This window comes from Melopsittacus undulatus, chromosome 6, assembly GCF_012275295.1.
Source record: "Melopsittacus undulatus isolate bMelUnd1 chromosome 6, bMelUnd1.mat.Z, whole genome shotgun sequence".
Classification (NCBI taxonomy): domain Eukaryota; kingdom Metazoa; phylum Chordata; class Aves; order Psittaciformes; family Psittaculidae; genus Melopsittacus; species Melopsittacus undulatus.
This window is the reverse complement of record NC_047532.1, coordinates 32,535,799-32,679,977: the sequence shown is the minus strand read 5'-3', so window position 1 is coordinate 32,679,977 and position 144,179 is coordinate 32,535,799. Positions and strand designations below refer to the sequence as shown.

The following is a 144,179-nucleotide window of genomic DNA, read 5'->3' as shown; positions in this document are numbered from 1 at the left end:
TTTTATGCTGCTTAAGGATTCCTCAGATAGTTTGGCAAAGACAGCAAAGCAACCTGGGTTTGCTCTCCAAAGCTGTATAATAAAGTGCTAATAAGAATTCCTCAAGTGTGATATCAAGACGCCAGTGTTTCTCTGAGAAAGCTTTTATCTTTGTAGGCCACAGTCTTTCTTCCTGTATAGACAAGTAGAATGGGATTTTCAAAAGAAATCACTTTAGTCTGACACAGAGAAGAATTTCTAGTGATTTCAGAGGGAAGAACTGCTTCTGAAAATCCTTCCTGTGGCATACATAGTATATGAAAATGTCATGGATGGAAGAATGCATTAAGTATAGCAAAATGTCCTCAGGCAGGAGACTTCCTGAGCTACCTAGCATTATCAACTGTAAAGGGCAGTAGCAAATAAACCTGTGGGTAAAGTGAAAAGCTGTCAAGTATCACAGTTATACTCATTAATATAATATTATATACTTATATTCATACTCTAATGTTAAGGTGATATCTTAAGAGATAACTTATAGAAGTTTAAGAAAATATGACTTTGTTTTACATTTTAGAATATTTCACATATAAAACCCAAGACTATATAATCAATGTGCCTTCATATTCAGAACAAAGCATCTGTATCCGGGAGATAGATGGTATTCAGTTTCAATCTAGTCAAGTCAGAATGCATTGCAGTTTTGACATATTTATTAAGTCTAAATAAAAGTGTTCATTAATAAAGACGAAGCAAAGTTTTCTGAGGCAAAACCAAATCACATTACATTATGGAAATGGAAAATTTATGCTAAGCACTAAAGACAGAGTGAAAAAGATGAAGACTGCTTCATTTATCTTTTCTAAAACTACTAATCCACTGTTAATGATCTTTCAGAGTCAGAATTACTTCAGGTATCAGGCAGAAATCTGCATTGATTACTGATTCAAAATGTTGCTTATAGATAACATTCTACCTCCTAGCATTATATGGTAGACTAACGTGAATGTGGTACAACTGGGAATTTGAGTGAAAAATAAAGTGAACAGTTTTCTGTGAATTTCTAATCACATATTAATCATTAAAGAAAGTCCTAATGAGTTTCAGCTATAAGTTGCTTCATGAACACACGTAAAGATGTCAGTGATGCTCACAAAATGGCAAGGTGCTAAAGAAGATGAAAAGAATGGTCAAGTCTGGGATTATGTTTCTATGGTAGGATATATGGGTGAATATTTCAAACTTTCTTTAGTGAAATCAGAAAAAAGAAAACTATAACTTTCCTACTTCTAAATTATTTCTGGGAGAATAGTTCATAACAAATCATTCATTCAATTAATTGCACTTTGCCTGTTCACAAATTACTTGCAAAACACTCTGAATTTTCTCAAAGGTACTACTTCCATTAATTCACTGTATAATTTCAGTGAATAACTTTTCGGCTGCAGATTGTGACAAGTGTTCAGCCTTCATAACTTGAAAAGTGTTGATAAGCTCTGACTGATCTGGGGATGACTGATTGTTCACCAGCGATGTCCGAACAAGAGTCAGTCTCACCCATAGTCCACTACAGTTATTCCTGCAGCACTAACCTAGCACTTGAAAATTACCCAAAGGCTGAGCTATGTCTGCTGTTTACTTGCCAGTAGTTAAAACCCAGTTTTACAATGAGTGCAAAGCTCCTGTTTAAACTAGATTACAGTAACCCAGCTTTGGTATTGCATGTAGGTAAGTACACACGGCTAGTTTGTACCTGAAATGCCCATTTATCCTGGGTGGAAGTAAATTTGAAAAGAGTAAAAGGTAAATGTAGCAATGTTTGTTGAAATCAGACTAGCGGCTTTAAGTAACTGACACCTCTCACTGGGAATAGCCAACAGCCCATGTATTCTTGAAGAGAACAAGGTTTTTGTTTTGCTTCAACTGACAGCTACCAGAAACCAGAAACAATAAAGCCAGTCAGCAGTTTGTATAGAAACTTCGTGATCATGCCTCACCAGAAAAAATAAACACAAAGCAAATATATCAAAAGCCTACAACTATTTAGTAGTAAGAGCTGAGCTACATAACTGCTATTTAACTGCTAGCGCATATAAGCCTGGGTAACTAATACAAACCATAAGTTTAAGAAATTAATCATACATTATACTGTACCAACATCTGATGTTTTTGCCATTTTCTAAGCAGCAATCTCATCCTGAGTTATCTTTGTGAGTTCAAAACTAGGGGATTCTAGCAGAGGCTTCAGGGAGAAAAGCAAACCCAGGCAACCTCCTGCCTGAAGAGCCTGCACCACCTGCTCTACGGAGCCAATTACACACAGCTGTGTTGTCACTGAGCTCCTCAGCCTTGTTCTCAATTTACCATCTACACTGCTGAGTTACCTGCTCTGGGAATATGTATTAATGGTCTGTTAAGTGTCTTTTCTTTGCCGTATTACATGCCAGCCACAGCTTTTTACCACTGACTTTCTGTTTCTCAGTCATCTTTGCTCTTTCAGGACAACCTTTTAGTTTCACTATCCTCACTTTATGCTGTTCTATATCACCTTTCCTGAAAACCCGTTTTCCTGCATATCTCTCATCAGACAGCCTCGGTGCTAACCATCTTTAACTCTTACCAGTCTTCCCCTTACTTCTGCAGCAGGCTCTGCTGTGATTCTTACCGCCCCATTCTCGTTGCACACACAATAGGCCTTAAACCATTGACTGTCATACACACCATAATCCTCCTCTGGGAAACTTGCTCAGCCTCAGCCAAGTTAATTGTATTACATGATCATTATATATACTTTCTTCTATTTATCTCTCCTGCATGACATCCTTGTCTCTAAATTGCAGAGACATGGATCTGACAGATGGACCACTCCATGGATAAAGAATTGGCCAGATGGCCACATGCAGAGTTGCAGTCAATGGCTCAATGCTCACACAGAGACCAGTCACAAATGGTGTTCCTCAGGGTGGGGTCGGTGTTGGGACCGATCCTGCTCAACATCTTTGTTGGCAACATGGACAATGAGATAAGTGCACCCTCAGTAAGTTTGCCAATGACATTACCTTATGTGGTTCGGTTGATATGCTGTAGGGAAGGGATACCACCCAAAGGGACCTTGACAAGATTGAGAGGTGGGTCAATGCATGAAGTCACGAAGTTCAACCAAGCCGAGTGCAAGGTCCTACACCTGGGTCAGTGCAATACCAGGCACAGCTACAGGTTGGGCAAACAAGAGATTCAGAGCAGCCCTGGGGAGAAGGACTTCAGGATTGTAGGTCAAGGAGAAACTGAATATGAGCTGGCAGTGTGCACTCACAGCCCAGAAAGCAAGTGTGTGCTGGCCTGCATCAAAAGGAGCATGACCAGCAGGTTAAAGGAGGTGATCCTGCCCCTCTAACTCTGCTCCTGTGGGACCCTATTTGGAGAGTACTGTATACAGTTCTGGTGTCTCCAATATAAGAAAGACTTGCAACTGTTGAAACAAGTCCAGAGGAGGGCCTCAAAGATGATCAGGGGGTTAGAGCACCTCCCATATGAACTGTGAGGGTGGTGAGGCACTGAAACAGGCTGCCCAAGGAAGTCATGAATGCTGCATCCCTGAGAGTGTTCAAGGCCAGCTTGGACAACATGGATGACATGGTCTACTGGGACGTGAACTTGCCCATGGCAGGGTGGTCGGAAGTAGATGATCTTAAGGTCATTCCCAAACCAAAGTATTCTATGATTCTATGATTATTTCACATCTCCACATGAGAGATTTCATAGATCTTCAGGTCAGAGGGCATCATAAGATCATTTATCTTTATTTTACTTTCCTTATGGTTTCACTTGTAGATTTCTCCTTCTATGGAATGATTTTCCCATATATTTTCCCATAGATCCTTTCTAGACAAACTACAACAGAAAGGATCAAAGATCAGCAGCCACTGAGGTGAGTATTTGAGTTTAAATGGCAAAAAGTCTTGCCTTGCCCTGAGCCTGGTGAGCAGTTTGACCCTGACAGTGTGAACACGACACATCCACCATTCCTGAAGAACTAAGTGAGTCACTTGGCATATTGTATGGTTCATTAAACATCTGGGTGGCCACTCACAGTTCAGAAGAAACTTTAAACCAGCAAGATCAGAAGGCAGCTGTTGTGCCTGTGTGGCTGTGAGGGAAATTCCTCAGTTAGAGACTGAGGCTAAGCTTGGCTTACACTCTCTATGTTTGGAGCCTACTGAAGGTAACAGCAATACTCTTGCAGAACGTGGCTCCCTGATTAACCATCTCTGCTGTCCTTCTTCCATTTTCTACATGCAGAGAAAATGTCTTTAGAGATATTCTCCTTTGGGTTGATATGCAATAAAATGTCACAGTGACGCAAGAAATACCACTTTTGTATATGACACTACAAAAACATATCATGTTTATGTGAGACAATGCCGGCAAATACAACTATCAGAAACAAGAGGCATCTTCATGTTGTTTTCAAGACACTGACAGACTTCAAGAATTATCAACCAAAATAAGATGCTTGAGCAAAACATCTCACTCCCACAGGACTTTGACTCCTCTAGGTTCAATGTGGCTCACTTGTAGTAGCATCTTACTCCACCGAAATTAATGAGATTGCTTGCCAAGTGAAGCTATCATCAGGGTTGGCAATGGCATATCATCACATAATATTCTGGCCTAGACAATCTGCAATGCAAGTCCTTCAGGACATGGATTATCTTTGGAGTTGCATGGGAGCAAGCACAATCATGGCAAATATTCAAATGAATTTGGAAACCTAATTTTGAGACCTTAAAAAAAAAAGAACAACAAAACAACACCAAAATCAATTTTCAAAGTTTCTGATTGTTTTCTCTAAATATTAGATGCCCTACACTTAATTACATTCAGTTTAGCCTGAGAGAGGGGAAAAAACCTCAAACCCCAAACCCAGACTGCATACATATGTACATTTCTTTTTCTTTTTTTTCTTCCATTTTGCCCCCCAACCCCTCCCTAGTCCTTTCAAAAATGATGGGGAAGAATTTTATGTAAAAACCTGTGAAGTTTGAGAAATCTAATCAACACAACTTTTAAAATCTTAGACTAAGAAGTGAAAGCTGAAATTGGCAATATGGTTTAGCTCTTTTCTACCTCTTGGTGTGGTTTGGTTCATAGAAAATATATATATCTTTGAGATGATTTTTAAGAATCTTTTAGACTGTAGTGTACCCTGAGAACTGGTGATTTTCTTTAAATATATATGTCAATTTGGAGATTTAATAGGTATGAACAAAATGAAGTGTTACAAAAAGGTCTCAAGCAGGGTTTAGGACATGTCACATCAGATATCTAGTAGCATCGCTGTTAAACTGACCCTCCTATTGGGAGGAAGTTTCTATATTATTACCCAGCCTACATTAAAGAAAGTATTTAATCACATCTCTGGACTATTCACAAAGAAAACCCTGACAAAAAGGCAGTTAGATAAGAACATCTTCATTTCTTTCCTGGAGTAAAAATGAAGAATGTGGTTAAGAATTTTAAACTATGGCACAAGAGATTATTGTGCCATTGTCTTTTGTAACAAAGACAATATATTATACATTGGCTTTGCCATAGAATATTTCATTAAACGCTGTTTCCTAATTAGTTTTACAGCAAACTAAAAAAACCTTAAAAGTAATTGCTTTAATGTGATTAATCCATCTTATATTTCAGCAATGCAAAGTCCTGTCAAGCCATAATGGGATCAAAATAGTTTTTTCTCTTCATTCCCTTTGCACTAGTGATTTTAAATCCATAATTTAGTATTCTACTTCTAATGAAATTTCCTCCTTCTTTTCTACCTACCTCTGTAAGAGTTTGGGGTTCCCATTTCTTACTGTACCAAAGCCTGTGGTTACTATTCAGAGTCTGAAAAAATACACAGAAATCTGTAATGCTCACATTATACACAGTTATTCAAATGAACTAGGTGGCATTAGGACTTAGAAGAAATGCCTATTTAATAAAATAATCTCTAGGTTGCAACATCACTGTTACCATATACAAGCATTTCTGCTACATGCAGTTCTTGCTTGATTAGTGTGGTTTGCAGAAGAAATATATAACCATGATTTCTCTTCCATTCAATGAAATCTGAGCTTACAATAGCATTCTTTCCTAGCTCTACATTTTACCCCATTATTTCACCCTTGCATAAGTTACTTGAAATAAAAAACATTATCTTGTCTTGAGTTACCTTCAGTAGTAAAAAAACTAAATATCAGAAGCTAGACAGACATTTGGGGAAAAAAATAGCAGCATGAAATAAATCACATAAAGAATCAAGAAGCATCAGATATGCCCAATCATTATAAAGTGATGGAAAGCCTTGTGCGTCTAACCAAGCTGATCCAAAACAAAACCCCTGAAAAATGGTTAACCTAGAGGAGTGACACACTAAAGCCAGGCAACATTGGCTGAATATTTAGATACATAAAGAACACTCTGTGAGAATCAACTGTTATAAAACAGTCTACAGTGCAGACACTAAATTCTGCTGATTTAGACACTCTCCAGCATTTTCATATTGTAAACCGTGTTCTAGCAGAAACTGTGACAGGGTTTCCCTGAGATAAAGGCTTTTCTTTTCTTTTCTTTTCTTTTCTTTTCTTTTCTTTTCTTTTCTTTTCTTTTCTTTTCTTTTCTTTTCTTTTCTTTTCTTTTCTTTTCTTTTCTTTTCTTTTCTTTTCTTTTCTTTTCTTTTCTTTTCTTTTCTTTTCTTTTCTTTTCTTTTCTTTTCTTTTCTTTTCTTTTCTTTTCTTTTCTTTTCTTTTCTTTTCCTTTCCTTTCCTTTCCTTTCCTTTCCTTTCCTTTCCTTTCCTTTCCTTTCCTTTCCTTTCCTTTCCTTTCCTTTCCTTTCCTTTCCTTTCCTTTCCTTTCCTTTCCTTTCCTTTCCTTTCCTTTCCTTTCCTTTCCTTTCCTTTCCTTTCCTTTCCTTTCCTTTATTTTCTTTTCCTTTCCCTCTTTTCTCTTCTCTTCTTTCTCTTCTCCTCTCTTCTCTTCTCTTCTCTTCTCTTCTCTTCTCTTCTCTTCTCTTCTCTTCTCTTCTCTTCTCTTCTCTTCTCTTCTCTTCTCTTCTCTTCTCTTCTCTTCTCTTCTCTTCTCTTTTCCTTTCCTTTCCTTTCCTTTCATTTCATTTCATTTCTTTTCTTTTTCCCCATCTCCAGTGTAAACTGCCTCATTTTCCCGAAGTATTTAATGTGGAGTAGAACAATCACATTTGTGGGAGGTACTACTGTGGACTGTACTACATTTCTGGCTCCTGCTATTTCTGACAGGGCTTGGCTGACTGCTTTTTCCAATGATCCTGCCTATTCTAGAAGCAAGGACCAAACAGCAAAGAAGGCAGCAGTAGCAACCTGCTCCAAATGTAAATGCTACTGCAAAATTTGTCTTTCTGAAATACCCAAGCAGCCAGATACAATTAGAAAAAAATTCTCAGAACAGAAACCATCGGCTGCCTGGTTAATTTAGACCACAACTGCATTCTGTTTATGGTCAGCTTGGCAGGTAACAATGCAAGGTACATATCGGTAAAACATGCAACCTTGTGAAGACAACTGCTAATAATACATAATTTTGGACATAAACCATAAAAAATTATAGAATTCCTTAAAATCGAATACTGCTGGATGCTTTGTTCAAGTATCAGTCAGTCTGAAAGCTACTGATTAAAAGATAGATTAACTCACCCTGATTATTAGGGGACATCTGCTTAGCATTTTTAATTCCTTCTTATGGAAACTTTGGAGGCTTGTTTTAAGAAATAAATCAGACAAAACAATATGAATAGCTAAGAAACATTTCCAATAGCACTTCCACATGCGAAGGTGACAACATTGTCACCTATTTTTCTAACTACTGCCTTTAAGAAACTATGCTTCCTAACAAGTTGGAAATTCAAGGTGCAAGTCACCTTAGAAAGTGCTTGTGCTGTCTTCTTTCCACTCTCTCTCTGAGTTATTGAATGTGATCATGTCAAAACATTGAATTATGAATCTCTAATATCCATGTATTTCACACTTCATGTGTACTTCCATTTCTAATCTAAGAGAGAAATTTATTCCATGAAATAGAAATAACTTACTGATATTGAAAAAAAGCAACCAGAAGAGCACCTTGTGGATTGCAAAATTATTTTGCTGAATGCCTCTTCAGGACAGTAATCCTGTAAGGTTTATTTAGAAAAGACTAAGACAGCTCTCAAAATTTAACAGACATTAAACTGAAAAAAAAAAAAGTCCTGTTGTTGCAGCTGTATTATGATTTATTTTTGATTTATAGTTCCTCTTGATGTTTCACTTTGAAAACTACAGTACCTCTCAGGCCTGGAATATTACTCCTCCACCCCCTGAAAAAAAACAACACCCAAACATAACATTATTATAGCTTTAGAGGGCAGTTGTTTCCTAACAGGCCCACTTTTTAGGATTAAGGCTTTGGCAATATCTCTAAGTAAATATGTATATATTTATTTTCTTGGACCTGAAACATCAGTTTCTCTGCAACTAGAAACTAAAATTTGATCAAAATAGATGTTGCTTTATTCCTTTTCAGCTAGAAAAACAGCTTTCTTCCTTTATATTTGTTGTTGAGAAATGGATTTAAAACAGAAAAATGGGTTTTATACTTGACAGCAGCAGCTAAAGTCCATCTCTGTTTGAGAAGACACAGTAATTAGAGTTATCCAGATTATTCCTTTCTTTAATGAGGACTTTATTGGCCATATCCTGCCATCAGTCACGCCCATGCAACCCATCTTTAACTTCACTGATTTCTAAAGTATTTTCAATGACATAACTGGAAACACAATTTATCCATTGTGGCACCTAGCTTCATAATCTGTGTCATTTTTCTCAATATAGGTCTCTGGATGTCAGTTAGCCAAATATAATAATTAAGATGTATAATTGTTCGTATCATTTTGTGTAAACCAGCTTTAGAATGGTGGATTACACATGGATTTTCCTCTCTCTCCAGCAGAGGCATAAAAATTGGATTATCCTGAAAGTAATGAAATAGTACTCTTCTATAAACACTTTCTGCCCTGACTATGTAAAACTGTAGATAAACAACTATCACAGAACAATTTTTCTGTTTTCCTGTGGGCATCATAGTCACTTAAGATAACCCTCTAAAATGGTAAGAACAAATTAGGAAAGTGTTTGGGTTTTTTAAATAAGAAAAATTTATTATTTGCTCAGACTCAGAAAATGGAAGAATGTCATCTGCAGAGCTACATCATATGACAGGGGACCGAATGCATCCATGTGTTCATATGTGTCCTTTTTGTCCTGCAGTGTAGGCGCAGTAAGGTCAGTGCATTGTGTCTGAATCTGATTTAACAAATGCAAGGACTTAAGTGCTTAGTATGGGAGTAAAAGTCAGGTGTGCTGCCCAAAAAAATCTGCAAGACCATTTTTCTATGATTCCAGATAGACTTATTGCTTCTATCAGATTGTCAGATGCCTATAAATATTAAATAAATAAGTTGCAGACAACAATCAATAAACTACTAGGATTTCCCTGTTTAAACAGCCTCTGTGGTGTCATTTATCTTCAGGAAGAGGTAGGAAGAAAAATCTTAATAAAGTGTTTCTTTTGAGTTTAAGATGAACATATCAGCTGGAGAAATTAATGTCTCTGTACCTCTGGGATACAAGACCCAGCTGAAGAAGACAGGTTCCAGGTGATGCTTCTGTCATCATACTTAATTACACCACTCAATCACTGTTTTCTTTAACAATGAGTAATTCTGTATAAAAATATATAATTTGGAGCTACTGCTACTGGAGAAAGTTACAAATAATTCCAATTAACTGCATGGTCACAAGTCTGAAGGTCTGAAACAATTAGTGAATATCGTACATGTTCCATAAAGATCCTTCATTGCCTTTCTTGGCTTTTGGGTTTTCTTTTTTGTTGTTTGTTTGTTTTTGTGGTTTTGGTGATTTTTTTTTCCTAGTATGTGTTTCAGGACAGTCTTTCATTTAATAAAATGTTACCAATGATAAAAACAAAGTCTGTGAGTCTTGTATGAATTGTACACAGCTAATATATATCTTCTCATCTGAATACAGATATTTTAGAAAGACAAATTAATATTGGCAAGAGTTGAGTGTTTTCTGCGGTACATTTTAATCACTGTTCACAGAGTTACAGGAATGGACAGAATTTGGACCCATATTCATTGACTGATGTTCCTTGAAAGTCTTTGGGTAAGTCCCCTGAATTTGAAAAAATGCCTTTCTCTTTTTAATGAATTTAGGGTAATGACCTAAACTGCCTCTAAGTAATGAACAGAGATCTGGATTAATCCAAGTCCTTACAGCATAATGACATTTGCAATCTATTTTACCATATTTCTTTTTCAAGAGAAAAATCTGTGTTTACCACTTTATCTTCCAAAGGAAAAAACACTGGGGACTGCCTCCAAAATGAGAGAAGGAATCTGGCCTCCTCAAGTCTAGGGTCTTATTCTATAATCCTTGCTAATGTGAAAGTCTGATTATTTTCCAACATTTAAATATGGGGTAAGTTCAGCTTTCATGAAGCTAGACTCTTCTAGGCTAGCAGTGAATTTGCACCAGTGGGAGTTTTGTCTTTATAAGGATTTCACAGTGAGTTGCTTAATTAATTTCTAATGAGTTGCACTGTGGTTTTGCTGAGTACAAGTGTGTTAATTTTTCCCTGTAATTGTGAATTTTCTTGGTTCATAGCACAACTGTCATGTCCTTTTGATGTATAATGGATATATAAAGTCATAAAGGCAAGGCTGGAGCTCTCTGTATTTTAACTGTATTTAGGAATGCAACCAAATTGGTTCTCCTAATACTCATTATAACACTTGCACCAGATATGTAATCTGAAGCCTATAAAGTAAACCATAAAATTCTCTTACAGACTTTTCAAACTACATTCCAAACTTCATCAAAGCATTGCCCCAAGGAACTAATCATTTTCAGAGTTAGAACTGAATGAGTTCTAATAACTATGTGCACAACGGAAGACATACCATAATTAAAACCCATTCTGTTCTCAAGAAGATGCAAAAAGCAACCAAAAAAAAACCCTAGGTCTTTGTCTTATTGCAAAGCACATCTCAGAAATAATCCTCTGGCAATTTCTCACTACTTAACATCACTATTCTTATCTTATACTCTGCTCTAAAAGGACAGTGACTGTCATGATTTTTTTGTACTATGAATTCCTTTATTTTCTAAATCTTTTAATGTCTTGTCAACCGTAATTTGACACTATACTCTATAGGGGACAGCACTGTCTTGTCTTTTCCCTTCCTTCTAAATATTTGCCTTCTTTAGTACAAAATAAAAGAAACATAACTTGATTCTAATCAAATATCTTTACTCACTAGAAATCAGGTTCCAACCCCTGCTGGAATAGCGAATAGAAAATACATCAAGCATTAACATAGTAGCCATTTAGACCATCAAGAATTTTACTAAGTCTGCTTCAATAGCAGAAGTTGGCCAATTGTGATTATTTGCAAGGTTAACAGTCAAAAAATTTTGAATCTGCCTGGGGGTGCTGCATTAAAATAAACACGAAACATCAACCCTGCCATTGAGACTAGTATCTTAGACTTCAGCAGTGCATTTGTGAGCTGTAGCAGTTCTGTAGTTTTGGCACTTGCTACTACTACAAAGCTGTGAGAAGAAGAAGGTAGTTCCAGTCTTTGGTTGGTAAATCACACTAACACAGAAGACTAAAAATAATCCCTACCATTCCTGTTGGTTGTAAGACATTTTATCCATGATATACTGGAAAAACATAATTATTTTCACATTTCACTCATACAACAGATGAGATGTGAAATGAGTGTCATGGATGATTAACATAACAATGGCTGCTAAATCTTATCCTATGTAAACAAAAACTTCTCTGCTCACTGCTGCACAAAATTAACAATAAAAATTACTGTGGAATCTAGGTATAAAACCAAGCACAACTTTAAAGAGAGAAGGATCATTAAAGAGGAAATGAGTTGGTGACAGCAGCTCTTCTGCCCAGATGCAGTTGAAGGAAGTTACCTTTTGACTTTGATGGGAAATTCAACCTGTGCATAAAACATTGCTTAAAATACTCTTATTCCTACCCATTTGTAGAGACTATGAGACTACTAGCAGCACTATACAAATGAAACAATGTTTGGCTTTGGTTTTAGTTGAACAAAAAGAGGAAACAAGAAGACACAGAGCTCAGTTTTGTCTATCACATATTCATGTAGGCCACTTCACAATGATCTCAGTGTGTCACAAATGGTCTCTGATGAAAACAGGCCTTTCATCCAGAGCTGAGGGGAGGGCTCTCACTAAAATGCCACTTACTGCCCTATACTTTAATCTTTCTGAAAAATCTCTCAGAAATACATTAGTCACGGTGTACTCCTGCATGATTATCTTATTGATTGACAAGGATGCTTGGAGGAAAGAAAAAAAACAACAGAAGAATTTCAGCAACAGGATCGTGCTTTGTTGACTGTGACTTCCCCTCCCAAATCTCTCTAAGACTGAGCATCTATTATGAACAAGAACTAACCTGGTACTAAACAAATTCTAGTATTGATGTATGCATGATAAATACATTCCCTCATTCATGATATTATCCTCTTAAATGGAGCAGAAATAATAACTCAAAATGCTCAGGTATGTTCTACAACAGGTGGATACTGTTTCTGCTTTCACTAAAAGCATTGCAGGCAGCACTGCATTATAGATTCATCTGGGCTTGACTCTTCCTTAACTAGTGTTACTTAGGTAAATTACGTAGGGCATTCCTCATATTCTTATCAGAATCAGCTGATGCTACGTGCTCCAGGCATTATGTCCTGGGTTCTGCAGATGAGTTACATTCAGTTTTGAGTTTGCAGAAGACAAAGCTAGTTTACTGTAACTTCCGTAGTTTTTTGATAACTGTGCCGTCACATACTAGCATACTGCAGCGGGAGGAAAGGTAAAGCAGCCTGCCTTGACTGTCTTCTAAGAAGTGCTCTGTGATGGCCATTCTGAGATTAAAAACCAAATTATTTCCTTTTTCAGTGAAAAAAAATGCCCTGGGGTCAGCATGTGTTAACATGTACTTCCCATAACTTCATGCTACTAAATATTCTCCTTATATGAAAGGACTGACTGCAGATTCTTTTTATCTTATTAGACATAGATTTCCATATTCCAAAATCAAACCAGTTAGAGTATGGAAGCAACTTATTCTTAAACAAACATACCTCACAGCCTTTGCTTTTTTACAGCAAATTGGACACCACAGCAATGCATGAAGGTAGAAATAGATATGCGCAATGATTTAAGAAGCATAGAACCCCAATAGGACAGAGACACTTCCGATAAAAGACAGAAAGAATGAAAAACAGGTATCAGAAAGAAGGTAAAATAAAAAGTAAAATATTCTGGTTAAGAAATGAGTATTTACCAGCTCTTCAAACTTCCAGCAATTCTAAATTCTGCCTGCAATATGCGAGACTGCACCTTTTATGGAAACAGCTCTCCAGGGCAAAAATCTCATTGTATTTTTATCCCTACCTATGCCGAATTCTCATCATTGATATATGGGAAGTCAATGAACAGCAAGCGCAGCATAGAGGACAAATATTTTATGTACATTTATATTATATATAAGCACAAAAAGTACATATATATAAATACACACATACAGAAATTTTGAAGAACACCAAAGTGTTGAAGCAGGTGCTTTAAAAAAAGTTTTCATTGAAGTATGTTAAAACCAGAGAAAAGTTTCCATTATACAGGGCAGAAGGAGATACTGGGTAAAGTAATGAATGGATCCATTGCTGGTTTGTGAGGCGGAGATCAAGAGGTTGGTGCCAGATTTTTAGTCTGCTCGGTAAAATAGTTTTCTGTGTTATATAAATGCAAAGGGAGAAGCACCTTTTTATACTTGTTGGATTAGCTTTGGGTTTTCTATGAAAAAATTTGTTTTCTTAGATGTGCTGCCTGGATTTGCTGGCTTGTGCCATCTTTGAACTTAGTTTTAAGGTACAAATTTTTTTCTGAAAAATGCACTTTTTAGGCAACTTAACAAGTGGATCATTTTCCTCTGCCACATTTACAGAATAACCATGAAATCTTCCAGTTTCCAAGGAAAATACTGGGAGATATCTTCCTTTTCAATATGCTCTTCTTTCTCTCTAACTCTTTAAATAAACACAATTTACTTGCAAGCAGAAATCTACCTCTAGTATGTTGAACCTGCTGAACCTGAATTTTACAACTATACATCATTATGATAGGTGAATAGATTATGCAAAAAGAGACAGATATATTTTAGTACAGCCATTTTTCAGTACTCTAATGATAAAGAGCTTTTGAAGTCATGAAAATCTGGTGTCTGATGGGATTTCTCTGCTGTAGCAGCAGTGTTCAGTTAAGGTTGTTAACATTGTTTAGGGTAAATATTTTGTTTCCTTTTTTTCGTTTTTTGTGGTTAGTCCATACCCATGGAAGGACTGTCTAATTAAATTCTACTGAAAGAAGGTAGATTTAGATAAATATTAGGAAGAAATTCTTTACTATGAGGATGATGGGACACTGGAAATCATGGCTACCCCATCCCTTGAAGCAATAAAGGCCAGGCAAGATGCTGAAAGTAGACAATCTTTAAAGTCCAAACCATTCTACATATCTATGACTCACTACCCATGAAAGAACTCAAATTATGAGGAAAGAAGACTTCTCTCCTTCTAGTAAGTGAAGTGCAGACATTGGACATGTTGTATTTTACGCCTTAACACAGACCCCAAGCAACCTTACATGAGCAGAAAGGCAAACCAGGTTTTACAGACTTCTAAAATTTAAACTTACCTCTGAGGCTGTCAGTAATGGCAAAAATAAGAAGTCACAGTCTGTGCCTTCCTTATCATATCCACTTCTGTAGTCAGAAGATAACGAGCTGTAAGAAATAGCTGTGGGATTTCCAAAAGGATCTGAGCACTCTATAAACACACATCCAAGTACTTCATTGCAACTTGAAATCTCTTGGGAGTTTTTGACACTTCCTTTTTGGGATTTCAGTACTTTTGCATCTAGTGGTATCACTAATATACACAACAAATGACATAGGTGGCACAAGAAACACATTGAAATGGCTGTTTTCTCCTTCTCTCAAGAAGCAGAACCAATTACTTGTGCCAGCAATGTGAAGCAGTTTGGAAAAAAAATCCACAATAGCTCAAACAAGAAAGAATCGTTTTTGTACTAAGTGAATTCTTGTGAATTTTAGAGTTGACTAAAATATCTATTGTTGTCTTTAGTTACATGGGAGCTCTGTAAGGCTGAGTTAAAAACTGAGTTTTCTTCAGTACTCTCTAAGTAATTTGTAAGAAGCTGAAACATTCACACTGATGTCAGCAGGACTGGAGTCTATAGCCCCTTAAAAAAAAATCAGGACACTGTGCTCTTGTGTCTGTATAAGTGTTTATCACAACATTTGGGCCCTATTAAGCCCACACAGACTACTTAGAGATAAGAAGCTCTGTATCCTATTAAGCAGTTCTTTGAGCCATGCAATTTTACATTACTTCACTGTCATTTGTTCGGGCCCCTGAAATCAAGCTGAATAGCAGAATCCAAATATATACTGTAAATATATACTGTAACCATTATTGGCCAATATAATGCAACAGTCTTTGTTTAACTGTGTATTGGTTCTAGGATTGAATTATTTCTTTTACTACAATATATTAAACCAGTGTAAATCCACATATGTTTCCATGAAGGAGGGCATTCCTCAAAAGGCATGGCCAGTTCTGAAAGCCTGGTCCCACCTTTATTTAACAGACTTGAATCTTTCCAGACACTCCTGCTTTCCCATATTTCCCCAGGGAGGGATGGGATGGCTGATGGGTTACCAGACAGCTGATAAGGTGTACCTGATTTGAGAATTTGAATAGCTTGTTTCAAGAAACTATTCAGTTTTGCAGTGGCATTCTGTGACCTGATTGCTGCTGGCAGGTAGCATGTGAAACAGCTGGAATTTTCAAATCCCCTGTTTACCTAAAATAAACAAGCAAACATACCCAAAATGTATTTCATATGTACCCTGAATACGAAGTACCTTGAATATATTTAGATAAAATGCCTTGATCCAAATTATATTTGGTATGGGAAAAATATTTTTGGTAGTAGCAAGCACTGCATTCCTTCTTTTGCTGGCAGCTATGGCTTACCCTACAGCATGAGTGAAAAGAACAATAAAACAACTGTTTACCAACCATATTGTCTTCATACTATCAGAAGAAAGTTTGCCATAATTTTTGAGTGTATTAACTGGTTCAGTTAATATTAAATTGAAAGCAGAGTAGTATGCTTGCTGTCATTTGAGACTGAGAGAAGTACTGATATGTCTATAATCAAATGGATAACATTACCAAGTCAATTCTAAGTGTTCAGGGAAAGGACACACTGTAGAAAAATCAAATAAATAAAAACCCAGAAAAATTGCACACCAAAACTATTGATCAGATACCATGCCATCTGTCGTGGTTTAAAACCCCACCTCAGTCTCCCGCACTACCACACACCCCTTTCGCCCCCCACCTCCCCACTACCAGAGGGATGGGGAGGAGAACCGGAGGAATATAACTCCCATGGGTTGAGATAAAAACCAATCCAGCAATTAAGGCATAACACAAATCACTCCTGCTACTACTACTACAAATACTAATGATAAAGCCAATACCAAGTGAAGAGAATACAACACCTCACCAGCCACCGACCCATAACTCACCCCACCCTGCCCGACCGAGCACCGACCGATACCTCCTCCATCCCCCCAGAGCTCCAGCCCTTCCGGGTTTCTCCTGGTTACCTCCTGGGCATGACGTGCTATGGTATGGAATACCTCTTTGGCTAGCCTGTGTCAGGTGTCCTGTCTCTCCTTCCTCCCGGCCTCCCCTCCTCCCTGGCAGAGCATGAGCTCAGAAAAGGCCTTGGACAAAAAAAACGTTTGAGCAGTAATTCAAGACATGCTTGCTATCAGCAACCGTTCTCAGCCCAAAGGTCAGAACACAGCACTGCACCAGCTACCAAGAAGGAGAAAAATGACTGCTACTGCTCAAACCAGGACACCATCTATAATGCCATAGCATGTATCCATTCTCAGATACACATGGCTCCTGGAAGACAGCACTTATTAAACTTGTGTGGGCCAAAAGCCTCTGCAGCATCTGTAATTCAAATCTACTAGGGATCTGGTCACATAAACTGCTGCTTAGTTTTCTCTTTCTGAAAATTTCCCAAGTCTATGACTTACAAAAGTCAAACTTCTACTTATTTTTTTTCATCATTTTAAAAAGCAACTAATGCTAGCAGCTTCAATTTATCTCAGCAAGTGTTAAATGCAAAATCAAGTGGCAGTGCTTAAATACCTTCACTTTAACTGTTTCATTATTAATCATTTTGGCAGCCACACGAAACCAGTGATTATCAACACCTTACACTGTTATTTTATGTGAGCAGAGATACTAAGATGAGATCTAATTCTTCTCAGTTTTACTGTATCAAGATATGATCAGGTATAGCCTTTGAAATGAATTTTATATCTCTACCTCTCCAACAGAGGAAAGAGGGGGAATATATACTCCCCCAGGTATGGCATTTGCCTTTGCCACCTGCATGTCAAACATGGAAACTGACTGCTCCAATCTTTGTACACCAAAAGCCTCCCCTAATGATTTGTCAAAGCCTGCACTTTCTTTCCTTTCCTTTTCTATCACAAACAATGGTTTGCATTTCATATTTTCCATTTAAAAATCTGCAGGACCCAAACAGTCAAGGCACTTCATCAATTCTGCAAGCAAATATACCATGTCACCCAACCTGAGAAATAGGTAACAAAGCCATCTTAACTATAATGGGCACTGACAGATATGGGAAGACAATTTACGGGAGTAACATAGCATAATTCTGGGACAAATACAGATATCAACTTTTATGTGAAATATGGATCCTGTCCTTCCTTCCTTTTGAGAATGGTGTCAAAGAAGGAAGGGTAATATCTCAGTCGTGCATCCTCTGTGCTCATGCATCAAGAAACACCTCCCAGTCCATGCAAGAGTGAAGAAAAGCTTGAGTTTTAGCACACAGGAAAAGGAACAACTGTTAAATGAAGCAGCCTGCAGTGACCTAATTCAAGAAAGCTTCGTCAGGTGATAATCTTTCTCACCCTTTATATGTCATTCCCTGAAGCACAGAAGTGTTTAAAATAGTTTAAAAACATTCAGAAATGTGAGAGAAGTAGCTGTCCTCCTGTGTGGCTCTGACAAAGATTAGAATTCCCAATACAGTTGCTGTTAGCAAAGTGCTCTTAAGCTGCTGTTTCCCTGGGTTTATGTCTGAGTGTCACTAATCAAATTAACTGTGATGGCTGCAGTAAGCTGTTTATAGAGATGAAAGGCCTACCAAAAGAAGTTAGTGTTACAGATCATGAAGCTGAATACTGTTAAGCATATAAACACCCACTGCACCTGACCAATCTGGTGGCCTGCTATGATGGGGCTACAAAAGTGATGGACAGGGGTGGAGCCGTTGACGTCATCTACCTGGACTTGTGCAAAGCGTTTGACACTGTCCCACATGACATCCTTGTCTCTAAATTGGAGTGTCATCAATTTGATAGGTGGACCACTCGGTGGATAAAGAACTGGCTGGATGGTTGCACCCAAAGAGTTGTGGTCAATAGTTCAATGTCTAACTGGAGATCAGTAATGAGTGGTGTACCTCAGGGATCGGTGTTGGGACCAGTCTTGTTTAATATCTTTGTCACTGACATGGACAATGGAATTGAGTGTGCCCTCAGCAAGTTTGCCGATGACACCAAGCTGTGTGGTTCTGTTGATACGCCAGAGGGAAGGAATGCCATTCAGAGGGACCTTGACACACTTGTGAGGTGGGCTGATGCCAACCTCATGAAGTTTAACCATGCCAAGTGCAAGGTCCTACACCTGGGTGGGAGCAATCCCAGGCACAGCTACAGGTTGGGCAAAAAGGAAATTCATGGTAGTCCTGTGGAGAAGGACTTGGGGGTGTTAGTCAATGAGAAAATGAGCATGAGCCAGCAGTGTGCACTCACAGCCCAGAAAGCCAACCGTATCCTGGGCTGCATCAAAAGGAGTGTGACCAGCAGGTCGAAGGAGGTGATCCTGACCCTCTACTCTGCTCTCGTGAGATCTCACTTGGAGTATTGTGTTCAGTTCTGCTGCCCTCAACATAAAAAAGTCATGGAATTGCTGGAACAAGTCCAGAGGAGGGCCACAAGGATGATCAGGGGACTGGAACACCTCCTGTATGAAGACAGGCTGAGAAAGTTGGGGCTGCTCAGCCTGGAGAAGAGAAGGCTGCGTGGAGACCTCATAGCAGCTTTCCAGTATCTGAAGGGGCCCTACAGGGATGCTGGGGAGGTACTATTCATTAGGGACTGTAGTGATAGGACAAGGGATAACGGGCTGAAACTTAAACAGCAGGGGTTTAGACTGGATATAAGGAAGAAATTCTTTACTGTTAGGGTGGTGAGGTACTGGAATGGGTTGCCCAGGGAGGTAGTGAATGCTCCATCCCTGTCAGTGTTCAAGACCAGGCTGGATGAAGCCTTGGGTGATATGGTTTAGTGTGGGGTGTCCTTGCCCTTGGCAGGGGGATTGGAACTAGATGATCTTAAGTCCTTTCCAACCTTAACTATTCTATGATTCTATGATTTTATTCCTTCTGCTGTTCCTCACTAGGGGGTCAAGTGTACTTAAGTGTTCTTGTAAAGTCCTGCCTAGCCCCAGATCCCTCCCTTTTCCCATCCTATAACTGTTTTTCCTCCCTTTGGGTGGGGGGGGTGTGAGGAAGCATTTAATTTTTGTGTTCTCTTAAAAAAAAAAAAAATTAAAGATAATGCAAGCAGTAAATAATGATTGAATGGAATATATTATTATAGTATGATAGCTGTGACAAGCTTCCCCATGGTACAGTTAAAAACAGAAAAAGCAGCCAGGAAACTGTTCCAAAATAGGAAACTGCAAAACAGGCACTTTAAGCCTATCAGATCCTTGTGACTTTGAAAATGAATATCAAGCTGTGGGTGTTTGTGGAAAGGATCACTGTGCCACAGAAAAAAAAAGGGTAGCAGAGCAGCTACTGAGATTACATAGGAGATCCCTATGTAATCAGGAAATGTAGTAATAAAAGACAAGGGAAGGTAGCAGACAGCATCGTGGTGCACTGATATGGATGGTCTCAGTACTTTACCAGGCTCTGGAGCAGACGTCTGAAGCCTAAAGATTTGCAAGCTCTCTGTAACCTTATAGATCTTTGCAAGAAGCACTCACAGAGGATCTATAACAGGATCTATAATTCTCATAGTTCATGTTATCCCATTTATTTTACTCCCTCATAAAAATAACAGCCTTCATTGTTAGCTGAGGAAAGTAATGAAGAGAAAAAAAGTGCTTGAAAGATCACTATTCTACTGAAGCATACAAATTCCTAGGAAGTCTTATTAAAAGTTATGAAATCTGTCTTCTCCCTCCATTTTCTCATTAACATATCAGAAATTCATACAAAGTGCTGTATATTTTAAATATTTTATACCAAAATATCTGCTCCTAATTTGTAAGGTCAGGCTAGGTAGAAAGGAGGAAAGCAAAGCCTCAGACTGCTGTTGGATCCTACAGTCCTTGCTAAATGAGTACAAGATAACACTCCCACTAATGAGTACCCATCTTGACTCAGCCACGCAGTGGGCACCGTGCTAGAATATCCTGGAGGACCTTCTAAATTAGGTTTAAGAACCTTCCTGACAGGAAGATTTAATTAGTAGTATAAATAACGTCAGAGGTCTTTGCCTTTGGAAGTTTTCCAGCTCTCTTAAATAAATACTTAAGTCTTCTCAGGATTTCCAAGCAGAGGAAACTGTATTTTCACACCTTTTTTTGCATTAATAGCCATATAGGTATCCATTGGATGAGAGGAAACTGGGGAGTTCTCCTGAAACAGAAATGGCTTGGGTTTTATTTGTTTTGGTTTTGGGTTTCTTGGGGTTTTGGTTTGGTTTGTTGTTTTTTTTTAAACAAAGCTTTGAGCACTTATACTCCCATCAGTCAAATGAGTACCAAGTTTCACTTTTATAATCCAACACTGAAGAATACATTTCATCTGCTCCCCACTCTGGCATCTGATATCCTGATATATTCTCTTTCCTTTTTTCCTCTTCTCTTTCAGCTTTTAAGGCTGGCAGTGCTAATTAATTCACATTTAAAAGTGGTTCTCTGTAGACTTCACAAAAATGCAGGTTTTTTTCAGGTCAGCACAATTTTCTATCAAATGATACTTTACCAGAAGCTTGACATTCCTCATTTGTTGCATAATATAATTCTGTTCCTAATATTCATTTCAGGGCCATACCTTTTCAGTACTTAAAGAGAGCATACATGTCTTAAGTGTTTGCTTCTTTGAGCTTCTTCAAAGAATTATTCTGTGATTAAAAACTTTACAAAGAGTTCCATTAGAAGATTGGGGCAATTTCTAAACAGAAAGTTCCAAACTGTACTTAGCAAATACAGAAATACTAGCAAGATACCATTTAACCAGCTCAACTGCTATTTTAGAATTCAAATTAGGATAAAAATAGATAATTTAATTGAAAATGAAAAAAAAAATCACTTTATACATTATACACCAGACTAGCCGTCAGTGGTCAAGTTATAAACATTGCAAAAGCATGAATACAAAAATATGGGACAAAATGGTATTAAAGCTTGGCATGGGGAAACATGAAATATACCAAAACTTCCTAATACAGCTTCCTAGAAACTGACAGCATTATTTTGGCCAGATAACTTTCAGAGGCACAATTATTTTCTTCAGTGTAAGCAATCTCTGATATTAGAGAGACAAACCTTTCTCTCAAATAAAAGCAAGCTTTTAATAAAGCTCATCTTAAACTTTGCCTAGCAACATACTATAATTTGCTTTGAAACATGGTGTGCTGATGGCATTGGATGTATCACCCTGATGATAGATCAAGATGGAATACTGAAATGGTGAGCACATTAGCTAAAATTACCTTTAAAGACCAGTGTTTGCATTCATGTGCACGACATATGTAAAACAGATGTCTCAACACTTCAGCTACTGTGTTAAGTACTGCAGAAAACTTTTTGTGCTTGTAAAATGAGATGTGTTGCAACAGTCATATCCATACAGAAAGCCACAGACCTCACTGTTGCAATATTCTTCCTGCTGCTGCTCTGCTGGTGGGATATCTCTACACCTGGTCTGAGAAAACCATTGGGGTGCTAGGGTGAAGGGCTAACTGCACACCGTCCCCAGGCAGAGGAGAGGATGAGAGGACAGCACACAGGGTTCGTCTGTCACTCAGCTGACTGATTCTTTCTGTCTTGTGGCAGGTACTGACATGACTGATCATGAGAAAACACTTATCTTTGCCACCAAATAATGAAGTCTTACTACAATTTTTAGGAAGAAAGTGGCTAGACCTCCATATATATTAGTAATATCTGATTTTCTTGCCAAGAAAAGATGTGAAGTCTTACCAGGCAAGCCTGCAAGTAAAGAATGCCCTGGACAAGACTTTGTTCCCAAACATCTCCTAAGGCCTGTAAAAGGCCCAGGGAGACTCAAAGTTCAGGGACTACCCTTGCCCCTACCTTGACAGCAAGATGGAATGGTATGGAAGCAGGTGGAAGTGGCTCTGCTGCTCTCAGTGCCAACTTTGCCACTGACCAGGGCAAGCAGCACCCATTGGTGCCTGGCAGACTGTGAATGTGCTGCCTGCCAAGGCACGCAAAGGGGATGCTCACAACTCCACAGATATGGTACACAGAAAGCAGTTGCTTCCTCTTGCTCTCTTCATGCCATCACACAAGGCTTAGCAAGAGACTGCATAGCTGCAGAAGGTATTTCATCCATTTGAGCCATGGTGCCTCTCATGATGCTTTTTGATGCATCTGTGCCTTATCTTTGACATGGGGTTTGTCGATTTATCACAAACAATCCTGCAGCCTTTGCCAGGAAGTGAGCAGTTGTCTGAAACCTGATCTGAAGTCTGAATTTATCATATGATTTGATCATATGAGAAGGACTGTCCCATGGGGACAATGTAGGTGGCATAGGCAATTTTTTGTATGCCTGAATATTATATGTGTGATGGTTCCTTTTCCCCATGAGAGCCTGCACACCTTAAAGATAACAGGACCAACCAAGGCCCTGCTGAAGTCATGCAGCCTCTTTCCATTTCCATAAGGCTTTGGATCTGCTCCTTAATGTACTGCTGATGAACTGTATTAAAAGATATATGCTTGGCTTTCTCTAGCTTATTCAGTTAAGTGATGTTTCCTTTTATCTACAAATGTAAATTGTTTTGCTGTAAATTGTTTTGTAAAATCCTTGCAGCACATTGAAAAGCTGCATTACCACAAAACATGAGTATTTTTCTTGCTAGATGGATAGTTATCGATTGCCAGAGACATCAGCTTCATTTTTCGATTAGGGAAATATGTACATATTGTTACAGTTAACAGGCCAGTTTTACTACACAAGTCACACAGGAGACAATATATTAACTGTCCTATTGAGCAATGCAAACAACGCTGAGTGCTTGGATTTTCAGCATCCTTGAGAAGTGACTTTGCTATTAAGTTAATGATGCCCTGGTGAGTATTCATTTTCAGGTAGTAACAATCCTTGAAAATAACTCTTTCAGTCTAATTATACTGCTGAATTACAGAAAGCCTTTCAGTGAAATTTATGGGCCAGATTCTTAGTCCTTGTAAATAGTTGTAACTCTACAGGTTTTAGAAGGAGTAATCCAATTTATACACTGGATCTAGCTCTTCATTCTGTAAACCCTGTATTAAAGGTTATGTAGAAATTAAGGATGAAGGAATAAAAAAGCCAAAGACTCTACCTTTATTCAGGCAATGATTTTGCATTTACTGAAATGAGGATGAAAAGAATCAAACTCTAAGAGATTAGTTATAACTAAGAGATCAGTTTGGTGTAATAAAGCACACTTAGAACAAGGAGAACTCTTCAGTGTGTTTTGAAGTGATGCATTTTAAATCTGCCAGTTGCCTTTGAAGGTCCCAATCCTGCAAAGTTCACTCATTATTTCATTTTATGTACTATAAATAATCCCACTGAAATCAGACTATTTACAGTGCAGACAGGCAAGCAGAGTTTAACTGCTGGACAAATTAAGAATCTAGCCAGAGGAAAGTTCCCTGGCTTCCACATCTCCTTCAAACTTGACATATAAATAAACTGGGAAATGTCTGGCATTTTGTTGAGTAGAAATAGCCATTTTTCAGTAGTTTTGTTTCTACTACAAAGAAAATCTATTCTTTCTCAAATGAATGTGATTTTTCAAAAGAAACCGTATAAAGGTCTCATTCTCTATAGATATGCTTTTAATGCTTCCCCCAAATGGGAACAAACTATTCAATCACAATTGCCAAAATAAGGAAGAATATATAATGCATTTTCATTGATCTTGCTACAACTCTTGCTGCAAACTCATTTGAAGCCTGTATTCTAGATCAGCAGCACAATGTTAAAGCTGATGTGAGGCACAGAGTTGTTACGTGTCATATATTGAACGAAAAAATCCATGATGCAATAAAGTTGCTGCCTTACTCCAGCAAGACAAATATTTTTTCTGAATGTGAATGCAACAAACTAAGACTGGTGCTTTTAGCTGAAGTGTGTTTTAGAAGAAGCACACTAACCTGAACCAGGGCACAAAGCCAACAACTACTCGATCCAGAACCTGAAATTTACATTTAATCATCCTCAAGTAGGGATAAGAAATCAATTTAACACACTGTTTGCAGAACATTTACTGTGGAATCATCTTGTATGATGCTGCACTTCTAAAAATGACTCTGACAAGAACCAGCTGTTATTAAGAAAAGTGCAATGGCCAAAGAAAATATGCCACAGAAGCTAGTGAAATAGAACAAGGAATTTCTTTATTTTGTTTCCCAAAACTTCAAACATAACCTTTGATAAATTGAATGTTTGATCTTTTAGCTACTAGCACAATTTCCTAGTTACTTTTATAAACTGGGGCTTTCAAACTCCTACCTACTTCCAGTGATCTCTGCATACTGACTTATTTAATATTCCCTCAGCTTATCTCCAGTCTCAGTGCAGCAAGGCTTTTTAGTTGCTATGGCCCTAAGCATGGAACATGAAAGAAAAGGATATCTGAGAGTCTCACTCTACATATTTCATTTAAAAACAAGGCCTGGGAGCCTGAGGCATGTCCCCAGTCATTTTCAGTTGTTTTGGAGCTCCCATTTACACTTGGAGCATTCCGTCTTCACAGAATATTTCTTCAGATCATTTAGTGCAAAATGCAGAAATATGAAGACTGTATTGGATCTGTAACTCTGTTTCAGCAAGGAGTGGGATGCCTGTGTGCATGGATAGCAAAAGGGTCTCAGCTGCTAAATTTGTCAAAGGGGTTTTGCCCAAAATCTCATGACCTAGTTTCCTATTAGTCATTCTGGTACAGTCTGCCTAATCCCAGTACTCATACAAATAGCATTGACTTTCCACCACTCAAACAATTCACAGCTCCTTCAATACAGCACCATTACACCAACTAATCTAGTTGTCACAAGGCAAACAAGAGTTGATAAGCACAACATGCTACATTAAGTATGACCAGACAGCTAAGTATTACATTCACACTGCTTATGTTATTTTTAACATAAAAGGCATGATATCTTTATGAGCATCTTTTAAATTAATATGTTTGCATTATTTTAGTTCACAGAAAAGTAATTTTAAGAGGTAAGGAATTTCCAACTAGTAGAAGAAATCCAGAGTATCTCTGAACTTGTCAAGTTTTAGCAGTGACAGACAAGCAGTCATCTCAGGAGCTGCACTGACACCTGCTCAGAAATGTTTTTACATTGGAGACTAAGTCAATGAAGAAAATTAAAGTATTCACACTATAAGGCACCACCAGGTGGATCAGCAATGCAAACCCACAGACTCTAGATTTGGGTGCTAGCACTTCTCCAGGGACAGGGAAGCTCCTCTGGCAAAAAGATAGCAGAAACAAAGAAGGCACATTCATTCAATATCCCTTCCACACACAGAGGGATGCACGATTGCAGTGCACTTGATTCTGCCAGCTCATACACCTCATCAAAAGTGGGGTGAAGCTGGGGAGGGCTGATCTCATTGATGTCTGGTCCTGAACAAGAACACAACAGTGAGAAGAAATTACCTTTTCCCTCTTGCAATTAGTCATATCCTAAAAGCATGCTGTGCTTGGACTCAGCAATACTTCAGTGTTTCAGTCAAAATAATCACAGCATGATAACCGCTACGTTAATGAGAAAAACAGTTCCACTGACTTTGGAGGAGCTACTTTGAAACCTAAGACTATAACGTAGCTTACCTCAAACCTAATGCTGCTTTACTTGAGCACTCTGCTATTTTCCTATCTGGCTCAGCTATCTCTATGTTACAATGCAATATACAGGATACTTGAAATCATTTTTCTTCGATGTGAAGAACAGCATGACACAGCCCAAGTAAATTCTTAATAGCAAGGTCAAAGGGCTGGTATCTATAAATGTGAGGATTTGCTGCTCCCTTTAGAGGTACTCTGACATCAGCAAGAATTAGACCCTGCATCTTTCCTTAAATCTCTTCTTCAGCAAAGAATGCAGTATATATGAATTAATCAAAAAGAGATAGTATTTCACATCCACCTTCTCGAATACCTCAGTTTTCTCTTGGAGTTTTAAAAGAGCATTGTTATAAAGATGAAAATATGGTCCCATAAGTCTACCAGAAATTATGCATATGATGAAGGAAAATAATATCCACTGAATTTAAAATATGCAGTAGACTTACAGCCCTTTGCTGTAGAGACAAATGGCAGATAGGTGCAGCAGAGAAATCGGGAACTGTTTACTGCTGGAGGGGTAGGCAGAGGTGGTGAACAAGAAAAAAAGCCAAATATTCATAGCTGTTTTCAACCCCCCAGACAAAATGCCATATATTCGAAAAATGGGAAGGCTGGCATGCAAAGGTAAAAGCTGGCTAAGGTTAAAATCATAGAATGGTTTGGGTTGGAAAGGACCTTAAGATCACCTAGTTCCAACCCCCTGCCATAGGCAGGGATGCCTCACACTAGACCATGTTGCCCAAGGCTCTGTGTTAACCTGGCCTTGAACATTGCCAGGGATGGAGCATTTACCACTTCTTTGGGCAACCTGTTCCAGAGCCTCACCACCCTTACAGTAAAGAACTTCTTCCTTATATCTAACCTGAACTTCCCCTGTTTAAGTTTGAACCCATTACCCCTTGGTTCTATTGCTACAGTCCCTGATGAAGACCCTTGTAAGCCCCCTTCAGATACTGGAAGGCTGCTATGAGGTCTCCACGCAGCCTTCTCTTCTCCAGGCTGAACAGCCCCAACTTTCTCAGCCTGTCTTCATACAGGAGGTGCTATACCCCCCTTATCATCCTCCAGGCCCTCTTCTGTACTTGCTCTAACAGCTCCATGTCCTTCTTATGTTGAGGACACCAAGAAGCAGAATACTTGCAGCTAACAAAGATACTGAAGTTGAAGAATTTATGCACAAAGAAAGAAAATGTGTCCTAAATAGATGATTTCCACTTCCAATATCTAATTATTTGAAAAATCTTTAATTTCCATGCTTTGAAGCTGATTGTTGCAAACTGTGCATGATCTCTGTTGTTTTAAACCTATTGTGTTTTAAATTATTGTTTTCACAAGCTAGTTTGTTGACTTTGACATGTTATTTAAAATTTTTTTTGTAAACCCAACTTTTCTTCAGTCGGATTAAGAAGGAAAAAGCCTGTCCTTGGAAGTCAGCAACATTTCATATGCACACAGAAATGAAATTATAATACTACGTTTCTTTAGTTATGACTCACATGTACTTGCTGTGTTTATTAAAGTTTAATAAAAAATAATTACTCTTAAGTAGAAGATGAAACTCTGCTATAGTGTGAACTTTTTTTTAGCTTTTCAGATTAATTTCTCAAAGAAACATATCTAAATATTACTTATTTGAAGTCAGCAATAACTGTGACATATACACGAAGCACATGACAGATATTGCAGAATGCTGTCAAATATAATTCAAAAATTATGGAGAACATAACTCAGTAGATATTGCCAGCATGTTAAGTACACTGCAGGCATTCAAAACTTCAGCTGCTTCTCTGCTGAGAGTTCCTAGTAGCCAGGTGCCTGAGCAATTAAATGAAATAGGTATTTTATTAATGCTGCCAGAAAAAAAGTTCACCATGAGAAGATATATTTAGGGTATTATATGAAATTTAAATTTATAACAGCCCTCCAAAAGTCCCCTTGATATAGGGGAGTGCTACTCCCAGGCCTGGAATGCCTTAGGGATGTTTAGAAGTGCTTTATGGACTTCTTTTCTCATCACAGTTTCCCTTCCACAAATGCAGTGTATATTTGAACCCAACATGTACAATTTACAATCTATGCTTGCTAATGAACAAAGCAAAACTATTACAAAATTCCTTGGATTTGTTATCTGGTGTTTATCCACAGATTGCACCATGGCATATTAAGGGCTAATGGGGCTAAGTATTGCGTGGTTTGAAATAATATGAAAGCACAAGACCCAGCATGCTTAGGGGATGTGGATGTCAAGAAGTCACTCTGACTGACATTAATCTGCATTCCTCAGACAAGGATCAGGCAGTAAACAGGTAGCCCACCATCTTATATAACTCCATACTGCTTCCACCAGCCATTAAGTATAGCGAGAGGAATACGTATGTAGTCCAAACTGCAGTACCTTTTGTCTTCTACCCATACTATCACTCACAGAATCACAGAATCACAGAATCCCGAGGGTTGGAAGTGACCTCAAAAGATCATCTAGTCCAACCCCCCTGCAAGAGCAGGGTAACCTAGAGTACACCACACAGGAACTTGTCCAGGCGGGCCTTGAATATCTCCAACGTAGGAGACTCCACAACCTCCCTGGGCAACCTGTTCCAGTGCTCTATCACTCTTACAGTAAAGAAGTTCTTCCTGATGTTAACGTGGAACCTCCTATGCTCCAGTTTACACCCATTGCTCCTTGTCCTATCACTGGATATCACTGAAAAACGCCTAGCTCCATCATCCTGACACCCACCCTTTACATATTTGTAAACACTGATGAGGTCACCCCTCAATCTCCTCCAAGCTAAAGAGACCCAGCTCCCTCAGCCTCTCCTCATAAGGGAGCTGTTCTCTACTTAGACTTTCATTTTTTTAATGGAATATGAAAGTACCATTTCACATCAAAAACTTTAATGATCTACCTTCCCAAAATCAGACATCTAGATAGAAATTTAGATTGTTATATGTATATAAGTATAGAATTGGATTTGCTACAATAGTAAGTGCTCAGCTCCTGTCATAACAAGTTTATCCTCAACACTTCGTGTAATATTCCTGTTTTATCCAAAGAAACCTAAAGGCTCAAAGAGTTGCTCTGATTGACCTGTGGCCACAAAACACATATAGCATCTATAATAGAGTCATCTTTCTTCCTCACACCATTCTAGACTAAGTCCTGCAGACACGACCTCTACATCAACTGGAAATACTGATGATTATTGGTACTGTAATATTCCTCCATAAAAATTACTGCAATAATATTAGAATTTACAGACCATATATACAGGAAAAAAAAAATCAAAGAGGTCCAAACCTACATCTCCTAATCCATTTTTCTTGTTTCAAATAGAAAATCTGTTGTGCTTGTGGGTTTGATTATGTCAGTATACCAAACATATTCAGAAAACCACGACTGTAATAAATCTATACAGCGTACTGGCTGTAAGTCAGAACTCCACACTGGAATTCTGTTTCACTTCTGTGGCATCCTTTTCTGCTATCTGAAAGTCCTTTGGGGATTGTCAAAACAAGAATTAACATTACAGATTTGTTGTGTTTTTAACAAGAGGAAAGAGCACTTCAATAAACCCTTTCTTTTTGGATTTCAACCCAGAAAGTTCCACCTACACCTTGTGTTCATGCTGGTGCTTTCACTACATCTTAGTTCTGTTCCTACCTCACAGAAGTCTTCCCTGCTGCAATATCAATGTTTTTCTCCTTCCTGATCCTGTCTATATTTTTTTTTTGTCTTTGGTGGATTTTATAATGCATTTCTCTGGATTCCAACAAAATTGTTGTTCAAATCATTTAATAACCATAACATGCCTTCATTACCTTCTGAATAATGAATCTTTGTTTTATCAGCCCATTTTACTCACAAAGATTTTAGCATTTAGAATGTTAAAAAAAAAAAGTCAAATAACATTAATGGAAGAAATTCCTGAGGGTCTCTGTAAATAAAAACCTTACTTGTTAATAAATCTCCAATGACAAACACACTTTAAAAATGGTAATGCCATGCACCCTCATTAAGGCTGCATAATGCAGTTGGCTCACATAGTTCACATAATTAGATCATGTGATATTAAATGACGTTAAAACAAAATTTATTATTCAACATAGCTGCTTTTATCAATCAAACATATATTCCTATGAAACTGCTAACAGATTTGTTTATGAAACATACTTTTCATGAAGTAATGATGGACACATACATTTTTAACCTTAATTTCTTTTTTTTTACAGTCTCTATTTAACCATTACATTTATCATGCCTGTGCTGTTTCCAATCAGCTTGAAGCTTCCTGCTCTTCAAAAACAGTTTCCCCATTTTTCTCAGATCTCTGAAGGAAATAACACTATTGTTCATCTAATGTCTAGTTTCTGCATAAATTTTCTGAACCCATGGTTTAAGAAAATCCTACTTTCAGTAAGTACTCTTTTTTTTCACCATCATTTTTCCTTCAAGCAGGTTTTTTATCTTAATTATATTCTAAAATGCTCTTAAAAATTGTTTTACCCTTTGTTCACTGACATATTTCCACTGGTGTCCTTTATGAGATACAGCTTCTTTCCAATAATATGTACTTTAGCAAGAAAGGCTTTTGACCACTGTAATCCATTATTTAGTCAAGTCTGCTTTATCTGACTGGTTTTTATTTTTTTAACATTTTTCACTTAAAACGTATGTTTCAAGTGGAAAGTATCAGTGGTTTTGAGTGGGAGAACTATCACACTTGAGCTAATTTTTACTATACAAAGTGTAGTGAATTGTAATTAGGGAATGTACAAATTCTTGGTTTTCTGAAGGAAATTCAATGGAGTTATTCCATGGTGGGTTCAGAACAAAACTTTACTGTGAAGTTAGGTTTAAAGTAAAAAAACAACCTGAAGTAGCTGTTTAGTAGCCCTGACAGCATTCATCAAATTTAGCTGCTATAATAAAGGTTTCCTTCATGTATATTTGTGGACTGTTGCATACAGCTCACATTGTTCCCTAGTGAGGTTTGCTTGGGAAAATCTTAGTAACACAGATAAAGTAAGCTTGCATATATACAAGTCTTACACATGAATTTAAGATTAGTATTGATAGGAGCATTCCATTTCTAAAATGGGCTAGCTGTATGTCCGCCAGTAGGTGACCTAACTTTAAGTCAGAGTGACTATGGATGCAAAATTAAAAATGGAACTAAATGTCAGGGACAAGCCCAAATACACTTTGAAGCATTAAGATTCCGAGGTTTACAAGAAATACATTTACATCAGGAAATTTGTTATCAGATAATAAAAGCAGTGGAAACACAAAAGAGTATCATCTTTATTCCCTTAAAATCAAACCCGTAAGTCTTTTTTTCCTCTTTTTTTTTCTTTTTTCTCTTTTCCTCAGTGAGTCAAATAGAAATTTAAGAAAAAAAAATAATGGAAGACTGTTGTAATGGAACAGATTGTCCTAACACATTAAGCTGAGGTATTTTGAAGGTTGCAAAAACATTCAACTTGTAGTGCTAACTGTATATCTAACAATTGTCACATTCCTATTCCATTTTTTTTTTCTTTAGAACTTAGCACTCACCTGATCCAACAACTACGCAAGAGTTATATGCAGGATCCAAAAATCATTTGATATTTTTTCATCTGTAAAATTATCCAATACTGCTTTATTTTAAAATGTTTTCACCGCAAGAGGGTAATCATATCTTTGAATGAAGAGAAACCACCCGAACCTGAATCACCCAATATAACGTGCACCAACTAAAAGATAAGAAAGTAAATGAAGAGGAAAATAGCTTATATTCACTATGCATTGTATGCAAAACTACATTTATTTGCTTTATGAGGGATTTATGGAAGGTTTAAAGAAAATGTAGAAATAGGTTAGTTTTGTACACCAAACTAAGCTAAAATCTTGCATTAGGCAAATGAAGCATGCAGCTAGCTGTAATGTTTTAGTTACAGTTAAGGAGTAAATGTGTCTTTTTTATTGAGAGTTTGTCACAGATTAAAAAACAGGAAAAAATCAGTCAGCACTTCAGCGCTTCCTTTCTGCTTCTGGCTTGATCTGATTTTGCCAAGGTGAGTATTAAAAGGCTACTTCTAGATTTGGTATTCTATTTCTTTCCTTCTTTCCTTTAGCGGTTCTAAGTTTGTCTTTATTCCTTCTATCATTCTCAATTGCTTCATATTCTCTGAAGACCATAAATGATCTTTCAATCAGTTTTAGGATTAAAATTATTATTTTTGCAAAAAGTGGAAGGGGAAAAAGAAGATAAATGCTGACATTATATACCTGGTATTACATGGAAGAAAGACTTTTTAAAGTTTATGGTCATAGGCAGCAAATTCGCTTATTTGACTACATTTACTCTTCCAGTCATAAATCAACTTTCAATTTGCAAATTATCTGTAGACACTTGTTCAAGCTGACAGCAACAGAAAAGACTCCATCCCAAAAGCAGGCTAATTGCTAATTATGCCCATGGCCAAAGATTTCAAAGTTGTAAAGGAAAACAAGAAGAAAAAAAAACAAAACCAAACAAACAAACAAAAAAACAAACCAAAATCAAACCAAAACAACAACAACTAAAACCAAGCAGAAAAATGAGAGACTGTCTATCATTTCTATTCTCAGTGTATATTTCATTAGATATTTTAAACACTTTGAACTGAAAGGATCTTGATCTCCACAATGGCTAATGCAGTTAGTTTTTATGGAGGGAGATGTTACATACACAATTCTTATTCACAAGACTAAAATCAAGTTTTCTAAAAAAGGGACTATCCCATTTATACTTACAAGTATACCCATTGCTAAGTCTCAGGTAATTGACAAAATAGTTTATAACATTTCTACAACAAAAAAGCATTATTATATAGTGCAATATGTAGCCAGACACAGACTGACTAAAAGGCCCTGTACTTATCATCCACAGAAAAAAAGAAAGTAAAGGTTCCTGTTAAAACCCTAAAAAAGTTTAAGTTAATAATGTGAAGTCCCTTAAGTAATTCCTAATTAGATTACAAGCATAGCTCATATATGATTTGTGCAATGCCCTCAAGTGTCATTATTGATGCTTGATTGTAGTAATTAATAGAGTGCCAACATCAGTTAGATAATCATCAGTTCCTGCATTGTGAATGATTCCTTAAATTGTAAGTCAGTGTACAATATTCTGAAAATAAGTTATTGTTACGTTTACTCCATGTCCTGGTTTGAGCAGTAGCAGTCATTTTTCTCCTTCTTGGTAGCTGGTGCAGTGCTGTGTTTTGACTTTCAGGCTGGGAACGGTTGCTGATAGCAAGTATGTTTTGAGTTACTGCTCAAATGTTTGGTTTATCCAAGGCTTTTTCTGAGCTCATGCTCTGCCAGGGAGGAGGGGAGGCCAGATGGAAGGAGAGACAGGACACCTGACACAGGCTAGCCAAAGAGGTATTCCATACCATAGCACGTCATGCCCAGGATGTAACCAGGAGAGACCCGGAAGGGCTGGAGCTCTGGGGGAATGGAGGAGGTATCAGTCGGTGCTCGGTCGGGCAGGGTGGGGTGAGTTATGGGTCGGTGGCTGTTGAGATGTTTTATTCTCTTCACTTGTTATTGGCTTTATCGTTATTATTTGTAGTAGTAGTAGCAGGAGTGATTTGTGTTATGCCTTAGTTATTAAACCATTCTTATCTCAACCCGTGGGGGCTACATTCTTTGGATTCTCCTTCCTAACTCTCAGGGAGTTGGAGGAGCAAGGGGGGGAGTGAATGAACGAACTGTGTGGATGGGTTTAAACCATGACACTCCAGTAAGCTTATAGTTCACTGAAATTATATAGTAATATAAAATAATTTGCATTTCTAATGACTTAGGTTGGGCTTTTTTTCCCTTGGGACTCTGCTGCTACATTTTCAACTGCTATAATCAGTCAGAGAGGATTCTCCCAGTGGTATCAATGCAGAAAGGAAAATTCAAACCGACCTCCATAAACAGCGACATTTCTTCCATTAGATTTGGTAGCATACAGCTGCACTTTGTTCTTTCAGCCATGCTGATAAATACTTTCATTGTGTATGTTAATCAGACTGGGAAAAGAGATGAACATGGAAGTGTCAGAGATTTAAATTACATTGCTGAATAATTACATCAGAAGATGTGCCATTTAATGAAGGTTTATTGTTTCCTAAGTGAACAACATTAAAGACAAAGCACAGTAATTATTTTTCTTGAGGATGCAAACCTTTGTACTGACATGAAAAAGAAATGGAATAGATTATAATAGATATTAATAGGTATCCCAATGACAGTGGTACACAGTAGCTCACAATACTTCAGAAAAGAAGTAAAATGAAAGCAGTTCAGTACATAGCAACGAAGGTTTTCAAGAGCTTCTTCCTATATTACAGGGTTGAGCAGAAAGGTTTAGAGACCTTCCAAGACAAGGAAGGTACCAGCACACACAGTTTCCCTTGGACGCAGAGATTATAGACCACAATCTTATTGATTTTGATGAGACTATTATGTACTGAAAATGAATGCTGCTTGATTTAATGAGACTTTTTATAGATACAAATTACTTTCCTTAATTGAAATGGGTAGCACGTAGGTGAGAGAACAGTATTGGATTCTCAATCTTTCTGTGTATTGGAAAGAACAATTTCCTGATCTGCAGGACTGAAATGTCCCACCTCACCAGGGAGATGGGAGATGCTGTTTCATCTCTAACACTTTTTTTTTGCCTAATATTATTGTTGAACAAAGCATCACATTGCTTTGTTATCCACATTTTAAGAATAATCTACATGCAACTTTCTTATTGTAATATCTTTTACTTATCACTGCAAAAGTGTTTAATTATCCTCACCCACCTGGCCTGAGCCTTGTAATGTTGAAAAAACTTGGTAGGCTTTCAACTAAGCCTACTGGTATATGATAAAACTTCATTTCTATTCCTGAATCTCAAATTGATATAGGGCAACAGTATAATTATAGCAAGTTCTATTTAAGAAAAAAGAATTTAGTGAGATTAAATTGCATTACATATCATACGAATTTTAAAGGACTGACTACTCAAAATCTCAGCAGAAGTTGGTAATTTGCTTAAAGCAGGTATATAAACCAAAATTAACAAGTATTCTAAGTATAAATTAAAAAATATACCAGTATTTGTTTGCCTGGGTATGAAATGGGATAGAAAACACAAGTGTTAAGCAACGACTAGGGTAGAACACACAAGATTTTGGGGGTTTCCTGTCCATATGCTGAACAGGAGAAGCAACATGGGAGTAAACTGGTAACTCTGTGAGGCCGTTTCGAAGAGTATTGCAACACTAACATATCTGAGCCTTCCATCTACATAGCTTATATAATCAGCAATAAGTACTAGTGCATATTAGTAATTTAGTCAACCTTTTGTTAACTTGAATGTTTGACAGATCATTCTCTATGTGAGGCACATCCTGACACATTATGCTAACTTATACAGAAAAAAACCTACATCAACATTATTTTGGCAGAATTCCATCAATGTAAGAGATCTCCATGCACTCCTTGCAATTTAAGTTCATTCACCAATTGCTACAATGACCTTGAAACTCCTTGTAAAAGTGAGATTAGACTTTCTGCATTGGCTATTAAAAAAACCCAAACAAATAAACAAACAAACTAAACCAAATAACTCCCCCCAAAACACAACAAAACACCCACAATTCACTTCTTAACACAGCCAATTCTTAAAGTAAATACACAAAAAAATCATATTAGTTAATTGATTTAGTGTGATATCAGAATTATGGGATCCATTCTGATTTTGCATCTTAAATTTACCACACTTAATAAAATACACAAAGCAAATCCCTAATTTTTACAATTGCGACAGGGCTTCTGCAAAGGAAATGCATTCTGACAAACAAATTACAATCCCAGATTCTATCATCTCCTTTTGGGTACAGCAACTGAGAATACTAAATGCTTAAATAATTAGAGGAGTCAAACCACTTAGTTACTAAGTAACAACTCCAAAGTTTGAAATTGCATGGAATATAAGTTAAAACATCCCTCTTCTCCCTCTAGAATGGTCTAATCCAAGAAAACATCTCTCAGTAAGTAAAGAATATAAAATTAGTGAGTAATAGATCATTTAAATTCAGGAAGACAGAATTTCCCATTTAAGCCAGCGCTCTAAATAAAATTATTTGAATGGCAAGAGAAGAGGGAATCATTTCCATCTTTTTCACTAACTAGGTGAGCTCTAGCAGTTAAGAATAATTAGGCCTTTGGTGCATAACTAAGTGAATCTTTCTGGCAGCAATTACAGCAGCTGCCTAAGACTTGGAATTAAGCTACTGGAAAATGGACAAACACCCATGGCATAAAGAAAACTAACCATAAAAGCAGAACCTGAAAAATCAAAAGGAAACCAGACAAGAGCAGTGTATACAAGAGTATGTGTAATTGTAAATGCTTGGGAGCTTGCTGGCCAGAAAAAAAAGCTTACAAAATCTATAACATACACCTTGACTTCTTTATAAGAGGAAAGACTTTTGCTGTGCCTACAGAGCCTGAGCAACCGTGATGCCTTCCAGGCACACGGTGACTTTCCTGCTGTAGCCAGGAGTAACACACTTCATTCCTTAATGTATACTTGCATATCCAGCCTCCTAGATCAACGAAGTTTCAGGAGATGAAAAGTAGCGATAGGCTGGTGGCAAAACCCACTAACAACTACTGTCCTACCTCACAGGCAAGAGAAAAAACCCTTCATCAACAACAACGTCCAAGGGGAAATTTCGCACTTTGTTCCACTTACAGTGTATTTATGCATACTTTCCTAAGCCTCATTTGCAGTTTTGCACAACACAGTGCAACATCTGTGTTTTAATGTTTTCTTCTCATCTGGGGGGACCTATAATTGTACATGTTTCTATTCATGTGCAGAATTTAATGAGATTCCAATAAAATTTGCTATCAAAAGCAAATATGCAAGCTGTAAGGACAAGAAGAAAGTGCGTGTGCCTCAGTCAAATTTCAAATGACCTGAGGACCTACCTGAACTTACATTATGTCCTGTCTTTTGTCTGTCTGGTGTAGCATAATACATAAAAATGAACCAATTAAAATCTAAGCTTTTTACTTCCAAAAATCTCTAAGTTCATCCAACAGAAGAGCTTTTACACTGCCATGCCAACATCCTCCATGTGATGACAGCAAAACAGGAATGAAATTGTCCATAAAGCATGTGATGATAATAAGCTTAATATTGCAGGAGCAATATTTGATGTGGAATAAAAATCCTGCCATGTTTTGGTTTATGCTAAATAAAAACAAACATTATAAATAAAACTTTTTTTCTTTTTTTAAAATAAAACACTGAGAAAGTAAGTTCCCACATGTTTTTATGGTATTCATTCATCTTTTTCGACTGTTTGTTACTATTTCTTATTCATTGCTAGACAATGAGTTTTCACAGTTTAAAAATTGTGACAAAAGAATGGTTTCTTATGGGCCCAGCCACTTACACAAAATTATGAATAAAAGAAGCAACTGGAGAATGTTCTTACTAAGAAGGTAAGCAATAGGAAGCTGTGCTGTAGGAAGTCATTTGTATACTGTGTTAGTGGCTCTGTGATTAGAATGAAGGTTACTTTCTCTTTTGGAGAGCAAGGCGGAACAAACTACGTAGAGACATTCTATAGCTCCTGCTTTAGAAGGTTTTAACTGTAGTACAGTGAAGCAGTTATAGTAAATTATCTGTTTACATAACCAGCTGTTAAACCACTTAACACTAAAATTCCCTGTAAAAGCTGAAGTAGGAATAATATTGCAGAATTGCAGATATTCATGCAACAATTAACCTCTCAACTTGCTTTCGTTTCCAGTGCTCTCAGAATTTTGGAGCTTTTGAGATGTGGAGAAACAGTAGTCTTTGCTTACCAATTGAAAAACATGCCATTAGGACCTGTGTATTTTGACAGATTGTATCTTCTGGTTTGATTTTTCTGGAGTGGAATTGATATTAATTAATTGATATTAGTATACCTGCTTTCCTGTCTTTCATTCCAACTCACAATATTTCAGGTAGTTTATCCTCCAAGATCACCCATAAATATACATGATGAATCTGTGGCATAACAGAAACAGGAAAGTATTTTACTAATGCTACATGGGAGGAAAAATATTGGCAAACACATAGTACAGCTCAGTGCAACTTGATTGTCACACTGTGACCAGTCATCTGTGCTTTACACGGCACTGTACATTCATTTCCACATGGACATTATTCATATCCTACATATACAGTCCAGCAACATGGAAAGTCTCTTTTCTGCTTCGAGACCTACCTTTTAAAAAGGCAGTCTGTGATGAAAACATCATAATCAATGATAAAGTAATTCCTTGACTGGTAGGGGAAAAAGCATGCAAGCTCAGCATGATATCTGGTTGACATCATAACGGTTTTTCATTTATAATCAAACTATAATTTGACATCTAAGATTGATGATTTATACTTTCTCTGTGGGTTGCTACTAGACTGCCTCTCTCTTAATTTCCCATACTGCATAGCACAGAAGAGAAATACATAACAAGTACTCCAGGATTCCAGATTCACTGGCACTGAAATCCGCATGTGATTTGACAAACATGAATGTGATAATATTCCACCAGTCACCAGATCAGAAGGAAAGTTCTGCCACTAATAATCTTCCATCATTTTTGTCACAAGCGAAGAAATTACTCTTCCAATATATGATGAGCTCACACTTGCCAGTGTGCATGGGCGTCTCTTATTTGGATCTCTGCAATAAATTGTATAATAGTGAGCTTTTTGGTAGCTATAATGCTCTTTACAGGTGGTATAAGAGAAAAATCGATTTTCATACACATAACCCTATATATAAAAGAATACTCGAAGTGCAGAATAAGTAATTCATTAGGGCCTCAAAGCTGTCAGATTAGGTACACATATATTAATTTATTTTTTTAAATAGACCTTTAGATCCAGAAACTTAAATTTCCTCTATGACAAGTCACAAAAGTATAGAAAAAACAACTGACTGCTTGCAAGACTTGTCTATAATCAGTCTGATGAAGAACCTTAGTTACCTGATTTTTTAAAATGGAAAGCTTTATTACCACATTCCATTATTCTTTACAAAGGTATTCCTTCTTATGAGCTTTTATTTATGACATGACAGGGCCATGACCTAAGAAAGGCAAATGTCAGAACATGCTAACTTGTACAGGCTAACATTTGGGGGTTATTCAGCAACTCACTGATTCTCCATATTTTTGTCACATACAACAGCAGATTACAGCAGATGAAGTCCTCACACTAGGTATTCTAGGTAGTTTTACAGAGATGCACTTCCACAAGAATATTTTATTGTAATCATAAATAAGTATGTGTAGAGTACCAGAGATAATTGATGTTGGCTGTGAGTAACTTAATAACAGCTCCCTCCAATGTTCTAAATAAAATTTATTTATGGCCACATAGGAACCAAATAAACACAGTACACACGCCACCACAGACATCAAAAACTGATTAAATAAATGGTGTTTCATTTGCATGTGAAGGTAATAAACATTCTTGCATTTGCTAAATTTATTTTTGCCTTGCATCACTCTCTGCCTCCCCAGTAGCATACGTCTCTGCATTCACAGGAGAATTCCAGCCTTTCTTGACTCTTCAGCACTCTACATATCCTCAGGATTCTCGTTCTCCCATAATATCCCTACATTATTTACTAGTACTCCTGCATCTATTCTCACTGCTGTCTCCTTGGAGTAATACAATGCCTTCCTTTCAAGTCTTTCTAAAGCAGTATCTACAACACATAAATATTGACTCTCTTTACATTAGAATCAATGAAGCCAGCAGCATAGTCTTGGCTTCCATCAGATACATTCACATATAGTTTACAAATAAAGCTGAGATAAGCATTACACATTTATTTTAAGATGTCAGTACGTTGTGCAACATGTCAGTAGCAAGTATTTTCAGATACAGGCGTACAAAGTACTTTCTGCCTGCACTTATTAAGCCCAAGCAGTTAACTGCCAAATTAAAACTTTTACTTAAAAAAATACAGTAACATGTTAAACAATGTGGCAAAAATTTCATGAACAATTTTTAAATATATACACTATTATTAATATATATTAGTAATATATACTGATTGTATGAAATATTAATCTACTTTCAATGTTTGATAATAATGAATATTCAGTTTAAGTCAAATCTCCATTCTCTGAGATTTAACACTCAAAAGACAAAAAATACATACTTACATGTCTTCTCTTACTTCATACAGCATCTCTGCACAGAAGCCATGCAACCTTTTTCATTTGTGAGATGGGCTGATGCCAGCCTTATGAAGTTTAACCATGCCAAGTGCAATATCCTACACCTAGGTCAGAGCAATCCCAGGCACAGCTACAGGTTGGGCAGAGAACAGATTTGGAGCAGCCCTGTGGAGAAGGATTTGGGAGTGTTGGTCGATGAGAAAATGAACGTGAGCTGGAAGAGTGCACTTGCAGCCCAGAAAGGCAACTGTATCCTGGGCTGCATCAAAAGAAGCCTGACCAGAAGGTCGAAGGAGGTGATCCTGCCCCTCTACTCTCCTCTCGTGAGACCTCACTTGGAGTACTGTCTGCAGTTTGGTGTCCTCAACATAAAAAAGACATGGAACTGTTGGAACAAGTCCAGAGGAGGGCCACGAGGATGATCAGGGGACTGGAGCACCTCCCATATGAAGACAGGCCGAGAAAGTTGGGGCTGTTCAGCCTGGAAAAGAAAAGGCTGCATGAAGACCTCATAGCAGCCTTCTAGTATCTGGAGGGGGGCTACAGGGATGCTGGGGAGGGACTATTCATTAGGGACAGTAGTGATAGGACAAGGGGTAATGGGTTAAAACTTACACAGGGGAGGTTTAGACTGGATATAAGGAGAAAGGTCTTTACTGTTAGGGTGGTGAGGCACTGGAATGGGTTGTCCAGGGAAGTTGTGAATGCTCCATCCCTGGCAGTGTTCAAGACCAGGTTGGATGAAGTCTTGGGTGACATGGTTTAGTGTGAGGTGTCCCTGCCCATGGCAGGGGGTTTGGAATTAGATGATCTTAAGGTCCTTTCCAATCCTAACTATTCTGTGATTCTATATATTTTTGTATTACTAAAACCCATTCTTCAGCCATTACCCCACAATTTTGCTGTTATGCTGAAAAGCACCTCTTATTTCACTTTTCCTTTTTACTAACTGTCACATTTTCCTTCTTCAGATATACCTTCTTCTTAGTTTATCCAATATACAACTTGGTCTAGATATACTTCATACTCTCATAGATACATATTCAGCAAAAATCTATTTCCAGAATACCTTCCTGCCTTAACTTGAGCTAGAGCTAAAGATCAGGTGAATTAGGTTTAAATACAAATAATCTTACAGCATATCAAAGGACTTTGGGTACCTTGCAAAAAAGGAACGCTTCTCACTTGTAAATGATATTCTAAGAACATGTTTACACAAGGACTTTAAAGGTGCAAATGTAAAAGGAGATTTCTACACTGAATAGACTTCTTTACAAAGACTCATACAGGGAAATGAAATTGCTTCATACAGAGATGAAAAAGTAGATACTATGGAATTCTTTCCCTTGCAAGTAAATTCTAAGTGACCATCCCCAGAAGGCAGTACAGGTCTTAGGTTTTTTGGCAAGTTGGTTGTACTGACTGGCTAGCTCACTTTATTCTGAATATTACATTTGAAATAAATCCAGTACTTTGGAGGATCAGGCTGCACTAAATATCACCCCGGGGCTAACACCACTCACTGACAGCACAGTTTCTTGTTACATTTTCTTCAGCAGCACAGCCAGCACAAGAGGTGCTGAGTCTCCCCCTCTTCCTGCTCACTCATTCATCACCCACTCAATTCCAGTGCTGCTGTTCGTAAGACTGTGTCAAAATCTGAATCAGAAGATTTTTTTTTTTGTTTAACGAGGCCTACAAAAGGAAGGACAGGAACAAGTAAGCATAGGAAGCAGAGGGCAGAAACCTCTCAAGCTTCTTGTGAGCTGCCAGCCAGACAATAGTGTTCTGCCACACCTCTGGGGCCCCTTGATGTCTGCTCCAAAACTCTCCAAAATAAGTTAATTTCTTATCTGACCCCTTAAGAGCACAGCTATTTTTAGTAAGGTTTATTAGAGTCCACATCTGGCTATAATAATCTCCTTTCTGAGGTTCTTCCCTTCAGACTCAACAAATAAGTCTTTAATGAGAACACCATAGGTATCAGCTTAACAGTAAATATATGCTTTAGTGCTACAGATGTCCTTCCCAAATCAAAGGGAAATCTTCACAAATAAAACCAGCAAGAAGGCAAAACTGCTGAATTAGTCATAAAAGGGCTGAAAAGCGTGGGCTCCTTTGGTCTGTCCATGGGATCCTCTTGCCATAAACCAAAAAGGATGACAGGACAGTGTGCCTTAGGTAAGTCACTCAGTACTGCTAGAGCTAAAACAGGCTTTAAAAAAACACTTTTCTTTATAAATAAAGTTAGTTCAATCAGAGGCAAATGCAGTGAAGTTGGCTGCAGCCTGGCTGTCTCAGAACATGTTCTACCACACAGCAAAGAGAGCATGTGCAGAAGTGAGCAGGAACAGGGACAGATACCTCAGCTCCACCAGTTCCCAAAGGGCCCCAGCCAGCCAGCAGTCCTTCACACATGGCTCACACGTGCATTCTGAGCACAAGTTACCTTCCACTGACATGCTCATGGCTTTGCAAAAGGGTGAAAAAATGTGTATAAAAGGAAAACATTTTGATTTTTTTCCTCTGGTCATTGTTTTAAGACTAGAATGATATTTCAGACCCTCTTAGATTGTGCATTACTTGCTTAGATAAATGAATTCATCTAAAGTGCTTGAATGGAATCTTTTTTGCCCACAGCTTCAAATGTGAAACCAGTTTGGGGTTGTTTTTTTGTTTTTGTTTTTTTTTTTTATTTTTTTTCTTTGTTCAAAAATGTGCCTTATGGTTTTTATAATCCAAATTTCTCAATACTTTTTTCTTTTTTTTTTCATCTGGTCCTTCCCTGCATTCGATATACTTTGTTCAATACAAAGATCACTAACAGGTTAAGGCATAAATTTGATGTGCATTTCCTAGATACAATTAAACTAACAGCCTCCAAGAAATCACATAAAATAACACAGGGCCTTAGGACTTAGCATGTTAAAAAAAACCCCAATAAACAGCTTTTCAGTATTTGCAAGTGTATTTTCCTATTATTTTTGAACAAATGTTTATTTATTGTTTATAAGCTATAATTTGTGTTACTGACAAAGCCACAGAAAGATGGTAAAACTTGTAATGTTACTGAAGAACCCATCATGGTCAAAATTATGGCTAGGACCTGAGAATGATCCAAGGAGAACTGACTAGCCTTTTGGATAAACAGACCTACTGACCAAATGGGATGACTCATCCTCATTGTTTCCATTTCTCAAATACCACTGAAAAAAGGCTAAAGCAGCACTGAATCTTTTCCCAAGACTGTGTTCCTATAGAAACACTATAAAGCTGCTATTGAGACTTGCAACTGGGACTAGGAAGGCGGACTGTCTCTGGATGCAGTGTGACAAACGCATCCTCACATTTTGAAATATTTTCAGAATCACTTCATATACAAATGCCAAGCTGGCATCCAGCAAAAGCAAACCTACGTTTATCAACATAATCAAAAGACCACATAGCAATCTCCTCATAAAACACATACCAAGGGAAAAATCGCTTCTTCTAGTGCAAAAAATCTCAAGAGTTCTAAACTGCAGTATTTAATATTTTTTCACTCCAAATTTAAGGATATGTTTTTTACACTACACTGGGGGAAAAAAAATATATGCACACCCCTTTCTCTACCTGTCTTGATGACTGCTCTGGTTTGGCAAAATTGTTTACTGGAAACACAGAATTGAAATTACATAATTCAACAGCAAAGTTGTATCGCCTTAAACTTTACATCTACATAGACACTTGTCTCTTCACATTAATTTGTGACAAATCTGACTTAACTGTAACTGCAGATTGCAAATTTGATTGGATCCACAAGTGACTTGTCTCATCTTATCCACCCAAGGAAGAGCAGAGTCCATAAAATTGTACTTCATTACTGATACCAGATTGACTTTGATAGAAACAGCTTTTAATTTTTTCTCATTAATCACAGCACAGAATAAAATTCCTGCTAGTAAGACACCATGTACCCTGTGTATTTCTGATTCATGGTTTTGGTAGAATTAAATTTTCACAGCACCAAACCATCTAACCCTTCATTCACTACTTCCAAGGAACTGGGAAACAGAGAACTAAAGAAAGCATTTTCTTTTTGAAAACAAAGGTTTGGTAATGTATCGTATGATCTCAGAGCAATGCAATTTAGCAAACACTTTCCAAGAAAGCTGATCCCTTAGTTCAGTTCATATACTGGAAACATTTTTCAAATATATTATTGGTATCAGCTGAACTACTCTTTCACAAAACAGCAGGTATTTCCTACAGCAATATAGGAGAAGCACACCATAGCTTCTAGAGCCTACCAAAGGAAAGAGGCATCGACACAGTGGCTTGTTTTATCAGTTCTCATCTGCTTGCAGTCATAAGTATCTTTTAAGGGCCTTTAAACACCAGGTTAGGCAGCCTGGAAGCCCTTGGAGGACCCATGGGGACAGTGTTACAGGGCTGGGCTGGGCTCTATATAACGAGCAAAATGACCAGCACGCTCAGAACCTGATCATTTCACATTTTTTAACAACAATAAACTCTTTTAGGGATGAAAAAAGTTATGTCCAAGATCCACGACTTGTCTTAGATTTGGTATCAGCCACAAGAGCATCTTTTTAAAAGGCAGATAATTATTTTGAGTGCAGGCAGAAACAGTGATGGCAAAGCAGCAAAAAAGATCAGCACATTGCACTACTGAACAATTCATCAGAATCTGGAAAACTACAAATTTTACTTTCATAACTGTTAAAACCTTAATAGGAAACTTACATATTCTTAAGCTCTATGTATCCATCACCATGTTTCCTAAAACTTGTTAAAAAGCTACAAAACATTCCTTCCTAAAAAGACTTGTGTGCAATATGGAGCCGTATGTGAAGAGCCCAACCCTGCTGAGTGTTTCATTTGAAGAGCTGAGTGATTTCAAATGGAAGCTTTTACAATTAAAAAAATGCTCTTTTCATTGAAACAGAAATAGTGATCTTTCAATCTGACATTGTAGAGTTGAAAAAAAAAACCTAAAAAAGATTGTAATTTACTGTCTTTCAACTTTACCTCACGGATTCTTTGTCATTCCACTTTGATTTTTATTATGTTTTGTATTTATGTTTTGTTCCTCCCCTGAAGTCACACTGATATTACTTACCATATAACTAATACAAATATGAAGAGCCTTGCAAAACACGTTACTGAAAAAAAAAAAAAAGGAACTCTAAAACAAAAATTCAGAAGTAGATCTTTTGAGGTCTTCCTGTCATGTAGAACTATGAAAATATTTATTTTATTTATTTTCACCTTATTTTATTTTCATATTAATTTCTAGCAAACTCTAGAATCATTCCTTATCTCTTCCTCCAGACACAGAGTTATATTTTATTACAACATTTCCAGATCAGCCCTATTTAAGATGTCTATTCCAGATATACTCAGATTAATTTCTCACAGTTTTTAAACAATGAGCTGATTTGTTCTCCAGCAGTTAGGTCATTTCATGTGGTGCCTGGTCACCATTTATTTAAATAATTATTAACGCTTGATTAAATCACTAGCCAGGGCAGAAAAACACTATTTCAAAAATTAGTACTGAGTGTATTTATTTTGACTGTATCTTGATACTCCCCCAAAAAGAAAGTGGATATATATAAAACTGTGTGTGCAGTTTGAATTCAACCAAAAACAATTGTCAGAGGCTTTAGACTGATTCAAAACAGAGAGGGTAGAAGAGTGTTGGTGAGCCAGCACTTTGTTTATTTGCTACAGAAGATCTAAATAGCTTTCAGATGCTGCATTTCAAGCAGTAAGAAATTCTGAGAAAGACGTTTCCAGCTGTGGTTTTCACATTTTTCCTGTATCATCCAGGATTTTTTGTGCATTTGTGGCAAGTGGAGGAAGGGGATGGAAGATTATTTGTCTTTCTGGATAAAATTATGTCATTTGGAAGCAGTTACCATTAAATATCTTAGCTCTTGGTCTCAACTGAATTATCAGGGAATACTTCAAAAAGCAACAGAGCTAAACCTGATGTAGTAGAAAACCACCAGATATTCAGAATTTTCAAAGAAATGTGGCTGAGGTTAAAGCTCTTTCTTCTCCCTCAAATCTACCCATTTTAGATGTACTTTAAAGCTAACTACTCTCTGAGTGAACACTATTAATGAAACTTACTGTATCAGATTGTTTATTACTCTATCTTCCCATAAGCACAATCCTGTATCTACTTGTTTCTTCTGTATTCACTTTCAAATAAACTTCAAAATTATTTAGAGAAACAGCTATGATGCAAGTCTTCCACATTCCCCTCCCTTTCCAAACACTTCTGAAGATTTTCTTTCCAAAAAAAACGATAAGTATAGAAAACAATTTCTGCTTCACGAATGCCACTCATGTGGAACTAAACTAAGTCATACAACAATTAACAATATGTTAATGAACTAAACCAGAAGTTTAATGGAGACCAAAAAAAAAAAAAGTAATTTCTAGCAGTTATAGAGAGTAGATTATTTTAAACAAAAGATTCCTGCAGCTAAATACATCTCATAAGCAATAAATTTCGGTTTGTGATTGCAGAAAAGGATTTTTATTTTAAACAATCTGCATATTTAGCAACAGGCAGAGCCTAGAAACATACAGCATTTCCTGCTATGGGTAATGTGGAAATTTTATCTTGTGAAAAATTGAGCAAGGCTACCGTAAAACATTTTTTTTCAGCAAGTGATCACCACACCTGGTGTTATTTAATAAGACACAAAAAGACAAAAATCCTAGCAGAATATTTAGTTGTCTCAGACTGAAGATAATAAAATATTGGTTTCAGTAGGGCCACAGTTAATGTTAAACTGATCTTAATACAACAAGAAATTAGTTCTAAATTGATGAGATAAAAATACACCTGATATAACAAAAACCAGGTGTTTTATACCTCTTAAAAACAGATTGTTAACACGAATCTCCTTTTTCATATACACATTTTACCTCTTCCTCAGTTGTCTACAATTATTTACATGGACAAATATTCATGAAAGCTACATCAGAAACATCCAGAAATATTTTGTAAATATGTTTTGATCCCTTCCCAAACTCTTTCAGTAGGATTTAATATTAAAAAACTAAAAAAAAAAAAAACCCAAACAAAACAAAAGAATTCAGTAAGAAATCTTATAGCCTCAGAAAATTACTGTGTTCATTTTTCTCTTGAAATATGCATTACCATTTCTCACCATTTCTTCATCCTTTATAAATTTCAAAACTAATGCAATGGTATTTACAGCAAACAAATGCTGAGTGACATCTAACTAGTGTAGGTTTGTGCATCTGGAACTCAGGGGAGAAATTAAATTCACCTTTGCTCAAATGGCAGCCTCACCCATTGCTTCACCATGCAGACTCTTTCTGTGACATACTTCAGCAACATCTGTAACCTTTCCTGGCCACCAAAAACATTATTCATTTCACTTTCAGATACACACAAGCTCATCTGGGTATATAATTTTCCCTCATTTCCAAAATGTCTTTGTTGTCCAAATAACTTCCTAAAACCAAAACAATTTCAGCCATTTTAGAGCTGACATTAATATAATTTATTTTGTTCATTAATGGGCGCAATTCTGTTTAGAACTCTTTATACGCGTTTTTCTTAATGTAGTCAACTCATTTGTCTGGCATGAGCCTATTCTGTTTTTCTTTATCCATATGCTCATCAAAAACAATGTATAATTGACTGCATAGACTTATTTTCATGTCTTCCCATCTGTCCTTGTCAAGTAAAATTTGTTTTATTATTTACTATTGGAAAATTAACCTTCTGTGCTCTTGAAATAGGATTCAGTTGCCTACATAAGGTAATTTATTGTTCTATTGAATTTATAAGGCAAATGCATCTTTGCAAAGAAGTAATATTAGTGAACAAGCACATGAGCTGTACTGCTGCCCAGGAAGAACAGCACAGGACTGCATAACATTTTGTGAAATTTTTAGACCTAGAAACTTCCTTTCTAGATGACAAACAGGAGAGAGAACAGGGCTTCCCTGCTCAGCTGTGCAAGACAAATGAAAGAACAGATAAAGAAATAAATAAAACACTGCCAAGAGAAAAGAACTAGGAACTCTTCAGGTTCCTGCTTCCTTATAACTTCCATAGATTGAATTTAGTTATTTATCTTCACCTGTCACTAGGATCCCCACAAGGCTCTCCATCATAATTTTGTAATTAAAACTAAAAATAAAATTATAAATTTATAGAATACACAGAAACTGCAACCCCATGGTGTTATTCGTGGAATGATACCACAATACATCAGGCTAATAGGCATTGAAACATGCCTCTTGTATATACACAAATTTGTAATAGCTAACCTCCAGTGACGACTAACATATTTGACACAAACCAAAATCAGATATAAAAATGAAAATTGAAATTCACTTCAGATTGCTTTGTAATTATGTACTTAACCACACAAAGTGTTTAGGTAAGTAAAACAAAAGTGCTATTTCTTATGCAGTTAACTTCACTGATAGGAAACTCATTTCTTCCTTGCCCCCATCATATCTTTGCAATAGTGCTATGTGTCACAACTTTACTCTCATTCAGAGCACTTAAAAAGAGGAAAAAGGAAAAAAAAATTTTGATATTTAATGTCCCATTTGAGCCTTACTTCCCTCTAAAGATTCATCTTCCCTAGTCTTCACCATCACCACCTAGAGGAAGAACAACTAACTGCAGTTTTGCACCACCTCTGCTCAGTTTCATCTGGTTCTTGTTATTAGGAAATGACATGAGTTTAAAAGGCGCTCTTGGGCCTGCCCTATACACACGTGAGCAACCCACATTCATTCAGCTGGCAAGGAACAGCTTTCATTGAGAAGAAAGGTTGATTAGTGAGCTTTCAGCACTCTCATACAACTCTGGTTTGCACCCAGAACGTAAAAAAGAAACTGGAGAAGTGCATGGGAACAGAAATTAATTTCCCTGAATTTTCGGAAAACTAACATAGTTTAGACCTGTGATCTCCATTACAATGCAGATGACATCATATGCGGTCATTTAAAAAGCAGCATCATGGAAGCAATATAGCATAAGGGGTAATACACTATTTTCCTGTGAGCAAGGTCAAACATATAAATTTGAGAACGTTTGCAGCAAGATTGCAAAGAAGGTGAGCTCTGTTAAATATATGCACATATATTTTATTCTATTTACAGAAATGGGATCAGTTACCTTCATATTTGACAGATATTTCTTTAAACTGATCAGAAGCAGTCTGTTAAGCATTTAATTAATTCACAAAACAGCAAGTGGTCCATTTACTTTGCTCAAAGTAGATGATGGCTAGGTCTTGTCATATACCACTAAGGATAAAACAGAAGTTTCCCCTCCCCATTTGTTTTGCACAGCACAGATATCTCCAGCCATCTGTGTAACCAGAGTTGGAAAAATTTATTACCTGCTTCAACTGAGCAAAACACCTACCAAAAATGCATTTGTATAAACAACGCCCAACAACAGCTACATGCATTTTCCTGCTATAAATTAAAACTGAGTTTCTTATGACACAAGAACTAACTGGCATTGCTTTTGACTGATTTTGCAGCTTAGTTTAGACTCACAAGCAGTATGGCTCTGTTTCCAATCAAGAGCTCTGAACATATCTCAAGAAAGACATGAATATATTCAGGCACTAACGGGAAAATAAAAAATAGATTTAACTAAATACACATGCATACATACACACACGCACGCGTGCATCTGACTCACTGTTGATAGAAGTCCTTAAGTCCTTAAGTCCTTAAGCCTAACCCTAAGTGTTGCCGGAGACCATGCTGGGTATTCATATGCAGACTTTCCTCATTAATTAAATTAAAGAGCAATTAGTCAAATCACCTCTCATTTCTATATTAAACAGAACAGCTAGATAGAAAGGACCACTCTCCCATCATTTTGCTAGGGCTCTTTCAGCAGTACTAGAATAGGATGCAAGCTTGAAAGTGGCTTACTTTGAAAACTTAATGAGAAACAGTTATTTTACCATACTTTATGAAATGACATGGCATTTTTCTACTACTCCTTCCTGAAGGACCTGGGGAAAAGGAAGAAAGCACTGGTGCCTGGCTCTGCCACTTCAAAACCCAGGAGGAGAAATAGGGGGGGCACTGTATGAGTAGCACTACTTTGCACAGAAAAGCCCAGATTATCAGTGTATTTTTCATTATGCATTTCTTCAGTTTTCTGAAAATTAGACTATGAATCCAGCTAAGTACTTCTTGGTTTTCAGTCTGTATTTGTGATGCGCGGATAGACTCCACAACTAGTTAAAGTTGTAAAGTAGGTATGCTTTTATTCAGCGCTGAGGTGCATGGGGATAGCTCCTCCAAAGCATGCACGCTTCAGGGTTGTTGTCCCTTTACATTTATCCTCTTAAGGTATACATAGACATGAGGTTGCTCAATCCGCCTATACATATTTATTATCTATCCCCGCTTCGTATTATAATGAGCCAGAAGGTCCTTTGCACTTGCGCAGTGCCCCTTCTGATCATGGGCAGGGGTCTCAGGATGAAGTAAATGAGTCTTCCTCCTGTGGGTAGGGGTCTTCAAGATGAAGTAAATGAGTCTTCCTCTTCTTAACCTTTACACCTTTTAATCTTCAGGCATGGACTTAGGGTTAGTTGGGGCCCAGTCTGCTTCTCCTGCCACTTATCAGTAGGAATAAACATCTGTGTTTTTGTCATGGTCTTAAGACTTGATCGCCCAGTCTGCTTCTCCCCGGCTTATCAGCAGGACCTTTCATCTGCTTTTGTCAGTAGAATTAGCATCTGTTTCTTCTCCAGCAGTAATCAATGCCTTGGCAAGGTGGCAATGGCAGGTACTTAGGACATACAAGACTTTTGTTTAAGCAAAGGAATTCCTTTAACTCCCTTGTACAATTTCTCTGTATTACCCCTCTGTACATTGGTTACCCGTGTATCATTTGCAATGTGCGATGCATGAAATAAGTGCGAAATAAAATTAAAAAAATAATGCATATACGCTAGACAGGTATACCTTCTACTTTCAAATAAACACACAGTTCTCAGAATTCTGTGTAATGAATAAAAACTTAGAAATCTACTTTTATGTGCTTGTATATGCTACAATTTATAAATATGCTGTACAGATAGAAAATATTCTCAGAGAGACTACAACCATCCTGGAAAAAAGTACAGATAGATTATAGGTTCTCTTACTTTATTTTAAAAGCTGTGGTGGTGTTGTCATACTGATCTAACATTTCAGAAATTCAATTAGAATATGCCTTTTGTATTGTTCCCAGATTTGGTAAACCTTCTCCTTTGAAATACTGCCTGATGCAAATGGAATTTTTTTAGGAATACTTACACATACCTGAACACAATTTAAAATAAAGCATCCTATCAGCAGTGCTACCCAGGCAGTAGTCTTAATTCCAGTAGCATCCTGTGGTCCTTTGCTGAGCATATGCAAAACACTTCAGATTCAAACCTGATTTACAAGATCTGGATCATTCCTATCTCAGGTGTATTGATGTGTGATTTGATAATCTTCCTTCAGGTTGATCTCTGTTGCTCCTCTGTTGCCTTGTGTGCACCTAAGTAATCTGTCTGGTAGCCAACTTCTGATTAAAAGGTCTCTGGGAGTTCTAGTGTCTTCGCACAAGGTGCAGAGCCCTGGTGCTCCTGCAAGCAGTAAATCACAACTGATAATCTCAAACAGCTGCACCCCAGAACAATTAGCAGTTTGTAAACTTGAAACACTGCTCTAAAGCTAAAGGTTTATGCTAAAGCCAGTGTGAAAGATTTTACCACAGACTAGCAAGCTTTACTGAAGGTAAAAATCACAGTGATAAATTCCTCAGGATGCTGTTCTAATCAAAGGAATTTACATAAGAGTGTCCTACCTGTGAACATCACTCAAATATGGAATTATTTAATCAAAAGGAAATTTAAGTGCTTGAAAGGAAATAGAGGTTTTATTATCTGCAGATAATTTTCCAGCTGAAGTGTTCTCGTTCACTGTCTTGGGGGAAGTAAAGTATGATTCATGAACATATTCTGCTGTCAATTCCACCACAGATGCAAGTTACCTGCTGAAATCTCAGGAAAAAAAATTATTTTAGTCTTGTCTAACTCCAACATCTTCTGTCACTGTAAAACACGAATTATCCAAGCAAAATCAATCAAAATCTAAACTAAAATTAGAGATCAAAATTTCCATGCCACAGGCTCATTTTCCTCCTGTTAAAGGTGATGGAAATTCTTTGAAGTCCAGCAGTAAGATGTTGAAAATTAGGCCCTGCAGAAATGGTGAGTCAAAGAGTTAAGAAAATATGTAGGCTTTATTTAATGTTGCAACATCAGCAGCACAGGGTGAAGAATCAGCTGAGTGTATTCTATTACAACAACAACAAGGAAAGTCTGGTTAAAAAAGGAGAAATAATAAAGGCATTGTTATAAGATTTAACAGGGAATTATTTTATATGTCATTTTGGCAGAGAAGTTGATGGAAGGGTTTGTTTGTTTGTTTGTTTGTTTTTAATTGTAAATTCAGCTTTGTTGCCTGGCTATTGCTTCAGAGTGGAAAAGTCCATTATGTTCCTGTTGCTCAGGACTCAAAAAAGGACAACGTATGATCTTCTGCTCAACATCTCTAATTACAGTGGTTAACAGGAGAGTAAAAAGAAATTGCTTCAAATTTTCCACATCCTGGAGTAGAAAAATAATTAATAGAATACCTGTCTGCAAGGCCTCAGTTTATTGAATAATATTGACTCAAAGCCAAATGCAACAAAGATGTCAATAGTGAGGTTAAACCAGATTCACACTGACACGAAAATAGCTCAGATATGTAACATCGTGGCTACTATTCAATTCTGTAAGGAAAGGAAGGGAGAAACAGAGGAAAGACCTTCAGCACAAGGCTCCAGAATCTACTTGATATGCCTGTCAGAGAAACACATCTCAGCCTTACCTGAAACCATCTCTGAGAGAGTATGGGAGTAACTGGGAATCTAGCCAAGAGACAATATTGGAATAACTCTTCTCTGACTATTAGTGATAATTCATTTAATATCACCAAGTTAGACGCATTTCAGCATCCTGCACTGCAACTGAAACCATAATATTTTCACTTGTTCTAGCTTTATCTGCAAAACTCCATTTGCTTTGATAGTTGCACAAGTTAAATCAAATGATCCACCTAGCACAGTACAATTCACAATTACGTTTTGCTGGTTCTGACAAACCCTGTTATTCTGCTTCCCCAGAGTCTTGAACCCAACTTAAAAAAAGGACTAATTTCCAGTGGATATCTAGGAGCAAACTGGGAAAGAACTTAAATTGTTTGGGGTTTTTTTCTTACAAATAAAGAATGCTTTCAGAAGATTTTTAGGGACTTATTGATTCAAACTATCTCCCAAAATATCAGAGGTCTTCACAAATTTTAAGTAAGCTCCACACTTTGAAATTTGCTGATTCTTGATTGGGAAGTGCAGCATTCAAGTGGCTGCAGTCCCACTGAGCAGCATTTCATGTCAGGGATAGTCAGCATGAAGAACATTCAAAAATACAGTGCTACTCCTGCTCACCAAAGATAAAAAAAAATATTCCTTATGGTTAAATAATACAGAGTACTGCATATTTATTTAATCTTAGGCTTTACTTTATCTTATTAACACTGAAATTGTCATGTACTCCATATTTTATTTCTATATGTATTATATTCCTGCCATATCTTTGTCAGCATAATTTTTATGAAAAGTCTTTCATTGTTTGCTGACATACTTGATTTAAGTTTGACTTTGAATCTTAAATGGTCATATAATTATTGGCCTCCTTTTATAGTCCATTATGTTAAACCAAAGCTGCAGAAACAGAATTATTTCAGTCTCAGGGTGATTCAAAGGCATTAAATATTTAATAAGTTTTTCCTTTTAGCTGCTGAGTGTCTCTTGAATAACCATTAACAAAAAAAAAAAAAACCAAAAAAACCCCAAACCCCACGACAACAAAACCAATGCACCATCTAACAGATGCGACTGCAGAAAAAAATCGTTGGCATATGCAAACATTGGGTTATTTCACACTCAGTTGCTATCCTCTTTTGGCAGCAATGAAGTGACAAAATAAGGTAAGAAATGAAGCACCTGAACTCTGGTATCATAGTACGGATGTTATATCCAGTGAACTATGCAGATCAGGTCAAGTGTACCATGTCTTTGATGTCCCTAGAGAGAACGCCTGGCATATCTTCAGCTGTAAGGGCAGAGGTGCTCATATGTAGCAGTATGACCTACATTTAAGGTGCACATGCCCTTTACATTTTCAGTAAACTACTAACCTGTAATTAACATTTCAAATGCAAAATATAATGCAGAAGGGTTATGCTGTTCAACCTCCTCTGTCAAAAGTAATCACCATTTCTCATTCTCAACCAAGGCAACATGCATAAAACATATTTCTTTATCCATAGTACCCTCAGATTTCTGCCACCTTGCTACGCCTAGCATCACATTGACAAACTGGAACTCCTCTGACAACACAACGGTAAACAAACATGTCAGAAAAAAATCTCTGTATGAACACAAAGGCCTAAACTCTGGCTCTGGCACATAGAAAGGGAAAAGTACAGGTCTAAACCATAAAAAAATTTATAAAGAGCATGCATGGACAAAGCTGAATGCTTCAGACCACTAGGATCACTGTACGTATTTCACCTGCAGCACTCTAAAGTCAGACACCCAACAGACAATTTAACACATTAAATGTGTTAAAGTACTTTCTTCTGTCTTAAAGCTGACAAAGGTGCTTCACCTGCTTCATGGGCTAGCTGCTCAGCTTCTTTGACTTCTGGCAGATCCAGAAGACAGGAAAATCTGAGATATGTCAAATTAGTCAGGAAACAGCCTGTTTGCATCTTCTTGTATCAGAGTGCTTGATCTATTTGAGCAGAATTCTGCTTATGCTGATGTTAATGAAAAATGGTTACCTGACTGCCTATGGAAGTGTAAAGAACTAATATGACATCCAGATTAGGGTTGCTGTCTGCTTTTCACACATCCCCTTCCCACTCTGTCTTGGTTGCTGTGAGTGTTCACAGTGACTCAGGCTTTTTCTTTGGATGTATAGGAAATGGTGGTTACTTCCAGTTCATCAGACCTGATAGCCTGTGACTAGTCTCCGTATTAACCCAGATAGGAAGGTAACAGGTGTGAGAACACAAGCTGAAAACTTCTGATGTATTCCTTTTTACTTACATGCTATAACAGTAGAGTCAAAGTCATTGAAAATCCTTAAATCCCTCAAAAAGCATTTAATGAGTTGTTACAAGAAGCCAAAGGTAAAGACAGATTGAAAGCAGTTACTAGTGCTAGAAACATAATAAGTAGTAAATAAAAATGTCTATTTTTATGTATTGAAAAATTTTTGTAATAAATTTTACAGCAATACTAGAGCTAAATGTTCATATATGAAATGTGTCAAAGTGGGGTTGTTAATCATTCAGCTGTTCATATTTATATAGCACTCTGTGAAGACCATAGGAAGGCTGGAGAAATGATGCACTTTAAAGATAGCACAGAAAAAAAATGATAACCATGAAGTTTAACAAATGTTTGGCAGCTAAGCAAAGAGGAAAAACAGATGAGTGAAAACAGACCTAGTTCAAACGCTACCCTGAGGATCTGTTCTATTTTGGTATGTTTCTGTGACAAATCACAAGTGAGCAATGCTCCAAACAAAAACAGGACACTGGGTCAGATCCTGGTTTTAGTAAGGAACACTGACTGCAGCCCCAAAAGTAAAACGCTGAGATAAAATACTCTGTGCTTCCCAACTCTTAGCTACCTTAGGCTCCCCAAATACAAATGATACCCTAATGCAACAGTCCTAAGAACACTCAGTTGCCATGGTGTAGGCAGACAAGTACCTGTTAAACCCTCTCCACCCCAGACACAGCTGCACTATGCCATTAGAGAGCTTAATCCACCACTTCATAACCACTTTATGAACACAGAACTATATGGAGGGGTTTCTATCAGAGGTCCTGCTACTGGGAAGAGAAGTTATTAATGTCACAGATTCAAGAAAACCATTGCCATCAGATTGGGAAGACTATCTCAAGTGTTAGACTCTTAATGCTTAAAGCACTTTAATAAGGGATGAATAACATGCTACTTTAGTACAAACATATTTCAGAAAGTTGTACAAGAAAGCTGAGCAGAACCTGATACTCTGTTACTGAAGTAACTACGGAATGTGTAAGTTTCTGGGTATTTACTAAATGGAATATTCAGCAGAATTTTGCTTATTATAAAGATTTTGCTTGATTATAAAGATTTCACAAATGCAAATAGGAACAGAATTGAACAGTCCTTATCCCTTTGACAAGCAGCACACAATTTATGCAATATAAAAATAGCTGGAATAAAACCAAGAGTTAATATAGTTGTGAAGCTAAAGATCCAAATTCTGAAGAAAACTTACTTAACCTTGTCATTAGCAAGAACATGCATAATTAGACACTGGCTGAAGAAAGCGTCTGTCCTCTCATCTGCCTGAACTCATTATACACATAAATAAATATGTATATCCTGTTACCATGTAAATATCAATTCAAGAGTCAACCCCACCCCAAGAAAAAACCTAAAGCACAGAGAGTGTTTATTTGAAATGCAAATTTGAAACATCTTAAATAAAAATGCTGTAATTTTTGTCATTTATCCATTTTTACTTGAAAAATGTTCAGGTAAATAGCAAAGATCTTCTCTTAGCTAACAACAGAAAAGATGGTTACAATTTTCTGTCCTTCAAACTCAAAACAGGTTCCTGAACTCAAATCAGACCTTCTATATGATCACCCTAACAACATACTTAGACATTAAGATCTGCTGAATTAACTTTATGTCTGAAAAACAGAAATGCCTGCTCCAGCTCAGAAATGTATCATAGCAGAATAGAATCATACAATAGTTAGGGTTGGAAAGGACCTTAAGATCATCCAGTTCTAACCCCCCTGCCATGGGCAGGGACACCTCACACTAAACCATATCACCCAAGGCTTCATCCATTTTGGCCTTGAACACTGCCAGGGATGGAGCATTCACAACCTCCCTGGGCAACCCATTCCAGTACCTCACCACCCTAACAGCAAAGGATTTCTTCCTTATATCCAATCTAAACCTCCCCTGTTTAAGTTTTAACCCGTTACCCCTTGTCCTACCACTGCAGTCCCTAATCAAGAGTCCCTCCTCAGCATCCTTATAGGCCTTCTTCAGATACTTGAAGGCTGCTATGAGTTCTCCACATAGCCTTCGCTTCTCCAGGTAGAACAGCCCCAGCTTTCTCAGCCTGTCTTTGTAAGGAGGTGCTCCAGCCCCTGATCATCCTCGTGGCCCTACCCTGGACTTGCTCCAACCGTTCCATGTCCTTTTTCTGTGTTGAGGACACCAGAACTGCACCTTGAAGTTATCTTCAAGATACCTGCACAAACCATGTTGTGAGCTTGAGTCACACTGGATATTAAGTCAAGTGGTTTTTGAAACATGTCCTCTCCCAGCTTACAAAAAAAAAAACAAAAACAAAAGAAAAAAGATGGAGCTATGGAGCTGTTGTGCAGTTTTCTGTTTGATTGTAAGGAGATAAACAAGTTAGGAAGCTGCTTGCCAGACTCCACTAGAAAACTTGTTCATCAGGTTTTCTGCCTGTCAGCCTGGTTTCAAGTCTCATAAGTGCCAGAAAACACATTAGCTCTGTCTAATTTTTTAAAATTACAAAGTACTGTAAAGCTTCTAAAACAATAAAGGTCAGCTTTCTTAACACCTGAAGAGTCCTAAATGCTTGTAAAGAAGCAGTCATCTTGCCAAGAAGGAACTAGAGTCATAACATACAAGTGGATGAACCGTAAACTTCAAGATAAAAAATAACCACAATTTCACATTCTGAATATGGTTATCTAGTTTGCAAGTGGGTACACCGGATGTATTCTAAAAAAAATAGATCTGGATGTTAAAGAAGCCAAAAAAAACTGAAACCTGTCGAACAGGACAAACAAGCAAGTAAATGCAAGTGATTAATAGCTACTGCAGAATTGCTCACAGGAAAATTTCTCCACACTTTCAACTCTGCTATTCAGTTGCCAGCTCTCTCCTTTTGCAGTAACTGACCACTGTAAAGAATAGTTTGCTTTATTTTCATTTAAGAGCCATTAGAAGTGTGAGAAGAATAAGGCACATAGAGAGCAATAACATAATATTGTTTTTCCATATACTTTGGCCTTGGTGCCAGATATTTGGAACCCCCACAAACAAGGCTGGGATCAGCATGTTGCATGAAAAAGAGGCTCATAGGTTGCTAAACTTTATCTGGCCAGGAGACACAAATTTAATAGTTTTCAGTTCTGAAGCAATTTGCTGCACCATCTAAATCACCGCATGTACACAAGAGTAAAAGAAAAGCTGTATCAAAATCGAACATTGATCAGCTATCACATGCATATACAAAATTCATTATGCAAATTGTAAGCACAGTATATGCTCCAGGAAACCAGGCAGGCATAAAATTGAAACATGGGAAAAAACTTATTCTACTTCTATGGTCTATTCAGATGCATAAAATAAAGTTTTACTGAAACTAGGTCAGAAAGCTCAGAATCTTGCAGGATCAAGTGCAGGAAATACAAAATGAGGACTAAAAAGAGACTGGTGGAGGAATGGGTTTCTGCCTTTGTGTAGCACTCTTAACATTTTTTCCACTATATCCAGTGTCTAGATACTGGCATTTTTAATGTATAGGCATTTTCCAGTTTTTAATTTAAAAATTTCTCCCTTTTTTCTTGAAGGACAAAAAGAGAATTTCATAACATTGTCCAGGCATGGATGGATGGTGGTGGGAAAGAAGAAGCTCAGTTAGAGCTGAGACACAGTCATCAGGAGCAAAATGAGGAGCTTCTATAGCTATATTGGTAGGAAAAGCTTGACCTCAGACCTCATCCTGCTTTGAGCTGGAGACTAGACAGGGGTTCCTTCCAACCCAAATTATCCTATGTGGCTAATACTACTTTTAATAGTAAGTAGTGCATTAAGTTATATTACCTATAATACTATTTAGTAGATTAGTAAGTTTTATTAACTTACATTACTTTGAACTAAATAGGAAAAAAACCCACAAGATATAGTAATAGAGTAAAAAAAGAGTACGTGATTCAGAAATAACTTGTGTGGGAATATGTAAAACAAGTCCAAATTTTGCTTTTCATAAATTTTCTCTAGTATTTGTTTAAACTTCGTAACTACAAGCTTTGTAGTCATTTGTATTCCAGGAATGCCCTAATGACTGAATTAATCAAATATTCTTTTGCCATTTTTACATGTTGTCCTGGGTTAAGCAGTAGCAGTCATTTTTCCTTCTTGGTAGCTGGTGCAGTGCTGTGTTTTTTTACTTTCAGCCTGGGAACAGCGCTGATAACACCAATGTTTTTAGTTGTTTCCCGGTAATGTTTACTCTGACCAAGGACTTTCTGAGTTTCATGCTCTGCCAGGGAGGAGGGGAAGCCAGGAGGAAGCAGAGACAGAACACCTGACCCAAACTAGCCAAAGAGGTATTCCATACCACAGCACATCATGCCCACTATATAAAACAGGAGGGAGTTACCCAGAAGGCCTAGATCAGTGCTCGTGTTGGGCTGGGTATTGGTTGCGGGTGGTGAGCAGTTGTATTCTCTTCCCTTGTTATTTCCCTTATCATTATTATTATTTGTGGTAGCAGTAGTGGTTTGTGTTATACCTTAGTTACTAGACTGTTCTTATCTCAACCTGTGGGAGCTACATTCTTTCAATTTTCCTCCTCATCCCTCTGGGAGCAGGGGGAGGAAGAAGGGAAGGAGTGAGCAAGTGGCTGAGTGGTTCTGATTTAAAGCTGGACTTAAACAGCAAGTTCTTTTTGGTGCCCAATGTGGGGCACGAAGGGTTGAGATAACAACAGATCTGACCAGTGTGTCTCATTGTTTTGGACTAATAGTCACTTGTCACAATGCTGATTTATTGTCTCTCAAAGTTGTTGCTGTTCATCTTAGAGTTTCAACATGTAGTACCTTACTTACACGTGGTATTTGCTGTGTTAGTGTTTATTGACTGGGGGCCTTGGCCTAAGGTTCTAGTTTCATTGTACTTTATGGTAATGACTTGTAATACAATAGACTCATTGGTCATGAAACTGGGCATATAATGGAAATTTTTAGCAATTACACATCTTTCTTTTTTCTTTCCTCAGGATTCAACCTATGGAGAAGATATACCCTCACACTCTCTGCTCCCCCACCAGGCTATTTACAGTGGGAGTAGATTCTGGAGAACTTAAAGATCCTGAATATCCTTTCAATGCCCTTGGAAGCACCCTGCTCCTATTGCTGGGAATCGGCTTGTTGCTGCATATGTTCTCTATGTTTTGCTTATGGTGTGACCACCCTAAGAGCTCCAGATCTTGTCTGATCATGGAAACCTAAGCAGGGTCTGGCTCAGATCTTGTCTAGGGTTAGACAACAATATAGGAAGACCAAGAGATTTTCCCTGAGGCTAGACAGTCATGAGTGGAAGGATGTGTGGGACATTATGGGCAAGTATCTAGCCCAGTGGGCCCCTCCAGTGCTTTGGAAGTGTCAGAGATGGAAGGCAGCTCTATGGAGTCCCAGATGACAAGCTGCAGAAACTGCTGAAGGAGAGGGTGAATCAAGTCAATTTGCTGAGGCGAAAGCCATCCAGCTGGCCTTGGACATTGCTGAACAAGAAAAGTGGCCAGTACTTTATCTCTATAGTGACGCCTGGAGGGTGGCAAATGCCCTGTGGGGTGGTTGCAGCAATGGAAGCAGAGCAACCAACAATGCAGAGGTAAACTCATCTGGGCTGCTGCACTGTGGTAAGATACAGCTGCCTGGGTGCAGAAGCTGGTGGTGAAGGTACACCATGTAGATGCCCATATACCCAAGAGTCGGGCCACTGAGGAACATCAGAAAAACCAACAGGTGGATAAATCTAACCTAATCCAGTGTCTGAAAGCCACACTAATGTGTGTTACACTGTCAAACAGAAGTTCCATTTTGTTCTTTCTGGAGCACCTCACCGGAATTTTTCTTAAGATCTAAGAATCCTTCTCTTTAAATTGAGCTTAATTTAAAATTCGTTCTTGGTTTACGTATAAATCATATGCATTTATTTCTATGAAAGAAAGAAACAAGATTTCAGTGGTCCTAAATGCAGGAATGCAGGAGGCTTGCTGCCTCCTTAGGTAAAAAGTTGTAGAAAACCCAAAGCTAGTAATCAGTGTTCAATATTCTCATGAGAACAGGTCCTAGAAGATAAAGAGGTGACAAAGTTTTTTACCAGAAAATCAGGTGTTAACATTCTAGATGTGTTCCTTCTTTTTTTTTTTTTTTCCCTAAGAGCTAAGTACTGAGCTTTTTTATTTATTAAAACTGAAGCACTGGAGTCTAATTTCTCTGGAATGCACTAGAGACACTTCAAATATGGATTTCTTCAGTTAAGCAGTACCAGAGTACTCTAACTCACTTCATGCAAATTACTTTTTATAAAAAGTTCACACATAGTTGGCTTTCTTTTTTTACACAGAGAACTTGAGGAAATAGCTACAGATCTCTCAAACTCATGATTAGCTGCACAAAAAACAGATGTGCATGTTACACATGAATTATAGCAAAATAGTTCTGCATATAAATTAAAAAAATCCAATTATTATCATGAAGCATAAATTTTATTTTCTCAAGACTGTTATTTTGAGTAGAAAGCGGAAGTTTTTCCTCAGAAGTTTTAATTTGGATCCCACTGAAGTCACTAGCTGGTTTTCTATTGAAGGTGGTACACTGTATTAGGCAGAATACAAATTAAATAGTTTGTAGTAGTTCACAGGAAGGAGAAATCAACATCTGTGGCTGACCTGAGCTGCAGCAGTCTTCTCATTTGAACTGCAGGTTACAGATAAAAATGTAAAGAGTTTAAAAAATAAATGCATGAATAACATGCATCCATGTACTCCCACAGCACAGTACATGGAACTGTAACCCACAACTCTGAAGCACTAACTGATAAATGTTCATTTTCAGTATCTGGCATTCCCCTGACAACATATCTGTTTTGCTTCCTGTCAAATGGGAAAATGAAAAAGCCTATGGCCTACTCGTCATAAATAAATCATTTGTCTTCACTCTTGATCCGTTCCTCTAAATGCCAGTAGATACACTCCAGACCTCATCAGACTCTGCTCAGTTTGCCAGTGTCTACCTAACTGTCAAAAGCTATACAACAATGCCTCACTTTTGGCTTTAAACAATGAATGCCAGTGAAAGCATTAATGATTCTATTGTACAAGGTTAAAAAATAGCTTCCTGACAACACAGATATGCCCTGAAATATAGTTGCATCTACTGCTTAGTGCTGGCAGCCCACTTAGACTACACAAATTCCACCCTCTGGTCAGAAGTTAAAAAAGAAAAACAAACAAACAAACCCCTCCAAAACTAATGGCACTAGTGTTTGGGTTGTTCTGCAGAAAACTTATATTGGTTTTTCAATGTTACTACCTTCCTTGCTGCCTTGGACTGTTGAGTCTACAATATGTAGAGACTCACTTCAGAATGAAAACCTAACTTGCTAGTATGTTGTCAAATGGGGAGTTATAAAAAGGTAGCCAACACCTTACTCAAATAAATGTCCTTGGCAAGTTTTGAGCTGACATGATACTGGCATTCTGGAAGCTGCATACTACAAAAAAAAACCCAGCAGTTAAGCATTAAAAGAGCACCTTTGTTCTACTAAAATCTTAAATTATTATTTTATCAATAGCAGAAAAGAGCTAAGAAGGCCACCGGCATTTGAAAGAAATCTTGGTGTAAACTCCTTGTGAGTTTAAACATGCTTGGCAAAGGCACAGCTACTGGAAGCTATCAAAAACGTAGAGAGAAAACAGGTAAGTCTAACAACAGATCCACTCAAGCAATGAAGTCAAAAGACAAGATAAAAAACAGTCTCTTGCATCTGTGTTTGGAGGTAGATCAATTGCTGAACTTTTTTCTTCCTCATCTTGCTCAGGGCAAAACCAAAAAAGTAGGGATATTATAGGACTTCCTTTATTCAAACTCAGATATTTGAGTCTAAATGTGACTTGCACTGCAGCTGACCATTACCTCACAATGCAAAAAGTACTAGCAGTTTCATTGTATTAACAAAGAAGAGAAAGAGTGCGAACTCAAATAAGTTAGATCTCATGTCAGAATTCGGTATTCCCATGCATCTCAAAGTATACAAGCGTAGCCTTCTTTACACAACCTTTAAGAAAAATCACGTGTTGTCCAGACAAAGGATAATTGCTTGTAAATGTCCCTAGCTACAGATTTGTCCTTGTTTGCACAAGTTGATGATGAATGACTGACAGATGAACATTGATCTGAGTTGAACCAGAAATTGCCTGAACCAAGAGCAATATGAAATAATCCTACCAGATGGGAACTCTAATCACTGTGTTTCTGACACTGATAAAATAAACAGTGTACAAGCAGATAGACACCTTATTTAAACAGACATTAATGCATTTTTAGGGGAAAATGTGTGTTTTCTGGCAGCTGTATTCACTCTGCAAGTGAATGATAAATTGCTTGTGCTAACTTTTAAACACATTGAATTAGGAAACTGAACTAAATAGAAGAGCTGTAATCTGCCTGCCATAGCTTCCCAAACATCGTTTTATTTCATTTAAAAATAAAATATTGGAAGGAACATGGCAATATGTACACAGATTTCTTACTGCTGGAACTGCTTGTATTCTGCAGCCTCCTCTGTGCTAACAACAGCCTCTTAAGCAGCAAAATACTCAGAAAGCAGGTAGGAAACAAGGGTTTGAAATACACATACTATTTTTAAAAATTTCAGCTAGATGTATAAAGATAGAAAACCCCAGACTCTGAAGTAAGGCAGACACACACAAACCAGATAAGCTTTAAAATCTCTTGATCCAGTTGGAAGAAAACTGTAACCACATGATAATGGCCACGCAAAAGTTGGAGGAGCTAGAACTAATACAATTTCAGCACTCTAGTCTGAGTGCTTAAAAATATTTAATTACCATTCACAAGAGATGAGATTTCAGCCTCTTGCTATGGCTTACTGAGGTTCTTCAGACGATTCTGCATCACTTAAACATGGTAACTCATTAGTGACTGCACAGTAAGACAGTGAACACTTCATAGCAAGATTGTGTTAAATCTATATGTGTCATACAAACAACAATCCATAAATCATCATTAATAGTTACACTTGCAGGAGAGTTATGGAAATTTATGCAATTGACAAAAACTGAACAAAACAAAGACTGAATGTCTGGAGAACAGTGCAGCAAGTTCAGCCATGGCAGCAGACTGAACAGCAGAGACACAAATCTCAGTTTAATCCTAAACTTTCACATGTTCATATGCTATGCACTATCCAACCAGTAGAATTGCAGTTATTAGTTTTCTGGTTTTCCACCCTTTATTTTTGATCTCAGCATAGATCCAGCTTGTCAGGTATTAGGGTTGTAAGCCTTAATTATTTATGAACAGAAATAAATTTAGTTTCACAGTATAGAATTTCACACTTATTTGATTCTAATCCCAGCAAAATAAAACAATGATTTTTATCTGGACAAGAACACTGAAGTGTGATCCTAGGGAGTCAGTTATGGAGATTATTCTAATAATTTATCCAAAGCCTTTAACTAACTGACCAACTAACTACATGTAGCTTCTGGACTGGTCACCAGACTAGACCTGGAAAACCTGTATTCAATCCACAACATGTTCATCTGGTGAGTACTTTTCCTAAGCCAAGTGAGAAGCACTGTTTCACTAACAGGTACTGTTCTTAATTTGTCTTACCTCCAGGATCCTGCTTCGTTTTGTTCTGAGTTTTGTAGGCAGCATAGAATTGAGAACCTCTCCAGAAGCAGGTGTTCACCACTTGAAGAATACACCAAGCAGCTGCTCTTTCCTGTTCCTCAGTGAAGGCTCTTACAGTTTCTCAGGACAGCCTAAGAAAACAGTCATTACTGGGAATCAGGACAGAAACCGTAGATTCAGAAAAGCAGTTGTGTGTGGTTTGAGCAGTAGCAGTCATTTTTCTCCTTCTTGGTAGCTGGTGCAGTGCTGTGTTTTGACTTTCGGGCTGAGAACAGTTGCTGATAGCACGTACATTTTGAGTTACTGCTCAAATGTTTGGTTTTGTCCAAGGCCTTTTCTGAGCTCATGCTCTGCCAGGGAGGAGGGGAAGCTGGGAGGAGGGAGAGATAGGGCGCCTGGCCTGGGCTAGCCAAAGAGGTATTCCATACCACAGCACGTCATGCTCGGAAAGGTAACTGGAAGTTGGCTGGAAGGGGGGAAGTTAGCTCTCTTCCAGGTTGGGCTCGTTTCAGTGGGTGGTATCGTATTCTCTCTCCTTGTTTATTTCTTCTATCATTGTTTTTGTTAGTGGTAGCAGTAGTGATTTGTGTTATACCTTAATTGCTGGATTGGATTTTATCTCAACCCATGGGAGTTATATTCCTCCGGTTCTCCTCCCCATCCCTCCGGGAGTGGGGAGATAGGGGGGAAAAGGGGTGTGTGGTACTGCGGGAGACTGAGGTGGGTTTTTAAACCACTACAAATTGGAAAAAGACAATTTTTAAAAAATAATTAAAAAATACAGATTAACAAAATTTCACAGGGAATATCATCAAGAAAATTAACTTGGATAAAATTAGCTCAGGTATATTGATTCTTACCACTATTTTTTCCTTGGCTTCTATTTTTATTCCTCTCTTGCTAGCCCTTCACATTTCTGTTTCAAATTATCATGAGTTCTCTTTGTTTGTATATACAAAATATATTCCAAAAATTAGAAAGAAACATATGCAATACACCTTCCTTCCCAAATTATTGCTATCTCAAATATGCACCTAATAAGATGCTCTTAATCAAGAGGTTGCTACATCACATCTACCTCCAAAGGTGATAAATATGCAGTGCTTCAACAGAAAACACAATCATCTTGAGACAGAAATTGTGGATAAGAGAAGGGTAAGCAAGATATTTAGTTATCCATTAATCTAGGCTGAGAATATAGACTAGCAGGAAATTTACCATTCCCTTATTACACATTCCAGTTACAGCTACATTTTATAAATGTAACTGTTAGCAGGTGGTTCTATTCCTGGCCGTGAAAGACTAGGGGTGATAACTGTAACCAGAACAGAAACACTGATGTGTTTCACATCTTGACAGAAAATGTTGGAATTCATAATAGAAAAGGTGAGATTAGTTTGACTAATGCACTCTGATACTGTGTCTACCTTGAGTGGGTTGCATGCAGTGTCCATGAAAGATGAGCATGAGGAGGAAATAATGAATTAACGTTTCTTACGTTTTATACAGCTTTGTGGCCACTATACTAGACATTCAGGTGGGATGAAATGCACTACTTATTAAACAAGAGAGATACAACTTAGTAATAAATCTGCAGAGCAGAGGTTTAAAGTTTTATGGAAAGAAAAAAGAGTTATAGTTAGATAAGACTACTAGTAGACAAAGACAGAAGATCTATTTTCAAAGGGAAAAGATAAAGATCTCAAATAGCTATCAACATTTACACAGGGAGAAGAGCTAGATTTCCAGTTGTCTCTCATTCCCAAACTGTCTTTAACAGTAATTTCAAATCCCACTGAAAGAATGAAGTTCTCCTGCCTCACTGTCTTTACAGCTGCAACATATCTTAATAAAGACAGAGATTTGGTGTCGTGTGTTCTAAACCCATGTTTTAGTTTTCTCTGTCATAACAGTTTCCATTTCCATAGCCGAAGTTTAGACTTCTGTTTCACTGTATTAAGTTGCATTTCATTTTTCTTCAATTTGTTTAGTATCAAAGGCAAACCTGGAGGAAGAAGACAAATCAAGGCTCCATTTGTTTGTGCAACAGCAGGCATGCCAGCTAGGGTTAGTACACAGGCAGTTTCTCAAGAGTATGCAGCCTACCATGGACATTCCTGGTTTGGGGACTGTGTCCTGTCAAGTTTCCATGGTCACTTTCAAGGCTGATATTGACAGACTGCAATTCATATAAATGAATTTCCAGGAAGGGGGAGGTGACAGAAAGAGAAGTCACAACTGTAAGAAGCCCTCAAACCCCAATCTCAGCTCAACTCATCAGAAGTGTCAGTATGGGTGGAATAGGCAAGTGCCTTTTCCAAGCTCAGAGCTCCAGGAGCTCGTATCTTTGCCACCATTGTTACATTGATGTGGGAGGCAAATTGCAACCTGCCTAAGCTGCTTTCCTGCTGCTCATTGGCAAGTCTCTGGAGAAAATGGAGTAATCCTAAAAGAATTAGAAACAAGCTGCTACATGCATGATAATGTATTAATCAAGAGTAAAGGGAAACTTTGCTAGTTTATAAGTTACTAAAAGCGGTTCTTATGTTCAAGGCCTGAAACTTTAATCAAATTAATGATAAAATTTATTTAAGGGTCCCTGCACTTGAAATGATGGGAAATTTTTACCCAAATGATCTGTGCACAAGACTATTGAAGCTTTCTTTTTGTATTCCCATAATTCCCATCCCACCAGCCACTGTTACTCTAGTGGAAAAAGAACCTGATGCTGTGCTACAGCTCTGTGAAGCAGCTCATAGAGCACAAAACCAAGCAAAATATAGAAAACAGACTAAAAGTATTCACAGAGCAGCAAGTTATTTTTCTAGTGAATTTCCACAGCTTATTTCATGTCAGCAATGAAATAATGATGACTGTGATTGCCATTGCAACACACACCTGGTCACTCAGCACATAATTCCAATTTTTGACAGACCTGACTTCAGCAGCTATAGCCAAAGATGAAAAGTCCAGCCCTACATGTTTAGGACATAGCAAGAGACTGCTCTTCACACTTAAATGAACAAAAGCAGGCAGCCTGTTCAGATGTTCCTAATGCTTTAACAGGGAAATGTATTTTTCCGGACCTTGGGCTCCTTTTATTGCCAGAGAGTAAAGAAGACTGAAAGGGATATGAGTTATGTTTGAAGGTAGGCTTGTAGGGGAGGGACAGAGAACACCAGCCAAAAAACAACAGGACAACATATTCTGATATAATGTAGAATATTCCACCTACATGGCCCAGAAATCCTCAGTTTCAGATTTCTTAATACTGACCAACAGTTCCTAAGGTAGAGAAATATATGTGCTTAAGTGTTAAGAGACCTGTTGCAGGTACAAGAAAGGGTTATTTTTGACACTGTTCAGAACACAGTAGTTCCTTAAGAGAGCCGGCAGAGGGATTATTATACAAATGCAGGAGGCTTTGTCCCCAAGAGGTTGCATCATTTGATGGCTGCCTAGTAGTCTGTGTGAAATGACCACATGGCGCCAAACTGCTTTCTGGAAGAAAAGCCCCTGCATCAAATCACCAATCTCAGCCGTTTCCCCACCCCCACCCCCCCCCCCACCCCCCCCACACACACTGCTAGTCTCCCTTGAGTTTCATCATTACTACAGTTATAATTAACCCAGAAAGCTGATTAGAACATTGTTATTCCTTGCTACACAGTTGACTACTGTAGTATAGAGGGGATCCTGTTATTTCCCATGTTTACTAAAATGCTTAAATAAACTGTAGCCAGCTCAGGTGACAGCTGTGTGTTTGACTGGGTTAAAATTACAATGTCAACTTAGATAATAGATAACACATTGGTGAAGATAGGCCTAAATTCTGGGATTTATGGGTATGGGTCATTTAGAAGGCCAACATATGTAGGGAAAAAAGATAAATGGCAAACACAAAGATAGATGTACTTATTCCATGCTTTGTCAAAGAATGCTTCTGCAGTCTCACCCCTGCCCAGTGGCACCTAAAGTTTTTATGAAGGGTAAAGATGGGTAATTTTTCAAAATTACATAAAAAAATAAATTATTTCCGTTAATTACTGTCATTTCAATGATTGTATGTGAAGAACTGACTATATAACAGTAGGTTCTAAGGAAAATGTTGATATAATTTACATTTCTATATAACCAGAGTTACAATCCTATGAAAGTGCTGCAAATAGTAGTATATGCAGTGCAGCTCTGTTCAGGCAACAGCTCTGCCAGACAGAGTAATCTTAATCTAGACACAAAATGATTTAATACAATACTAATTTTGATTTGTCTATACAAACAAAAGAATGACTATGTTCTGGACACTTTAGTTATCACTGAACACAAAGAATGTCTGTAAAACACAAAGACAGCATTTTCTAGCCAGAGAAAAAAAAAAAAAAAAAAAAAGTGTAATTTTTTTCTTTTTCTTCTCAAATGATATGGGATCCTGACAAACAGCTCCAGACTCTTCTGAAGCTGTCCAGAGAGGTAAGCAGCCCCATATGTTTTATCTATACATCTAAGTTTTTGTTTGATCTCACATCACAAAATAGAGCACTACTTACATTTCCTAAAATGAAAAGAGTAGTGTGGCAGTATTTACATAGTCCTACTTTAACCTAAGGATTTTAACAGCCATATGTTTTCTATATACTCAATGAATAGAGACACCAGATCTTCTTGAGTACAGTTAAGATTCATATTATGCTTTCTTGGAGGAGTGTCTGCCATCAGCAGCAGAAGAGAGCAGGGAAACTAGATTCCCTCTCCTAAAATTAACCTATGTAAAATCCTTCCTCTCCTTCACTGTACCACCCCCTTTGAATTTACCTTACATATGTGTTTATTTCCAGCTTACAGAAAAGAAAGGTTGGTTAGTTTTTCTCAGTAACACTTAACTGATGGGTGTGGGTGTTTGCTCATGTCAGCTTTCTGAAATAATTACTTCAGAAAAGTGCAAAACCAACATATTTATTCAGGCTAATCAGCTGCAGAAGGTATTAGCATATAGTCAGCCATGGTGGGGGGCTTAAAGAGACGTACCCCACCAGGAAACTTTGCTAGGCTAGTGTGAAGAACTGGCATCACAATAAAGTGAAATTATTCTCTTTCTGGCTGTGCTTCTTTCCCACCTCTGAGCAAACACTCAAGTATATTCCAGACCAAAATTATTTCCTTTTTTTTTTTCCCTATGTCAGAAAAGAGGACAAGCAAAAGTCAAAGAACTGAAGTTCTGAAAGCTAAAATACATTCAACACTTTAAACCGCAAAGAAAATTGTATAAAATTATGCCTATTAAATTCAGGGAGCAGCAAATATACAACCTAACATACCAGTAAGTACTTATTTACACTTGAGAACTTCTATACTCTCTTGGAATAAAAGCATTTCTGTGTTAGTTCAACCTGACATGTTAATTTTCACTCAAATTATCTGGTACATTGCAGTGAATGGGTAAATACATTTTGCTGTAAGCTAATAGCCATGTCAGGCATTTCCAGAAGAACAAGGCTATTCACAGATGTGACATGAAATACTTCTTTTTAACATGTAATAGAGTGTGCTACCAGTATATTCTTCTACATGTTCTAGAATTATTTTCCTAGAGTAAAAGCTGCATACAATCCAATTTCAAATCTAGATGTAAATAGATAAATAATCACCTCTACCATACTCCTGTTTTTCTGACACATTAGGATCACATAAATGAGCAACCCTACTATCGCTTACCAGTATGGTTATGGAAGTCACAGTGTTCTGGTTTGAGCAGTAGCAGTCATTTTTCTCCTTCTTGGTAGCTGGTGCAGTGCTGTGTTTCGACTTTCGGGCTGAGAACGTTTGCTGATAGCAAGTATGTTTTGAGTTACTGCTCGGGTGTTTGGTTTGTTCAAGGCCTTTTTCTGAGCTCATGCTCTACCAGGGAGGAGGGGAGGCCGGATGGAAAGAGAGACAGGACACCTGACCCAGGCTAGCCAAAGAGGTATTCCATACCATAGCACGTCATACCCAGGATGTAACCGGGAGAGACTCGGAACAGCTGGAGCTCTGGGGGGATGGAGGAGGTATCAGTCGGTGCTTGGTCAGGCAGGGTGGGGTGAGTTATGGGTCGGTGGCTGGTGAGATGTTGTATTCTCTTCACTTGTTATTGGCTTTATCATCATTATTTGCAGTAGTAATGGCAGTAGTGATTTGTGTTGTGCCTTAGCTATTAAACCGTTCTTATCTCAATCCGTGGGGGCTACATTCTTTGGATTCTCCTTCCTAACTCTCCGGGAGTTGGGGGAGCGAAGGGGGGGAGTGAATGAACGAGCTGTGTGTGGACTTGATTTAAACCACAACACACAGCCTGTCCTAGCCATGGGGATTTTAATTTTCCTCTTTGATTAAATATTTATAGATCACACACTCTGTTTTCCCCCATCATGCTATTTGGCAGACTATTAACAGTACACACAGTAAACAAAAAGTGTTATAAAATATAATAGATTTTTTTTCTTGCAAATCCTGTGCTGGACTGCTTGCTTTTCTTTTGGTCTGTCTAGTAAGTTTGGATTTCTATATATAGAAAAATAAAAAAATCTGATACAAAATTTTTTTTACACCGTCTTGTTTCCATTGACTGTAGCAGACTGCGGAGCTATTTCCTGTTTCAGCCAGAATAAGGAATTTAGAATTCTCCTTTGAGAATTGTTTTAGATCTACAGTTATAGAAAATTATTCCTCCAGAATGATTTCAGTTTTTCAACTTAAGGAGGTTAAATTGCAATAAACCAATGAGAAGAGAAAACAATAAAACAACAAAAACCAAAACCCATGAATTTTAAAGTGAGTAAGTCTAAAAGTACTATATAGGTAGAATTAAATCTAAATCTGGTGCAGCTAACCAGAGTTAAGGTCTCAGTTTTGCTGACAAAGTAAATTTTAATGGACTATTCTAAAACAGTTTTTTTTTTAATTTAAATTCTGAAATATAGCTCTTAAAAAATTACTTTTTCTATTGCTGCTTTTAGAGTGTCCTCTCCCTTCAAACAATTTCTGAAATAGTTTCAGGAGGAAACTGAATGTTTGGAGACTGACTGATTGGTCTCAAGAGAGCAAAAGGGATTGTGTTAATTTTCGTTAGCATGGGGGGGAGGCGAAGGTCTTCTCTAAGTAACTGGAAATCTGCTGAGTAGTATGACTTTCTTTTTATACTGCATAATGTTCTGGGCATGGACCAGCTTTTCCAAAAACAGCTATTCATCTGCCTAACCTGAGGATGTGTTAGAATTCCCCACTCCCCTATCATCAATCTCCTTATCCTCACACCTACATTCTGGACAGAGAGCATCACAAAATCCAGATAAAACAAGCAATTGCCTCAAGTGCTTCGTGATGGGTTCAATGAGACCCATATATTTTCCAAGCAGCAGTAAATCTTACAGGGGAGATTATGCTTGACTAAAAGCAGACAGCAAAAGTGCAGATTTAAAAGCGTTTGGGTGCACTTAATGTCTTCAGAAAGCATGGAAACCTAAGTCCTGGTGTCAGAGAAACGCGTACCATGCCCTACTTTTTGGAAGTCTCAGAGAAATAAGGTAACACAGTAAATCCAACACTGCCCAAGAAGTATCTACTCCTCTCCTAGGTTTAAGTACCATTAGTGGAAGCAGAGGTTTGGGGTTTTTTTCCTACCTAAAAGCCTCCATGCAGCATTTCTGAATTTCAAGGTTTTGTCACCTCAATCTTTTTAGTGCAGCTGTACAGCCTTAGGAAAATGCAGCTTGTCTCAGCCAAGATAGCTTTGATCTGGACTAGTTCTCAATAACAGTAAAGATGTAAGGTGCACGGGTTTCACTACAGAAACATTACCCAGTCGCCCAGTCAACTTTTACTGATCCCCATAAGATTACTCAGGTACTTTAAATGTGCCAATGCAGGCTGTAGGTATAGCTTTCACAGTAGCACAGGTCTGCTTGACCCAGATACTAATACTTCTTTTACTCATGCTGAAGTAACCTTCCTAAAGTTTCTGAGATTGGTTAACAGGGGGAAAAAAAAAAAGGAAGCGATGAAGAAGGTCACATCTTTCTATCATCCCTCAGCTCAGATTTAGTTCAGACTTACCTTCCCCAACCATAAATAGTCAGTTCTCTAAGGTTTACAACTATTGTACAGCCCCTTAGTGACCACTCAGCAGATCCTGACCTTCTGTCTGCTCCAAGGTGAAAGTCATAAACAACATCAAATTGAAACTTACTGTTACTTCAGCTGTCTCAATTCTGAGGAACAACTCACAGAACCCAGCTTCCACTTCCTAAATTCTATTGATTAGCTTCAGCTGTCAAGCTTTCTGATCTTCAATCCAACATAAACAAATCCTAATAGTACAATTTTCAGAGGAAATGAAGATGACTTATATAGAATCATTTCTTTCTTTGAGACCATTCCAAACAGATTTTCTATTGTCCTTGGTAATAATGAATTAGACATGTTCGACCAACTTAGCAAACGAATATTTCAGGACACTGCCGCACAACTGAACTCAAATGTAAAGTAATACATTTTTCCAAACATAACTAACACATGTGCTTTTCAGTAGGAATTATGTGAAACAAAAAAAGACAACTTAATTATTACAGGCTAAAAAATAAAACCTCAGACCAGTGCACTGGTTAAGGGAAGGAAAGAGGAAGTAACAGGCCCTCTTCTTCAAGGCAGCATATCTATTGGGTACAAATTGTTTGATTCTTCGTTAAAAAAGCAAAACACAATTTATAGCCTGTGATTAATTTATCCGCAAAATACAAAAAAAAACCCCAGCTCAATATATCTTTTTCAAGTCAACCCTGAAATGTTAGTGTTCACAAATCCCCCTGCCCCCAAGGCATTCAGGAAAACTTTGTGCATCATCAATGAATAAAATTACCCCAGTCATGGTTTTGGGATATGCCTTGGCTCTGATCATTGGCTAAAGCCACACAGATGATCCCATAATAAATATAGATGTTTTAGCGATTTCTCTTGATACTGGTACATTTCTCAGAATACCTGTTTCTTTTCCTAATTTGGCGTGATTACAGTACAAGGTCACATGCTCTTCCTTTGACTTGTCTAGACATATGAGCAGTCTTATTGACAATGACCTTAGGATAACTGAGATGATGATGCTACCAAGTATCCTCTGTAACTAGATTCATTAAAATTCACTGAACAGAAATATTCCAAGGTGTCTGCAGGAGATCCCTGCAGAATACAGTGTTCTTCATACACTTAAATGGATGTTCATCCTGCTTATTCATGTTAATCTGCTAAAAGTATCTTAGCTAGAAACATCTTATGAACAATTTTATCAGCTTAGCTGTCCAGTAAGGAGTATAACCTGGGACATGGCTAGAGCACAAAGAATTATAAAAGCCTTGAGTATGTGCCTGTGTATGTATCCATGTGTGGAGTGATAGATTGGCACTAAACCAACCCCAAAATAACCCTTTTTCTTTTCAAAAGGATGTATCTTCACAGAATTGCAGCATGTAAGTTAATGGCTCTTATAAATCTTCAATAAGACTATAAAAACCATAACTAAATACCTTAGTCTTAACTATGATGTAAATCATAATTCAACTTGCTCCAACCAGTGATTTCCAGGGAGTTATTTATGGCAATATTTTTAAAGCTGTCTTCTAATGAATGAGAGATTTTCTCCCATGAAGCCTCTTCTTATATTGCCTTATGAAATTCTTTGTCTACCAGTGAAATACTCCTTGCAGTCTAGAATCCTACTCCATTATGAACGAAGCAGGCAGCTGTTTTGATTTACTTTCTTATACTCAGCTGTCTTGACCCTCATTTAATGCAGAGAAATATTAAGAAGATTAAGTAAATAGATTCAATTTGCTATGTGTCAATTAATATTACAAAGGTAGCATGTTATTTGTAATCATAAACAGAAAATAACACATCCTAATTGCAAAACTAGGTATCACAAATGACTACAAATCTGCTTTAACTATCTCTATTTCTTATTATTTCACAGTAGCTTTGACAACCTTTACACTCATCTCACTGAACCAGAAAACCTGATTAGGAGTACTGAGTGGAATAACAGTTCCTGGAAGCTGATTACATACATTTTGCTTAGTGATTATCAAATCCTATCTTCTGATCAGGTCTTTCTCATCTCCCTTCTTCAGAATACCATCTCCGTATATGTGGGAGATATTCCACTGGTTTTATCTAAAACATAAATGAGCTGAATCATCACTGATAAAATTCTCAATGGCCTAGGGAAATGATTCTTTGCCAATTTTCCCACCCTGAGACTTCATGTTTATAAAGTATACAGTGTAGGTTCCATTGATGGATAATTATTTGGGTTTAAATATAACAACAGTTTAAGAGGTGTGGAGATGTAAAAATTAAATAAATGACAAGAGAGATCGACCTTCCCAGTTGTACAGTTCTCATTGAAAACAGTCATTCAGTCAACATTTTTTTTCCAAAATGCAGAGGAAACAGAATGATTAAAACAGGTGCACATTACAACTGGAAAGTCCTTGAACAGCTGATGGACATTACTACATTGCATCAGTATTTGAATAGGAATTCAAACGAGTTGGATTGTATCAGAATAAAAACTGGCAAGTACTTATAACCTGCTCATTTTTGAGAAATATGATTTCAGTTAAAAAATTGAAGAAAACCAAGGGTTTCCAATTTCTGTACATGATACACTAGGAAACATAGGGAAGGGCCCTAAGCTAAGCATGGCAAATGTTCCTTAACGATAAAATGTTATAATTAATGCTCAGCTGTACGAAATAGCTACAGAAGTAACTTAGGAGCCTTACAAAAGTGTATAAATGTCTCAGGAAAGATATCTGCCTGTCCATATCCTCCATCTACATCTCTTTGGGAAAGAACAATAACATACTAAAATATAGTAGCATGGGGAATAAACAAGAGGAATTAGAGATGTGGGCACATCTACGGAGCTACGATATAATAGGCATCACGGAAACATGGTGGGATGGCTCCTTTGACTGGAGTGTTGGAATGGAAGGTTATAGACTTTTTAGAAAAGACAGGCCTGGTGGGAGGGGAGGGGGGGTTGCCCTTTATGTTAGGGATAGGCTGGAGAGTATGGAACTCTGTCTGGGGACAGGTGATCAGTTAACAGAAAGTTTGTGGGCCAGGGTTCAGGGGAAATCGGTGATGGGACACATTACTGTGGGGATATGTTACAGACCGCCTGATCAAGAGGAACCTGTGGAAGAAGAACTAACTCTACAGACAAATAGGAAAAGCCTCACACTCACAGGCCCTTGTTCTCATGGGGAACTTCAACCACCCTGACATCTGTCGGGGCGACGGTACGGCCCGGCACAAGCAATCCAAGAGGTTTCTCAATTGTGTAGAAGACAACTTCCTTCTGCAAGCAATAAAGGAGTCGTTGAGGAGAGGTGCCCTGCTTGACCTCATGCTCACCAACAGGGAAGGGCTTGTTGGAAATGTGACTCTCCAGGGAAGTCTTGGATGCAGTGATCATGAGATGGTCGAATTTGCGGTCCTCAAGACAGTGAGAAGAGCATGCAGTAAGCTCACTGCCCTGGACTTCAACAGAGCAGACTTTGGCCTCTTCAGGAACCTGCTTAGCAGGGATATAGCCCTAGAGGGCAAGGGGGCCCAAGACTCTTGGTTAATATTCAAGGATCACCTGCTACAAGCTCAGGAGTGTTGCATCCCAACTAGAAGAAAGTGCAGCAGGAGTGGCACGAGACCTCCTTGGATGGATAAGGAGCTGCTGAGAAAAAATCAAAAGAAAAAAGAGGCTTATAAAAGGTGGAAACAAGGACAGGTAGCCTGGGATGAATACAGGGATGTTGTCAGGGTAGTTAGGGACCAAGTTAGGAAAGCTAAGGCCCAATTCGAGCTAAACTTGGCAAGGGATGTTAAAGATAACAGGAAGAGATTTTATAGGTATGTAGCGGCTAAAAAACAAACTAAGAACAATGTAGGCCCCCTCCAGAAGCTTTCGGGAGAACTGACTACACAGGACTTGGAGAAGGCTAAGGTTCTGAATGGCTTCTTTGCCTCGGTCTTCACTGGCAAAGGCTCTGACCGCAGCACCCAAGTCTTGGAGGGCGGCCGCCGGGACTGTGAAAACCTAGACCTTGGGCCCACTGTAGGAGAGGATCTGGATCGAGACCATCTTAAGAACCTGAATGTACACAAGTCCATGGGACCTGATGAAATCCATCCGCAGGTCCTGAAGGAGCTGGCGAATGAAGTTGCAAAGCCACTGGCCATCATATTTGAAAAATCATGGCAGACAGGGGAAGTTCCTGATGACTGGAAAAAGGGAAGTATAACCCCCATTTTCAAGAAGGGGAAAATGGATGACCCGGGGAATTACAGACCAGCCAGTCTCACCTCTGTGCCTGGCAAAATCTGGGAGCAGATTCTCTTGGAAGGCATGCTAGGGCACATGAAAAACAACAAGGTGCTTGGTGACACCCAGCATGGCTTTACTAGGGGAAAATCCTGCCTGACCCATTTGGTGGCCTTCTATGATGGGGCTACAAAAGTGATGGACAGGGGTGGAGCAGTTGATGTCATCTATCTGGACTTGTGCAAAGCGTTCGACACTGTCCCACATGACATCCTTGTCTCTTAATTGGAGTGTCATCAGTTTGATAGGTGGACCACTCGGTGAATAAAGAACTGGCTGGATGGTTGCATTCAAAGAATTGTGGTCAACGGTTCAATGTCTGGCTGGAGACCAATAACAAGTGGTGTCCCTCAGGGATCAGTGTTGGGACCGGTCTTGTTAAATATCTTTGTCACTGACATGGACAATGCAATTGAGTGTGCCCTCAGCAAGTTTGCCGATGACACCAAGCTGTGTGGTTCTGTTGATACGCTAGAGGGAAGGAATGGCATTCAGAGGGACCTTGACACACTTGTGAAGTGGGCTGATGCCAACCTCATGAAGTTTAACCATGCCAAGTGCAAGGTCCTGCATCTGGGTGGGAGCAATCCCAGGCACAGCTACAGGTTGGGCAAAAAGGAAATTCGTGGTAGTCCTGCGGAGATGGACTTGGGGGTGTTGGTCAATGAGAAAATGAGCATGAGCCAGCAGTGTGCACTCACAGCCCAGAAAGCCAACCGTATCCTGGGCTGCATCAAAAGGAGTGTGACCAGGAGGTCGAGGGAGGTGATCCTGCCCCTCTACTCTGCTCTTGTGAGACCTCACTTGGAGTATTGTGTGCAGTTCTGCTGTCCTCAACATAGAAAGGACATGGTACTGTTAGAACAAGTCCAGAGGAGGGCCACGAGGATGATCAGGGGACTGGAGCACCTCCCATATGAAGACAGGCTCAGAAAGTTGGGGCTGCTCAGCCTGGAGAAGAGAAGGCTGCGTGGAGACCTCATAGCAGCCTTCCAGTATCTGGAGGGGGGCTACAAGGATGCTGGGGAGGGACTATTCATTAGGGACTGTAGTGATAAGACAAGGGGTAACGGGTTGAAACTTAAACGGCAGGGGTTTAGACTGGATATAAGGAAGAAATTCTTTACTGTTAAGGTAGTGAGGTACTGGAATGGGTTGCCCAGGGAGGTAGTGAATGCTCCATCCCTGGCAGTGTTCAAGACCAGGTTGGATGAAGTCTTGGGTGATATGGTTTAGCGTGAGGTGTCCCTGCCCATAGCAGGGGGGGTGGAACTAGATGATCTTGAGGTCCTTTCCAATTCTAACTATTCTATGATTCTATGATACTATGATAGTAATTTAATCATTTGTATGAGAATTTAGATAAATTTATATATAATATTTATTTAAGAGTTCCCAATAATCCCAATGTCTTTCAGCACATAGAAACACAATTTTAATCATTTGGCTTTATTTTGTCTCTGCTAAGAATTCTTAACAACATGACTATTAATATCTAATTTAACTAATAACAGGAATCAGAGGAAACTTTATTCTACTCATACTATAAATTGAAGAATTACCTGCAGTATATTGACTACTCCCATTACCTGCAGGCAAGCATTTAAAATCCTTTTTTAAAAAAAAAAAAAACAAAAAACAACTGGTTTGAATTATTATAATCCCATTAGTTTTATTACATTTTTCTGAATTAGTTTTATAAACATTGAAAACACAGAAAATCCAAACCAATCAGAAAATTAACTATTTGTAGTGCTTGCATAGATAATTATTCAGTATCTTCCATCCAGATAATTGAGTTTTGTTTTTTTTTCTTTTATCTCACTTGTCCTGAAATATAAATGTTTTGTGCATTTTAATGTAATATGTTTCATATAGACAGCAAAACAGTTTAGGATTACACGTATTTATTAGGTAATCATTCTTTACTAGTTCATTCTTCATTAGTCTAATTTTAAACAGGCATAACTAAATTAAATGAAAAATATTATGAAAATACATAATTTTAATTATGTAATCTACTTTTTTTCATCTCTACTGTAGTGTCAAAACTAAAACTTTTCCTCTGGTAATTTCTTAAAGCTACTTTTTACAAAAAAATTAGTTGGAACATCATGGGAATATTGAGAGGGAGGAGGAAATGGTAGAGATTGTGGCTAGTGGGAAAACTGGATATTAAGATGACACTTACAGAAAATAGGTGGGATTTTTAAAGGTACTGTAAGTGTCTATTTGAGAAGCTGGCCAAGCATGAACACCAACAGAGCCATCCAGACACACTTACTCCAGTGGCACAATTGCATTGAGATGTGTGATTTTGTGAAATAAATTATTATTGAGCAATATTGTGAAAAGCCTTCAAACAGTTAATGTAACTAACGTTGAAACTTTTTCATTAATATAATCTTTCTCTTGTTTCACAACACAGAGACACTTTGGTGTTATAAAAACATTGTCCATGTACTGCAATTGGAACAATTACTCTCAAGATGAAATGAGTTTTAGTACACTTAACTGAAATATAGCAACATTCCTGTTCTATTGCTTTCTGCATATGCCTGGGACACTGCCTAGCAGGGCTAATGGGTCTGTACCAAAAGCACCAAATTCAGGTGAGTAGAACAGCAGTAAGTGAACTGACAGAAGCTAGCGCTCGCTCTTCTGGGGAAGACCTTCCCCTGCTAACAGGGAGAAGAAAAAGGGGAAGATTAAATCTTTGCTCCTATGATCTTTAATGAAAGGTATTTTAGTTTAATTGTTTAGACTTTAAAGAATAAGTCTTGAAGTTATTCTTGGTAGGGAAGTGGATACAGTCTGGAAAGCAATATGCTCAGTGTAAAAAGTTTAAAGTCCTTACTTTACAAGCAGAGAATATATCTGGAGAGAGAAAATAAAATTCAACTGCCAAATCTTATGAATGATTACTGTAATTGCAAAGATTATTTGTGGCCTCTATTGCAACATGCATGAAGCCACAGAAGGATGCTACTTCCAAAGTTTCTGTAGTTCCTCATGACAGTACAGTCATGCTTCCTATTCACTACTGCCCCCAGAGTCAACTGAGGCTTTAAACCAGGCTTTTGTGGTTAAGAATTCAGAAAAATGCTGAGACAGAGTGAGAGGTGACAAGAAGATAAAAATCTGAGAAGAACATAGAAGAGAAAGAAGTTAAAGCTGACAGCAAGTATAGCATAACATGTTGAGGTCCAAGGGGGCAGGAGAGCCACATGTAGCAAAAAAATGGGTAGTATAAGTGAATTTTTTTTCAGCTTGTGATTTATATTGTTTGAATAATTTTAGCTGGCAACACTCTTCAACACTGCAGAAGCCCACAAAAGACAGTTCTTTCTTGCACCAGATTTTCTGGACTTAGAAGTGATAGAATTTTTTTCTTATCGTCCTTATAACAACATATAGAGGAATTACTGTATCCTACATCTACTACAGACTTTTGAAGATTTGTAAATGGTAATAGTTTTTAACTGCCTATTGTAGTATTTATTAAAATTTCTGCTAAAAATTCCACTGCTTAACATTCATGGCACCAGTGTGCAGTAAGCAAAAGATGATGAGCAAAAATTAAGTTATGAAATGTTTAGCAAGTTTAACAAGCCATCTTTTTTGAGCAATAAAATTACAAGCACCTGCATGCTTTGGTATAAAATTAATTTCCTAAAATATCTTTCTTACTGATATAATTTAGATGTTTCACAGAACATTAAAAAGTTGCTGCAATTGTTCAAGTTAATGTGCTGTTTAACAACTGTCATGACAGGTCAGAGAAAGTTTACACAGCTTCTAACATTAATGACTTATGTTAGTGATAATAGACGTGGTAAATAGCTTTTACGATTCTCTCACTTGGCAAAGATTATACCACTTTATGGTTCTCCAAACATGTTGCAATAAGCAGTGTATTCTGCAGTACATAAGGGGAAGTTTTACCTGTGGTTCCTCTAACCACCAGTAGATTACTGGCATTTATTTGCATTCCCTTGCCTTCTGTGGCCACAGAGTAACTCCCACACAAGCATGCTTGTTGAAAAGACCGGCTTCATAAGTGTCTTTGCATTTTTAAAGCATTAAGATGGGCATGTTAGGACCTTCCATTTTATTCTCACTCCAACCCATCCCACATCATTCCCATCGATTAAAACAGAGCTACTTCAATCCTGCCTGCCCAACACATAATTATGGGCAGCAGTTATATATCCCTCAGGCAGATCTTCGCATCCTTTAATTTCTTGCAAACTTTTAAACCACAAGCCCTGAGGGACAGGGACAGTTCTTTGCCACATGTTTTTCTCAGACCTATCTGAGGCTTTTTGATACCATGGCAATATTTAACCACAAACTACATGAGTCAGCAGTGCAGCCATCTTGACTCCTCAGTTAAGGCTGGGGATTCCAAGGCTGCAATTAAGATGCTTCCAAAAGAAAAAAAAAAAAAAATTTTACATTTTAGCCTCATTTCTCTGTTTCCTAAATCATGAACAGAACTAATGTAGGACATTTTTTTTCCTCTCTTCTTTCTATTTCCCTTTCCCCAATCCCTTGTAAAACATAAGAAATTAAAATCTAGAATTTCACTGATTTACAAGATTCTTTATTCTTTTGTCTTGTCAGACTTACTGCATCTATACAATTTCCCTAGTAGATTAAGAAGCCTTAGAGGCTATTGCTCAGATTAAGCAATAGCTTTTACTGTAAGCTTCTTACTCTCAATGTTTCCATCTTCTACTCTATCCACATGATTAAACAATAAGTGTATTATATCTTTCAGTACATCTGTCAGTTCAGGTCCCATCACATTTAGCCTATTTCTGACACTGCCCATTGCAATGAGACTTGGTATCTCTCCTTCCTGCAGACAGTGTATTTAGGCCAATTTTCAAGCTTTCTACAAAATTGTCATGTTCATTGCTGCCTATGTTATTTCATATACTTGTAAAAACATCCGCTGCCGCTTTGTGCAATCTTTCAATACAAACAGTCTATAATGAGGTACCAGGCAATCCCATTACTTAAATTACAAGTGACACTGGGCAGGTCTATTCAGCCAAACAGAACACCCTACCTTAAAAAATTATGTCAATCTTTGGACATATCATCATAGAATTGTTTGGGTTGGAAGGGACCTTAAACTCAATAGTTTCAATTCCCCTGCATAGGCAGGGACACATTACACTATGACCACATTGCTCAAAGCCCCATACAGCCTGGCCTTGAACACTTCCAGGGATAGGGCAGCCATAGCTTCTCTGGGCAACTTGTTCCAGTGCCTCACCACCCTCACTGTAAAGAACTTCTTCCCAATACCTAACCTAAATCTACCCTCTTTTCAGACATTCCTTGTCCTACCACCATATGGTGTTTCAGAAAATCTTCTTTTAGGCCCCTCTTAGGTACTGGAAAGCTGCTGTAAGGTATTCTATAAGTGAATTAATTTTAAGGTAGTCTGCTGTCATGGAAAAAAGGCATGATCCTATCCACAGACTTTCAATAGTTTCCAAAAGAAGGTTAGGCTGATAGAATAACATTACAAAATCTACTGAAAGAAGACAGATCAGCACCATAGAAAATTAAGAAAATAGAATATTCTAAGTGTGATTAATTTCTATTTTTTCCCATTATGGCTGGATCCTCAACAACTTGATCAGAAAGTTAAGGACTAATACAAAGAGGCATATGTTGGAAACATCTGATCATTAAATGTCTCTGTAGGCTAGGAAGAGCATGTGGTTTTTACTTAAAACATTGCTATCTGAAAACAATAAAGATGTATTTCCTTTTGTTAGCCACTAATTGTAGGTGATCATTAATGTATTAAAATAAACTAGAGACATCAGAAACCCAAAACTTGCAGCAGCTTCAAAAATAACATTCTTCTGGCCAAACGTTCAGGATGAGTCCTCCAGAGTGGGGAGGGTTTCTTCTGACCTAGTGATTGGGATAAGGCTGCCAATAAATAACAGATCTGAAGGGGATCCAAATGTATTTGATTCAGCAAATAAAGCTCCAGTAAGTAGCATCTGGCTACTACCCATCATTCCACTGGCTCTGAGAAAGCTTCGTCCCTCCGCTGCTGTCAGTGAATGAGTAAAGCCAGAAGCAGGGCAGCACTTTCCAGAAAAGGGGGAATGGAGGGAGTGGGAGGAAAAAAGAACACCATCAAAAACCAAAACCTTGGTTGGGCTTGATCTGTTGGACACAGAATATCCAACTGTAAGTACTTAACAGAATCAGCTGAATAATACCCAAAGCAGAAACAGCAACTTCCTTTAAAAGGACACCTGCCAGGACAGTGTATGAACTTTCCTGCATTTTCTGTGTCCAGAAAAGAGCTACAGCAATCAGTCCTCACCAGAAAGTACTAGAACTACAACCAGAGTTCTAGTCAGGGGAGAGGTGGGTGGTGGGGATGGTGGACAAGATGGAGTAGGAGGGTAGAGGGGGAAAGGGTTACATGCAGAATGATTCAGACCAGTAAGACTTTTGATAATGGAGGTGAGTGGGGGAGGATGTAGCAACTGTGCTTTTGCTCCATGGTGATAATGCCTGAAGTAGAATCCTAGGTCATGCATAAAGCTCCTAAACACACTGCAACAATGAAAATTCACTTCTTGTTCAACTCTACAAAGAATAAAAGATCAAGCAAAACAATAACCTCATTAGAAAAGCCAAGAAAATGAGCCTTAAGCAGCTACTGATTATATACCAGAAAACAGTAGCATTCCAGACTTCCTTGACACAATGAACAAGAGGGAAAAAAATGGTCAAGAAACCCCCCAATGAAACACCAACAAAACCACCACCAACTGCAGTCAAACAATGTAAGTATTCAACACTTTGCATATCAATCTTTCATGTCGTATATTTCTTCCTGTGTCAGACAAAGTATGCTTTTTGGTAACAGAATTATTTCAGTTTAAAAATCTCATCATTCAAACCAAAGCCTTGAATGTGCTTTTCCTTTCCAACTCCTCCTACTGTCTGCTTTTCTAGAAGCAGGGTAGCAGCCGTTGCTTGGCCTTTTATCTCAGTCAAATTAAACAGCCTAGAAATTCAATAAAATTCCTGAGTTAGCTGGAATAATTCCACTAAAATGACCATTTTTAACTCTGCAAATACTCTTTCCTGAGTTCTGGAAGGCCTGTGCTATGTTCATCCTCTATCTGGCATAAAAACCACAGGAGCAGAAGCTGCGCTTCACTTTTGTAAGGAAAATCCAGCTAGAAAACTGCAAACACCAACAAGAACAAATGGGAAGAACAGTACGAGCCCGGTTAAACCAGTACACATGGAAACTAAACTGAAGAAGCCACTTCTTCCCAAATCATGAATTCCATACAGAAGTCAGGAAGTCTACTGGTGGGATTGTGCCTCCCAATTACTCCAGACACAGAACTCCCCAAAGCATACAGTCTCCACCATTATTACACCAAATCATCTCTCATTACATCTCAGAGCATCTCTTTACTCCTGCTCTCAGACCTCCCACTGTCAGTCCCAAACACAGGCTGCCCTTTCTTAATGTCCTTCCACACAGGCGTCAATGCAGAGGGGTTGTGGAACTTACAGGAGAGGGGGAGAATTTATCCTATACAAAAACATTATTTCTACTAATCTTTTTCTACGGTTTTGGGGGAGTTGCTTTGGTTTGTTTTTTTTAATCATTGAACATCATAGAGCTTAGTTTGTACTTTCACAGTTTCAGATCTCTACATTTCTATGGAGGTTAAAAGTTGCTTTTAGTTTTATATAAAAACTGACATCACAATTTCATAATTGAATGAACGTCAGTGTTCAGCCAAAAATCACAACTAACAAACTGAAAATGTCAAGATTTGGCACCACTCTACATAAAGCTCCATAACATAACAGCTGTTGGGATTGACTCAGCGTCTTCCCAAAGGGAGCTAAACACAAGTTTGTCTTGAGAACTGCTGAATTTGGTTATTGGTCTGATTTGCTCCAAGATCTGAACTGTAAACAATCCAGGAGAAGGACATCCAGTGATCCAAGGCAGAGCAGTGACCTAAGTTAAGTAGGAGTGCTAACCTTTAATATTATCTATAAATATTATCTGTGTAGGAAGGGAGTCATTCCAAGAAATTACAAACAGCTTTTGCAGTCTACAAGGTGGCAGGGTCACTTTGCTCCAGTTACTCAGAGTACAGAGATTGTATCCAATTCTAGTGCATTGGATTCCAGCATTTGTAAGATTAAAGCAGAGTCATTTGGCTGCTTCTTGAGGAAATATGTCATTAGGCTAAGACCTGATGTTAGGGATTATATCTTATATGCAAACAATAATGCATATTCATTAGATACAGAACTAAGAACACTAAACCAGATTAATTCCAAAGCCTGACATCTCCAGTTATCGTGACCTACAGGCTTAAATTGTGCATGTATGGCAGCTTGTTCATCAGTGTAATTTTGGCTTGCTTCATGATTAACTACAAATCAGGCACATATGTGTCACTTTTCTATATAATTTGATGTTATCTGTATTAATCTTGGAAATATTTATTGTGAAGGCTTACTCTTCCTATTTCCATTCAAACAGTAGTCAAACACCGCTGGATTTGCCAGAATTAGTGCTACTAGCAGGAATAGTGCTACATGTTCAAAAGCACCATCTTTCCTTTTCAAACCTTTCATTAAATGACTTGCCAATGCAGCAAGCCCAGTTATTTAGTTTTGATCTACTGAAGAGTTACACAGCAAAAAAGAACTTTCTTGAGGTCTGTTCACCTGAATGGGAACAGCAAGTCTACAGCAATCTGTGGCAGCCAATAGTAAGTGAAAAACATCTTTCATCACACTTACCTCCCTAACAATTGACACTAGTTAAGATATTTTAAGTAATTATTCAACTTCAAATTTGCAAACTTCTGTGCTTAGTCCAGAAACTACCATCTACTGTGATGGATCACTGTAAAAAAGGACACAGAGATAAAATCACTTTCATCAAAAACAACCATGACCTCCACTTTTCTCAAACCATACCAAACTTTCCATTATTTTCATAATGCCGGAAACAAGAGAAATCAATTTGTGTCTTAACTGCATTGGTACAGTATTAATTGTGATATGGTAACTGAAACCTGAAGGGCACAAATAGTCAAAATAGTTTGGATTTTACCACATACATGATTTCAGCAGCTACATAAGGCTCTACAGTGATAAGAAATTCTCATTCAATCATAGATTTATTAGTCCTTTCATACGCATTCATTTTAGTATGAAACAAATTTTCACCATGCCATACATTTTGATAAGGCGTTTTTCATGTTTTAAGGTGCCATAAATTGCTTAGATGTCTGCAAGTATGGCAACTGCATTGATACCCTCTTTAGATCTGTCTTAAATGGACATCCAGTCCTTAATTAATACTTTCTGTTCCTTAGATGAAATGCCTTTAAGAAAATTATGGTAGAAGCTTTAAAAGACAATGTTGTATTTAGAATTTTATAAATATAAGCCCAGCAAAAATACAAGCCAGAGATTCTTCAGCTTTAAAGTATTCTTTCCTTGTTTAATTTTTGTAGTTCGTCCTTGTTGCTATATTTTAGACACTTTGTGCATTTGCAGTTGCCAGATTTTGGTCACTGGGTCACAGGGTGGTCACAGTTCTCTCCAGCATGGATGTCACTGGAGAAATTGTAAAGGCTACCTAGATGCTTATTCATTCACCAACTATGATAATTTAGGAATGGTTTTGATTAAAAATATTTATACTCTAGTTTTCACACTTGCAAGTGCTTGTTAGCAACTTCTGACATATTCACAGTTACAGACAGATACTCTGACATCTGTGAGGTAACTACTGAAAATCAGGAACTGAGAGAAAGTTAACACCACCAACTAAATACAGAATTATTATCTTACTTCCCATTCCTGTGTTAGCCCAGAGTAACAATGTGAAGACAAAATAAGTTTAAGCCAGTATTCCTCCAGTAAGTAAAATTCAGTTTAGGTTGTGTGCCTGCCTGAATGTTTTACATTGCTGGAATGAGATATTCAATAGGAAACTGGTAGGGGAAGGGACAACACAGAACAACAACAAAACATGGGTGCATAATTTTAATGCAAGCCAAAGAGCCCATTCTTTCCCACACCTCCTAAAACAATCAATAGCCATCATAAATTATATTCAGGCACACCAGCAGTCTTTTGTGTTTTGGATGTTTTGCCTGAAAGAAACAAATTGAATGGAAGAGGATCTGGGCTGAATCCTTTACTAATATTAATTTATAGGCACAACAGATTACATGTATTTTATCTAAAGGGATCCAGAGTGCATCATTTCAACATTACATTCTGAAGTTTCTATCACAACCCCTCTTGCCATAGGGTTGACTGGCAGTTAGATGAGACAAGTACTAACTCCCAGTATAAAGGCTGGAGAGTTCAAGTCAGCTATTAGACACCACCAGAGTTTTATAGGGTGAGTTTGAGAGATACTTTGATTGTATCCTTTCCCAAACCTGTTTTTCCTTTAAAGATAGATCACACCAGGGTGTCACCCTCTCTCCCTAGATTTTTGCCCACTAGAAGGGCAGAGCTTTTGACCCCAGCACAGCAGAGCTCTCTCTTGTCCCAGTAAGTCTCCCTGATCTCTGAATATGCCATTACCAGCAGATAAACACATCACAACAGCCACAATCTTCCTAAATCAAAATAGAAAAGCATGGACAAATCTAGTTGACTGAATGTATACCACCATAATAATGAAGATTTGTCTAGAAACAATGTGTGATTTGCTTCCTGTAACCTATGTTTTCAGTAGGTGCTTATTAAACATGTTTAGCCCACATCAGTGAATATTTGGAAGTGATGCAAGTTGCTGCAACCCCAACAAAAGAACAGATGGCTGTGAAAGCTGCTGTTCATATGCCAAAGAACTCATATGTACGCAAATTTGTGTTCCAGTATATATCATTAGAGTTTTTTTCACAACTATCCCCTCTTACTTCAATGTACAATTAAAATATTAAAGCCCTCAGTTTTTTCATCTTGCCAGAAGCAGTAATGAACATTGAACACATGAATTTTCCCGTCTAACCTTGTTGCTCAAGTCTGCAAAACTGAAATCTAGATCATAAACTAGAATCAAAATGTGCCACAAGAGTTTCTCCTTTGTTGTATCCCACCATGCTTTCTAATTGTGCTTCTAATGCAAAAATAAGGAGAAAAAAAAAATAATAATTATCTGAAACATCACCCCAAAGATTTTCTGGCCAGATTTATTAAGCTAGAATAGTAAAATTTTTTATTATTATTATTTAGTTCTTGCACTAACACAGGGCCATTTTTTAAGATTTTTTTTTCTAAACCCTTGAGGCTCTGCAAACATTAACCAATGTGTAAATCATGTAAAGTCACATTTAATTCAGTATCATGTTTTAGAAAAAATTAAGGAGCATAGTTCTTGTGCACAATTATAACATAAAGCATCTAACACCACCTTAGCTACTTAGCTTCATAGCATCGAACCATACGATACCAGTGCTTTTTTTAAACTCCCACACAAACATATCCACAAGTTGAAGCACAAGCAAATATTGACTTTATCTGAAGACCAATGGCTGTTCTTGTGATTACTCATGCATACTGGCAGCATTTGTAACCACCAATATAGGCAACGGAAATTTTTACAAGCATAAGATGAGTAAACTATGTGTCAAATAATTAACACAAAATATGTTATGATACTTCAGAAATGGTAAAGGGTTCAAAAAATATTTGATGCAGGGCCTTAATTTGTTTGGGCTCACCAAAAAATAAAGAAAAATATTTTTCTTTTTCTTTCTGAGAGAGAAGGAAGAGAAGGGAGAAGAAAGAGGAGGCATTACTGTTATTCTTGGCTCTGGGTCAGGCGGGTCTGATTTATTCTGCTGAGTGCAAAGAAGAGTGGAAAACTACTTAAAGCTAAACAAAATCATATTAAAAGATTCTGACTAATTTTCTGCTGGTACTACGTGGGGAAAAAAAACACACATTCATATGGCAATATTATTTTGGTCTCAGTGAGTTATGAAGAAAACGAAATGTTAGCATGAAACAGTGTGCAATCATTCAGCCAACATGAAAAGAAGTGGCAACTAAAAGGTTAAATTCTATATTAAAATAAGAATGCTAAAGATCAGTATGGCCAATAGCAGATGCCTGATACTAGACTACTAAATTCATACTCAACCACCTAAATCAGTTGTTGTGGATTTAAATCACTTGTTGTGGATCATCTTATAGATCAGCCATAAGAAGAAACATTCATAATTCTGATCTCAGAGTCCATTCTGATTGGAGTGCATGAATAAAATATTCATGAATAATATTCATGCACATACACTTGTCTGTAGTTGCACAGTGTATTTGAGTGTGTCAAATTATTTGAATGAACTATTCATATTTACTGTTATACATTATTTCTACTATACAGAATGTGAAAATTTGCAATAAAGATATACTTAAAGACTCCACTATCTATAAATTTAAAGTCAAATGCAAATGTGTTGATCTAATAAAGATGGTGGTACATCTTACATACCAGATAGTGATGTCGTTCCCTGCACACACAAGTAGGCATGTGAGATACATACAAAGAGAAAAAGAGAATAGAAAAGAAGAAACAGAAGTCAAATAAAAAAAAAAAAGGAGTATGCACACTAATTGATATGTTTTCTAGATGTACCTTGAGAACACTGGTAATACAAGCAAAGTGCAGTCACATTGCTAGGATCAAGATCAGACAATCCTGTATCAAAATCTCAAAATTCATTGACTATTGATATGGCTGGAGTGATTCAAGTGGGACAAAACTCACACAGGTTTCAGAAATAAAGTATTAAAAAAAATCTTATACCATCATCTTGTCCATGCAGCCTCCAGCCTGTAGCTGAGTGCTTGTAAGAAAATAGAAATGGCAAAGGACAGAAACAAAGGTCCAGCAGTCTTGATATTTACATTTAAAAGATTTCCCAGTATAAGGATGATAACATGTAACAGATTTTAAAGAACCAACCAATTGCTAGTTAGCATAGTCATAAACCAGAACTACTGTCATGGTTTAACACCAGCTGGCAACTAAGTACCATGCAGCCACTTGCTCACACCTCAACCCCAAGCATCTATCAGTGGCTCCCAGCTAATTCCCCCCAGTTTGTATACCAGACATTACATTCTGTGATATGGAATATCCCTTTGGCTAGCTCAGGTCAGCTGTCCTGGTTGTGTTCCTGTCCACTTTCTTGTGCCCCTCCTCTCTAGCAGAGCATGGGAACTGTAAAGTCCTTGATTTAGAGTAAACATTACTTAGCAACAACTAAAACATTGGTGTGTTATTAACGTTACTCTCATACTAAGGGCAGAACAAAGCTACTAAAACAAAAATTAACTCTATCCCTGTCAAAAACAAGACAACTGCTCTTTTTTTTTGCAGGAGCAATTTGTTCAGCTCTGTACAAATCAGAAGTAAGAAGTCCTTGTTCTGCAGGTCTTTATTGCAAGGAGCCAGCTCTTTAGTTCCACTGCTGTGAAGCCATTAACACTTAAATTCTGTGCAAAAGCAAAATTACAAAACTCTTATCTGGCAGGGTTTCGGATGTCAGCTCGTATAGAGCAAAGATACAAATGGAAAGGCAAAATGCTTCAACAACAGGAGAATCAGAAGGTTATTGTGAAGAGTGAAAAACCATTCAAAATATATCCAGTGAAAATCAAGTATGACATTGACAATCAGGTATGAATGAGAATGATTTAAAATTCCCATAAACAGGAAAAGAACAAGGCTTCTTTTATAAAGAGAAAACAGAAAATAGCTTTTGTTCATCAGTGTCATTGTAAAGAAAAAATCATTATGGTAATAAAAATTACACTAAATTCTTCACTTAGAATCACAGAATAATTAGGGTTGGAAAGGACCTTAACATCATCTAGTTCCAACCCCCCTGCCATGGGAAGGCACACCTCATACTAAACCATGCCACCCAAAGCTTCATCCAACATGGTCTTGAATACTGCCAGGGGTAGAGCATTCACAACCTCCCTGGACAACCCATTCCAGTGCCTCACCACCCTAACAGTAAAGAATTTCTTCCTTAGATCCAATCTAAACCTCCCCTATTTAAGTTTTAACCCATTACCCCTCGTCCTGTCAATACAGTCTCTAATGAACTCCCTAATGAACATCTCCAGCATCCCTGAAGTCCCCTTTCAGATACTGGAAGGCTGCTATGAGGTCTCCACACAGCCTTCTCTTTTCCAGGCTGAACAGCCCCAACTTTCTCATCCTATCTTCATACAGGAGGTGCTCCAGTCCCCTGGTCATCCTTGTGGCCCTCCTCTGGACATGTTCCAACAGTTCCATGTCTCTTTTATGTTGAGGACACCAAACTACACACAATACTCCAAGTGAGGTCTCATGAGAGCAGAGTAGAGGGGCAGGATCACCTCCTTCGATCTGCTGGTCATACTCCTTTTGATGCAGCCCAGCACAAGGCTGGCTTTCTGGGCTGTGAGAACACACTCTCAGTTCATATTCATTTTGTCATCAACCAACACCCCCAAGTCCTTCTCCCCAGGGCTGCTCTGAATCTCTTCTTTGCCCAACCTGTAGCTGTGCCTGGGATTGCTCCGACCCAGGTATAGAACCTTGCACTTGGCATTGTTAAGAACAATTCCTAGACATTAGAATTATTACTGAAAGAATTTACTAGAAATATAGGACACTATTTCTTCCTGTAAAAATACAAACGTAGAAGATCACTCTCTTTCAGATGCTTTGCATATCCTATTTTTAAGGGCAGGTTGAAAGAAATTAGGTTAAAGCAAACAGAGTCAGAGTTTCCAAAGATAAAATCTGGTGATATTGAGGTATTTGCAGATATTGCTATCTTCAGCTACTCTGCCAGGATTATTACTGCCCTCATCCCATCACATGCATGTGTGTCTCAGCCACTATCAGTCAGTCTGGCATATTCACACAAACTGTCAGCAAAGGACACCAGAGTAAGCAGATGCTTTTCCTGGAGACAAGTTTTACGTTCCAGCTTTGTTCTGCCTGTAACCTCAGCTGACAGCATGGGTAGGCAGCTGGAGAGAATCATGTCTTAACCTCTCATTGCTAAATCTGCTCTAGCTTATTGGTCCAAGTCCTTTATTTTTTTTTTTTCTCTCAAAGAAAGAGCAAATCACAAAACACAAAGCTGAATTGAGCCTTGGTGAAAACAGGTGCAAGTGCAGGGACATCAGAGGAATCTGTCAGTTATGCCAAGCCACAACTATGCATAAAAAGATAGTAGCCATATGGCACAGGAGGAGAGGAATTGCAAATAAAAGTCCCTAATAGCTCTTCCATATTTAGCCTTTTTAAAAAAAAATAAATGGAACTTTGTTACAAAGACATTCTTTCAGAAAAAAAATGCATATATGAAGGCAACAGATGAAATAAACAAAGGTTCAAGACTTTGAAAGCCATCAGGAGAAATTTTCTTAATTGCCCTCCAAAACTGGGTATTTAATTATTTGAAAAACTCAGGTGACTTTAGAGTTACAACTAGGGAGTACTAAAGAAGTGAAAGTGGGATGGAGGGGGATGAAGGTGGAAGAGTAGAGGAGAGCACACTGTCCCCTCAACCCATCAAGAAATGTAAGATATGAACAAAGATTTGTGGCTTTGCATCTGCAGGCAAGCATATTCTAATCAATCAAGTCTGCATTTCAAAACCACCAAGTGGTGCTCATCTAGCAAGTCACAAAGCCCAGCTAGCATTAAAAGCTTTTCTTACTTTGGATGTGTATATATACAGAGGAGCCCTAAGAAACAGTTTCCTTTTATAGTCTCCAACTGCTCTGTACAACAGTGTAATAAGCTTCAGTGCAGTTTAATTATACACACAAATGTCTTGGTGACCCAGGAACATTGACAGGGCCCAGGTAATGAGGGTAAATACCACTGTAATCTTATTGTTGAGCAATACAGTTTTTAACTTCAGTTCACCCATATCATAGGGATTTATAAAGATTGGCATAAACTTGCTGAAGCCAACACTGGGAGAGGTGTATCACCACAAAACAAAACCTCAAGATAACTTGCTATCTCTTACCTGTGCCTTTCCTGTGGGTGATAGCTCCCAGTGACTTCTTTAAAATTTACCATAATTAATTCAAGGAAGAGTGGTTTTCATCTACACTCATCAGAATATTTTATACAAGACTGTAAACAAAAGACAGAAGTCTCAAAAGGCTGTTGGTAGACTTGGGCATACACTAGAGCATTGACTGGAGCAGCTGTAAGTGCTAGGGCATAGAGACTCAACACCATAACAGAGGTATTCATACTCCCAAACATAATTATTATACTAGCAAAACTCAAGAGCAGATCAGCTCCAAGGCAAATTCAAACTTCCAGACTTCACTAGTTAAAAGAACTCTTTTTGTTTGTTTGTTTAGGGTTTTTGTGTGTGGGTTTTGTTCATTGTGTTTTGTTGGGTTTGGTTTTGGTTTGTTTGGTTTGGTTTTTCATTTTTCTCTTTTTGAAAAAAAAAATTAAAAAAAACAAGTTTTATACATAGGTATTTATTTGATAAAATAAAAAATATCAGGATTACCGGGGAGGCAAAGAACCCCCAGCAAGAAAAAACTACAGGCGTAGTTCTATGAGCACTTCTTGCAGCGGCAATGCCAGTTTGAGTGGTTCCTTTTTGCCTTCTTATCATTCCCTCAGTTGTGCGATGCATTAAAGATATAAACTTGCACATGTCCACTGTGCAATCACATGAATAAACGTACATCACAGGCCATGATGATTCTCCCACTGCCATCAGCACAGGGAAGTGGGATGCTTAAATCAACAGTGGCACTGATGGCAACGTTCAGGAGTGTATGACAAAACATACAAGTCAAGGTACAATCCAGTGGTAATATTTAAGGCAGTTCTACTCAGACTAGACCATGGTGCTGAAGATAGTGGTGGAGTCAAGTGCTGCAAAGTCTGTAACAAAAGGTTTTTTTTCTTTTGTTTTGTTTTGAGGGTTTTTTTGTTGGCTTGTGTTTGTCTGTTTGTGGGGTTTGGGGTTTTTTTGTAGGCTTGTTATGGGGAGGGAGGTTGGGGGTGGAGGGGTTAGCATTAATCCCCGTGAAACTTTGTTGAAAAGGCACCAAGCATAGTGATGCCACCCTCCAGAAGTTCTGACAAAATAGCAACACATCTCAAATATATAAGGACCTCTTTTAGCAGCAATGGTAGCCTAGGATTTTTCTTTCCCTTTCCCTCCTGTTAGTCTTGAATTCCTTTTGTCGTCACCTTCTAGTTGTGCCAAAGTAATCATTTGCAGGGCCACTCTGTGAACTGGAACAGGGAATTGCTCAGGGTTTTAAAAAAAACAGGAGACATTCTTTGACTTAGGTTAATATGGTTACACTGTGCTTCAGCAGTGAAAACAAGTGGTGGGAACCAGGAAGAATGAGCACAGGAACTGCTCAAGAGAAAAAGAACTGCCAAGAAAAGGTTCCTCAGTATCACAGACTCCAAGACCGTGATTTAACCTAATTAAGTTAATTAGCTGGAAAATTTGAGAGAAAGAGTATCTGGCATTTAAGAGAGGAAAAAAAAAGTGGAGCAGGGAGGGCTGTTAGCAGAACTGCAGATAACAGATCATCAGCTGTGCAGAACAGAAAATAGCACTGTAAACAGTAAGATCTGAAAATTTCTCAGGGACCTGATTGACATGCAAATGTGTTCACCCAAATTGGATTAGAAATTAAATATGGAGAAGAGCAACCTCTTCTATCATGTAGCCACTACAGGAAATGAAGTCAGCAGATATGTACAGAATGAGCTGCTAATAAACTCAATTGGGCTTCACATTTAAGGAAGCAGCAAGAGCACACAATGTCCCAGGAATATCACTATAAGAACTCATTTCTACTAAGATTCTCTTGAAATAATTTTAAATCTGCTGGGTTCCTGACATCACAGTCCAAATCTGAGCTTTAAACCCATAAAACATCCTCTGCACTAGTTGCAAGAAATTTGAGCATCAAAATAAATCTAGTGTATATATATATATATGCAAAATTTTAACTGTTTTAAAGATCACAATCTTCATGAAGTATAAAGAAAGCTTTTGAACAATTTTATCAATGCACAGATTTTCAGAGTCAGGAAATCCTAAATAGCATAAAGACTTTGATAGAATTAATTTTTAAAATCTCATTTTGTGGAACACAATACAAGTTTTCAGGACAAATAAGTTACTCAGAAAATTATAACCATCTCAGAGAAGAGCTTTGTAAGAAAGTAACTTTATCACCCCAATTACAGGAGAATAAGAATTCAACCATCACCGCATCTGTATGTGGCTGCAATGTGATAACTACAGAGCTAGAATGAGCACAGGTAAAATTAGTCAGAAAATTATTCAGAGATGACATACAAAGAACAGTCAGGATTAACGTCTTAAAGCAAAGAAGAACATCTATCCAGTGATGACAAATTCTCCTAGAGGTTTCATTATTTGATACTAGATAAGGCATGTTATTTCAATAAGCAATAAGATCTTCCTCTTCTCCCTCTCCACAGATGAAGTAATTTTATATTGTAGGTTAGAAGGATTAGAAAGAGCAAGCTGGATCATTCTAAGACCCACAGGGAAACACGAACTGAGAAAGTATAGACATTTATCAAGTCCCGTGACAAAGTTTAGAAAAACAGAGAAATGCCTTACCCTGAAACCAAAAAAAAGAGTCTAGTGTCTTAGGGCATGAGCCCAGGTTTGATTATAAGTAGGTCCAAATGCATTACCTTGGGAAGTCACAAAATTAGAATTTAAAAATCTTTAGATAATGGGATACTACAGGAATTGTCTATTTCTCTGACAGACCTCAGCAATAGCTAGTATACAACAGCATCGTAGTAGCTGTAATGAAGAAGTAATACATTAAATGTTATGGAAACACATGTGAGCAGTGCTATTTCTGCAGGATCACTTAGGAGATAACTCTGTGAGAGTTAGAAGAGCAAAATGGGACTTGATGTAAAGTAATTGAAATTAACAGAAGCCTATTCAGCAGTTTGTGATGAAACAGCATGATTTTTCTTACAGCTTTCTAGGTATTCTAGAAAAAGGCTTATTGCCACTGCTATTGAACAGTGTTCACAGATTCTTTCTGGCTTAAATTACCCACATAACATCCAACTTGTGGCAAACCAGTCCTAGAATTTACTCACTTTGTTTCCTTTCAGCCATAGGGTTCAGCCATGGTAAATATAGAAAGAGTAAAGAAAATTATTAACTAAAATATGTCTGCAAAAATCATTCTACTTCATTTAATTTCTTTTTTCTCTGCACAAGCAGACACAAAGCAAGATGAAATTTCCTTCTCTAGTGGGTTTTGAAAGCAGTAAGACAGTCTCTGTTATAAGGGTCTCTCTAGTCTGAGCTGAATAAATTCAGGATTCACACTTTACTGAAGCTCATTAAAAACACTTTTAATTGCTTTTATAATGTATGGTGACATCCCTAAGTCCATTAACCTACTGAGGCTTAAAATTATTATTGTGCTCACTGTCCTCATCACTGAAGGATAATAAAGATGCCACAGCATATTATTTTAAAAAGTTGCCGTTAAATAGACAAAGAAAGAATAATTGATCTGGTATAAGGTTTCAAACGCACTCCATATACATGCATGGAAACTTTCAGGGGAGGCTTCTATTTTAAAACAGAAAACTTCATAGGCTCATGTTACACATTTGCAAAGATTAAATAAGCAGTGTGGCTTTAAGCATTTCTACAGGAAACCATCATCCACCTAGGGCAGAGACGGAATGCAATCAAAGCAGAAGATAAAAGTTGCTTGCAGAAAACAAAGCAAATGTGTAAGAAGAAGAAGGGAATCAATTTGCAAGTAGTAGGGAGAGGAATCACACTATCACAGAATCATAGAATCAGCTAGGGTGGAAAATACCTTTAAGATTATTGCTTAACAGAATTCCAAATATAAGTCAGGATTCTGAGTTCATTAGATCCTCACACCTTTCTTATTAGCTACTGTTATACAGTGGCATAACAGCTACATTATGGTTTGTTTCTCTCTATTATACTAGTAATGAGAGTTGCTACTTTCACCATTGTATCCTGCTGTCCAGCTTATAGTCTTCATTCAGTACAGCCTTTTCTTCTACCTTTTTTTTTTCTCTCTATTTCATATGGCCTTGATAGGCATCTGAAGACCCAGGGAAACATGCAGCACACAAATCAGACTACCAACAGCATGTGCATCACTTGATCTCACCAAGGCTGTGATTTTTCTTCTGCAGATAATCCCAGAGATTGCCCATAAAAAAAGGACAAGTGCACCTGACTTCACAGTAACAGGTGTCCCTGCCCATGGCAGGGGGGGTTGGAACTGGGTGATCTTTAAGGTCCCTTACAACACAAACCATTCTACAGTTCTATGATCTCTCTCTGAAGAATATAAACAGGCAGCATAAATGAGGAAGGCAGTATGACTGACTATTGTACTAGCAACAGGCAGCATATAGTAGTTTAATAATTGGCGCATTAAGTAGCAGCTAGACAGACCAGATTTGGTATGTGCAATTTTAACTAGAGTGAGTCACTACTGTATGCTTGGATGCTATGAACTTGAATTTGGCCATGCCAATTAAAGCTCAGAATTCAAAGCGACTGAGATAAAATTGCATTTCGAAAAGTGATCTCTCTTTATAAATATTCTTCACTCTGGGAGGTGGGTGGAGTACGCACACCAGATGCAGTCTTTGGAAATACAGCTGAGTCATAAGCTAGAATAAGAAAGAAGTTGATCTACAGAAGAATACAGCTATTTTTTAAACTCAATTCACAAAATGCCAAAAGAAATATAAATAAAAATTGCAAGAAAATATAATCCTATCTTTTCTTTGCATAGAAAGCAGCAAAGCTACAGATAACTTAGCAAGAATAGAAGGAAATCTAAATATTTAGAAAATATATATGTGTTATAATGCACAAATACAACTTAATAGCTCTGGTTATTAAATCTAAATAATAAACATGGGATTCTGCTGGATTTTAAACAGAAAAATCAGACACTATTTTATGTCATTTCTTATGCTAGACAAGTGTCTTGGTCACTAAAGCTATGCAAATAATAGAAACCTCCTACTTGGAAAAACAATATTGTGAAACTGGAGTCATTTGACCAGCTCTAGACAGAAAAGCAATGCTTCCACCCTGTCCTCTTTTTTTTTTAAGACATATGTTTTAACTGCAGCTAAATATGAACAATATCCAGGAGGAGTTTGGCTATAAAGTGAAAAAAAAAATATTATTTAACCATTCACTGAATTATGCCATACATTTTTAACAAATGCACACAGGAAAGGAAAGCTTATACAGGAAAGCTTACATCATGTCTCCGTTATGAACACTGCCACTTCAAGACTACAGTACATGAACAAACATTTTCTTTAACAAAAGGAATGAGATACAGTGCCTGGTGACCTAGCACAGCTGCAGTGTTAGCACAGAGCAGCTGGTTTCACAAACCTCAACCTCAGCCTGTCACACATGTTCAGCTGAAATTAGAAACAGCAGAGTTCAGGGGTTAAGAGACAAGTTTATACAAAACACAACTACCCAGAGCATTACAGGAATTTGCTAGTGAACTCTTCTTGCTCAAGGGAAGAATTTGTCAGGGAGGTTTTCAGCAAAGGTACAATGTATGAGAGTTTTCAAGCCCTCAATTTGTAACACATTGTCCTGGCAGTAAGCAGGCTGAACAGTAAGAGACAACGCTAAATCAAGCACAAATTTTACAGTATATTTCTATGGTTTCTGGTTTTAATTTGATCAGTGCAGCCCACACTAACATATTCTTCTAAATTTGAAATGGTGTTGTGTGCATAACCACCATGATAGCAGTAAGACATAAGCTACTTCCTCCCTCTATTTGAGTTCAAGCTTCTCTCAAACTACTCATCCCAGATGGAAAACAAATTTCTACTTTTGCTGTCTTTCCCCAACCCTCTGACACTTTCTGCAGTCAGAGGGTTTGTGCTTCCCTCTCAGCAGGGAGGAGACTACAAAATAGTTCACAATCACATGTGTAACACAGGTATATTTTAAGTTTAAAGTCAGCATATTTCTTAAGCAATGGAGCTTCACCAGTTTCCATCTAGAAAACTTTTGTGACATTCAGCAGAGCTTCTCTATGTGTAAGTCTCAAGGTAAGTTAACTTACTCTTGTGAAGACACTAAGCTTAGCAGTCTCCTAACTACTCCTTACTGATTTATCTGCCTTACCAAAAGACAGGTTGCAGGGAGACAAAGAGGATACATACTTGAGAGGCTACATCAGCAAAACCAACACTCAGCGCTTGTCAGGCCACACTTCAATACTGTGTTCAGGGCAGGGTTTTTTGGGGAAAACAAAATAGAAAAAAATAGAAACAGGTGTTTACAGGCTGAAGAGGGTACAGAGAAGGGCCACAGAGATGATCAAAGGACTGGGAAGCCTGTCACATGAGAAAAGGCTGAGAAAACTGAGTTTGTTCAGCCTTGAGAAAAGAAGGCTCAGGGGAGACCCTATCACCTTGTTGCAGTATTTAAAGGGTGGCTACAGAGAGGATGGACACTCCCTTCTTACAAGGAGTTACAGGGAAAGACAGGGGGTAATAGGTACAAATTAATCCCAGGGAAATTCCGTATGGACACAAGAGGAAAGTTTTTCACAACTTATAAAATCAGCCATGGGAATAATCCCCACAGGGAAGTGGTGGATTCCCCAGTGCTGGACATTTTTAGATGTAGCTGGACAGGGTGATGGGACATCTTGTCAAGACTGTGCTTTTGCCAAGAGAGGTTGGACCAGATGATCCTTGAGGTCTCTTCCAGGCTGGTATTCTATGATTCTATAAACACTGCAGCCTTTGAAGTGTTTATGTTCTTCTGCAACAATTCATCCAGCCTACAGCCTCTTCACCTGGGGAAGAACCTCCCCCATTGTTGGGAACTTCTGTCACAATCCTGCTAAAAAGAGCAAGCATCACTGCCAGTACCAAAAACCAATGCTTTTCACAGAATATCCCTACTGCCAGTATTTCCTCATGCCACTTGTCATATCACTTAAGTGAATACTCATCAGTCATGGACTCCCTCCCTTTGCCAATAGATATACTATCTGACATTCTAACACTTGCTTTGGTAAAGATAGAATGAATGGAAATTGTATTATTTAAAAATCAGCCTTATAATACAGATTTTACTAAAAGTTATTTGAACGTCACTCAAGCAGTCATATCATCATCAGAAGAAGAATTCTGTATCCCAGCCTCTCATTCATTATCATAGAGTGGGTAATTGGCATCATTAACATTCTTTCCAGCTGGAAAACATGCACTTCTACATCACAGCTAAAAAAATACATTGTTCAGAGATGCCTCACACAGGCACTCATTGGCAATTTAAGTTTTCCATTTATTAATTTTCTTTAGTAAAAACTATTACCTGAGTATTCCTTAAACCCTTAAGCAAACTAGAATACCATTTGAACAATAAATCCTTCAACAACTATAAACCAGAAATTACTATTTTGGTATTTGGGCATGACCATCTCTTCTCCATTTACATGAATGGGAAAAAAATCTACTGCAACTATTGAAAGAATCTAACTGTACAAACTCAAAACCATGAATCCCTTTATACAGAAAGCATATGGAGGAAATTAATAGCAAGTGACAAAAGCTTGTTTTTTCCTTATGAAAACTTATGCATGCTGTGATTTGTATGTCTATTTTTATGAAAAGACAGTTCTCTTTATACAATTAGAACAGCTCTTGAGGCAGGAAGAATATAACAGGCAATAATGACTTAGAACTGAAAAAGCCTCACTGGAGTTATCAATACTTCACAGCCTAAGTGTGTTGCATAAGGACAGGTTTTGTAAAATAAGAGACAAAAGCAATCTGGAGGAGGAGCAGCATTCAGCTGCAGACATTTTTCCTACTCCTTGGCTGTGAAGATGAATAGTTGGAAAGCTGACAAGTTTTCACAGGCATGACTGAGCCCAGTGCTTGACTTGGAATTAAGTGGGACATGAGGCTTTGGCTAGCCAAGATCACTAAACATGATAAAAAAATTAAACTAAAATTACCTTCACTGTTTATATCAGTGTAAGAAAAAAAAAACAAACAAAACAACAACAAAAACGTAATTGAGAACAGCACTGTTTATTGTTTAGCATGGATCCATCATTACTATGGGCTAATGAAAACTGAAAAGAAGGAAAATCAATCCAAGTGTTGTTCCAGCCTGGAAAATCAAAAGCAGTAAAATCTGTGTTGCCCAAATTAAAAAGTAAATGAGTTGTGTTTATACCTATGATTACTAAAGATTATGCCTTTGGTTTTATAAGCTATCATTATCATACTTTTGGTATTTCATATTTTATCTGCATTCATAACATTTTCTGTTTCTGCTACCACCATGCTAGAATGCACATGGCCTATATACAACTTGACCAGGTTGCTGAATAAGGGGGGGTCTAAGCTAAACCAAGGCTTTCCATATTAATGACAACACTCCGCAGTAATATTGAAATGATGAAATTATTATTCTAGTCCTTCCTTCAAGATTCATGAAAAGCAGCATCAACTGAGTCACCACCATGAGGATGTCAGGCCTCACCCACAGCCCCAGCAGGCAAGTGCTCAAAGCTAGACGTTAAAGCAACTTTTCACTACCTACATGCCCCATCTAGAACTGTGCAGCTAAGAGCTGTTGCCTTCACACTTAATGACTTAATGATGCTACAGAGACCAGACTAAATTGAGCTTTTGCATTTACTCATGTCAGAAAATAAACGGTGTTACAGTACTTTGTACTTATAAACCGAACAGAGCTAAACATGCTTTCTTGCACTTGTGACACTTGAAACCAGCCTGACTGGGCAAAAAACCTGATGAACGAGTTCTGCAGTGAAGTATGGCAAGCAGGTTCCTAACATGTTTATATCCTTCTGGTCAAACATAAAATTCTACTGCAGCTACATTAAAAATATAAGCTAAAATAAAAAATAAAAAATTACCAAGTAAGCTTCCCAATTCTTCTTAAAAAAAAAAAACCTGTAAAAGTGTGGGTCCATTTACATTACCTGGGTTACAAAACTATCCCTTCCCACCCCTACTCCACCCATTAGAAGATAACCAACTGCTTATTCATACTAAAAATAAATAACTACAGCTCACTCAATATTAACAGACACAAAAAAGGAAAGCTTAAAATAATTACTGCAATCTTAGGTTTCAATCTTGAAAAAAAAATAAAAAATTAAGTGGATTAATCATTCTCATCCACTTTGCATCCGTTCAGCATCATGTTTCACCTGTATGCACCCTACATACACCTGAGCAGATTCTATAAGCACACGGTAACTAGAATTAGCTAAGAGACAAATATCCATAGCAGTTTCATTATACTAAGCTAATAACTACCACCTAAACCACCTATGTATCAACAAAAAGACCCCTGGAACTGCAATTGCTAGCAAAAAACAAGAGTAGAAAAAGATTATGCTACACAAGAGTGAGTGATGGAGAAAGCCGATGCTGCAGTATAGGCCTGTGTTTGCCTAAGCAGGTGTATGACATGGTTCGATCTACTCATTCCTTTCCTTTAATCACAGTAAGAATGAAAATATCAAAAAGATTCACCATGTGTTTCACAGAGACAACTAACCTTTTCTTACAGAATTTGGGCAAGCTGGTGAAGCACCTCCATCAGCCCATTTTCACAGGTGAGCCTTTGGCTACTCATAACTGGTAAATCCTTTTCAGTTTAAGCCAGCACATGCATTTCTGTGAAGACAAGACTCTCACCCTTTGTCCTCTTGCTCTGAAAGCAGCCTCGTTTGTGTCAGAGATCAGTGCATGGGAAAAGGTACTAACAAATCAGAGAAAGGATATTTAGATCTCATTGCTTGAAATTATTGTTTAATTTAAAGCATGAAACTCTGAATCCAGAAGAGATTCCCAGTCTCTGAAAATAGTTATGTTTTTCTTAAATTTTTTTATTGAGTCTATAAAGGGAAATTTCACTACTTTTTCCCTCTCTATCCAGAAAAAACAGACCTTAAGTAGATCAAACTGTTTATCCTGTTATTTACTACATTTCCTAATATCTTCAAGTGCATCTTTTAGCTGATCAGTATCAAGGCTAATATCCAGACATAAAATCCATTCTCTGTCCTCCAATACTAGACCAAAAAGACATTTCACAAGCAGCAAGATTTCTTTTTAAGTAGACATCCATCAAGAATGTATTTTTCCTCACTACTTTGGCCTTGAAAACACTGTATTTTCCAATTTCCTACATATAATGCAGTGTCAGTCACACCACATTATGTCATTTTATATAGCAGGTCAGTGGGAACTGCCATGTTCAGAGATACCTGATATTTTGCCAAATCATTTGGCACATCACATTTTCATCAATTTGAGTTACTTGTGGATCTTTTAAAAAGAGAGACATAATTATTGGCAATCATTCAAAAAATGGCAGGTTATCTAGTGAGTGCTTTCCTGGCCTTCTCATCCATCTATAAACTGCAAGATAGACAGATGTCCCTAAAACAATATAACTGTATGTCAGATTAATACATGTGTAGCTCTAGCTTACATCTACTCTCTTGAGGAATTGCTCTTCAATTCTTCCTTACAGATAATAGTACTTCATTTTACAGTTTCCCTAAAGGCAGCTCATAATCACTGTTATTAGGAATACCAGATTCCAACCCTGAGGCTGAGATTAGATAATACTTGTTAATTGATTCAAGTATTAATTCAACACCATATATCTTACATTCTTTCAAACATTTAATTCTAACAGTAACTCTGTACCAACTACAGTACTTAAAGCATTCTTTACATTCAACTTTAGATGAACTATCCCTTTATTATTACACACATCTATTTTATTATCAACACATTGCATGTAGGAGCACAATAGGTAATCAGCGCGAAAGTAATGGTTAAGGTTGTTTTGGTTATACAGACAAGAAAATCCTTGAAAAGGCCATGGGTAGTGACAGCAAAAACACAAATCACAATACATGTATCATAACACTGATCAACACTGAGAGAGTTTTAGGGGATGACAGATGTCTGGAAAAACAAAGCAGGGAGCTTTTTTCTATGGAGAAAAACCTTGCAATGGGAAACTGCAGAGGAACTTCCAACTGACTAAGTTCAGGAGCAAAAAGCATATGAAATAAGACTGGAAGAGCATTAATTTTAAAGTAGAAGAACACACAGTCTTCACCTAGCTGCAAAACATGCTTCTATACACAAAGAAAAGACTGCAAAACAGTACTGGTTCAAATGTAAATAGACTAGAAGCTTAAGATTTGTAGCGAGCTCACACTGAAAAAATGTGTGGGCCAAGAAGATAGACCGAGAACTGAAGTCTGATGGATCTGACAGACTATGTGTTTGGGGGATATGCAGAAAGCTTGCAGATGCCTGCAGACTCACCCAAGGGTAGCCAGTGGGATCCTAGACTGAAATGTCAGCATACTAGAGCCCACTTGTGAAATACAAGCCCCTAAGCAGAGAAGACTTGACATTTTCAGGTTTCTTCGCAAAACTATTTTCATATGGTTTTCTAATTTAAAAGCTTTGAGTTCAGTAAACCACAGTAATTAAAAACAAGGCATAATAGATAATCTATATAGTTAACAAGTCAAAATTGTAGGATAATCTCCAAATAAAGTCCAAATCCAAAGACCCTCTGTAATGAGTAATAAGAGTGCCTGTATCCTGAAAGCATATAAAAGAAACATATGTGGCATTTGATCACAACAGCAAAAGCTGGACATTTAGTGTATATTTGCAGAGATACTAGGAAAACTGAGGCTGTAAACCTAATTCCCATCTTGAAGGAGGTGTGGTAAACAGCTCTTCTCAGCCAGAGAATGAGAGCAGTTTGAGACAGAATGAGCAGCTTCCCCTGGGATCTACCAAATAGTGAAAAATTATTTCAAATGAGAATATGAGAATATTTTAGCCTGTGTGTGGGAACAATCTGTGTTACAAGGCAGATAAAAGTTACTCAAAACTAAATCTAATCTCTACTTAGGGTTTTACCAGCCCAAGAGAGTCAAATGTAAGAAATCTGAAAGCAAACCCAAAACCTTCATGGACTGCTAAAAAGGCTTTTTGCTGTCAGATACAGCTGTCACCTGTTTAAGATTAAGAAGGAGTAGCCTATAAAGCAGAAGGAAAAGGAGAGTATCAGAAGTCAGAGTTATGAGAGAAAAGGAACAGCATGTCTATTGGAAGCAACAGAACCATTCCTCTAATACTTGGTCAGAGGCAGGCCAACAAGGGACCGAGTTAGGGACTCGAGTTAACAAAACTCAGCCCTTCATCCTTCCCACTCTGCAACATTATTTGACTAAGAATATGAATTATCTTTAAACTTTTTCACTTAGACACTAGCAAGTGTGTCAAGATAGGAGAAATGTAGTTTAATATATATGAACAGTGAGCATACTAGAACAATATTTTTTCTAGCTACTTTAGGTACCTAGACTTTTATCTTCATTAGCTGTGCTCACCAAAAAAAAAAAAAAGCCACCAATAATTTTCATTCAGTGAAAACTTCTGAGACTTGAAATACAATTTAATCCCAAATTATATAACACCAATTCTTTATTTTTTTTAAGACAATCATTTATTTCATTAAGGTTATAATATTTCCACTATAATTCCAATGCTCCATTTTGAGGGAAAAAAAGAACATTTCAATTTTTCTTAGAATGTAAAAGTAAAGACATATTAGTTAATTACCTTTTTTTAATTTTAAGAGATTCACATTTCATTAGAGTCCTAATCCCAGCAGAAATCTATTTCATCAGACCAACATTCAGCTAGTTCTGTCATGCATTTAAGCCGTTTTCTTTGACCTGAGTGATACGATTTTTTTAATGGAAGTTAAGAAACAGACAATAAGATACACAAGACACTGGGATCAGTCTGAACCAAGCTGTTGCCTGCCTTCAGTTGTGAAATGAAATCACAGCCTGGGGAAGTGGGGCAGACACTCATGAGGAGGCAGCAGAAAATTGGTGACAGCAAAATAATTTTCCTGCATTTTTCATTTCCATTCTTGAATAAGAATGAATTCACTGGATTTGAAAACTATTTTGGCAGGATATACTGGGTAAGATCATTCTTACCTTCATAAACTGATAATGTTCTCTTTTGATTCTCTTTTCCAGACTGAGAGCAATTTCTGTCTTTCTAGAACATAAACATTTCAGAATGACTCGTATTTTGAAAAGTTGTCATAAAAATGGGACTAAATATCACAAGAGCGTTGACCAAAGCATAAAAATACACTGCATAATATAAACCTTATAAGCAATTAGTCAAATTTTTTAGAATTAAATAAAATCCATCATCAAAAGAATTACATTATGCAAATTTTCAGTACACAATGCTTGCTCAGGTTATGGTGAAAATATTTTTTTTACATTGCATTCTAAATTGAACAATGCCTCATGTCTGAGAATGAACTTAAAGTCATATTGCTTGCAATTTTACTTTCAATCACCTTCTTTCCCCTCAACTGAAGTTCCCTCTAAATGAATAATTTCTTTTGTCCACTGACCATAAAAGAAGCTGTGTATCAAATGCAAATAAGAGCACACACATGAATATGACACCGAAATGTCTTTACTTTCTTTTCCTGTTGCTTAAGCACTTCAGCTATGTTACTTCTGCATATGAACACCACTTGTTTGAGTCTTCTTATTACAGGTATCTTAGTGGAACCTGAGTCCCAAGAAAGATTTTAGTTCTTTTATATTCAAATAACAATAAAAATATAATGTAGTGATCATTTTTGTTCAATCCTCATAGTTATTTCAATAAGACCATTTTTATGCTTAAAGTTGAATACATATTTTAGCACTTTGCAGAATTAAGCAAAAACATAATCCAGAGGCAGTCCTGTGAGACATGCTCAGAGACACAGACAGCATCACTGCAGTCCATTCAAAGAGGTTCAATAACAATCTCTGTGGAATATTAACTAACAATAAACCCTCTTTAAAAACACACAGAGGACTTTGCAGCACTATGGCAAAAGAAGTCCAGACAAAAACATTGTTCGCCAAAGTCATGTGTGAACAGATTCCACATTCTCTCAAATGAGCTGGTTGCACAGAACTGATAACATAGTTCTCAATGGGATGCTGTGCTGTGCAGTTAATAAGACAACACTGCAATGCCCCCCAGTATGGGGAGAAGCAGATGGCCTCAGCATGTTTTCATGCTTGGTCAGGTGTTATTAATCTATGACCAAGAGAGCAGGTGGCTGTCATAAATTGCAAGAATTTTTCACAAATCAGTCAGCTTTCCAAGCAGCCAAGGACCTGAATATGCTTTTACTGTCATAAAAGAAAAAAAAAAAAACACACAAAAGAAAAACAAGAGATTGCAACCAAGTGCTCTTTAAAGTAAATGCTAAGTTTAGACAATGGTGCATACTGAAAGGAGAAACTGGAAATGTTACATCCAGCAGCTTCCTGTGTCTCAGTCATCTTCTCATTAAAAATTACATGAAGTATGTATTCTTGAAGTAACAAAGCTCTACTTGCAAGGCAAATGCAATTCAGGAATAACTTAAAAATGCACTTCAGTGATGCTGGAGTGGAAGTATTTTGAGCCCAGCATTCTGCTGCCTGTGAGCTTTACCATTTACTATTTGTACTAAGAAAACAACTAGGGATACTAGTGATCCCACTTGAGATCAAAGATTCATGTTCAGAGCATACTAGTACAAAAGCAAGAAACAGGCTTGCCTTGGAGGAGGCACTAACATAGAGAGGAGACCCACACAGAAATGCTGAAAACATCTCTTATCTGTAGAACTGGGAAGGCAAATCCCAGAAGTCAAATTTTGAAGAACTCAGCTACCACTTACTCATCTAAGCACATTTGCAGAAGTACTCCATTTTCAGCAGCCTGTAACAGTACCTCCTGTGCCTGTCCATACTGAAATACAGAAGCCAAGCTGCAAAGTGAATCCTTTTATCCCTTGGTTCTGCCCAGTCTTCCGACCAAAAAACTGGCTTCTACCACCACAACAGAAAGAAGAAAATTAACTGTCCCAGCTGAAACCAGATCACTACCACAAAGCTAGCCCTTACACAGTAATAATATAGGTGATGTTACAGTAGCATGCATCCCACATGAGTAAATGACAGTAGTATCGTAGAAGAACATACCTTACTGCTGAAATACTATCTCAAGTACACCTGAATACAATATATGCCTTAACACAGGGAAATTGTCCTTTGAGTTACTGGAATTTTATCTGCACCTTTAAAAGCAGCTATGCTATTTGCACAAGTGATTCAATATTTTATTGACATTCTTTGCCTAATAGCACTGGTAATTTTTTTTTCAATTAAATCAGTTTTGCAACTTTCATTCAGTTTGCCTTAATTGTTAAATAATTTCTGCCACATTTTTAACAAAACCCTCAAGGCAAATAAAAATTGACTCCATGTGCTCAGCTTCAATCTGAACAAATTGAATCTAAGCCATTAACACAGAGAAGGTTGCACATAAAAGGCAGAGGAAGGATCCCAGGGGCTCTCTGAGTAGGTTAAGGGTTATCTTAGTTATGCATCTGGTACCTTATTAAGGAGCTAAAACTTTGGAGTTACAAGCCAGAAGTCCTGACATCAATGTGCTCTTCTATGCAATGAACTGTGCAGAACCACCACAGCAATAAGATAACAGGCAAAAAATAGTGGAACTTATAAAATTGTAAGAAACAAAAATATATGCTGAAGATATTAATCAAGATTATGGGAATGGAATTCTTTGATTTAAACTTTAAACTTTCTGTCAGATGGCTAAAGTGGAGCAACCAAGCAAAACTAGATACATAACACAAAATCCTTTCAATAACATTCTGTTCCAGATTTATTCTATGACAAGAGGTGATATCTCAGTGAGAGTTTTCCTGTGACAACTACTATTAATAAATGTTAATGCATTTATCTTCAAAAGGTACAACACATACTATTATAGCAATATAAAGATGGTTCAAGGGGACAAAATTATTTTACTACACAATATGTCAAAGAACAATAAGTACTTACCTAATTTAGGATTTCAGAAAAATATTTACCCAGCAGTTTTTATAGAAAGCTAAACTGTTTTATGTGATTGTTTCCCCTTCTGGTCTACTTCTTTTACGGAGCCTACAAAGGCTCTAGTAGAGTGTGGGAATCATTCCTTGTCCATTACTCTTCTACTACTTCTACTTTAGATGCAGGCCAATAAGAGTTTTCACCTTGAATCATAGTGGGGGGAGCAAAAAAAAAAAAAAGCATGTCAAATTTAACCAGGTGTTTGGAAAAGATTCTGAATGAATTATTATTCTCTGATTTTTATTGTAACATTGAAGAAGGAGTATGGAATGACAATTTTTCCCCTTTAAAACTAAGCTGAGAATAATGCTTGTTCAGCAAATCAGTGACAAAAGCAAGCATTTCAAAATATTCAATTTTTTAAAAATCAGCATAAACCATAGATCCTCTTGACAGTAGCTTCCTCCAAAAGTATACCATAGTCATAGTAAACCATAACCCAAGCTCCAATTGCAGTGTTCTCTAAAAGAACATATTACTCAAGACCTCATGTAGAGACAACACACAGATGGCAAGATATTACCTAGTAAGAGAGCTTGTCACATAATAAAAGGACAATCTTACACAATGGGGATTTTATATGAATGGACTCCTAGGTTTAAAAAGTCACCAGTTTTTATTATAATAATAAAGGTATAATTATTTTAAAATATTTTTCCTCTTTTCATTCATTAATGCACCTGGTTACACTTTTACTTTGCAGCCTCAACAACAACAAACTTACTTAAGCAGTAAGGAGAGCTACACAGGAAATAAAGTCATATTTTGAATGAGGATAGAAAATCAGTTTCAATGCTTTGTGGGCAAAACCTGTCTCAAAAACCCCACCTTTTACCTGTGCCAACTACAAAATCCCTATTCAACAAATTCTTAGATTGCACAGATTTGAATTTCTAAATAATCACATTTTGAAACATTGCAGGCACTCATTATATACAAAAAGTTTATAATGCAAATTTAGAAAAGACAGTTTCACTCAAGCACAGTGAAAAAATCTGCTTTCCTCAAAAATTCCTAATTCTGTTACTCTTCTGTTTAATTTCGATCCAGTGAACTAAACAAAACTTTGCAATACTGGCATTAGAAAAAAATACTCTATTTTTCTGTACTCCCCACTATTAATATTTCTTTGGAGTTCTGCTTCTCACTGCTACAGTGTTTTGAGGACAGGATGGTTTAAATATGCAAACAAATGAAAAAGGAGCCTTACTACCCTGTGCTCCAATCTAGGCAGCGCCACTGGATTTACTGATTCAGTTTCCTACCCACAGGAAGACAGTGCAAAATTATACACTGTAATACATGTAGTACTTAAGCAAAAGTGTCCTTTCATTACAGAGCCTTTTGGACTAACACAGCCTTCCTCCTAGCAAGGAAATGAGTGGTCAAGTTTTGCTCAAATGAGCTCATAACTCCCGCTCACTATGCTGCTCTGCTCAAAAAATGATACGAACTGAGAAGACAGGACTGAGAGAACTGACTACACCTATACCACCACGGAGAAATGACTCCTGGATCTCTATCTTCAGTGTTAGTGTTCCAAGAAAGATTGTGTTAGTGAAATTCTAGATTTGCTTGCTAAGTACCACCTAAAAATGCTTTAGAGAAGACATCAGCACATTGTCTGCTAATAAACATAAACCAGCAGCGATGTTTGAAGGTAAAGGAGTTCTGCTGTTTCATACACAATCCAGCTGCAATCTGATGATTGTTTCCATCCTTAAACTAAAGGCTTTTTTTTGGGGGGGGGGGGGGGAGGGTGGATTTTGTTCCTTTTAAGGAGGGCTTTGGTTTAAAAACCAAACCTCACTGTTTTATTGTAATGTTTCTGTCAGCAAGGTCTTTCAGTAACTGCAGCACCACAATAATTGCCTCTATTGTTTATTGCATGAGTTGCCCGAGACTTGATATTCTATTCTATCTGTTCAGCCTGGAGAAGAGAAGGCTGCATGGAGACCTCATAGCAAACTTTCCAGTATCTGAAGGGGGCCTACAGGGATGCTGGGGAGGGACTATTCATTAGGGACTGTAGTGATAGGACAAGGGGTAACGGGTTGAAACTTAAACGGCAGGGGTTTAGACTGGATATAAGGAAGAAATTCTTTACTGTTAGGGTGGTGAGGTACTGGAATGGGTTTTCCAGGGACGTAGTGAATGCTCCATCCCTGGCAGTGTTCAAGACCAAGTTGGATGAAGTCTTGGGTGATATGGTTTAGTGTGAGGTGTCCCTGCCCATGGCAGGGGGTTTGGAACTAGATGATCTTAAGGTCCTTTCCAACCCTAACTTTTCTATGATTATAGCATTGTTAAATTGCACAAATTGGACACAGGTTCAGGCGAATGATGTTGCCATTTAACCACCACAAATGTGAATTTCTATTTCTTACCTGCTAGCAATAATAGGCATATCACAGTTGGCATTTTCCAAATGGACACTAGTGGCCTTAATTTTTCATATAATTGTTAAAATCTATTTGGTGTGAACTTTCCTTGGAACAGAGAAAATGTCTAATATAGTAGTAAATACTGCTTAAAACTTATATTATCCCAGGCTATTTTAAATGCAAAGGGAAAAGTAGTGTTATGACAGTCACAACTTTAAAATATATAGAAAGATACAAGATATGGTCACTGGGGAGGAGAAAAATCCCATGTGAATTACTCTGCATAGGTAGTATTGAGGAACTGTGGGTTGGTCTACCTGTGATGCAGAGGTCTGAAAAGCTTGATGAAATTAGCCTCAGCATTTAAGGTGGTACTGTCACATTGACAGTGTTGCCTGTGAGCAAATAACCCTGACAGATCCTACCTGGTACAGTCCATAACACAGTCAATTTGTGAATAAATGCAAGCTGAATACATTCTTTCTTCAAAAAGCCAGTTCAGAATGTAGCATGCCAAAGTATTTGAGAAGTCATACTGACATACTGAGGCAGACATGTTTCACAATTAAGAGTTTCTTGGACTCTTTAGCAAAAGCGATTAGCTTAAAAATTCTAAAAGTAAAAGTTTACTTTCCCACAATGTCTTTTGAATTGCAGAATTTAACATACAGAAGCTCAGTTTCAGCTTACGAGTAGGAAGGACCTAAGTACTAGTAGTACTATCTAGGCTAAATGGTGAAGAGTTTCTAGAAATTCTTTACATAAATATGTTATGAACAGGTGTGAGCCAGGAGACAACCAGCAAATAATCTTTGGGAACATGCACAGATTTCAGAATGAGGCTCCTTTACTAAAATGTACAGTTCTCAGGCAGACGCTTTTTCTCTGGGAAAAGTTTTAACGAGTCTTCAGATTGATGCAACAGATCCAAAAATGCAAGATGAGCTGGGTTTCCTATTATCCAAGCACTTAATAATATAGAAAGGATTTGAATTTTTCTTAAGAAAAAAAAAGAGGTTGTGAATTCATTTTTCCCCAGCTTTCATCTCTCATTGCTGCTGTGGCCCAAGATCAAAAATATATATGCAAAAAATCTCCTATTTCACTTTGCAAATTACTTTGGCTACTCTGTTCTCTGGACACTGTCATTTTTAACATTCTTTTAACATACAGTTTTCATCCAAAAGCTGTTAAAAGGCCTCAGCTCTGTTAATGTAGGCATCACTTTATCTGACACCAATGATTTTTGCCAGGTCACTGGTTTAATGCCTTTAAGCTCTTGATAAATTAACCAACAGTGCAGTCAAATGATTTTGTCAACTTCATAACAGTATTTGCAGTTTTGGATAACTGGCTTCCAGTGAAAGATCTACAGTGAAAACCCTTAAGCAATTTTAAAAATATATCCTCCCATACACAAGAGTTAAAGTGCAAGGAGCATGCTACTATCATTACAATACTGTATCCCACACTTACAGATGACAAGGCCTGACGAATGGGGGCTGCAGGGGATGTAATTGCATCAGGGCAACTGAAGCATCTTTGCCTCGCAGGAATCAGTCAAATCCAGACCAGCATTTCATCTCGAGGTAGTCCTTGCTGATCTCAATGAGCTATACGCATTTTTAACATCAGGTATTGCTTAAATGCTTGCATGATCAAGCTACAGCATTAGTTTCTGGATGAAAATGCAAAAGCATACAGTATAAAAATCTTTCACACACATAAACATGCAAACATTAATTTAATGTTATATATTTTGTGACATTATACATTCGTGTCAAATCAACACCCGTTCAAAAAAAGAGGTGGCATTATGTAACAGAATTTCATTCTCCCTTCTAGAAATCAAATTCCCTTCTAAAAGAATTAGACCTCTTAATCCTGTTACAAAAGCAGTCCATGTGGGCCTAAAATAGCTGATAAAACAGTGCTTAAATGAAGCAAATTCATATTATTGATGGTTCTCATGACCTGTGAAGAACTTTTGGTGTGAAGTGCAATTCCAATTATTAAACTATTCAGCACTCTAATAGGGTCTCCTTTCCCCTAAAGAGTACTGTAGGATTTTGGGAGACAGACCTAAATGATGTCTGCAAAATATATCAGTGTAGGTGATATATAGAACACACTGATCTGAAAGCGTGTCTGCTTGGGTCAGAAATCACAATCAGAATGAGTGGCAGATCTCCAGTCCTTGACAATGCTATATCTCCCTGAGGAGGAAAGGGCATAGGTAGGGTGGCTGAGTGACCTTCATACACTGAGCTAGTCACAAGACAGCATTGCAAGACTGCACTCCAGGGAAGTTGTGATGTTATTAAAGCAAGACAACAGGAGAAATATTGCCAGAGGCACTGCTACTACAATAAAGATTTGTGAAAGGGGAAAAATTGAGAGAAACAGGAGAAAGAACTGGGAAAGAGCATCATGATGGGATGGCAGGGAGAAGCAGGGTAAATGGGAAGAACAATGTGGATATACACAAATCTGCTCTATAAAATGACCACATGTTCTGTATTTTCAGTAAATCCCTGAAAGTCCAGCACAATGCATTTAAGGTATGAAAGAACGATACACAGAACAATGTATCCTATGTGTTACGGTTGTGCTGAAAAAAGGATGAAGTACTTCTTCCTTATAGCAGCTACAAATCACTGAAGGTAGAACTGCCTGTAAAACTACAGCACTCGAGAACAACCAAGAGTGAAGAAGGAACATGGCAAACATGAGGACCACTTTAAGAGCTGTGTTTACTGCAGTATCTAGAGAGCTTTATTAAGAGAAAAATTCACTGTCATATGTGAATGATGAGACTCGTGCAAAAATTACTATATTTTACTATAACATTTATATCAGATTCTGACCAGAAAGAAACTGTATTTCCTGAGATGAAATGTAATGCCTGAATCTGAATGTGTCTAAGGCAATTCATCTGATACATAATGCTTTTTCTCCTTCTCACTGCTAGTTTTCTATTAGTTCGAAAAGGTGGTAGAGTTACAGCATGATGCCTCTTTCAATTAAAACACCATCTTTATGAGCATATCTAAAATTTCTATTGTCCATTCCTGTACCAACAATATTACAAAACAAACAGGAAACTAAAAACTTACTCAAATACTGTGGCCAAGTAATAAGTTTTCTATTGAGGACACTTATGTTGAAACCTCAAAACTGGAGAAGGAAAAGGGATTGAACAGGGACAGACAAGTTTAGTTGCTTTGACTTGCCTTAGAGGTATGGTCCCCATTCTTCATTAGAAATGTGACCAGCACGGTACTTGTCACTAAGTAAAACAGAGTATGTTTGGTTCACAGAATTGTAATTTTAGCATTAAAATTGCTAGCTAGTAATTTCTAGCAATTTGTAGCTGTTGTTGCCAGCAAGTGCTAACAATCACCAGGAGTCAGGTTCTAGATAAGCCTGTCAGCACTTTGTTTTTTTGGTGAATATTTCACAGATAATATTTTGACACCTTTGTGATCACTTGCAGTTCAGTCAGATTAGAGATCACAGGTTGAAGTACACTGATCTATAACTCTGTTTACAACAATTACCCTCTTCTAGGATTTGAAATGGAGACCAGCATTGCTTCTATATCTTAAAAGCAGATGTTTCAAAAGTTGCTTATATCCTGTATTTAACGTTAAAGATGGATTGTGTCCATGTTCACACTAGGTTCCACAAAACACAGTCACTTGGATAATGCCTGTCTCTAGAGTTTCACCTAGTACACTTGACAAGCACATGACTTCCAGGACATTAAAAATGAGGCACAATGTTACTTTGAATTTTAGCACTTAGAAGAAAATTCCATCATTTCACTTTACTCTGAAAAGCTGGAAAGACAGGTTTTGGTTTTGTGTTCTTTGCCCAAAGATCTAAAAATCAAATGAGAAAAGATGCCCAGAAACTAAAAGCCAAATCCTTTCTGGATTAAAATCAAAATAGTTTCAAAATCTAAAATTTTGAATGCAACATTGCTCACACCAATAAATGTCTGGCCTGATAGCTGTCAAACTGTGCAAAAGACATAGTAGGGCCTGTTGCAATAGGACAAGGGGTAATGATTTTAAACTAAAGGATTTAGATTCAGACTAGATCCAAAGAAAAACTTTTTTACTGCGAGGATAGTGATACACTGAAGAGAGGTGGTAGATACCCTTCCCTGGCAATACTCAAGATCAGGTTGGACCTGATCTGGTTGAAGATGTCCCTGATCATTGCAATGGGGTTGGACTAAGTATGACCTTTAAACATCCCTTCTAACCCAGACAATTCTATGATATGTGAAAGAAATTGGTTTTCCATTGGAATATAGGAGAATTTTAGTACGGGAGCTTAAGATTCAGAAACCTTCCATGTAAAAAACATGTAATGACACAAGTAGTTGCACCTTGTAGCTGTATGTCTGTGCTTGTTCAAACTTAAGTTTCAAAATGCTATCAACTTCAGTATCCACCTGGTGAGGCTAGACCTTTTTTTTAATAGAAACCCAAACCATATATTCTCAAGCAAATGAGAAGTAATATTTATTTAAACAGATAGAAGGAAGAGAGAAGCTTATCTCTAGACTGTAAATCTCATTTCCTGAAAGTTTAAATCTTCTGGATGCAAATGCAGCACTATAAAGAAACTAAGTTTTCAAAACTCATATAAGTTCAAACCACATACAATTGTTTCATATGCTCTGATATCTTTGAAACTATTGAACTACAGATCTTGCCATATAAATAAAACCAACTCCTGTTAGAGTAAACAAGAATTGGAACTGCATTCATACTGAATAGGCGCTACTTTATATTAAAATGCCAGAAAGCATTTTCCTTTTTACTTTAAAGTTTCACTCAAATTTCCCATGCCTTGGCAGGTTGTTTTCACAGGATTTAGTGGTGTGTGGGGTTTTTTTAATATAAAAATAATTGTAGACTTTGAAGCCCACTGTCAGAAAGCGTCTCTAAATTTCCATGCACAAGGCCGTAACAACCATCTCACTGCATGTTACACAGTATTTTAAACCGCTACAAAGTAACTACCACTTTAGAGGAGGATCTGTTCTACCTTCACACAAGAAAAGTGAAAGATAGTCTATCACAGGATGTAGGAAAATAATGGCATATCCTCAAAGCAGCAGCACTGTTTGCTTAAATGTGAATATTTTCCAGAAGAATTACTTTTTCTAGCTATTGAATAAATAACTTCTGGGTGCCCATCAAACATGGGGTACATTTCAACAGGCTTTCAGTCTCTATAGAAAAGCTTCATACTCTTGACCACATTCCTAGCTAAGTTTCAAACCAATTTAAATATGTAGCATTTATCTTTTTTCCAAAACCCATGCTTTCTTTTACGCACCATCCATATTTCAGTGTTGAACACAATAAAACAATAATTGTGCAAAACCAGAAGACATTTTACAGTAATTTTGAATGAATCAGAGCACAGCCTTTAAATCTACTCCCTTTTATAGGTATGATATTTAGGTCTGGTGTACATTTGAAAGTCTGCAACTCAGCAAGAATGCTAGTTTAGACTTTTCTCACCAAGAGTTGTGTCACGGTCAGAACCATTGTCAGACTTACACTGATATTATCATTATGCTCACTACCTCACCTATGCAAAAATGTAGAAGAAATATGAAAGTACTTTTATAATACTGCAGTTGCATTTATATAGAATGGGGAGCGCAAGAGAGGGAACCTCTGTAGCACTAGCAACACATATAAAAACAACATTTCATAGAACCATAGAATGGCTTGGGTTGGAAAGTACCTCAAGGTCATCTACTTCCAAACCCCCTGCCATGGGCAGGGACACCTCACAATAGACCAAGCTGCTCAAGGCCCTGTCCAGCCTGGCCTTGAACGCTGCCAGGAATGGGGCAGTCACATTTGTTGAGACAGCCCCATGATCAAGCTGCTGCTGCAGGCTCCTGCTCAAGAGCACAAGACAAGCTCTGGTTACTAAGCAGTAGAGCTGCTCCTGAGCAAGCTGATACTGCCCTGCACAACAAGCAGCAAAAGCTCTGGGCAGACCAACCACAGGACAAAAGATGAACACCTATTGAAGGTGATGCCCCCTCCTGAGTTGTCCCTAAGGCATTTAGCCTATGTCTGGCCTGCTTGGTCACAATTCAGCTAGTATATCTCTGCCACCATCTCAAATGAGGGTGTAGTTTCAGAGCAATTTTCAAGTTACTGGACTGAGTACAGTAGGTTTGCTTTTTTAGCTTTAGTTTCTTGTTTCTGTTCACTAAGAACAACTTTTCCAGTCTATTTGTGAAAAGGATAACATATAATTTCAAGAGGAGGTTGTCCTATCATACTGCAGAAAGTTGCTAAGAGATTATCACCACTGTCAATTCAAACCATGTTCTACCTCATGCAGTATTCAATCTGTCCAGATCTACACTGCTAGTCTGAACAGCAAAGTTCAGAGCTTCAGTTTCAGACTGTGTTAGGTACCTTGATCAAATGGGTTTCTGCAGAAGTGCACAGTACAAATTCAAAACAAATTAAAATGGATAAATATCTTAAAAAGGGCTCATCCTGAATCTGAATCTACCTTCTTACTTTCCTTACCTCCAGTCTTCATCTCTCAGATTGTTGTGGCCTTTCTCATCAGATTCACATTACCTACTACAATTCTCTCACACACCTCCTGCCTCACTTCAACCCAGAAGAAATACATTAATGTAACAAACTTTGGCCTCAGCAATGTTCCCACTGTACCATGCTTTGTACTGGAATCTGCCCCTTTGATGTAGCAGCTGGAAATTTCAGACCAGAAAATGAAACAGATTATCAAGAAAGCAAAATAGCATGTAATTAACCTTTATAACAGCTTATCAAGATATGTGGCAGCCTTCAAACACTTACCCTGTTTTCAAATCAAAAACTGAAGATCAGAGTTCCTTTTGGCTAGTGGGCATGATGCTGGACCTATCTGCAAAATCTTCCCATAGGAGGTCAGGCAGCAAGATATCTCCTAAAATACACAGATAAGAATATCCACTTGTGATAGTAAAAAGGGCATCAATTATACCAGCATTGTTTTACAGATTTTCAGGGGAGAAAACTGCAATGTGTGTTTTGGCTGCTCTATAACATCTTTCAACAGAAGGAGAGTGAGCTTTGTTGCCATCTTCAATATTCATTGGACAAATTCTGTCCAAGAATGCTTTAAAACAAAAGCAACAAAAATCTAAGACTAGAGTCTGGATAGATTTCTAATAAGACACAGGATATGAAGTACAAAAGTTGTCTTGCTTGCAAACCAGCACTAGCAATCAAAATGGAAGGACCATTAGGTGGCTGGAGTTAACATGAGGTAATAAAATTTATTATCTCTCCAGCGATCCTAACAACATCATTCAGACAGAAAATAAGCACATTTTTTTTATTCACTTTTATCTGATGGAATCATAGGGTTTGACTCAATAGTAGTCCTAACTTTTTAGGTCATGCATTTACATCCAAACTGTCTCAAACAGTTTTACTTGATATCAACAGTAATTTCAAGTAACCTAATTCACCATACTATATGTTTTCTATTTAAAAAATTATTAAAGAGACAAGTCTGGAAACAAAATCCACAGTAGAAACACCACCACAGAAAGCAGTTAGATATACTAATATTTTAACGTCATATAGAAAAACAAACAAACACAAACTACTACTCTGATTTTAAACTAATACTAAAAGACATCTTGTTTGCAATCAGAAAGGTACATTCATGTTGTGACAAAATGTAAAAAAAAGGGAAGCTTATTAAAATACTGAGGGGTCAAACTATATAATGTGAAATGATGCCTGAAGAGCATATTCCTCTCCAGTGTTTTTGTTTTCTGACAGCTGCCTAAGTAACCAAACTGTACACTGAATACACAGAAGATGAAGCATTCATGAGCTTATACTAAAACCACACTTCGCCGTATACTTCATACATGACTTTCCATATGTTGCTCTAGGATTTCTTATTTTTTTTTGTAAGCAAGATGGCAGGCAAAAATCAACAGAAAAAAATATATAATTTTTAAGGAAATAATAGTCACATTACTGAGGTACTAAGGCAGCTTGTGCCTAGCCCCCAGGACCCCCATGGTCATGTTCAACCCCCTTCAGGGGCCTAGGTAGTGAGGTACGGGTTTCAGTGCTGCTTTCACTTACACAATGTGTGTATTGTGTACACTTGAAAACAAACACACAAAACAGATCTAAAAGACATCTCCAAAAGGAGATCAAAGGTAAACTTACACTGCCAGCTTCCCCAGTCAGTGCTCTCAAAGGTTTTCAGTACATTGCCCTCCCTGGGGGCCTCCTCAGCTTGCCTCCTCAGCCATGGCATGCCACTGAGGCTGTCATGGTGGTGACAAGGAGGACCCTGCTCAGGAGATGAGCCCTGCACCCCAGGCCTTACACCTACTCGCAGCACATGTCCCCTGGGGGGTCGTGCTGTCAGATCATGCTCTGCTCACGGTGAGATATGTCACAGGTGGCCAGTTTAGGCAGCACATAACTCTCAGGCTGGCAGGCAGTTTCCACAGCAACAGCCATCTTATGCAACTGCATGAGGGAAGGAAGCTCGTGACACCCATCGCTGAGGCCCACAGCACTCTGGATGAGAGAGACGAGAGCAAAAGGGCTGGAAACACCAATGGGAACACTTCCTTCAAATCTCCCCACCTTCCCCAGCCCATCCCTCCCATGCTCCTTCCCTCAGGGTATCCGCCACACACACCCCAGGCTGGAGGCAGCCCCACCACCACTAGGCCTAGCCTGTCCACAGAGACACACATCAGTGTTCCTATTAACCTTGTCAGCAATTGTGTTCGAACACTTGTTTTTAGCCATTTTACGTGTTTTCATGCAATGTTTTTCACCACAATATCTGTGTGTGTCTGTGCCTGGAGCTAGACTTTTCATGGGGAAGAGTAACATGGCACCACCATAGCTTGAAGCCTCACTCAACAGGGTGAGGAGAGAGGTGGCACAGCAGGAGCCCAAGGAGGAGCATGCAGCAGCAACAAACCACAAACAAAGATAAATGAAGGAGAAGGGTGTGAAAAATCAAGATTTTCACAGATGAAAGTGAGAAAGCGTACCTATACTGTGTTTCTTCGAGGTGTTGCCCACAGTGTAGTGCAAATACTGGTGCAGAGAAAACAAGTGATACCCTTCAGGGATAAGCCAAAAAGCTGAAGATAAACAAAACTGTGTAAATAGGTAGCCACTTTGTTTTAAAAAGAATTGCTCCTAGAGACAACTGACAAGCAAATGGATTTGTGAAGCACACAGTTTTACACAAACATATGCTTAACCAAGGATTTATTACAATATTAATTTTTTTCTCAGCCAACAAGTTATCAAATTCCATAAAGTTCAAATTAATACAGTAAAATTCACTAGCAAGAATCTGACTGCTGTCATATAACTAACAGCTCTTTTTCCTTTCTATTGGAATGATGTCAAGGAGCACCCCTTACTATATGAAGCCATACAAGTGCAGCACAAACAGAACTGGCCCACAGTGCCTGTGTTGACAACTGCCAATCTGTGCCATGAGGTGTGATAGAAGACAGAGCAAGGCTGAAAGATTTGGACAAATAAATAATTCAGAGAACATCATGATGTTTCTTTGACCAGTTTGCGTTGACTAAAAATATACTGAATTTTTCACTCTGCTGTTCAAATTGGGCAGCTGCTGGCTCAGCTCTTACCGCAAATTTTAAAAGTGATGTGTCTTCAGGGTAAATTTGCCCACAATTATCTTGTGAGATTAAGCTGTCACAGATTACAAAGAGAGTTAATCACTGAAGTATTTAAATACATATTCATTCTGTTGTATGTTTTTAAGACAGCTTGATGTGTAGGATGGCCATTTTCTCATTTCCCACTTCAATTCTGTGGTCACCTGAAATAAGCCAGAAATTTGGTATCTGATACAAAACAAACCTGAAGCCTGAAACAAAATGGGAGCATTGTATTCTGTATTCATATGGCATTATGATTTGACCTGTCTGACAGTAGTATACAATCCCTGCAGTACTGATGAAGAAAAGCTCTCTATACAAACTGACCTTTCCTTATATTTCATAGTTTAACTTCTAAATAGTTCCATGCCTAATGTATCCATCCAGTTGAACAATCAACACACAAGCAAGGCCCCAGCATCACTGGCAAAAGAGTAGCCAGACGAGATCAGATCTCAAGAAGGCAAAACAGATAGAAAATTGCTGCTGGAGAATCTGAGTCACAAAGGCTCCAGTCCTGCAACTGAACCCACTGTTTCACTTCTTTAATTCGCATATCTACTGCCAGTTTGAAGCACCTCTCTCTTGCTTCTTAAGCAAAATGCTATTTAAAAGATGGATGGGACCTTGACCACAGCAAAGCCTTTAAGAATAGAGAAATTAGCTTTAAAGACCATAGAATTTCACCTATCTTTACATTTAGACTTCTCTGTTTACAATCCAATGCTATTTATCTTAATAATAGGAATGTTTACGCATTTGCTAATCAAGTACAAGCTTCTGAAATTTTATTGTACCTATTTCTCCCTCTGCCTCAATTTAACATTGATCTGATTTACAGATCTTCAGTACTGCTGAGCTCTTAAGCAGTTGTTGTAGTCTATCCCTTGAAGTCACTTCATTTCATTTTACACCGTGTAAAAACGAAACAAAATTTACAGCATTTTACTAAAGGTAAAATTACATACACAACCTTAGGCAAAGAAGTCTAATGAAGAAATTGTTTTAGAAAGGGTATATCACTATTAGAAATGGAAACATTTGCAGGGCTGACTGTTACTCAGATTGTTTTTAAAGAGCAAAGAGGAAACCTGACCAGTGTTACAAAGGATAGTATTGCGAAAGGAGGGTCACTATGAGAAAGCAGCTAATGGGAGAAGTAGACAGGAAAGACAAAAGGAACATACTCCTTTTGCGTTTACTGATCTTTGTTTCTCTACTTAGTCCATAAAGTATGCTCACTGGTAGACCCTTTACACTAGTGGAATGAGATCAATTTTCTTTAACATAAACCAGAAATGCATTTAGTATTCTAAATAGTAATTGACTTTGAGATCATTTGGGAAAAATGAACTAAATTTCATTAAAGAAGATAGTATCTTTAACCAAGAGCCCACAGAAATGAGGGACTGACAAGAGCAGTAAGTATGCACACCACAGATAACAAGCACCCTTGTAGGAGGAAAACTGATTTTCTGCTTCTCTGAAGCCTAGCAAATGGTTTTCTACCACATGCTTTGTTCCCAAATGACTCCCAAACCAACTACCATGTTTGGCAGATTTACATTTTTTCTTTTTTTTAGAGAAAAAAAAAAGAAAAGAAAACAAATGAAACCAAACCATAAATCAGACATTTTTCAAACCTAGTATCATCAGGGCTCTTAAAGCAGAGCAGCTGGTAGATACTTTGCTAGGAAGTCTCCCTTCATCCCCTTCATAACAGAAGCAGTTTCTAAAGATACTGTCAAGCATAATGTGATGATTAGAAATGATTGACTGTCTTTCTGCCTTCATACAATTTACTAGCTCCTGATTTATTACTTATGCAACCTTCTATGTATAATAAGGGTAGACAGACCCAGTAGACGATTGACAAAACATCATTTCTTTCCTATTGGCTGAGCTAGCCTTTTTGTAAGAACTATGCCACTAATATATAGCTGAAGCATACTGGCGTAAGTTCCTGCTTGTCTCTTCGTGTGCTGTGTAGGTGCTTGCTATATTTAAACCAGATTACTGTCTTTAGGAAAAATAACTCATTTGGATCCAGTAGAAATGCACTGAGGTATACAGCACACTTGTCAGAGAGATTAATGTAGACATTAGTAATAAGATTCACCTCAACTCTAGGGTTAAGCTTTAGCTCACCCTCACTGTAGAATAGACCAAGAAAGCTGCAGCAGCGGAAGGACTCACATTTCCCTGTGCCAAGGCCAGCATAAGGTAAAAGAAGCACATGGCCCAGACAAAACCAGTTAATCCCTTGGGTAACCCCATTAGCTATCTCTGCCAGCGTTTAGGCAACGTCTCTAAACTGCTGTCAAGGCTGCTTAGCTAGGTAAAACTAAGGAGAGGAGATAATGACAAACATACTTGCCTACCTCTCAAGTGAACCTCATATGAGTGGGACAGGGGCCCAAGCAGATACCAACTGGTGAACCCCAGAGGAACTGGGAATGCCCAGGCCAACATGCTACCAGTATTCTATACCAGTTGTTAATACATCCAAGGATTCCACCCCAAAACTAATATTAAATATGCATACATACATATCACCTCTTACTTTGCAAAAGACAAAATCAGTCTTACCTGCAACACTATGTTCTGATTTAATTTATTATTCATAAACCACTGTTTATTGTTCATAAACCAAAAGTAGAGCTAGGGCAAGACAAAAGCACCTTTCCTTCAGGCAGCCACTACTAGGAAAGCTTCTTACTCAGGCAGGCAGAATTTAAACTTTCCCTCCCAAAAAAACCTTCTCACAGAAATCAGCTACACAGCTGCCACAGTCACAGAGGTGTTAACCCCTCTAGCACAGCTGATTCTGCAAGCACAAATTCACCTTCATCTCCTTCTCCCATCAGCAAATGGTATCTGTATTTGAAATAGTCCTTATTTCCCAGGTATGAACTGAGGCACCCATAGCATAATTTCATCATTTGGGTTTAACCTAAAACATGTCTCAAGCTGCCTGATTAAGCAGTCCAAAAAGTTGCTAAGCCAGTCTTGGATCCAAAGTCATTTTCTCAGCAAGATATATTTAAAGTGAAGACACTAAATGGGATTAAAGCAAGTAAAACATAGCCAAATGCACTCTGTAGGTGTTCCATACCTCTTAAAGAAATTTGATTCTTGTAAGTGTGCAGGGACACCAACTTGCTGTGCTTCAACAGTAACTTGAGCTGAGAACAGAGAATGAAGTTTCTTTAGTTGTTTACTCCCTGTGACACGAACAGGCTTAGCTAATGTAAAGTTAAAAATTAGGAAAGATGCAAATTCCCCCTAGTAGAAGTTATTAAAATGAAATAGTCTTTAAATAACAACAATGTCTTGTTGCTTGGAGAATTAAAAGCTAGTCAAATTACCAAAGTCAGTATTTAAGAATCTTCTACAGGCAGGAAATGGATCTAGAAGAGAAAGAGACTCTTTCTGGCTACAGTGACTGCATATTTATTCCATTTGTACTAAACCAATTCAGTTGTATTGAAGCAGTGACAAGCATATCATTTGTAATACTGAAAATAGTAAAAGAGATGTTCAGGTCATGTGTTGATTATGCATGTTTTCATATATAAACTGCTGCAGGCCAGCCTGTCCTGAGCTGCACCTATGCAAATTCTACTGAAAACTAACAGATTTGGACAAGCTCATCCAAAGATGTAGTTTAAGAAAGAAATAAATGGGGGCATAATTTAGTCTGTGGTGCTCTTACTAACAGCAGTAGGGTTGAAAAAGAAACCTTGACTTCCAGATACTAGGTGATGTTTACAGGGCTAACAGGGATCAGAGAAAGTTTTGTATACATAATCAGAGCACACCTGACAAAACTCCATGACAAAATAAAAAGCCTTATTCAGTCATTGACACCTTTACAGATATAGCATAACTAGGTTTTAACAGGCATGATAGATTTTTTTCTCAAGAGACCTAATTCGAGAAGGCAAAACTACAGTATTATGCAGTCATCTCCTGTCCATGATGACATACCGTACTTATCTCTTTCTAGAAATTACTTTTATTCAGATCATGAGTATTAAAAATCTGAAAACTGTTCATGCCACAAAAATAGAAATTAGATATCTCATTAAAAAGTCTTAAAATGATGCCACTATTCAAAGTAAGGTTCTTCATGGTGAAACAGCTCATGCACTACTTGTGAACTGTAGCCATGTCACAAAAAAATACAACAAAAAGAAGGTAATGAAGAATATTATGTAATCAACCATTAAGGAAGCCGTGGCATTCCTGGCAGAATACTGTTACTAGGGAGAAACTTTACACTTAGATTAAGGTAAATCAATATAGGGCTAATCAGAAAACCATTGGCTCATATTGAGTTGGTGCTGGGAGCTGAGGTTAAGTGCTTAAGCTACGAGCACTTGAAAATGAACTGGGTAGCATGAACATTTCCAGAGAATTTTGTAAAAAAAATAGTGATAAATTGGCCTTTACACCAAAGTACAGTAACTATGCTAGTTTTATTTCACATTTAAAAAGAACAAAAATCAAGGAGAAGAAAAACTCAACACCCCCCCCCCCAAAAAGAAAAAATAACACAAAACCAACGAACAAAAATCCCCAACCAGCAGCTAACCAAACAACAGAGTTTCTCCAGCTGATCTAACCCACTACTTGTATCTGCCATTGGCAAATCAACAGAGATTATGAACTCCAAAAGAGGTAGTGATGAGCAGCTGGAGACAGTAATCTCTGGGATCTGAAAGAGGATATAAACCACAGTCTCACCCTCTAATTTTTGCTTATTGCTCTGAGAGCACAGCGGCTACAGAGCAAGTTTTTCAATCCTGTCCTGGCTTGTGAAGTAGCATTTACTCAATTCTCTCCTTGGAAATGTGCCTAGAAACTGTGTGCATGTGAACTGCCTCAGGGAGATGAGCAGGTCTTTGCCAAGGTATCTCTAAAGAAAGCCAAGCTGTCTGTTCTGTCTCTTACACATGAAGCTGACAGTACCTCTTACAGTTAGCATATTCAAAGGCTTCCACAGTAAGACCTATTTTTAGTTGTTTATAACTTTGCCAGTGTTGACCATTCCTAGGATTTTCCAGTGCTTGCCTCAAGCTGAAAGACTTTGGAAAGCGTCAGCTTAAAGAGATGAGCCAGTTTCAGGAAAGATGCAGGCCAATAATATTTTACCATCAAAAAGAAAAAAAAAGTAAAACTTTTAACACCTTCAAACTAAAGAGCAAGAAATTGAAATCTGGCAGAGGGAAAACATCACTGCAGTGTCATGGTGTAAAAATTCTCCCAAATTTGGTTAAGATATGAGCTTCCAAAGTTTCCGTTCCCACGTGAACAGTCGAGGCTTTTTGTACAGCCTGACAGTAAAGTGCATTGAATATGTAATTTCTAGCCTGAACTAAAGAAACTTCTTTTTCTGTAATTGCACGATTGCCATGAGTAATTTAACACCATGCTTGAGAAACAAGAAGAAGAAATTCTTCCTCCCATGTTTCTGTAGCTTTGGCACTGAAGAAAATAGCTGTGTAATTCAGAAAATCTGGGAAGAACTGAGTAAGACAAAGTTAAAAAGACTTGATGGTGACAGGGAGTATACAGAAAGAAAAAAATACTGAAGAAAATAGAGAATAGAATAGAGCAGAATTTAGAATTTAGAAGGGAAGAAATTAAGCCATGGGGGAGAGAATGGACTGAAGACAGGATAGATAGAAACACAGCAACAGTCTAGGGCAGGAAATGTAGTGACAAGGTCACACAGGGACAGTTCAGGAAATAGTCATCAGAACAGATGATATCCTAGATAGACATGTGCTAATATATGCAGATTATTGGACCTTTGTTATTTATGTAAGGATCTGCGATGCTTTGCAGCCTTTCTTTTCTGGCACAATTTCAGTATTTGTGTCCAATCCAATTTGTCTAAAGCCTTTTATTGTGTTCAGTCTCACCTGCAAAAAACCTGTTATAAGGAAGAGATCAATAGCTCAGCAGCATCTCCTTTCGATTGATTACCCACAGTCATAAAAGGTATTTTGTGGTTTTTTAAGGATTATAAAAGCAGGCAGCCTCTTGGCAGACAGTTATTCCCAGTAAGGGGCATTAAATTTTGTAATAGCAGTCTTTTGCTCTGTTGTTCTCAGCAGGCTCCAGTTTCTCCCTTCTCGTGTAGATGTAATACATTGTCTATTGATGAATACTGGCATGACTTGGTAGACTTGAGCATAGTTGTTCAGTATTAATTGAAACAAAACCACATTCTATAATTTACAGGCTTCAAAAAGGTACACAACAACCTAAGAAGGACTTTTTTCCTTTTCTGTTTTCTGCCAGAATGTGAAGAAGGGAAGCCTTTCCACCACTATACTGAAAACTTTGAGCTTCTAATCAGAAATCAGAGGCAAGGCCATGAAATGTAGGAGAATCTATTAACTCCTGAGTTATATGTAGAAAGTGATTATTTTGTATAGTATGATGGAGGAATGGAAGGGTAAAATTTGCCAGTTGCAGTTATCAAGGCAATGCAGACTTCACCAGAACCATAATATAATTAAGCTTTCTCTGATCAAAGCAAGTTGTGCTTTTGCTTTTGAACTCGTCCTGAGAAGCTCAGTCAGCATTCTGCTACCGTAAAACTGAAGCCCTCAACCTTTGAAGTTATTAAAGACTTTAGAGCATTTTTTTACAATGAAGAAATCAAAGTTTAGCTAACTCTCTAAGTACCTTAAACTTGAAGTAACAATTCCTTTAAAATATTAACTATTTCACTTCCTGTTCTAAAGCATTTCCTGATGTAACTTACTTAATCTTACTTGCTTACTTACACCTAAGCAATAACTGCACCACATTGTAGCTTTTAGTGGTTCTTGTCAACATAATTCAGTCCACACAGAGAAGAGTATTTTAGGATGTACAAATTTCCACGTTCCATCTGGCTGCAGAATTAGGTAATACATGTGATTATTTTATTTCAGAGACATCCAAGTCTACCCTACCCTTAAGAAAAGGATGCCTGGGATATTAGGTAGGTCATTTCTGCTACAAAGTCTAAAGATAGCTGCAGAACAGCCACAAGCAGCAATACTGTCAGCCACAGATAAACATAAACATGATTGTTCTTGTGCCTTAGGTAGGAAAGCAGTATATTAGAGTATATTCTCTGGCCTAGGCCAAATAAGAGACTGTGAAGATTACAGTTCTTTAATTACAAGTCTATCTCCATAGTTTGCAAGATAACTTTCCATAAAATCAGCCCTTCCCCATTTCCTCATGAATAATGGATACAGTAAAGACAAAAGGCCTTTTCATTTCTGTTGCTTGATTATGGATGAAAATCAAATAAATCTCAGATTAAATTACAGATTTAAATTCCATGGGAGTAAAACTTTAGGATTTTCCCAGCCAAAGTGTTCTTGGAACTATGGATAACTTTCACCACTTTGTCATCCTCAAATGGAAAAGCCCACAAAGGTTACCAGTAGCTATATGGGACTCTGGCAACCTCCACAGCTATTTCTGCACACTCTGCACTGTCTCCCTTGATGTTCATAAAGACTTAATTGTTTACTTTTCCCTCATACTTACCTTGTAAATTTGTAGCCAGGTCTTAATCCAAGCCATTTGCTGTGCTTCCAGAAGCCATCATTCAACAGCTGTTCAGCTGCAAAGAAATGATCAAGATTTCAGCAGTGTCCTTTAAAGTTCATTGAAGATTCTGCATGTGAGAAACAGAAGGTTTATGTGAGGCTTTAAACACATTTTTAATGAACTTGGCCAGGTAGCTGTTTATACTGACAACAGTAAAATATACTGTACGCATTTGAAAGCATGGGACAAGAGCTGGTTGCTTTTTTATAGCTAACAGTCACTGCATATTCTGTTCCACATTTACTGGCTGTGGTTTTCTCTCATTTTTCCTTCCTCAAAGTAAAGAAAAAAAGATAAAAGAGAAATCATCATAAAAGCAGCTCTGTTCCTTACCTCTGAGGTCTGATGTCTAGTCTTCTCTAGTGGAGGTGACTTGTATTCACTTTCCCAGTACCTATGCTCTGTTTAGACTCAATTATTGCTGATGAATGTTAACAGGTAACATCAAGACTCTGTACAGAATTCAACCCCTTTAACTAGCCTTTCAAATAGACACAGTGCCATTTGTGGGTAGCCAGGGGTTGCAGTGCTGTTGCTACTGCTTGCTTATTTTTAAGATTATATATTTGAGATGGGGGCAAGAGAGCCTCTGTTTCATTGATCACCTTTTGCAGTGGATGAATGAGTAAAATAAAATGGGTGTATAGAACTTCATACCTTCCCCATATGCCTGACACTGCATGTGTGCATCATCCTTGTAAGCTCTACTACATTAATTATGCTAGGTTTACTAGGTACACACAGGTATGCCTTGTTACTGAAAAATCAAGCTTCCATTGTAAAACAGTTTCTCCTGGGAATAAAGTAATTTCAGAAAGCTTAAATAAAAACTGTGCTGACTAATAACAGTATTCTTGATATACAGAGCATTTTAATGCTATAGAGTCTTTAAGGTTGCCTGAGTCATTAATTTGACTGTAGTAAATGCCACACACTGCCTGGAAGCAAATATCTTTTAGTTGCATAGATCCACAATGGAAAATAAAGACAATTAAGCTGCATCTCATAAATTATAGGTTGAAGACAGTATACAAAAGTCCTAGAATTTGCCTTCAAATGACTGCCAAAATGCAGCCGCATTTGTCTTGGACATCTGTCAGCTTTTGTTCCTCATTCCACAGCTTTAAACATTAAATTGCTTTTACATTGACTCACTATTTAGCTTTAAACTTCATACCCAGGAGTCTTCTGGGACTATCTGATCACACAAACAGAGTTTTCACAAATGGTAGCATTGTATTACATGCTGGCTTCACAGATTCCAGATTTTCAGCTCTCAGCCACGGAAGCACTTCTAGAAACCTCCAAATGTTACCCCAGATGTACAACATAATTTTTTCTTGGTTGCTTCTTGAAGTTGATACAGATATTCCCAGGACATTTTTAGAATCATAGAATCGTAGAATCATAGAATAGTTAGGGTTGGAAAGGACCTTAAGATCATCTAGTTCCAATCCCCCTGCCATGGGCAGGGACACCTCACACTAAACAATGCCACCCAAGGCTTCATCCAACCTGGCCTTAAACATTGCCAGGGATGGAGCATTCATAACCTCCCTGGGCAACCCACTCCAGTGCCTCACCACCCACTTTGGAGACAAGTTATTAGATTTAAATAACTTCTTAAGCTGAACTGATTTTGTAGATATTTTTCCATTACCATCAGTATTATGAGTTAAAACTATAGTGAATAAAAACAATTTATTCTGCTTCATTTATCATCAGCTAGCAAATTTTATATTTTATCATGCTTCTGACATCTTCCTTGTTACTGTTTTTGCAGTCTTTTTCCAAAACCTTTAAACATTTTGTTTATCTTAAAACATAATTCATTCAGCACAATAATTGTATTTAACAAAATAGAACAATTTCTGGTTTGAATTATTTATAAGCCATATTACTTTAAAGTCATATATTCTGGAATATATTCTAGACCACTCACAGCTGCAACAGGGGTCCTAATTTGACTGAAGTTTGCATATTGCAGTTTCTGATATTCTGAAAGATACTCTAGAATGAGAAGTTGCTTTTTCTGGGCAGCATTTGCGGAGGCATCTTACTGACTTAATGACTAAATACCCTTTTTCAAATCAAATGGGCACTTACCTAGGGGCATGATTTTGAGTGTACATCCAGCTTTTTATGCACAGACATGTAGTCCTTTTGATCACACAGGAAATCATTGAACGATTTTGAAAAGTCCAGTAGATTCTTCAGCTGATCTTTAATCATCTAAATGCATTCAAAACCTGGCTTAAAGTCATAACCAATAGTGAGACTTGGTTCATAAGCTTCTTTGATTCTTGCTCTAATTTCTGAATATTTTACCTACTACCTACTTTATGATATGGTAAAGTAAAACAATACAACACCTTTCATGCAGCTTGCTTATGATTATATGGAACAATATGAAAGCCAGCTTAAGTCAGTGCAAGGCATTTCACGGACTTCAACAGAAACTTTGTTGATTACTTTTAACAGAGGCGCTTTTCATCTATTTAATTATTCCTGAAAATAGCCTTTAAAGGCATTTATTTTCTACACAATGCACAGATAAATTATACTGATAAATCATAACACAACAGCATTATTCCTTAGGAAAATGGTCATGCTTTTGTTTTATTTTCTAGATGTTTAATGCAACTATTCCTCTATTTTCTCTGAAAAGAGAAACCTATGTATATAATAGTTTCCAGCAAAGATCAAAAGAGAATTTAATTTCATGGCTTATCAATAAGGAAATCTTTCATTTTCCCAACTAATGTTTATATTCATAGGGTGAAAACTGAGATAAACTACCACAGAAGAATAAAAAGGCATTAATTATCCTCTGAAGGCTGTAGTCTGCATGCACTTAGAAGGAAAGCAGCTCCTGCCAGACTGCTTGCTCCCTGATGAGATGGTGGGCAGAAAATTAGGACAGTTTTAGTGCTACTTCTTCTGCACCAATGCACCAGTTAGCACAGTGAATTCCTCTACTAAATAAAGGGGCAACAGGACTGAAGTGTGACTTCCTGGTTTGAGATAGAAAGAAGGTGCTACACCAGTCCCAGTGCTCTCACGCAAACAACATCACAGCTGCACTTCAGTTTGCTTTTCTGAAAAACAAGAAAAATCTTTACCTTATGCAATACATAGGGATTTGATGATAAAAAGCACAGAAATTATCAATGTTACAAGCTGCAGCAGTTCTATCACATATAATTTGCCATTAGTCCAGGAGGTGATGGGAATCCTAACCTTACAGGATCACATCTTCAAATAACTCAGCCATCTGATCAAGCATGCCACGAATATCAGCCTACTAAAAACAATCATTTATGTCTGATGACAGTCTAGGTACAGTACATGATATAAGTGAGGAATATATATTAAGATGTCCTCCACCTGAATTCATTAACAAATTCAGAGCATAATTAATTAGTAGCCAAGGTTATGTCTCCAAGAATGACTAAGTATGATTGGCAGGACTGCTCTGATTAAATAAATGTCCATCCTAAAAGCAGTTGTGAGAAATAAAGAATGCGTAGAATTCCAGAGAGAATGACGCACATTTACCTTGTCTATACTTGCAGAACCACCGGCCTGGAGTAACAAAATACATATGACTACAGTTTTCTAATGAAAACTGCATTATATGAGAATGAGATTTATTATGTTGTTAAGGATTCTTATGTATTCATTTTGGCTAACTGGGAAAAGTCAGAGTAGAACTGTTTTGCAGTCATTTTATAGCATATAAATAGTATATAAAGGCAAATACTAGGATAGGATGATCTTTGATTGGCAACATTGAAGAGAAAGTAAACACCTTTTGAATTGTAAGCACGTGATTAATCTCAAACCTTTTCACTGGAACACTTGGGGCTGTGCTTATGACTTCAGTGCAACTCACGGTTCATTACTCAGACAAGCAAAGATAGCCTCAACAGACTGTTTCAAGGAAAGAAATCTCCAAGAATGTCATTTTGAATTCCAATCCACTTCCATCCTAAAGAAAATGTCTGATGTGAAAGCACATTTCTTTCACCTACAAGAGGCGAAAGAAATGTGTTCACGTCTCCTGGCCCGCAGGCCCCTGCCATGCCACCACAAGTAAGCAGTATCTATAAAACTTTTCCAATGAGATGTGGAGCATGAATTTCAAGTTCTCCAAAACACTGAAATCATAGTAGAGAAAAACAAAATACATTTATACTTGAACTCCCTGCAGGGTTTTTTATTGGAAGATGAAGGCTTGGCTGCAGTAGAATCCTGTGCCTAAAATCTAGAAAAGGAATGTGGGATTTCTTCCCTCTGGGGTTAGTCTTGTTTATTTTACAAGGCTGACATCTCAAAAAAGTGACTTGTGCTCCAAAACCATGTATGAGTAATTTATATAATTTAGTATAATTTTAAAACCAGATCACTGAAATTCTGACTCAGTGAAACACTGGAATACAGGCTTGAATGCCACTGCGGAGAGATGTCTCTTCCTAAAACTAGGTTGGGCACATGAGCAGGCAGTGGCATGAAGAAGCTACTTTTATCAAATCCTCTTATTCATTTGGCAGGCTTGTTTTGTTCAAGTGTGAAAGTCAAAGGAAAGGAGGAAAGGAAAAGCTACAGAATACTGGTGCTGTGTCTCAGAGGGCAGATTAAATTATGAGGTAAGACTTATAAAGGAGCTCCCAGTACTTAATATTTTAAATAAAGTCTAGAAGAACACCAGAAAAGTTGTGCTGACAATCATTTTCTCACAATACTTTTCTAAATTTCTTATTCTACCCTTATACTTCAATGTAACAATATTGCATGTCTTGTCAAAGCTCAGAAGGAAAGGCACAGAAAAGGAAAAGCTGAAGGGACAACAATGAAAGAGTAAACATGAGTAAGAGAAATGCAACTTGACAGGCAAGTTTCAGGCCTTTATTTTATATTATATTTATTTTATTTCTCCTAAAGATAACTGCAATTTCCTAGGGTACAGCAGTGTGCAGATTTGAACCCACTGGTGCTTACAAGACAGGCATCTTTGTCTCTTAGTTTTCATTTTGGTCCCATTAATTCTTACAAAAACTCTATGTTACAGCCTTCTCACCCCTCACTTCCCATTTCTGGTTATTTCCATCAAAACTGCCAGCCTTTCACAACTAGTGAATTCTGATGAATGTAAGGTAATTTAGCGATTAGGAGGAGCCAAAGGCAGCAATATCTGAACTTCCTCTGCCCTGTACAGCTTTCTTACTGTAGCCAAACATGAGTTCTAACGACTCGCTGGGCCTTGTTTGCTGAGATCTTACTTTAGGAAGACTTATTTTGTCTTTACTTACTTATTTTGTCTTTACTTACTTATTTTGTCTATACTTCTGTACTTTATACTATACTTTTGTCTTTACTTACTTATTTTGTCTATACTTCTTCCTGCAAACAGAATGAATATAACTGGGCTTCTTTTCTTAGTCACGTTTTGAAGGACATTTAAATTTCTCCTTGAAATAAAACAAAAATAGAAGCCCTACTGCTACAGCTAAGCCACATAGCCAAATTATACCAGGGAAGAAAATGTGACAAGGGCAACTACAAAAAGGATCAGTTCTTCAAGGCACACATTTTATAGGATAAGTTAACTAGTACATAAGAATCAGTGTTTCACAGTGGCCTAAAAATGAAAAGTCCAAATTATTTTCTTCTCTATCTTTTAAAAATATATGAACACACAAAGTGCACCAATTCCCAGCCAGCTACAGCTATACAATTATCAAAGGTAAACTGAGATCATATTTAAGCATTAGCCACAACTCTACTTCTTGTGCTCAAAGAGAGTAAGATACTTTTAAACCAAACCTTTGCCAAGTTCTTTTCTAGCCATCCCTAAAGGTTTTGCCCACTCCATCACTATTTTGGCATTTCTTCAAAATGCTTTAAATTTACTTCTGCCATTTCCCATATTACTTGAGGGGCATGAGATAGTTGCTTCTAACATTATGTCATAAATTTATGTTAAAATTGTTGCCATAAAATTATGAGATAGTAATTTCAGCTTCCAATGTATCCATTGTGTAAAGCACTGTTTACAGTCCTTCACATACACAGGGCTGTACATGTTGTCTTATAGCTATTGTCATGCAGAAGTGTGTGGATCTGAACCTGGATTCATCCAGTTGTATTTTTCAAGTTAGCCAAAGCAGAAGTTCTGAAATTCAGCTGGTTTACTCTTTATGGAACATTATTTCAGAAGACAAATAAGACCTGTACACACAAATGGACTGCTGCAAAAAACTTGTCAGTAATTTAAAAACTTATCACAACCTGCAAAGGGCTCTACACCAGGTCAGCATTTTAGCAAATTTTCAGCACTAAAAGTATGTAATTGGAATTTATTAGATCATTAAAAAACAGCTCAACTCTGCAAGCTACAAACTATCTGGACAGAAGTAGAATCTCCTGAGTGGGAAGGTTTCAAAAACAGTTGAAAAGTCTAGAAATTATCATAAACCAAATGTATAAGATGGTGGTGGAGACAGTGGAATTGAATGGAATAGAGTTTAACCCAGTGTCTGTCAAGATTTAATAGTTCAAGAATCATAGAATGCCCAAATATTCTCCATAATAACTACGATCCAAGTTTAACACTTCCAAAAATACAAAATATTCCTGTTGAATTAAGACCATTTATCAAATGCTTCAAAGTCCATGCTAGGGTGACTTAGGGTACTAAGTCTGAGCAGAAATGAAGGGACATCCTGCCCAGCTGCATCTTGGTCAGGTGCTGTGCTCAGATGTACACACATTCAAATTTCTCTACACAGCTGATGGTTGTGCATACCTCATCTGCTCACATCCCCATGGATCATGAGACATGTATCATTCTATCTTCTACACTTCAATAAAACCTCTAAATCCATCAGGATCCACTGAGGTTATTCACATCTAACACCTCACCTTCCTAAAGCCTGCAGCTCCCTTTTAAGATTCAACAAGTTTTGGCAGCATTGCCAAAAGTAATTGACCTATATGAATATGAAGCTTTAAATTAAGATCATCTAAACTTCATTATATGCAGTACCCCTGAAGGCTTGGCTGAATGAAGAATTTACAATAATATCTCAGCACAATAATTACACCAGTCCCAGATCCGTTGTTCTGAATTTCATCCATAACCTTCAGTTTGGGTTTCACACATGTAATGGACACCATTGCAGAATTGGCATTTCAGTTCTGTTTTGCATACAATTTTGTTCAGCATTCTCAATTCCAGCTACCATTTGAGCTACAACATATCTTTGTGACAACTTTCTCTTAAGCCATTGGTTCTTGGCAATGCACAGTAGATCAAAATCATTGTTAATAATATTTTGTCATAGTAGCTCTGTTCCAATACAGCTCTGTAATTCCATCTGCCTCTCAGCACTGATGTATTCTGAACTCAAAAATCAACCTCAGCTGATTAAAATATTTCAAAACTTGCATCACTTTTTTAAAGAATCTTATCTTGTGCAGTATTTGAGTAAAAGGCACAGTGGTCAGAGTAAATTACTGCAGTTTCTAGAACATACTCTTTTCAGATTAAGTTATTTTTCTGCCATTTCAATTAAAATATTAACTTCTGTTACTCTGAAAAGCACCTGTTTCAGATATAAAATATATACCTGTGCTTTAAAACCAAACTGCACAGCTCGTCAACTCACTCTCCCCTTTGCTCCCCCAACTCCCAGAGAGTTAGGAAGGAGAATCCAAATAGGGTAGCCCCCACGGGTTGAGATAAGAACAGTTTAATAACTAAGGCATAACATAAATCACTACTGCTACCACTACTACAAACAATAATGACAAAGGAAATAACAAGTGAAGAGAATACAACACCTCACCAGCCACCAACCCATAACTCACCCCACCCTGCCCGACCGAGCACCGACCAATACCTCCTCCATCCCCCCAGAGTCCCAGCCCTTCCGGGTAACTCTCGGTTACTTCCTGGGTATGACGTGCTATGGTATTAGCACTAGCCTGGGTCAGGTGTCCTGTCTCTCCTTCCTCTTAGCTTCCCCTCCTCCCTGGCAGAGCATGAGGCTCAGAAAAGGCCTTGGACAAACCAAACATTTGAGCAGTAACTCAAAACATACTTGCTATCAGCAACCGTTCTCAGCCCGAAAGTCAAAACACAGCACTGCACCAGCTACCAAGAAGGAGAAAAAATTACTGCTACTGCTGAACCCAGGACAATACCTAACATTTAAAAAACATGCAGCAACTTTGTTTCTAGAGCTTAATCTAACATATCATTATGAACTAACCTATTAATTTTACACTGTAAATATTATGCGACTTTTTAAAAGTGATAATGAAAAAATCCAGATATACAATAAAAATTATTATTTCCATTTTTATAATACCTTTCATCCTGGAAAATTGAGAATAGTTGTATAGATTGTACAGGATTTAGTCTGCCTGTTACTGTAAAGTATTATTTCTGCAAAGCAGTGTTCAGATGTTGAATACAGGAATCATTCAATAATAGATAGCAACCTTCCACAGAAAATAAAGTGCAATTTATCCAGACAAAGTTGAAAATTCAATAATTTAATGTCAATGTGGTACCCTAGATCCACACTGAGGCACTGGATGATATTGGAGAGTGCCTCACAACCCACCCCTGGGAAGCACGCGCCTTTAGGCATACAAAATTGTGTCTATACAGTCCACTGATATTGATGGGTTTGTGCTGCTATTTGGAGCAGGTTATCATGATGAAAAATACTCAGAATCTGAACTGTCATTTATTGTTCCACAAACCACAAGCACTAATGAAAGCTTCGGCTGTTATAATGCCAGTCTGGGTTTCAACTCAGGAAACAATACAGCCTGAATGATTTAATGATATCACTGGTACTGCTATACCTCATAGACAGTACAATTGGTAATCCTCTAATGATGATCGCATATGCTTATGCTGGCATGCATGTTTTTGGTAAGCCCAGTGACATCTGTTCTTCACATTTTTTATTACCTCCCGTCCACATTATCTTCTTCAGTCAGCTTGCTACAAGCCTCAAAACAGGGCACGTAGTCATCTTAAGAACGGAACAGAACAAGACAGCAACTCAGAAGGAATTTATGTAAAGTCTAAGTAGAGCAAGTGACCATGAACACATTCGGTGGGGGTTTCATGGCACATAGGAGTGACCTGCAGTTTTCCAAGGTGCAATTTGGAACCTAAACCCTGTCAGATCTGCTACCTGCCTAGCTGAGAGGCTGGCTCTGGCTCCCAAATGCAATGTGGCAGCTGAAATCAGCTAATGCCCTAGGGCCAGCCCTACTCTGAAAAAGTAAGAGGCTACTTCAGCACCTTTTCTGTGCTCCTGCCTTACTGACTTGAAATAGCCAGATGTCTGACCCTCAGGATGTGCTGTGAGGCTTTTTGGATTTGTGTTTTAAATGTGCTGAAGGGCAACCATGCCACAGGTGTGGCAGAACTGTTATTAATCATTGCCTCTGCATAGTTACTGAATTAGGTATTTGGTGATTACTAGCTGTTTTCTTTCTGCACTGATTACAGTGTTTATTCAGCAAGGTTATGTGCTTTAATTTGTTTGATTGAAGTGCCTGAGAACAGGTAATGCCAGTCCTTTTATTAATTCAGAAGAAAAACACAAATCTGCTCTGGCATTAAACTGCATTCAAGAAAAGTGGTCTACTCAGCTGAGTTGAAGTTTTAATTGTGCTTTCCCTGATGCAGGGTAAAACCCTATCCCCAGTGAAGGAAGCTGTTCTGGGGAAAAGGCAGAGTGCCATCCACACCCTGCCAAGAACCACCTTTCCATCTCAGGACAGGCTGACAGCCATACTGAGCACAGAGGCACACACTGCTAATTACTTTAGGAAGACTACCATCTCCTCAATCATGGATAATATTAAACTAACTGGCTCTCTCCAAGAAAAACAAACAAAGCAAAACAAAGCAACACCCCCCCCAACCCACCACAAAACTGTGTAACTTCAACCTAACACAATTTGCAATGAACAAGATAAAGCATATCACTGCAAAACCTATCCCACCTCCCATAAAGTTGGCAAAGCTTGCTATTTTTCACTCCATCATCTTACTATTATAAATTTTCACTTGCAAACTTTAAAAAAAACCTATTTTCCACATTGCTTGTGCATTGTATAAATTCACATGAAAGTAATGTTCCTTTTAAAACATCTAAAATGCTTTGATTGTAAAATTTAAACCTCTCAGTAAACCCTCCTGTGCAGTAAAGACTGACAATTTCACAGCTTTGGAAACTCACAAGATCCTGAATATTAAAAAATAGCCGAATATTAAAAAAAAACAACTGAAAAAGTTATTATTTTAAATAACTTGGAAAGGTTTCTGAAAGTTAGGCACAATGCCCCTTTTGCCTGAGGTCACTGTACTTCAGATCTTAATCATCAATGTCACCAATACTGTAGATATGAAGGTTTTATTAAAAGAGAGCTAATAGACATTTTTAAGAGTCTTTACCCTTTAAAAGTAGGAGGTGCACGCATAATGTGCCATCACCTAAAGAATTATTGGCACAGATTTGATATGACCTACAAAATTAAGCTACGGCTTCACTATTTCAAACTTGAACTCATGAAACCTTTTAACTCATTACATTATCACTCTGTTCTATACATACGGAATTGAACTTAAAAATCAATATATAATCCAATTACTAACCTTGTGAACAACAGAGAGAGCTTTCACAATATTCTTTCTCCCCCTCCTCTAAATGCATTAATGGACTGATATAAAGATTTTTGGGTATCTAGTTGCTTTATAACTCTTTTCAGGTTTGCAATGAATGTGATTTTGATGATCCCAAATCAGAAATCTCGGATTTGAAACCACTCACTATCCAAAAACTAGCAACACCCAAACACTTGAAATCGGACATCCACATCACTACCATTTAAAAATAAAGCTCTACATGCATACTAAAACATCACATCCTATAAGTTGAAGTGTAGATGGTATACATTGCACGATGAGCAATTTGGGGGAAGAACAATCTTTTGATTCTCTTTGGTTTGCACAGTGTCTCTACTGTTATACTAACTTCTCAGTTTGGCCTTGGGAATTCAGAATGGTAATTTTTCCCCACTTCCCTGTAACAATTAAACTGTGCTCTCCAATGCAGCAATAATTCACAATGTGGCTCTAGGCAAAAAGCCTACTGCAGATTCTCTGTTAGAAATGCTATTAACACAGCTAATATCAAGGTCATTCTCCAAGCCTGTCAAGAGCATCTATAGAAGTTCCCCATCTTTGTGCATATGGTTGAGCTTTAAAAGTGATTACATTAACAGATGCACATAAGATCTGATTTTACTGAATGAGGTATAACATTTATTGCCAAATTATTTTAATGGTCCGGGAAGCAGAAGCTCCAAACAAAAATGCATCTCCAACAGAAACATTAATACACAGACTCATTTAAAAGTTTGCAAAGACAACGTATTTTGATACCATGACATACACGTATAGTATTTGGGTTTGTTTTTTTTTAGGGAGCTGAAATTGTGACCTCTATATTTTCTTACATACTGGTAAAATAAACTAAAAACTTAAAACAACCTGTTACTTCAATTGCTTGTAAGTTTTAGGCAGTTAGCAGTAAATTTACTTCTATATAAATAAATGTTATCTCATTACCAACAACCTCCATTAGGATCTAGCAGACCATGAAATAGACTTTGCAAGATCAAGCAATGTGCTAAGGCCCAGAAAAACATTATTTTAGCTCCCAGCTTCAGAAATTATGAGGGAAATGAAGCACTATATTACAGTTTGAAGCACACACACTAAATAAACCTTTTTAGTCAAGGCATTAAGAAAGAGAAGTGCAGATTACTCATAACTGTGAAATGTACAGTTAGGTTATTTGGCACCTGCTTCTTAGCTTAATTTCCTACTGTTATTAACTTCTTACAGAATGTGCATTTTGCAGAGGAGAGGTTGTAACACTTCTAATGCAGGATAAAGAAGAGCTCATTCTAGACTGTAAGGAAGGAAAATAGATACTAACACTTTACTACAAACAACTTTCCTGTAAAGAGCAAAATATATTTACAGATCTATGGTAAGGAAAATATCAAAGTAAAGCAAGAAAAGGCAAACATATTGTTCTGAATGCTAAGATATTAGAGCTTTCATTCTGTCTGAATTGAATTCATGTCCAGTTTGTAAAACACACAGAGCATTGCACCTCTTCATGAGGCTAAAAGGATACCTTTTAAGTAGTTAACTAAAATCCCACAGGATCACATTTAATTCCCTACATGCTGTAAAACATATAAAACTCCAATGAAATGTAAACCATCAACCAAATACAGGACTGAGCCTCGGTATCTTCAACCAGCACTTTGTGGGAGAGCAGTGATTTTGATTTTGCAGATGAGCAAGCTGTTGCACCTGGCTCCAGTCCTGGCAAAGGCCTAAAGGATTCAGTATGGGGAGGGGGTGATTTAGACAAAAATAATCACAGAGGGAGCAAGGTTTTGGTTGGCAGTAAGTGGTTCCAGAAGGAGACCTGTGGAAGGGTTTGGGTTAGCCTTTTTTCCTATGAAGGCAATGCTTGCCCAGTCACACAGCCTGTCAAGACAGGTTTTAATCCTTTAGCTGATTTCAGGCTATTCTGAAAAGGGAGTGTGGTTTCAAACTTAATTGTACTCCTTGAGGTTTCTTGTCAGCTTGTGTTTGTAGAGAAGAGAGACATAAATTAGTACATCCCAAGAGGGAAGATTAGCAGGATACAACCATTTTTGTTTGTCAGAAGCCTTCCGACTGGTCAGCACTCTTCTCTCCTAACCACACCACCACAGTGGATGGTAAGCAGGGGAAACCAACCTCTTTTGGGAGTTTATGGTACAACAAAGTCCATGGTAACCAACTTTATTTTGCTTGATACCTTAAGAAACAACCTGTTCCTCTTAGCTAAAAAAAATAGTGTTTCTAGTCTTTGAAAACCATATAAAAAATTTGAAAAGAGAAAATGTTGTGAACCACAATAAAGATACTTTTAAAAATCCATATTCAACATTTCTTCAAATCTTAATTTTTCTGCATCCATATTTGAAATTATCAGAATCAATTTTTAAATTACTATTTAATTTAGTATGACCTTACATGTGTAACAATTGAAACCAAAGTTTTGTGACACTGAAATCAAACTGTCACGATAACATTATAATAATGATAATGGCATGACAATAGGTTATAGAAGTGCATTCAAATACTAATTGTCCATAATTGAAAATTAAATACACTTTTGAGAGAACTTATACTGCACATTACTTTTCCCCAGCAATTACAGCTTTTATATTTTCAAACATTAACAATGATCAAAATTCTTTTCAGAATCTGAAGTTATTCTGTGCAATTGGCTTCTATTGTACCTAACCCATTATTATAAAATCAGAACAAAAAGAAGAAAAATCGTTTGTCCGCCATGTTAGTCATGTTTATGATAATGGCAATTTTAAAGGTTAAAAGTTCTGGTATTATGAGCTCTGTATTCTTTTAAAATAAAAAAGGAGGAAGGGGGTGGCATTTGCAGCCAATTTCTCTATATTCTATCCCCCAGATGACTCCAAAAAGGTGCTGTCTCTTAGCTGTTATTTCTTCCAGACCACATGCCTGAAATCAATTGCAAAGGTTCTAAACTGAGAGATCTCGAGAGCTTAAGACTAAGACTGTGATCCCTTTCGCCAATTATAGGTTTTCACCTTTAGCTAATAAACAACAGAGGCCAGGAAAAAGCAACACTTTCACTGAAACACAACTGTGCCCCATTCCTGCAGCTCTTCTACTGTGTTCTATCCTGACACAAAACACAGATTTGGCAGCAAATCTGTGCACCACCACAACACCCCAGCATAGCCAGTGCTTTTCAGTGTTCCCTTGGTTCAGTTTCCAGGCCTTTGGCGCCATTTGCCGTCATTTTTATTATCATAAAACTAGTAGGAAATGTATATCATCTATGGGGCTTGAGGTACAAGATTACATTCTCCTCCACTGTTTACTGGCACATTACAGGCAATTTTAAATAAACTGTACAGCCCACGGAACCTTGTGTTTAT

The 144,179-nt window shown here is 37.6% G+C and overlaps 1 long non-coding RNA gene across 2 annotated transcripts; it reads right to left on the bottom strand.

Annotated features, from left to right (window-relative positions):
* Positions 1–51,648: 51,648 nt before the first annotated feature.
* On the bottom strand, positions 51,649–130,653 carry LOC115946201 (uncharacterized). Of its 2 annotated transcripts, XR_004080306.2 has the most exons (7): positions 130,422–130,653; positions 130,026–130,101; positions 125,578–125,647; positions 121,815–121,907; positions 119,590–119,698; positions 65,651–65,802; positions 51,649–52,416 (listed from the first exon to the last, which is right to left on the bottom strand). It is a non-coding gene; the product is annotated as an uncharacterized lncRNA (long non-coding RNA). The 2 variants fall into 2 exon arrangements; XR_004080307.2 differs by lacking the exon at positions 121,815–121,907.
* Positions 130,654–144,179: the final 13,526 nt, after the last annotated feature.